Source organism: Emys orbicularis, chromosome 1 (assembly GCF_028017835.1).
Source record: "Emys orbicularis isolate rEmyOrb1 chromosome 1, rEmyOrb1.hap1, whole genome shotgun sequence".
NCBI classification, from domain to species: domain Eukaryota; kingdom Metazoa; phylum Chordata; order Testudines; family Emydidae; genus Emys; species Emys orbicularis.
In genome coordinates this window covers 201,889,842-202,022,976 of record NC_088683.1, presented here as the reverse complement: position 1 = coordinate 202,022,976, position 133,135 = coordinate 201,889,842, and the positions used below count along the sequence as shown (strand labels likewise).

The window sequence follows — 133,135 nt, the reverse complement described above, 5'->3', positions numbered from 1 at the left end:
TGGAAAGCCAACCTACACTAATTTGACAGCAAATCAATTGCTGCGGAGATCTTATTTATAGTCTATTATTATTGGGGGAATATGATAGAGGTCTATAAAATCATGAATGTTGTGGAGAAAGTAAATAGAGAAGTGTTATTTATCCCTTTGCGTAACACAAGAATCGAAGGTCAACAAATACAATTAATAGGCAGCAGGTTTAAAATAAAAGGAAATACTTCACACAATGCACAGTCAACCTGTGGAACTCACTGCCGGGGGATGTTGTCATGGCCAAAACTATAACTGGATTCAAAAAAATAATTAAAGTTCCTGGAGGAAAGGTCCATCAAGGCTATAAGCCAAGACGGTCACGGCTGCAACCCCATGCTCTGGGTGTACCTAAGCCTTTGACTGCCAGATGCTTAGACGCTTAGACTGGACAATGGGATATATAGATGGACAATTGCCATGTTCATTCATTCCATTTGAAACATCTGGCATTGGCCACTGTAGGAAGACAGGATACTGGGCTAGATGTTACTGGATCTTTTAGCTTATTGCATATAACCACATTGTCCTCAAAAGGTCTTCATTACACCATAATAGATCTATTCAGTTTTTAATAATTATACAGCACCTATAACTCTGACAGAGGCACCTTTGATAAATAAGAATTAAAGCATTTGATACTACTCTGACAATATCACACATACTTTAGACAAGAATGAGAGGATTACCAAGAAATCTCATTGGTGTGAAAAATTGTCAGACTGAATCATTTATTTCAAATCTTGCTTACATAGACCTTGTCTAGACTGAAAAAAGATGTTTTGTTTCAATTGAATTAGCGCAATCAAAGTAGCTTAGCTCAATTGAAAACGGCTTAACACTAGTGTAGACAGTGTAACAACTTAATCTAGATTGGTAGTAAATGAGATTTTCAACTGAATTGAACTAGTTCCATTAAGCAAACTCAAATTAAAAAAACATATTTTTTTTAGTTCATACAAGGCCATAGTGATTATATATAGATCAATTACTGTTGACCAGTTTAGGGCCCAATAATGCAATTGTTTATGCTCTGGAGTAAATTTTCTCCCCATAGTAATTCCATTGAAGTCAATTGTACCACTTACAAGACGAAAGCTACTCCAGAGCTTGATTTTGGGATTTTTTTTTAACCAATGATTCTTTGAGTTACACACATAATATTCCCAAGAGCATTTGCCCTTGTAAACAGTACTAGTCTTAGTAGGGTATCATCCAATTAACCCATTAATTATCAATGTTTCACTATAGAGTGATGTTATATTTCCTCCATTATATCATAGAATCAAATAATCTAGAGATGAAAAAGACCTATTAGCTGTAGTCCGTAACCTTACAATGCAAAATTATTCACTGTCATGCATTTTCTGGTGTTTGTCCGATCTAGTTTTAAATGTAGCCAGGATGGGGCTCAACTACTTCCCTTGGGAAATTATTTCACAGTCTATTAGACTGCCACCCGGATAATGCAATCAGATCTACATAGGCAGATCACTACATTTATGAAGAGCCCCATTGAAGTCAATGGGGCACACTAGGGACACATCGATCCTCCTGTCCAGAGCTCCTTGCAACTCCAAGGCCTGTATGCGTCAAAAGAGTCGTCTGCTGTAAATAAATGACTGTAAAATCCCTAGCTTCATGCATAGATAGACTGTGAACTGTTAGTGGCATTCACTATCAGCTTTCTATTTCTTATTTCCTTGATTTATTAGTATAAAAAGTTCTCTTTCTCCGTTTACAATCCCTCCCATTCATTGCTTTTTCCTTTCCTCCGCCTAAAGGGTTAATCAAGCACGCGCATTTTATGCTGCTAGAGAATTCTGGGAACTTGTCTGTCGTTTGCAGAAATTGCCGCAAAAGGTCTAGTAGTCTGATGGGCGGACGTGCTCTGCTCTCTTGCTTCAGTAAGTGTTTCGTTAATTTTTTAGAAATGTGTTCTATCTAACGCACGTCTTGCATGGATGCTAGCGGAGTTGCACGTGTAGGTTCTGCAGTGAGGCATTTGAAAGAAACAATGTTTTAAGAGACAAATTTGGAAGAGGAGACTTATTCTGTGATCTCGGCCATGTGCTTGGTCTGTGGTGTTTGATCTTCCGTAAAATGGCTTTTCCTCTGCACTGTTGTAGGAACAGCAATGTTTGTGTTTTTATGTGAGCCCTCCCTTTCAACTGAATTACTTGCATGAGTAAGATGAGCAACGTTTGTTCTTATATAGCTATAACAAACTCGGGTGGGTGCGTTTAATTTAAACACTGTGGTGTTAGCGTTGTAATTATTGTAACTGCAAATTGCTTCTTCTACTGCTTGTTTTATTATTTATAAGGGCAATAGGATTTTTTTTATTTATATGAATTTAAAAATAGCTGTTCTTACTCTTGGTCAGAATTGCCACTCAGAAACTAGAAATTTAAATTTTGTTTTTTCATTATGCATACATACAGGCTTGTTATATTAGTATTATATAAATGCTACACTGTTTTATTTTTTGGCTTTAAACAAGTAGGAAAATACTTGCTTTTTTTAAAGCGAATATTAAACTTTTGACCTATCGTGGTTTGATCTTTAACCTTCTTTTATTCTTTCCCCTCAGTTTGCAAATTTGGAGTACTTCCAAAATTGGTATTGTCCTCATAAATTCTTTAAATTCAGCTAGGGAACCTTGCAATTAGTGGTTAAATTTGCTAATATTTGTTATAATCTTTTTTTAAAGTATATTTACTTTCAGTATGTAAGTATATATGTTGACAATATTTATGCAGGAAGGAAAATGCTTCTTTTCTTTCCTTTATTCTCTCTAGTCCTTATTCTGCAATCTTTACTTAGGTCTGGATCCTGAAAGCACTCTGAACTCACTGAATATAATTAGGGTTACAGATTTGAGTACCTGTTGGGATGAGGCCACCAAAACTCCCATTGATTTTTAGTACTGGTTTTTCAGTGAGTGTTTTCCCTAAATTAGGATGCAGAATATGGCTTCAGGTGACTGCTTGTACATTAAGAAGAATTTTGAGACAAGGTATAACTGTTATGACATAATGATCCGAGTTCCTTCTAAAAAGCTAATCCTTCCCCCCCCCCCCCCCCCCGCCAAAGCCATTTTTATCATCTGTTGCTTCCGCCATGTCACCCTCCTCTAGAGTCATTTTGCTGAGAAAGCACTGGACTGGGATTTAGGAGATCTGGGTTCTATTTCCACTTCTGGCACTGGCCTGCTGGATGACACTTAGGGATTTCCCCTTACATAATGGGAATCCTCAGAAGCCAGATTCATGCATCCTCTGTGCCCCAGGAGTGCTGCAAAGGGGCCCCAGAGGGACCAAAAATCTGGACTGAGGTTTTTATTAACTCAAATGTGAATCAATAATTGTTGCAGATTATTTTATCTCATTGGTGTGGTGTAGTCAGTGGGGTGGTGGCATTGGGAATGGGTGCATCAACTTAACTGGAGACTGCCTTTCTCTTTTGTCATTGTGTCTGGCTACTGAGTATTCCTTCTCTCAGATCAGTGTCGTCTAGCATTAAAAAGCAACAGAGGGTCCCGTGGCACCTTTAAGACTAAACAGAAGTATTGGGAGCATAAGCTTTCGTGGGTAAGAACCTCACTTCTTCGTTCTGAAGAAGTGAGGTTCTTACCCACGAAAGCTTATGCTCCCAATACTTCTGTTTAGTCTTAAAGGTGCCACGGGACCCTCTGTTGCTTTTTACAGATTCAGACTAACACGGCTACCCCTCTGATATCTAGCATTAAGTATATTCTCTGTCCTCGTTTCAGCCTCTGTGTCAAGCACTAATGGAGTGATTTTTGCAAAATAAATCTTTAAAGCATGTATTTTAATTTCTGTGGCTCTTGTGATAACCTTGCTCTTCAAGTCTGTATTGTTCTGCTATGAGGTTCCATACATTGACATGGGAACATGCTTATTGGATTTGACTCATTTAGGAATAAGAGATAACTGTCTAATACATTATATTATTTTTAAAGAAGAAAAAAATGTTTTCCTCTTAGATTACTATCCTTCACTGTGGCCAGTCCCTTAACCTTTCTTCCCTTTTTTCTTTTACTTGCTTACCTGATTTATTCATGGTTTTTCTTTATTCTTCAAACTCTATTTTTGTTTTTGTTAAAATGTTCCATCTCTGAAGGAGTCTTCTATTTGGTACAAGACTTAAAAATGTTATTGCATATAGAATTGAAATATCTTCTGGAAAATGTGCGGGATCTTCCTTCCCACAATTTGCTATTAAGACTTTTTAGGTTTAAAAACATGCTTTTTCATATATATTCACGACATTATACCAAGTGATCCTTTGTAGTGGAAGCCATGCCCTGAATAGTAACAATTCCCAGGGAAGACAAGTTTCTAGTCACCGAAAGGAGCAAAAATATGTTGCTGTTATATGGAGAGAAGATAGCAGGGTTTGAGTCAGGCTTTCAGCAGACTAACTACATTTCTCATGAAATATGGCTGATTTGGATATGAGGCACATACCTTGTCCTGCTGATTGGCTGAAACCCTGCTATCAGTCACAGCTTTTTGTAAGTCACTTTTTAACCATGGAACAATTTGTCAAGGGTCATGGTGGATTCTCCATCACTGACTATTTTTAAATCAAGATTAATTGTTTTTCTAAAAGATACACCCTAGGAATTATTAGGGGAATTTCTATGGCCTGAGTTGTACAGGAGATCAGGCTGGATGATCACAGTGGTGCCTTCTAGACTTAGAATCTATGAATTTTTCGGGGAGACTAGCTCTCTGACAGTTCTTTCTTACCCTTTTACATCGAAGTTCTGGTCTTTAGCCTTCTATAAATAGAGCTTGTGTGTATGCATGTCCAACATGAATACTGTGCCAAATGCTTTTTGTCTGTGCCCTGCTTTGGGTGAAACTGTACACATGTACAAAAGTGAGTTGGTCACCAGCCTCTTCATGGAAGAAATGCAGGAAGACAAATGGGATTTAAGTGCCATGTTTGCTAAGATTACAACATGGTGCTGGTTTTTCAATTTGAGTAAAATTCTTATTTAATTGGTGTTCTTTCTCCTAATGAATGTAAGATGGTTTGGACAGCAAAGACACAAGACCCCCTTATTGACCACGTGAAATTTATTGTTAAGCATTAAAAAGAATTAAATTAAAGTGACTGTGGTTGCTTTCCTCTGCATGAAAGCTTTTAAAAAATTTATTTTCACTATTTAATAATACTGTTAACTCTGTCTATTTGATATGTGTGTAAACTACTGCCTTGTATGTATTATGGTTTTAAAAAAATAAAACTCTTTCTTGCCGCTAGTACATTTTACATTCAGGCTTAGCAACACCGGTTTGTAGCTACTGGCATTCTGCTTAAATTAATTCTCCTTTACTGGATGGCTTCTTCAAGGTCTAACTGATAGACTGGACTGCTGTGAATATTATAGATCAGTAGTTCTCAACCAGAGGTCTGGGGGCTGCAAGCAGGCTTCGGGGGGCCACCAAACAGGGCCAGCATTAGACTCACTGGGGCCCAGGGTGGAAAGCTGAAGCCCCACCACATGGGTCTGAAGCCCAGGGCCCTGAACCCCATCACTCGGGGTTGAAGCAGAAGCCTGAGCAATATAGCTTCATGGGGGGGGCCCCTGTGGCGGGGGGCCCCAGGCGGCTGCCCTGTTTGCTACCCCTTAACATTGGCCCTGGCTTTTATATGCAGAAAAACAATTGTGGCATAGGTGGGCTGTGGAGTTTTTATAGCATGTTGAAGGGGCCTCAGAAAGAAAAACGTTGAGAACCCCGGTTATAGATTATTTGGTCAATATCTTGGAAATTTAGTTTTTTCTTTTTCAAAAACTCCAAGATAGAATACCTATTTATTTCTATTAATTAATTTAGAAACTTAAGCATTTCAGTGACATTTTATCTTTACATTAAGTAATGTCTTATTTACTATAGCAACTAGCTTCTTATTTTTGCAAAGGCTGAGCCTTAGCGTGCAAGACTGTAAGCATTGCCAACTCCCGTTGAAGTAATGTGAGTTAGTCTTAGTTCATTTGGAGGTTCCCCCAGCTAACTCTCACTGAAATCAAAGGGAGTGTTTCCACTGTTTTTTGGGGAATGTTGGAACAGACCCCGGATCAGCTCCTTGCAGGGTCAGGCCGCTTTGTGTTTTAGCAGGACATGCTGCGCTTCATGTGTTGGTCTGTAAAGTTTTGTTTGGAATGCGGTTGCTCTATCCTGAAGAAGATCGAGGTTGGAAGACGTTTCCCTGTTTCATCATTCTGACCCTTTCATTTTCATATAAGGTATTAAGAAGATTTTCAGACATCACTCGTGAGAAGTCTTGAGCTCTCTCATTTAGCAACACCACTAGACAGACTAGCAAATAATTCTTCACTAGTCCAAAGGGACTTTATCTTTGACATTTTCACATTCTTCAGAAACCTATTTAGGTCACAATATAAAATGTACTGTGATTAATCACAGCCAGGTTGCTAGTGAACATTTATATATGTCATAAAACTACTGTGTAATTTGGTACAGTTGGTAGTCTGGTAAGGAGAGAACCAGGAATGGTATAGGAGGTTCGTGTTGATGTGCATTGGCAGAACTCAGTGGGAAAACTTCTATGGGGACTATGCTGTGCTTGGTTGAGCCAGTGCTATCATTACCTTGCTTTCTTCACCACATTTATACACAAAACCGCAGGACAACAATTATGTGAAACAGGCAAAAATGGCATCTGCCTTTGCAGTGAGTTCCTCTGCTGCTCTGCAGACCAAAGGTGTTAGCTGATGAGTGCACGCAATGATGTTGTTGCTTTCCTAACCTGAATATTATTATTTTGGCTGTTTTGCACAGACTAATGGCTGATCAAGTACTTGTGATTGGTGGCGGAGGCAGAGAACATGCCCTGGCCTGGAAATTAGCACAGTCGCCACATATAAAACGAGTGCTAGTCGCTCCAGGAAATGCAGGAACAGCCAACAATGGAAAAATTTCAAATTCAGGTAATAAACAAAAAAGAGAACCTAAAATAGTTTTTTTTTGTTTTGTTTTGTGTTTTTTGTTTTGTTTTTTTTTAAATGTGTAGTACCAGTAGTTGAGCCTAAACTGGTGGTTCATTGATAAATTTAGGGTTCTATCTATTAGTGTCATAGGAGTTCTTATGTTTCAGACCCTGAATGCTTATAAAGGTGATGTTTGGATAGGGTGAGAAGTAATTAAAAAAGCTTTACTCGGACTGTAATTTATCTTGTGCAGATTATTTCCCCCTCTGCACCAGCTCAGCTATGCTGGTGCTGCTTTGGGGAGGTGGAGGCAAGAAACCACCCACTACCCACCCTCTTGTGTAGCAAGAGGCCCTGCAGAGGCTGCTGTCTATAAAAGAAATGTCTGAATCCTGCCAAGCCTGCTCATAATTTTGATGGATAATATCAATGTTTATTGTATTGATTTTTCACAGTTACAGAAAACCATGGGGTGGGGCCAGACAATTGTTATTTAATGACAGCAGATGTTGAGATTCGAAAAGTAATAACTTAATAACCATTAAACACACATTGTCAACATCATATCAAAATGTACAAAGTAAATCACCTTAAATCCAACTCTAATAACTTCTCAAGCAGCATTTTTCTTACTTCGCTTATCTGTTAATTTCTGTTATGATGGAAGTATTTTGTGTGTGTGTATACAGTGAAATCAACATTTACCGATTAAAAAATCTAATCCTTCCTAGCCTGCCTATGACACAGGCATCCCACTCTGGTGCCGCCTTACTCCCCCTGCACAGGTGTGTAATCTGGGTTACACTTGTGCCCACAAGGAATGTTAGGTGTGTATTGAGATATTGCTTATTTAGTTACCTAAGAGATTAGCAAGTTTTTAAGGGTGAATGCTGTAGGTAAGAAAATGTTCTTATCCATGTTTTACATGTTGGGACATAATGAGGTTAGGTTAATTCTAGGTGCCTTTTTCAGAGGTTTTAAGTACCTACAGCATCAATTGGCTTGAATTCGTAGTCATCAATTATAAAAGTCAGACCTAAGCTATTTAAAGTTGAGCATCCAAAATTGGACGTGGCTTTTGAAAATGTTGGCTTAAGTGACTTTCCTAAAGTCACACAATGATTCAGTGGGAGAGCAGGAATAATTACTCAGTCCAGGAGAGGGAGCCAGGAATTACTTGCTCCATTAGATCACACCGCTGAAGAGAATATTTTAATGACTGGCTTATGTTTCCATATATTTCAACGAATATAGCCATAAACTGTATACTTTGAAATATGTTATTACGCATACAATTAAGATTAATGCAGTATATGTGTAGATGTGCATTATATACACATACATGCTGTATATATGCTTGTATAGCATGCGACTAAAATCTGCTTACCACCTCCTGTGAAAACATGAGCCATGACAGATTTCACACATTCTGTATGTAAAATAAATGCTCTAGATCAGTGGTTTTAAACTTTTTTTCATTTGCGGACCTCTAAAAAATTTGAATGGAGGTGTGGACCCCTTTGGAAATCTTAGACATAGTCTGCAGACCCCAGGTTGAAAACCACTGTTCTATGGTAACGATAATCTTTTGCGGACCCCTTAGACATAGTCTGCGGCCCCTCAGACGTCTGCGGACCACAGGTTGAAAACCACTGATCTGTAACTCTTACTTCACCTGATGGTTCAACCAAAGAAATGCCATATTTATTTTTCTCTGTCTTATTTGACCGTTTGCAGTGTCATCAGCCAAACAGAACAAATCTGTTGCTTGTCTTTGAGGGTGAGGGGAAGGGAATGAGCGTTCACATGGAAATCATATGATCCCTCTGCATCCACAATGTTAAACAAAGAGGTTTGTCCCTGTGTTAAATCAAGTTAAAGCCAGTTCGCATAAGATCCAGATTATTAAATTAAATGTCATTTAAAGAATACTGTTATAAGAATTACTACACTTTTTTCTGTCACCTTCCCAGTAAAAAAAATGATGCATCTATCTACATATTGGAGATTCCGGCCCCAATCCAACAAAGCATGAACATCATTTTAGCTACTTGAATAGTCCCCTCAAACACCCATTTAAGTACTTTGCTGGACTGGAGCCTCATTGAATGTGTGTTATGGGGTAAATCCAAGCCCCTTCAGGCATTAGAGGGGCATAACCTGGATTTGAGAGGAGGTGTGAATTAATATTCTGTGGCTTGTGGGGGAAGGCTTCATCCCACTTCCCCACACTCCCCTTACATCTCTGTAGAGCCAAGACTTGCTGCTTGGGCCAGGAACTCGGTCTAGTGTGCGTGAGAAAATGAAAAATAATTACACAGAGGCACGTGAGCCTCATTATATTCTAAAGCATGGGGATTTAATCCTTTCCCCATGTATGTCAATGGGAGTGTTGCCACTGACTTCAATCTAATCAAGATTTGGTCCTGGAAGTCTATCCTTCCCTCTCTTTGGCAGCAATGTACAGCAGAATGCACAAGATACCCTTTAATTAGCATTGAAATCTCATGTCTTGTGATTTTTCCAAGGGAAATAATGCAAATTAAAAAAAAAAAATTTCTCTTTCACAAAAGGTTTATAGTCCAATCACAGTTAAACAACACCTGTCTCTCAAAAAAAGTGGCTTTATGGGTAATTTATTTTGCAAGTCATTGAGGTACAAAAGGAAGGATATCAGATCTTTTTTAAAAAAAAAATCTAATACCAGTTTTCCCGAACTTTAGTCATAGTGGCCAAAATTTTCAAACCTGGGTGTTTTGAAGTGAGACTGCTAACTCCATATTTAGGCACCAGAATAAAAGTGCTTTGTTTTGCAAACATGATGAGCACCTGTTGACTTCACTGGGATTTCTGGGTGTACAACACTTCTGATGACATTTTTATTTAGGTGCCTGAATATGGAGTTAGGAGTCAAACTTTAGGCACCTAGGTTTGAAAACTCTGGCCTGTGTTCCTTTCTTCAGGATAGAATACAATAGTCATATGCCAAATGAATGGTTTCAGAAAGAATACAAAAATATTCCCTTTCAGCCTACACCGTCACGAAAATTATGTTGCAAGTTAAACAGGTGCATTTTGGAATAATACATGAACAAAATGACTCCTTCATTGTTCTTTCTTGCTGGGACATTCGCACATACTGTGGATCCTCTGCTAATATTTTGTATGTCATAATGTCTGTTTTTAGCTGAGTCCTGCAGGAAGACAATACAGTCAGATGTATAATGTCTTGATTTTTTCCCCTGAGCTATTCTAACCTGTGCCAGTGCTGGGACAGAGAATCAGAAACCCATAATCAGGTCTCTCTGACAGAGCACCTCTTATTTGGCTGCATTTAGTAGAAGCTGGGCACGAGAGAATTTCACCTAGAGCTGGGGTGAGCACATAGCAGGGATGCAGCAGTCTGACATGATGCTCTTATTTGCCAGTTGCAGTATTGTTAATCTCAAGGGTTTAAACAATCAGGATATAATCCTGTGGATTTAATTTGGGTTTTGTGGCAACCTAAAATACCGCAAACCCCTCACCTTTCTCAGTATATTTCCCATCCTGTAAGCATGCAGCATAGCACCCTCGTTAGTAACACTACATCATGAAAAGAGAAAAAAGCTTACATCATGAAAAGAGAAAAAAGCTTAAAGCAAAATATCCCGGGACTCAGAGGGTGTAATGCTTTTGCTCTGTTTCTCAAATGATGAGAGTAGCTTCAGACTGCTGTCGCTCCCATTGCAAATGACCAATCCAGCTCAGAACTGTGAGAGTTCAGGTGACTCAGCCCACTGTCGACGTTGGATTTATTCTTGATAAAAGTAGTGGAATAATATTGCCTTTTTGCAGAGCTTTCATCACACAATTTGATATCTAGTCTCTTGCAAGCTTTCTCTTTTTATTTTATATGTAAATCTTCTGTTCTTCATTATACTCTCTGTTTAAATTTCTCTTGCATCTTTTGACAGCCATCTCAATCAGTAATCATGCCGCTCTTGTCCAGTTCTGCAAAGACAATGAGATCAAACTTGTGGTGGTGGGCCCAGAAGTTCCTCTTGCTGCTGGTAAATTTAAAATAAATTATTAAAGTTCTACCCACTTATTGCCATATTCATGGAATTATGGGTTTTAATTTATTGCTTCAGATGTGCTAGATAAAATTACCACTGCTGAGGACAGTTATTGTGTGTTTATTTAGAGGCTTTCTGTGGCATTATAGTATCTGAGCACCTTGTAAACTTTAACTGATTTATGCTGTGAAGTAGGGAGGTATTAATATTCCGTTTTGCAGATGTGGCACTGAGACACAGAGTGATTAAAGGTCTGATTTTCAGAGGTGCTGAATACCTGCAATGTTTGTTGAAGTTAATAGGATTTGTGGGTGGGCACAGCATCTCTGCAAATAAGTCTCTAATTGACTTGCCCAAAGTCATGCAGGCGGTCAGAAATAGAAACCAGGAATAGAATCTCCCGATTATAACTTTCTCTGCTGAACAAATGTTCTCAGTGTATTTATTGATTTTATATTTTTTTGTTTGAGGGCCAGTTTCATATCTGGGGTGGGGGAAGGACTTTCAAGGTCCCTAGGTTAGTGGAATATTAGGCTTTCTTCTCTTCCCACTGAAGTCAATAGCAAGTGTCCAAATGTGTTCATTGGGAACAGATGCAGGCCCATTGTTCCCTGAAGTTCCAGATGGTTGTATTCTGATGAAATGCACATTTCTGAAGGTTCTTATGCATGTAGTTTAAAATTTATGATGTCCTTAACTATTCAGATCTTTTCTTTTAAGTGCTTGGGTTTGTAAGTGATGTGTCAATGTTGTCACTTAGCAACCTTAACTAACTTATTAAATGAAATGTTTTTGAAAACAACTGACTGATTTTGGAAGTCAGCATATGAGACTTACCTATAGAATTTGTAAGTTTTCGTTTGATTCTCTCACACCTCATGCGATATTCTCCCCCAATGATTACCATGGACTTTTCGGCTGAGGGCTGTAATAAAGGGGAAAAGGAGTTGTATCTGTTAAAGTGGTGTTTCTGCAGTTACATGGTGCAATAACAAATTCTGACCTAGGAGTCCTAAAGCCCAGATCGTCCCCTGCTAGTTACGGCAAACACTGCCCTTGAGGTCCATGGGGTAAAATTGTCACAATCCCCATGATGTATCCTATACATGGCACAGCGATTGTAGCTGTTACTCACTAATGTGTCAAAGTGGTTATACAAAGCAACAACTTTATTAACTTGTAACTCTTATAAACCAGCTCATTACTGTAGTAATAATAACTCTTAAATCTCTTTTATTGCTAGGCATTGTTGATGACTTGACAGGAGCTGGGGTAAGATGTTTTGGTCCTACAGCAAAGGCAGCTCAGCTAGAGTCCAGTAAGAGTTTTTCTAAAGCCTTTCTGGACCGGCATGGGATCCCAACCGCAAGATGGAAAGCATTCACCAATCCTAAAGAAGCTTGTAGCTTTATTACCAGGTAAACAACCTTTCATATTTACTCTTTTTTATTATCATTACAGTAGTGTGTTTACAATATGTTAAGCACCTAAAGTTGGCAACCCACTTATCATTCAGTTATTCTTTTCAGTAGTGGCACAATGTTCATATATTCAAAAGACACTCTAAAAGTAACCCTGCAAAAATGGCATCAATATGAGTTCTACATTTATTGCTCTTTAATGACAGTTCAACTGTGCTCAGATTACAAGGGAAAAGATGGGTTTTTTTTTTTTTTTTCTTGCCAACCATGCAAACCTAGATTGGGATCTGAAAATCATAATGGGTTCTTTCTGGTTCATGCTTTATTACTAGTAATGCAAATTCTGCAACTGAAGCTTCATTAGCAATCCTTTTGATGATCCACTACTCCAGTGGTGGGTAATATGCAGCCTGTCAGGGTAATCTGCTGGCCGGCCGCAAGACACTTCGTTTACATTGACCGTCCACAGGCACAGCTGTCCGCAGCTCCCAGTGGCTGGGAACGGTGAACTGTGGCCACTGGGAGCTGCGGGCGGCCATGCCTGCAGACAGTGGATGTAAACAAACTGTCTCTCAGCCCACCAGTGGAATACCCTGACGAGCCGGAGGTTGCCCACCACTGCACTAGTCAGAAGTCAGTCCCGCTCACTCAATAATAGTATTGGTCTGCACTGCTAACAAATAAAATGCTTCTTTTCCCTGTCAGAAAAGTAGTGTCAGATAACAGTGGAAAGAAATGGCAACCAGAAATAGTGTAGTGAAGTGGGTTGACAGGGGAAGACACTTGATTATATATGGGTTTTTTTCAATCATAGTTAAATGGCTATTGTGATATAGTGAACTTATGAACTCTTATTTTCAACCTTCAAAATCCATGAAGGTAGGAGGCTTGGACTTGAAAATGCATCAGAGGCTGACCGGTTATTATGGAATCCCTCAGTCATTCTTTTTTTTTTTTTTTTTTTTTAATAAGCGTGGACTTTCCTGCTCTGGTTGTAAAAGCTAGTGGTCTGGCTGCTGGCAAAGGAGTAATTGTGGCTACTAACAAAGAGGGAGCCTGCAAAGCTGTGCATGAAATCATGCAGGTGAGTTGCAATGTTATGTAAATACCCATTTTGCCTGAGAATTTTATGTTTATTAGTAACGACAGCAAAACGTCAAAGGCATTTTTGTGTGATTTACATGGAACATACATTAGTCTAACACAACTTATAGATTCATAGAAATATGGGGCTGGAAACGACTTCGAAAAGTCAGCAAGTCCAGCCCCCTATGCCAAGGCAGGACCAAGTAAAACTAGACCATCCCTGATAGGTGTTTGTCCAACCTGTTCTTAGAAGCCTCCAGTGATGGGGATTCCACAACCTCTCTTGGAAGCCTGTTCCAGTGCTTAACTGTCCTTAAACTTAGAAAGATTTTACTAATATCTAACCTAAATCTCATTCTACCTTCAGTGGACGTAGAGAACAGTTGATCACAGTCCTCTTCATAACAGCTCTTAACAATTTTAAAACTGTTATCAGGTCCCTCCTCAGTCTTCTTTTCTCAAGACTAAACATGCCCAGTTTTTTAATCTTTTAGAAAAGCTGATCTATTCAGAACCTTTTATCATTTTTGTTGCTCTTCTCCAGATTCTCTCCAACTTGTCCACATCTTTCCTACAGTGTGGCATCATGAACTGGACACAGTACTCTAGCTGAGGCCTCACCAGTGCCACGTAGTGAGGGACAATTACCTCCCGTGTCTTTAAATTCAACACTGCTGTTAATACACCCCAGAATATTTACCTTTTTTGCTACTGCATCACATTGTTGACTCATATTCAGTGTGATCCACTATAACCCCCAGATCCTTTTCAGCAGTACTACCACCTAGCCAGTTCCTCATTCTGTACTTTTGATATTTACTTTCTAAGTGTATTACTTTGCACTTGTCTATTGAATTTTATCTTGCTGAATTCAGACCAATTCATCGATTTGTCAGGGTCACTTTGAATTCTAATCCTGTCCTCCAAAGTGTTTGTAACCCCCTCCCAGCTTGATGTCATCTGCAAATTTTATAAGCATACTCTCCACTCCATTATCCAAGTCATTCATGAAAATATTGAATAGTACCAGATCCAGGATTGACCCCTGCAGGATCCCACTAGATGCGCCATCCCAGCAAACCATTGATAACTACTCTTTGACTATGGTCTTTCAACCAGTTGTGATCCCACCTCATACTAATTTAATCTAGACCACATTTCCCTGGCTTGCTTATGAGAGTGTCATGTAGGACTGTGTCAAAAGCTTTACTAAAATCAAGATCTATCATGTCTACTGTTTCTCCCCTATCTATTAAGCCATTAACCCTGTCAAAGAAGGATTTTAAGTTGGTTTTGGCATGATTTGTTCTTTCCAAATCTGTGCTGGCTGTTCCTTATAACACTATTATTCTCTAGGTGCTTACAAATTGATTGTTGAATAATTTAATTTTTTTCCAGGTATCTGCCAGGTCTATATTTCCCTGGGTCCTCCTTGTCCCCCTTTTTAAAAATGGGTACTATGTTTACCTTGCTCCAGTCTTCTGGGACCTCACCTGTCCTCCATGAGTTCTCAAAGATAATTGCTAAGAGTTCCAAGATTGCTTCAGCTAGTTCCTTAAATAAACCTAGGATGAATTTCATCAGGCCCTGATGACTTGAACATGTAACTTACCTAAATATTCTTTAACTTGTTCTTTCCCTGGTTTGGCTTTCCCCTTTTTGTTAATATTAGTTATGTTGAGTATCTGGTCACCATTAATCTTTTTGGCAAAGACTGAAGCAAAATAGGCATTAAACACCGCAGACTTATTGATGTCATCAGTTATTAGCTCTCCCTCACCATTAAGTTGATGACCTACATTTTCCTTGTCTTTCTCTTGCTCTGAATGAATTTAAAGGAGCTTTACTTTTTCCCTTTTATATCCCTTGCAAGGTATAACTTATTTTGTGCCTTACCCTTCCTGATTTTGTCCCTACATGCTTGTGCTGTTCTTTTTTACTCCTCCTTGGTAATTCATCCATGTTTCTAATTTTTGTAGGAGTCCTTTTGATTTTTCAGGTCATTAAAGAGCTCCTGATGGAGCCATATTGTCCTCTTACTATTCTTTCTATCTTTCCTTTGCATCGGGATAGTTTGCAGTTGTCTTTAATATTGTCTCCATGAGAAACTACCAGTTCTCCTGAACTCCTTTTCCCCCTAGATTTTCTTGCCATAGGACCTTATCCACCAGTTGTCTGAGATTATCCCTTCTCACGCTGCACTCACACTATTTGGGTGTGTATGAATGAATACAATATTTTATTCCTTCAGGAAGCATTCTCTTTCCAGGCACAATCTCTATGGGCATAAATAAGATCCCATTTTCATACTTGCTTCCTTTTGGATTTGCTTTTTCTCCATCCTTTTTGTGTCCCTGCTATTACAGAACTGTCAGGACTCTAACAGTACTCCTATGATTAAACTGGCTAAGGCAAACTAAAGAAAAAGGTCCTTGAAACTGAACATGCAGCTTCAGCTATAGGTGCTCATTCACCAAAGCACTTGAGCATATGCTTAACTGTACATGTGTGCTTTAATCCCAATGGAATACCTGTAAAGCTAAGCGCATAGACTCACAGAAGTGTAGGACTGGAAGGGACCTCGAGAGGTCATCTAGTCCAGTCCCGTGCACTCAAGGCAGACTAGTAATAGTCCTTAAACCATTCCTGACAGGCGTTTGTCTAACCTGTTCTTAAAAAAACCTCCAATGACAGAGATTCCACAACCTCCCTAGGCAATTTTGTTCCACTGCTTAACTACCTGACAGTTAGGAAGTTCTTCCTAATGTCCAACTTAAACCTCCCTTGCTGCAATTGGGGGGGAGGGATAGCTCAGTGGTTTGATCATTGGCCTGCTAAACCCAGGGTTGTGAGTTCAATCCTTTAGGGGGGCCACTTAGGGATCTGGGGCAAAATCAGGACTTGGTCCTGCTAGTGAAGGCAGGGGGCTGGACTCAATGACCTATCAAGGCCCCTTCCAGTTCTAGGAGATAGGATATCTCCATTTATTTATTTATAATTTAAGCCCATTGCTGCTTATCCTATCCTCGGAGGTTAATGAGATCAATTTTTCACCTTCCTCCTTGCAACAACCTTTTATGTACTTGAAAACTATTCTCTTGTCCGTTGTCCCCCCCCCGCCGTCTGCTCTTCTCCAAACTAAACAAACTCATTTTTTTTCAATTTTTCCTCATAGGTCATGTTTTCTAGACCTTTAATCATTTTTGTTGCTCTCCTCTGGACTGTCTCTAATTTGTCCACATCTTTCCTGATGTGTGGCACCCAGAATTGGACACAATATTCCAGCTGAGGCCTAATCAGCACAGAGTAGAGGGGAAGAATTACTTCTAGTGTCTTGCTTACAACACTTCTGCTAATGCATCCCAGAATGATGTTTACTTTTTTTGCAACAGAGTTACACTGTTGACTCATTTGGCTTGTGATCCACTATAACCCTCCCATCCCTTTCCGCAGTACTCCTTCCTAGGCAGTCATTTCCCATTTTGAATTTGTGCAGTTGACTGTGCCTTCCTAAGTGGAGTACTTTGCATTTGTCCTATTGAATTTCATGCTGTTTTCTTCAGACCATTTCTCCAGTTTGTCCAGATCATTTTGAATTTTAATCCTGTTCTCCAAAGTATTTTCAACCCTCCCAGCTTGGTATCGTCCACAAACTTTATAAGTGTACTCTCTCTATGCCACTATCTTAATCATTGATGAAGATACTGTACAGAACCGGACCCAGGACTGATCCCTGAGGGACCCCACTTGATATTCCCTTCCAGCTTGACTGTGAACAACTGATAATTATTCTCTGGGGACGGTTTTCCAACTAGTTATACATACAACCTAGATGGAGCTATTATAAGGTGAATTTCCTTAGTTTGTTTATGAGAAGGTCATGCAAGACAGTATCAAAAGCCTGACTAAATTCAAGATATACCACATCTACTGCTTCCCCCTATCCAGGCTTGTTACCCTGTCAAAGAAAGCTATTAGGTTGGTTTGACATGATTTGTTCTTGACAAATCCATGTTGGCTGTTACTTATCACCTTATTATCTTCTAGGTGTTTGCAAATTGATTTCTTGATTATTTGCTCCGTTATCTTTCCGGATACTGAAGTTAAACTGACTGGATTGTAATTCCCCTTTGTTGTCCTTATTCCCCGTTTTACGGATTGGCTCTATATTTCCCCTCTTCCAGTCCTCTGGCATCTTTCCCATCTTCCATGAGTTTTCGAAGATAATTGCTAAATTTTTTCACACCCCTGAGCAACATAAGTTATACCGACAAAAGTGATTGTGTAGATATGGCCTCAGAGAACCACAAAGTTGCCTTGGCAGTGCACTGCATTAATATGTGGTCAGCATGCAAACATTTCCGTGGAGCGATGTTCTCGCATTCCTCTGTAAGTGTTCTGAACAAAGTGGATTTTCTGCTCTTCAAGGCTGAGAATCATTGTTCCAGTCTGAAATAATATTGGTTCAAAATTTAAAACAAAAAAGGTATGAGGAATTGCCAGTCAATAACCCAAGTGGTATCAGTGTTGAGTTTATAAACTTTCAAGAGCATGTCTGTATTATGAAAAGCGAGGGGGGGGGGGAAAGCATTCAGCATTGCCAACATGTCTGATATGGAGGATGGAAACAGAACAGATGGGTTCCAGATGTATTTTTCCTTGCTGGTTTGGGAGGATTACAAAGGTTTGAATGTTTGAAATGACTGAAATGGAGACAAAAGAAATAAAGATGATTTTTAATGCAGGATAAGACTTTTGGAGCAGCTGGGGAAACTGTTGTTGTTGAAGAACTTCTTGTAGGAGAAGAGGTTTCTGTAAGTATGCTTCTCGTCCTCTTAAGAGTTTGGGCTACAGCTTACTGAAGGAACATGTAGGGACCTACTATACCAGGTTACTTAGAAGATACTGTACAAGTAACCAGTATCAGGGCCTGAATTTTTGTTAATACTAAGGCCCCTTTACACCATCCTGGCAGTCTAGAGAAGCCTGAAATGGACATATATTTCAGTTCCACCCACTTTAAGGCCCCTTAACACTGGCAGACTGGTGTAAACCGGCTGTAGTATAAATGAACATTCAGGCCCAGTTTCTAAAAAGATGGCATGGTAACTTTGCATTAATGCTGCAACATAGGAAGTCCAAGTATGGTCTTGGGTGTCTCACTCAGGGCTAAAATAGGCTTATATTAGATGAGGCACACTTGAGCTTTGGAGGGTGATATGATATATATGAAAAATAGCCATCACTGCTTTATTGACCAGTCATAGCGGAGGCCACATCAGTATCCTGCCCTGCCTAAAGAAAACAGAACTGCAGATATTAGATGGTCGTCTTCTTTATAGTGACCTGGTCTTGAACTAAGGGGAACTTAAACTGGTGGTTCTCTCAAGTTAATTATGTACAAGGTGATACTCTTAATTAGCCAAAAGGACATCAGAGGATTTCAGTACAAGAACATGAAAACTTACTTGAAAGTTCTTTGAGGACTTCAGTAACTCAGCTAGAGGTTAGGGGTCTATTACATGAGTGGGTGGGTGAGGTTCTGTGGCCTAAAAAGTGCAGAAGGTCAGACTAGATGATCATGATGGTCCCTTCTGACCTTAGAGTCTGAGTCTATGAAAAAGCAAAAATTGTATTTTACTTGGTTGTCAAAAATAATCCGTCATGGGTGAGTACAATTTTGTAGGGTCTGAGATACGTATGTTGTTTGGCTCTTTTTGCTTATTGTTATAAGGGTACCCTGCCTGCCTCTGAATGGAATTATAAACAGTTCTTGTAAGCAGTCCTGAACGAGCAATATTTGCAGTTGCCCAAACAGTGATTGACAGCACTTAATTTCCAAAAGAGACTGGCAGGGGGAGCTCTTTGAAGACACTAGGAAGCATGGAAGCATATGGTAGCTATGTAATTTTCAAAGTCAGTTTGTTTTTTGTGATCACGGAAGAAGGAAAAAGAATTATGTAATGCTTCCCTTCCTCGGGAGTAATCTCTGCAATGGAAATTCCAGTTGCTCTTCGTATCTGTGTGCCTCCTCAGTAGCATTCTGCTGTTCCTACAGAATAACTTGTATATAAGGGTTCTACAGCACAAGTTGATATTTCTTGGGGGAGCAGGGGGTGAGAAGTGCTTAGAATGCTAATGTGTGTTTTATATTACTAGGGGGGTGGAGTTAATTGCTTTTACGATCAGGTTTTATAAGCCTGAAAACTGGGTTTATATTCACCATTTCCAGTGGTGCTAGTTTTAGTCATATCCATTTGGGTATGTAACTATTCATGTTTCCTTACAGTGCTTGTGCTTCACTGATGGTGTCACTGTTGCTCCCATGCCACCAGCCCAGGATCACAAACGGTTAATGGATGGAGACCAGGGCCCAAACACTGGAGGGATGGGAGCTTACTGCCCAGCACCACAGGTGTAATATGATATTGGGAGGCTGTTTTGGTGGAGTTTAATATTAAAAGTGTGTGTGTGTTGTTTGTTCTATCCTGGGAAACAGGCTTGGAGAGAGAGGGCTTCTAACCTAGGGAGATGACAGTCTGACACAAGGGATTGTGTTTCACCAGGCTTGATTGTCTTGCACTAAAGAGTGGTGCATCCTTACTGAATTACATTTTTATTGTGAAGGTGGAAGTCTGCATTTTCTGCCCTATTGCATTTTGTGCTGGTATTTAGTGTTACTAAATCCCGGTCACCCTGTACCAAATGGTTAAAGATCAATTTTTCTCTTATTTAAGTTAGAATGATTGACCTTTGTCATATGTCTGTTATGATTTGGTCTCTCTGTTTGACGGGTAACTGTTTATTTGCAAAGGGATTTACTTTATTTTCTTTTGATTGATATTCTGGTCAACTGACTTTCTTCCATTGTAAAAGTAAACTTTGTATCACAACATAGCTATGTTGATTTTATTTGACAGTGATTCAGTCAGTAATGTCCTGTGCGCATTCCAGCCTTAACTTGTCTTGACCTCCCCTTCCTGCAAACATTTACACACATACTTAACGTTATGCAGATGAGAAGTTCCATTATGTCAATGGGACTACTTGCATGTGTAGAGTTAAACATGTGTGTAAATGTTGTGGGATCGGAGCCATAGTGTCAGTACTGCTGTATGCTCTTTCTAGATAGATAATGAGATATTCGCTTTGTCTGTTGAAATTCACGTGTGAAAGATACCTGGAATACTGCTGCATGGCTCTTAAAAGCAATGCAAAAAAAAAAGCACTTGTATGACACTAGGAAAAAATACATTAATTTCTAATAATATTTTATTAGATTTCCAAAGATTTGCTGCTGAAAATCAGAGATACTATTCTTCAGAAAACGGTTGATGGGATGAAAGAAGAGGGTGTCCCTTATATTGGTAGGTGGAAGCTTTTGTTTCGTTAGATGTTTATGTCTTCAAACAGCAAACGTAACATACTCCCTCCTCCCATCTCCTGCTAAGGGCCCAGTCCAACTCCCACTGAAGTTAATGGCAATACTTGGACTTCTTTGGGAGCTGGATTTGGTTCCAAAGGCTTGATCCAAAGCCCACTGAAGTCAGTGGCTTCTTTCTGTTGAGTCCGATGGATCAGCCCCCAAATGAGCAAGAATGGTAAGGGCAACAATTTCAGATGTAGTCTGCAAAATTGTGTCCACAATTTTTTGTGCCTGTAATGTTAACAGGGTAATCACACATGAGTGCAGGTAATGGAATTTATGTCTCTTTGCACATATCAGGTAACTGCATGCCTTCATTCTATTATTTGCACCCACAAGTGATTGGACTAAAAGAACAGCAGAAGCAAATAATTGTGGACAAAATTCTGCAGGATATTTTGGAGAATTTTTGCCCCAAATGTTTGTTTGAAATTAAGGTTTAGAGTGAACATGGTCTGGCAGCCCCCTAATAATAGCATTGCAAATGCAACATTCATTATAAACAGTTTTTTAAAACAAATGGCCTGTACAGTCACTTAGACTAGTTTTAATCTGGTTTGTCATTTTAGGTGTGCTATATGCTGGATTAATGCTTACCAGTGATGGGCCTAAGGTTCTCGAGTTTAACTGCAGGTTTGGTGACCCAGAGTGTCAGGTGAGTGACTGAAAATAGTTTGGTATGGAAAATATATCACACTTTTATCCATACTTCTTTATTTGCACTGATTATAAATAGGGAAAACTTAGCCAACGATCTAATGCATAATTACCTAATTGTTTTAAGATTTAAAAAGAAATTTTAGATTTTAAGTTTTATATAGCAATTTCCTTCAAAACAGTTATAGATTAGTATTTTTCCACATTATTAATTACTATGTGTTTATGTGCCAAAAATGTTTTCAGTGCTGAACAAACTACAAAGTTGAGTCCCAGACCTACGCAGCTTATGATCTAGAGAATGGCATACCTTAATGCTTGCTTTCTTTATTTTCAGTTCTAGGCGTCATATATCTTCATTGCATAAGACGTGAGTCTTTAGAAGGGATTTGAATTTACATTACAGTGTTCAAATTTTGAAGAAAGACTGTCAGGTTAAATGTTATGTAGGACCAGATAGTGAACCCTTTAATCACATTGGTGAGAAGATACATATGTAATCCCTTTTGGTGACCAGACACTCATATAAGTAAAGCCAATGTAAGGATTTGCAAATATTATTTTTAGTAATTTTAGAGTTCACCATTAATGCAGATTGTTCAATTACATTTCACTCCATATGGATGACATAAATAGACCAGCCACTTTTACTCTTCTTCATATTCAGTCTCTAGTTAGTCTCATTTTCTGGTTCTTATGTACAATGATTTGAGTAGCAAACACTTCAGGGGAGTGTTTACTTTGTTAAAAAATACTTATTTGGAATTTCTCTGATCAGCTTTAAGTTCTTCTTCGAGTGCTTGCTCATGTCCATTCAACTTAGGTGTGTGTGCTCGCCACATGCACTGGTGCCAGAAGTTTTTCCCTCCGCGGTATCCGTAGGGGACTGGCTCTGGCGCCCCCATGCGCCATGGAGTGGCGCATACATGCCGCGGTATATAGGGCACCGCCAGTTCCCCCCACCCTCAGTTCTTTCTTGCCGCCAGTGACGTTGCTGGAACTGTTGCTGCTTCAGCTAGTGCTATTGCTGCTCGTTCATACAAACTAGTTATCTCTTGTATTATAGTGTACATAGTTTTCTGTTAGTGTTAATAAATCCCTTAGCCATAGTTAGACACTTCATAGGTCCCAAATGGAACTTTGCCTCGGGATGGGGCTTGCCCCGGTCCCCAGGCTTTAAGCCCTGTGATCACTGCAAGAGGCCCATGCCCGTTAGTGGCCCACACAGCAGTTGTCTGTGTTGCTTGGGTGACGGACACGTTAGTGAGAAGTGCAAAATTTGCAAGTCCTTCAAGCCACGGACTAAGAAGGAGCATGATATTCGTCACCCCGGCACCGGAGCAGTGCTCCGACTCAGCACCGAGTACCGTGACCTTGGTACGCAGCGCCCCACCGGGACCGTCCACGGGCCAGCACCGGTCCCCATCCGTGGCTCCAACCAAGAAGTCAGTGCGAGGCCGGTCTCCAACCTCCCGCAAGGGAAAGGATAAGACTGGGTGTGAGCAAGGTCCCATGCCGGGCAACTCTTCACCCACGTCGGGATCTCGGGCCCAAGCTCCAGTGGAGCGATGTAGCCCAACCCGCTCCCCGCCAGCTACCCCAGATAGTGGCAGAGGCCTCCATCAGCTCCAGGTGCCGTCTACACCAGAGGCCCTGCAGGCGGCGCAGGAGATCATGTCCCTCCTGGTGCCGCCCACACCAGCTCCTGCAGTTCCCCGGTCATGGGGTAAACTCACGTTCGGACAGCTTCCGTCCCCACCTCAGCGGTACCATTCCCCTTCGCGGGGAATGGCCCACCAGTGCTCGCCCTCCCGTAGCCGCCTCGCATCTGACCGTGAAAGGCAGATGCAGCGCAGCCCCATTCAGTCCCCAGACCTAGGGCACAGGCAGAGTGGCTCGAGGCACAGCTCATCGGCCACTGGGTGCAGACCTTTGGAGGCATGCACCCCCCGGCAGGAGTATCGGTCCCAGCGCGCAGTATCTCCGAGACCGTGGTACCGCTCCAGGGACCCATCGAGGGATCAATGTCACCATTCCTCGAAGCGTCGCCGATCCCTAGGAGGGAATCACCATGTGTGGGCGCTTCCCAACACCAGGCCCATTCCGACTTCCAGTCCTGCTCCTCATCCCATTACCGCTCGTCAAGTGCGAGACCTAGATCCCTGCTTCAAGCCGTCGCGGATCCGTCAAGCGCCACCGGTCCCTAAGATCCCGCTCCAGATCGGACTCCAGGCAGAGTGACTGGCACCGGTCTCCAGACAAAGTGACCGGCACCCAACTGAGGGTGGGGGGAACCGTCAACTCCCTATATACTGCGGCATACGGGCGCCACTCCAGGGGGTGCCGGATCCGGTCCCCTACTAATACTGCTGAGAGGAAAACTTTCGGCACTGATGCACGTGGCAGGCACGCACATCTAAGTTGAATGGACATGAGCAACATATCTCAAAGAACACCAGTTATGGAAAAGGTAACTGTCTTTTTTTTATTAAATCTGTGTTCTTAAAAAGTCTAAATTTGGGACTTAATTCAACCTTAGTGTCTTTTTAACTTGTCTACATTTTTGTAGGTAATCCTTCCATTATTGAAGAGTGATTTGTATGAAGTTATACAAGCGACGATCAATAGAAAGCTGTCTAGCTCCATGCCTGTTTGGTCTGAAGACAGTGCAGCCATGACTGTGGTCATGGCTAGTGAAGGTTATCCAGGAAACTATGCCAAGGGTTTGGAAATAACAGGTAAAGACATCAGGAGTAACTATGCAAGAAGTTTTCCCCCGTATGCCTTGCACAAATTAATCTATGTAATATCGAGGTTTGGAAACGACACAATTTATGACTCTGCGTCAGCAAGAGACAACTGAATTTTAACACACACACACACACACACACAGTTAGATTTTTAGCTTTCATTAGTCAAATAGAATGTCTTTCCTTTCATATAAAGTTCAGACTGGGAAGGAAAACTGATATTTTTCTCTCATACTATAAGCATTGTGGTGACAATCGCAGCATTTCCCACTCATTACATCCTCTTTTTCTGGTCCTCCTATGTTTTTTAAATATGGAATGTTGTTGAGGTGCTGTGAAACCTGAGGATAGTATTAAATTCATCACTGCCCGTTGTTGTTTTGGTGCTGTGTGACAGGGTGTACCTACCCTGCACCAGCCCCAGCATATAAAAGGTAGCAGCCCAGCTCAGTCTAAGCAGGCTGCTGGAGGGGAAGGACTCGGGCTATGAGCTCTTTCCGGGGAGTTACTACAGGCCCTGACTGTGGGGCCGGGGCTCGCAGAGTGCCAGACAGACTCCAGGCTGCCCGACGAGCCTCGGAAAGGGGCCGCACTGGTGGGAGCCTGGCCATTTGAGGACCCCAGAGGACCTGGGGAGCTTCAACGAGGGGGAAAGGGTAAGAAGCAGCCCAGGGAACATAAACTTTTTGACGCTGAGCGAACTGGGGAACCAGTCAGTGTTTCGGGAGGATCCCTGCTGACTCAGTGGTGAGCACTCCCACCACCGACACAGCCCGGGGCTGGCACTCAGAGGATCAGGGAGGGCCCGAGTCCCATTACCCAGAGTGCCACACACCCCTGAGTGGCACCCCACTCCCCCAACGGGCCAACAGGCAATGCAATCTCAATGAGGTGGGCTACTACGCTGACTCTGGCCATTATGCCACACAGCTCCTTGTAGAAGGGCCATTTGCTGCTTCTGGCCATTGGACCACATTGCCCCGAGTGGAAGGGCCCTCTACTGACTCTGGCCATTAGACCATGCTGCCCTGACGAGAAGGGCCACCCTATTGACGCCAGCCACTAGACACCAAACTATCGTGTCCATAGTAAAGGTCATTAGTATAAGAACTAACTGGCTGCGGTACAGCCTTTTCCGTTCTTTTGGACCACACGTGACCTGACACCCCGTGGCAGGGTGTATCTACCCAGCGACATGCTGATCTATTTTGGTCACTCAAGGTCATAACTAAGAGTAGAGTAATGCAAAATACAACTAAAAATTAAATCTGTAAGCAGATGTCTCAGCTAAATGCCTCCTTCCACGTCCCAGGGCATTTAGCGAACACATTTGTCTGTCCACAGAATTTAGCTTCTTTGTATGTATTTAGTTACCAGAGTGGTTATGTGGGCCTGCACAATCAATCTTGATTCTTGATTGGGGTTCCTAGGGACTACTGGAATACAAATAATAATAGGTGATAGATCAAAGTATTTTAAATGACTGATTATATTTATATTGTAAAATATTACAGGATTTTCTAAGGCTAAAGAACTAGGGCTGGAGGTGTTCCATGCAGGCACGGCAGTAAAGGACGGCAAAGTAGTGACTAATGGTGGAAGAGTCCTTACGGTAACGGCTATCAAGAAGGATCTGATGGCAGCACTGGAAGAAGCCAACAAAGGAGTAGCAGCCATACACTTCAAGGGTGCCATTTACAGAAAGGACATTGGTTATCGGGCTATAGCTTTCCTCAGCAATTCCAGGTATATATCTGAAGGCACTGCCTGAAATTGATTGTTATTAGTGCTACCTGAAGTGATCAGAAGACATCGGTAACTCAAGAGATCACTTCACTTGTTGTCTCCAGCTAGCTTCTGATGTACCCAGATGCAGGTAGCAATTTACGGTTGGCATTTCTGTAGTAATCTCAGCAAGAGAAGCCAGCAACTGACTGGGTTTGGAAACTGAATTACTCTCTCAACCTAGAGCTGATTCTTCCAGGTCTGGGGTAAACAACACTGACAAGCAAGTTTAGGGTAACTTGCACTGCTGCTGCCTGTACTATGCCTATTCTGTGTATGGGGGACTTCAGTTTCCAAGGCTCTTACAACAGTAACTTTCTCCTGCACTAAATTCATATTTTCCATTAGTCTAACATTAGAGTCATCTCATCTGTTTATGGGAGAAATGTTAGTGGATTGTTTCATTGGATTCATTCTTAGTGTTATTAAAATGTGTGTAAAAGGAGCAAGAAGCTTTGGAACGCCTGCTTTATTGGGTTTTGACTGACAACCAGCTTATAATTTGTAACTTATTTTGAAATAGTTCTGTGAGACACGGGTTTATTAATCCTGGGAAGGTGGGTTTTTTTGTTTTTGTTTTGAGCAGTGTCTCTTGCTCTTCTTGACTGCTGCCTTTTGATGTAGTCAGGAACCTCTTGCAAACTTTTTAACTGATGTTACCAGATATGGAGCATTTTTTTCTCAATCTGCCTCTTCCCCAGTTCATTAACAGCCATAATAACTTTTGGTAATAGACCATTATGCAAAGTATAAGAGGCTGTGTTAGTAAGAGTCTCTATTTTGCTACTAGAGTACTGTTTGATTAGTATATTGTAAAGCCATCTATGTATAAACAATAAATAAACTAAATGTGAAACGGTGCTTGTATTTAGTCTTATTTCTCCTGAGAGTACAGTACACCATTTGATAATTTGTTTAATTATGTGAAAGCGTATAATGGGTGTAAATGCTGTAGTAAAAATTATAATTGAATATTTGTATTACACGAGAAAAGAGTGTACTTGAACAGACACTAGGAGCCTGACCCTGTAAAGCACTGAACTTGGGGGGCATGGAGAGAGAGGGAGTATGGCTGGAATTCCTCTACGCTCTTATGATCTCCTGCTCATGTGTCAGCCCTTTGGGAGCTAGTGTAAGTTTGAGTGGCCCGGAGACTGCTCTAATGTGTATTGGAGGCCAGACTGATGCCAGACAGCCCCAAGTACTGGGAGAACAAATAGGTGATGCAAAATAACCTTTGCCCCACCTTGGGTCACAAGGACCAAAGATTGGGCCCATAAAGTGCAGCAGTAGTCTCTAGGAACTTCTTCTGCAAGGTGCTGGGAGGCCTCTGCTCCTGAGGGGGCAGCTCAGGGGAGGCGCACAGCACCTGGCAGGGTCAATCCTCAGTAATGTTTCACTCTATAATGCAGGGGTGGGCAACTTGCGGCCCACCACTGCTATAATGCAACCAGAGCATTTTCTGAAAATAAGATACTCTCTTTTTAGGAAAAACAAAAACAAAACCCAGCATATATTTAGGAGCTGAAAATGTTTAACGTTTCTCCTTTTGTATGTTTGAACAGAAATGTGTGTGTATGCAACTTTTTGTAGGGAATTTTTCTTAATAAGACACATTGGGAAGAGGGCAGTCATTCTGACAGATCTCTGTTCCTCAACCAGTATTGGGCTTCGCCTTGAGAATAAACCTAATACTGAATCAAAAAAATTAGAGAGCTAAAATATCTTAGGCCATCTCATCCATACCCATGACCGTGTAAGAATTCGAATTGCTCAATCTGAGTTAAATACATTTGCTACAACTGAGCATTGAAAGCAACTACAATGACCATCCCAAAAATAAAACGTCCTTCCTGTGAATATGGGGGAAATAACTTGTATCTCAGTTAATAACATAGATATTCCAATTCGTATACATATATTCATTAACTGAATTGGGGTACACGTTATAACCAAATATTCATTGGGTGCCTTTTACATAGAGAGAGAGAGAGAGAGAGAGTGTGAAAAATATGCATTCTTTTAAAAAGATTTCTAGCACAAGATTGCTTAAAGTAAGCTTATTAATAAAAAAAAAAAAAATGCACTGTGTTTTGTGCTCTACCACCCGAGTCATTAAGGAAGGACTAACCTTAAATTGAAGGATATGCTCTCATAGAGCAGTGCTGATCCATGTAATACCTTCATTATGGGATGCTATTTTGAGCTTCCTGCAAGCCACTGAGCATGCTTGCCTGATCCATCAAAGAACTTAAGCGGATGCTTAATTTTTAGCATGTGAGTAATCTAATTGAAGCCAATGGACCAGTGTCTGCAGAACCGAGCCCATTGTCCCTCTTTTGAACGTCATCTTTGTGCAAATTGTATCTTGGTGTGTAGCCAGTTGGCTTATGTTCTGGTCTCTGATGCAGTCCTTATGATGGCTAGGAGTGTTCATATATCACACAGCACAGTACTCTTATTTCCTATCTTCAGCCATGTGCATGAGCTTAGCCTCAAAACAGCAGTGCAGTGCCTCAATCTTTGAGTTACTGAGCTGGTCTGAAATACGTGGTATAGTAGATGTTGTGTTACTGCTGCTGAATTCTTTCATGCTATTCTAATAATGCTTTCAGCGTACGCTACGTTAGCAAAGTACTGTGCAAACATGAAAGGGATGATGCTACTAGGAAAACTCCCATTGAGTTCACTAGGGCCAGGATCGAGTTCTATATAGTTAATTATCACAGTAATGTAGGAAAGTAAATACTATAAAAGGCAAACATATTTATGCCATTAGTAATTGGTTACTTTAAACTTTTTTTTAACAATCTTTTAGAGGCCTGACTTACAAAAACAGTGGGGTAGACATCGCAGCTGGCAATACCTTGGTTCAGAAAATTAAACCCTTAGCAGCAGCCACCTCAAGGCCAGGTAAGCTCAGATTTGTACCATTATCCCTGGTTCACTCAGTTCTTGACAACCATACATGTCATTAGATCTTTAGAATGACGCAAATGCTCATGTTTGTGTGTCCTGCCTTGAAAATTCAAGGTTGAGCAAACACCCAAGAGATATTCAAAATGCAAAAATCCCTAAAGATACAGAATCACTTGTCAAAATGACCCTGTAAAACGTATTACCTGAGAGATGTAGCACATTCTCAACTCCCCTTGAGTTCGACAGAATTGAGGGTGCTCATGCAACACAGAGGTTTATTCCCTAAATTTAAGATACATGAACAAAAGTCTCACCACCTGCTCATATTTTTAAGTAAATATATTATCAGTTTGAGTACAGTATCAGATATTCATTTTTCTTCAATACATGTTTTGAAAGCCTGTGACTTTTCACTGAAAGTGTAAAACTCCCCATACATCATACATGGAAATACCTCAGTTTTGCATACAAGACACCCATGTGCTCCTCAGATAACTCTGATCAGGTCAGACCCTCCTCGTGCTGGTTTCAGAAACTTGACTTGCCATAACAAGTCACTAATGGTGGTATAACAAAGTGTGGGTCTGCAATGAATACAGACATTTTGTTAATACAGTTTATTTCAATTTTCAAATTAATTAAAGACCTTCAAATAGCTTTATATCTCTTTCACATTTACCAAACCTGTGAATAATTTTCATTATTAATTCTGTTTTTTCCAGCTTTGCCCCTTTCATTGTTAGGTATTTTTTTTTTTAATGTATGCTAATCTTAACAACTGGAAGCCAAACATATATGTACTTGACAGTAATAATGCACTGTAGGTAGAGACATAAAATGGGTGTTGCATCTCAGTGGGGGAAAAATGTCCCATTGGCAACTTTCTTCAGGGAGGACTGGGCTTCAGCCTATTACAGCCATTTCTTATCTACTTTTACAGAAAGCTTTTTTAAGTACAAAAAGGGACAAATAATCTACATTAACTATTGAATTGCAATCACAAGGTTTATGTAATTATAAAAATATATCCTAAAAGGATAAGGAACTCCCTATGTTTCAAGGCTTAAGTCCAGTGAAGCAATTTAAAGCACATGCTTAACTGGCCTATTGTGGAACTACTCCAGTATTTAAAGTTAAGCATGTGCTTTAATCAATGGTTTGCTGGATCAGGGCCCATTGTTCTTGGCTCAGTTCCAATGGGTTTTCTACATTTGGGTGATTTGTAGGAATCGATCATAAGTGGTTAGAAGTCTTCAGTATACTAGGCTATTAATCCGCACCTTTCACTGGCACCAGGGGTAACATTTGCAAAAGTGCGTAGATGACTCAAGAGCTTAAGTCCCATTGACTTTCTGTGCAAAGGGGATGTAAAATGTGACCAGTCAGAATAGTAATGGTTTTCAGTCACTTTGCACATATTTTGCGCAGGTGTAAGCAGTTTACACAGGGTGTAGGGCAGTGAACAGTCAGGCCCAGACAACCTAAATACAGTTTAGAGATGTATGTTTTGCAGCATTTTAATACTCTTAGTGCTTTTATTTAGACTCAGATATTGCTTTGGAAATTGGATAGTATATTAGTTGGTACGTTCCTTCCCCAAAAATCCCACACTGCTTTGTTGTTTTTATCAACAGCATAAACACGTGGGATCAAAACTTATGCCCAGAGCTCAGCTCTTGTTCCCCAAGGGCCCAATTTACAACTGAAATCAATGATAGGGGTTAGATCAGGACCTAGTTTAATAGAGGCTGAGACTACTGTGGAGGGGCACTTGGTCTTTGGGGAGCCAGGAGAGGGAAGGGAAGAGAGAGTCTTGTGATCCCTTCTTTTGACTAAAGTCATGTTGAGTGGCTTCAGAAGGAATCTCTTCAGTGGTGGAGGATCCGGCAGGATCCCATTGGAGTAAAAGTTCAATTCCTTTGACTTTTTTTTCTGGTTGGCAGGCTGCAATGCAGAGCTCGGAGGATTTGCTGGTCTCTTTGACTTGAAAGCAGCTGGTTACAAAGATCCTATCTTGGTGTCTGGAACTGATGGTGTTGGAACAAAACTCAAGGTAACTGAAAACACCTGTGCAGGAAGGATTGTCCTGATTAAAAGCAAAACACCTGTCCACATCAATGCCGAGATTATTAATCGGGGATGCTTATTGTGTTCAGAATAATACACATTCATACTTTAAAAAGCATCTTCTTTCTGATCCCAGTTCAGCTAAGTACATGCCTGATTTTAAGCAGGTGAGAAGCCCCATTAAAGTCAGGGACTGCTCATGCTTAAAATTAGGCACGTATTTAAATACCTTGTTGAATCAGGGCCTCCATCTCTACACACACAGTGTCCAATCGCAGAGCCAAACAATAAGACTATGTAGTGGCCATTGTATATTTGTGCACACTGATTGGACCATTTTATTCTGAGTGCATTTTGTACTCCCCAATTAAATTAAAAAAATGAACATTCCCTAAGATGAGATCTTAAGTCAGATTCATGGAGCTCTACCAATTTATTCCAGCTGAGTATCTGGCCCACAGTCTTTTAACATCTGTATCCAACGGAGCAGAACGACTATGTCTTACTGCTGGACAGCATGAGTTGGAGTTTTTGTTGTGCCCATCAGTTTTCTTGTTCACACCAGAGAAATTTTTGGAGCTTTAAAGACTGGGACCCTGTTTCCCAAAACTTCTGTTGGGAGTTTCAGGTACACAAATAATGTAGCATTGAACTGTAAATGAATGATATTCAAATCTCAGTGCTCTCATAAATGTTTATTATTATTAAAATCAAAGGATCCCTTTCTATGTCCAAGTCATCAGCAGTTGGAAAAGATGGAAATAGAGAGTGGTAACAAAAATAAACATCGTTGAGGTGAATTTTTATTTTTAAAGTGGAAATAAACTGTAGTTTAAAAAAAAAAAAAAAAAAAAGCCACCAAAACGTACTTTCCTGTTGACTCAGAATGACGTTATGCACTATCTACCTTCTCTGTATAATTGCATAATCTTAATGGGGTCCCTTTGTACCATTCTCCAGTGGTTAACGTAGATTGAAACAGGAGGGGGAACTCTCGCCTCATCAATTAAGGAGGATCAATGTGGGAGCACTCCTTAACCAAGCCAGGAAAAGGCAATTACTAGGAGCTGTGCTCTCCCCACTTCTTCTTCTTTTGAACCTTGCCCTTCTTACTCTTATTGTTCGTTAAATCCACCTATTGTATCTGGTCTCATTTTTAGATGGTAAATTTTTCAGGGCAGGACCATCTCTTACTCTGTGTTTATGCAGTGCGTAGCACAGTGGGGTCCCGGTTTTGATTGGGCATTCTATGTGCTACTGCATTACTATTACTACTAATAATAATGTAGTGATCCAGTTTTATCAGAGCTATTTTGAACTTGGTCGTCATTTTTATTTTTTTTGCTTAGGAAATAGGGGAAGAGTTTCTTGTACTTGTTGTGCCTGGTCCAGAAAAGCATAGTTGTGAAGTACCTGCTATTTCACACTAACTCCATCACTGCAGCTGACGTGCTAAAATCCAGCCATGTCACTTAGTCACATCAAGGGTTCGTGGGCACCCTTTGTTAACTTCCATGGGAGCTATGGTTGTTTAGTGCCTTGGAAATCAGTCTCAGTAGTGTCAACTCTCACAATTTTATCACAAGTCTCACACTGTTTGATATTTTGCTTAAAGCCCCAGCTCCTGGAGGCAAGGGATTATATGAGAATATCAATCCTGATAATTATTTTTATAGTAAGATTCTAGCCCTGGTGGTTATGGTGTATAGCTTGAAAATATGACATGAATGTAACCTAAAGATTGAAAACTAAGAAGGCAAATAAACAGCCAAAATTTATTTGTTTTTAAATTGCATAATTTTTAGCTATGCTTTTGTAACGTTTGGAGCTGGGAGTACAGCAGGCTCCTTATTTAGGGCTTGGATATTGATTTTAGGCTCCAAGCTTTAGACACACAAACTTGATAATTATGGCATTGACCACTCTTTGCCTCAACTTCTTCAGTCTACAAAAATGGGGATAATGATATTCTCTTTCTCCACCAGGTGGGTGCTGTGAGGCTTAACTCGCGTATGTTTACAAATCACTATGAGATCCTTTTATGAGAGGTGTTCTAGAAGTGAACTGTACCATTTGTCATGTCATTCTCCGTTTTATTTATCTTTCATTCTCTTCCCCTAAAAAAGCTTCTCTCACTTCTTGAAATCTGGTGGTCTGTGTATTACTTATTGGTGGTCTGGGGAGAGCTGGATGGTCACATGATACTGTCTTTCTTCCTTGTTTTCAGCTGCTACATTGCACTAAAGACAGCTGAAACCTCTTAAATTCTTTTCTAATGTCATGTAAGCAATTGCTGTAGTTGCCACAGGGATGTTAGACACTTGCCAATGGGAGGGGAAGTGTTCATGAGACTGTCTCTAGTAAGATATGACCCATATTGTGAAAAACATTGAGAATCTCCCTCCCCACAAAAATAAGCGACGTAGAGAAAGGATACACCCTAATTTGAAGGAACTGGCAATTTTAGAGGCTTTTCAGACAGTATTCACATGAACAACGTGATGTTTGTGCCTTCCCTTCCCATTGTCAGGGAATCATAGAATATCAAGGTTGGAAGGGACCTCAGAAGGTCATCTAGTCCAACCCCCTGCTCAAAGCAGGACCAATCCCCAGACAGATTTTTGCCCCAGATCCCTAAGTGCCCCCCTCAAGGATTGAACTCACAACCCTGGGTTTAGTAGGCCAATGCTCAAACCACTGAGTTATCCCTCCCCCCCTCTCAGATCTTGTGCTTTTAATTCATGCAAAAATTACAAACTAGTCTCTCTGTCTTGTTGCAGATTGCACAGATGTGTAAGAAACATGACACCATTGGCCAGGACTTGGTTGCCATGTGTGTCAATGACATCCTGGCTCAGGGAGCAGAGCCCCTCTTCTTCCTCGACTATTTTGCCTGTGGGAAACTTGATGTTGAAGTGTCTCAAGCAGTCATAGCGGGAATAGCTGAAGCTTGTAAAAAGGCAGGATGCGCTCTCTTGGGTACGAGCACTCGCTTCCTATACGGGATTTGAAAATTTGTGTGCTGCACCTTTTTTTAAACTGTTTTTTAATATTTTGTGTCCACACTCTTGAAAGGTTTCATAAATCAAAACTCTATAAGACTCTGATTAACTGCCTATGCTTTATGAAATGGGGTCTCCATCCACCTACATAGCAGGTGCTGTTTGTTCACAAAAGCTACGAGTAGGTCAGGAATCCATGTTTTTACAATTTTCTTTCCCTGTCTCTTCATTTAACATCATAAAAATGAAGGGCTTTATGCAGCTCCTGCCAATAGGTCACATATTTGAATTATTTCTATATTTCAAGTCAATTTATAAATGTGCTGAAGAGGCATATTTGTTTTCTGATGAAGACTTTGTGTTTGGAGTATCCAAATTTTCACAAAATCAGTTTATCCCAAGATGTTAAGTTTTTAAGCATTTTCCCTCATACTCTCATTAACTAGGTGATCATATTTTATTAGCAAATTATGTACGTATCCTATTATTCAATACTGAAGCTAATCTTACATACAATGAACCACTATATTACTTTTAACTTGTGATTTTCACAAAAATTAAACCTTTAAAAGTCATTCAACTCATTAATATGTTTTAAATTCTGTTAGAGAATCTTGTGTTATCCAAGTATTAATATGAATCCTTACTTTATAAAAGTAATAGAATGTAGGCTTACAATTTAGAAGAACAAAAACTACAAAGCCAAGTTCAGCTCCCTCTCTCTGTTTTTACATTTCTCCTCCTTTTAGAAGTAATTATCTCCCCTAGTAAAAATACAGGAGCAAAACTTAATAAATTTTCAAAACAAACCTTCTCATATACCAGTTAGAGATGGCAAAATCAGATAAGCTTATCTTGCATTATGTAACTATCTTTGAAAGATAGAAAGAAAAGAGTCTCTCTTAATGGGGATGTCTCATTTTACAGGTATTTTACAAGCTTTGTCCGTGAAAAACTGGCAATGTATGTATTGCCAATCAAAATTTTCTTAATTCATTACTTCATACCAGTATATGAACAAATGGGCTACTTACTTCAAACCCTGCATCTAAAATACACTTATATTTAAATATCAAAACTTGTCACATGCATTGACTAAATTGTTTAAATTTCAGAGCTTAATTTCCATTACAATTACTACACAACTGTAAACATAGCCACCTACAGTGAGGTTAGAAAGGAAGCTGGAGGCTTACAAATTAATTGGTGGAGATTAATTATTAAGTTTTAAATGGGAATACTGTGTATCATTGTGTGCTCACATTCAGAAATATCCGAGACCATGAGTCATGTAGCCATTAGGATGCTAGAATTCTATCACTGTCTCTGTTTCAGACCTGTTAAAATCACTAATTTTTCCAGACATTTTGTTACATGAGAGAGCTACTTTTAAATACATCAGATCTTGTCAACACTAGGCAAAAAAAGAAGTTACAACAAACTATAACAGCTGTACAACCCTTTGCATCCACACACTGCAGCTGTCCCATGCACTTTGCAAGACTTATTTGTACAAAATGGTCGCAACACCTAGGAGAAGGCCTTTAGCTCAGGTATGGCTGAAATGGTGCAATCAACAAGGGTTTCTCTCCAGTGTGGACAGGAAGCCATAAGCATTGCAGCTGCACTGATTCAACTAGCCTTGCTAACGCCATCCCACAATGCAGTGCCATGTGTTTAGAAATTACTGAAAACCCCCTGCTCCCATCAGCAGTCCTGGCACTATGGATAGACACTTCAGAGTGTACTGGTACAACCAGGTTAGTAAAGCATTCTGTGTATGGATGTGCCAGCATGGTTCTGCCAAACAACGTTGCTGTCTGGATACGCTAAACCATTTTGAAGACAAGGGAAGCAATCAATTATTTAATGCATTCAGTGTCCTTGGATACATTTCCTTGTGTAGTGTAGGCACACCCCAGAGGGGAATTCAACCTGTCTGTTATTCTCCAGAGTGCTAATCTGAGCATTTATATTTTGCTGTATAAATGAATAGATTTAGTTTTCAGTAGGGCTGCATGCTCAGGAGGTGGGCTCTGTGCTCTGTGCATCACTCCTGTGATGGAAGCCATATTAGCACTGAGATAACAAACCCTATGAAAAAAATCTGTATAAACAAATGTTAGGTATATAGTAATTTTAAACCTGGCCATCAGAAATGAGGATTTCTTGACAACATTCCAATTTGCCTGTCATCCGTTCCAATGACAGGAGCTACAGCCATGTGACAAATGCTGCTGCTAATTAATTTTTTTTTTTTTTTTTAAATGTAGCCTATTTACACCGCTGCATTCCTTCGCATCCGGTTGGAAACACATAAAAATCATATGTATATTGATCACAATGTCTTTCACCCCATTCTTTCTCTCTCCTTGTTCCCTGCAGGAGGAGAGACTGCTGAAATGCCTGGCATGTATCTGCCTGGGGAGTACGACCTCGCTGGCTTTGCAGTTGGTGCCGTGGAACAAGGACAGATGCTCCCCCAACTGGAGAGAATTGCTGATGGAGATGTTGTCATTGGAATAGCTTCCTCTGGGGTTCACAGCAATGGGTTTAGCCTTGTAAGGAAGATTGTAGAAAAGTCGTCTTTAGATTTCACTTCTCCATCAGATGGTGGCTCTGGTGACCAGACGTTAGGTACCATCACTAATACATCTACCTCTTCTCCTGCTGTGTAACAAAATGTCATGATTGTTTTCCCAACATAGCTTTTTTTATGATTCCACTATTACTTGACTATATTCTTCTTTCCCTTTTCTCAAATTAAATACACTGAAACAAATTAAGCTGAGGGGCAGATGGGTAATAACACTGGTGTGTACTACAGGAGTTAGAGCAAAGCATTTTTCTCTTTCCACTTCAATTTACTCCGTCATATAGTAGTTGCTTTTCAATGTCTGGTAAATGAATATTTTTAGGCTTCCTTGATTTAATTCGATTGACGTTTATTTCTATGTTTTAATCAGTCTTTTTCATTTTACATTCACAGGGGAACTACTGTTAACCCCAACTAAAATCTACAGTAAAACTCTGTTGCCTCTCCTTCGTTCAGGGCGTGTTAAGGCCTACGCCCACATCACTGGAGGAGGTCTGTTGGAAAATATCCCCCGAGTTCTCCCAGAATCATTTGGTGTAGTTTTAGGTAAGGAAGCAAAATGGGCATCATATTAAAAAAATGTGCAGTTGTGGGCATGGACCTGAAAAGCCCATCAATGTGGTATAAGGTAAACAGACACTTTCCTTGAGTCTCACATTTGCATGTCTAGAACACAGTTTATTTTTTTACTAGATCTTTATTGAATTTCCCCTTTCACTCAGAATACCTACAGAGTACCTTGTAGTAGGGTGACCAGATGTCCTGTTTTTAAAGGGACCGTCCCATATTTAAGCCCTCCTGTAGGTGTCCTGACTTTTTCTTAAAAATGGGCAAATTGTCCCATATTTTCTGTTTTTCCCCCCCCCCCCCCCCCCTCCACCAGTACTGGTGGGTCCTGCTTTTGGCTGGATCCCTGCTCACCAACCGCCTGCCCACCAGCGGTGACCTGGGGGGGGGGGGTGTCCAGTGGCTGACAATGGGGCTGGGTATGCAAGGCTGGTGGCGGGGTGAAGATGCAGTGCACGGGGTCAGCTGCTCCCCCAGCTGGTCTGTCAGCACAACCCGCACTGCGTGCCGGCTCTCCGCCAGCAGGACCCCACCCCCCATCCAGTTTCCTGCCAGCGCTGGCTGCACGCTCCGAGCTGCGGTGGCTGGTGCATGCAGGCAAGCACAAGGCAGTGGCTGATTACGTGTCACCTCTGCTGCTGACTCATTGGCCCTTGATGTGCTCCCCCTCTCGCTGTTTTTCCCCTTTGTCCCCTCCTTCCCCAGCTCACTGCTCCTCCATATCCCCCCCAGCAGAGCGTGTCCCACTCCCAGCACTGGGTGGAGAACCAGCCCCTGGTTGGAGCACTGAGCTCACCAACAACCTGGCCAGCAGCCTCCTTCCTTCCCCCACTGCCTCTGGCTGGGCTGGCACCCCAGGAAAGCCCAAGACCCTCCAGCCCAGGGCGGTGGCCAGAAGGAGCCGAGCCCTGTGTGTGCCAAAGCCCCGCACAGCACTGGCACGGGGAAGCCGCTCCGCCCCTCAGCTAAGCTCTGGAGTGGCAGGGGGGGAGCGATTTTCAGCCTGTTCGTGCCCCGACCCTGCAGGCTCCATAGCAACCCCTGGGGCAGGGACTAAGCACCCTCTTCACTCACCCTTCCCCCTGCCCTGAGTCCTACCCCCAGGGAGCGCAGGGTTGTTCCATCCCCTAGGCACCCTCCCCTGCTGAGCCACCTCTCTGGCCAGGTTCGCTGAAGCCTCTGCAGTCAGGTTCCCTGGGCCCTGGTGCACAGTGCATCCTTAGGGCTTAACCCCTTCCTGCCCATGCTGTAGGTGGGGGACAGGAGGCGGCTGGGGTATGTCGGTGGCCAGCAACAGCCTGGAGGTATTAGCTGCCTTTCGTCGCTATGTGGGCAGGAAGGAACAAGCTGCTTCCAGCCACACAGGGAGGCCGGGGGAAGAGATGAGCTCTGCAAAGACATGGGCCAGGTCATCCCATATCTCTCTCCCCCCTCCCCCCCGCGGGGCTGGAAGTAGCTCCCTTCCCTCCCGCACAGTGCCGAAAGGCTGCTGCTGGCCATGTTCTGGTGTGAACCCTGGCAGAAATCTGGGGAGGGGGTCATGTGACCCTGCGTCCATCCGTCCCATCTCCCCCTCCCTCCCCCCCGCCCATGTGTTGCCTCCGGAAGATGCAGCGCCAGGAGAGGCAGGTCCATGCCGGAGGCCCAGCCAGGCATGGAGGGCGGAGAGCGCTGGGCAGGGAGGGGAGGGTCGGTTCCCCCCCCACCCCACCCTGTGAGAGAGGTGTACAGGAGTGTGTGTCACCTCTCCCTGTGTGAACCCTTCAGCTTTAAAGATAAAAAGGTAAATAAAAAGAATCCAACTATGCAGTATTTCTTTTTAACAGGGGCTCAGTCAACTTGATGTTAATTTGAATGTTTGTACTGAATCGTTCTGATTGATTGCCGCTGAACTTGTTTGAATACAAATAATTTTACCAGGTGTCCCGTATTCAGCATAGGGAAATATGGTCACCCTACCTTGTAGCCTTAAGATTGCAATCTCTCCTCCCTTGAACTCATAATGTTTTGGGTTGAGTTTGTTTGTTTAAGGAACCAGGTGGTTTAAAAACAACCAAAAGAGAGTCGCTACTGTTTTGTAACATCACACAAGCTCAGGTCAATCTAACTTGTTTGAGAGAACTTTGTTGTGCAATAGAGTGTAATTAGTTAGGAGGAATGTGTGCATAACATCATAATCATGATACTTTGCACTTGGATACTGCCTTTCTGAAATCTCAAACCATTTTACCTACATTAATTAATCCTCATAATAACCTAGTGGGATATTATTATTCCCATTTTACAAGCAAGCAACTGTTGGCACAGCAAAGTTAAGTGACTTGTTCAGGATCACATAGTGTTGGTGCCAGGTGCAGAATAAAACAGAACTCGTGACTCTCAGTTCTCCGTTCCAAATAATAAATTGGACTTCCTTCCACAGACTGAGCTCATCAGATCTGTGTTTTATTTTTCTAGTTCGCCTCTTCTATATGCTAAAATCTGTTGAGTACTAATGTATGAAAACCAGGACATAACATTTAAAATATAATATGGCAAAAAGAAATCTACTTCCTTTTTAACTCCATCATACTTGTTCAGCAATGCTGCTGCTGCAGGCCAATCAGTTCTTGCCATGGGGGAAAGGGGTCTTGTCTGTTGTCTGTTGGAATCTGGTGGTGCCTCCCTCATTTTATACCCTCTCTACCACTGCAGCTGTCATCTTCCCAGGAGAGGATGACTAATAAGAGCACCTTCTGAAGTATCCTCAGAGCCTCTTCCTAATTATTAGCCAATGGGTCACAGTTGAGTAATTCATTTCCTACATTCCATGGGCTGAACCACATTTTCCAACACTCCAGACCCTGCTGACTGAGGCAGTAAGAGACAGGGACTGGGAATTAAATCCCAGTTCTTCTGCATTGCAGCAAAGATCACTGGGCCTAAGACTGCCCCAGGTCTAATCATTTTTGCATTTGTAATTCATGTCCAGAAATTCTGGCTCTTGATATTCTAGGAACTTGAGTATTTGTGTCAAGACAATCATTTCTATTCAACACTTGTTTTGTATTTCAACAAGCAATTTACAGCTTCAATCATTTTCAGATGCTCACAGTTGGCGGATACCTGAAATCTTCTCTTGGCTTCAAAAAGAGGGAAACCTCTCAGAAGAGGAGATGGCCCGAACATTTAATTGTGGGATTGGCGCAGTCTTGGTGGTAGAAAAGGCACTGGCTCAGCAGGTTCTGAAAGACGTACAGAGACATGAGGAAGCCTGGCTGATTGGGAAAGTCGTCTCCCGACACACAGGTACTGGAGTCTCATTTACCTAGAGGAATGTAGGGCCAGCTGATGTAAATCAGTGAAGCTCCACTGATGTTAGCTGAGGATCTGGTCCATAGATACTCTGTCACATTTGCTTCATAGGTGTGTTAAAATGATAGTCCTGAAGATTCCAGTTACAGTACATATAAGTGTTTGTTAGCTTTGAAGTGATGAGAAACAAGAAGTGCTACTGGTCTAATTCTCAGAGGTGCTGAAGTCCTTTTATGTCCTCTGTATTTCTCTGTTTACATGCGGGGGGGAATAGCTTGGTGGTTTGAGCATTGGCCTGCTAAACCCAGGGTTGTGAGTTCAATCCTTGAGGGGGCCACTTAGGGATCTGGGGCAAAATCAGGACTTGGTCCTGCTAGTGAAGGCAGGGGGCTGGACTCAATGACCTTTCAGGGTCCCTTCCAGTTCTATGAGATACACCTATGTAACACTTTTTTTTTTTCTTCCCCATTAAGAATCTGCCCATGTTGAAATCAATAATCTGCTTCAAGCCTTACAAGCAAATAGGTTACAGTTTTTGCACAACCATATCCAAGGCAAAACCCAAACAAGCAAAGTGAAGGTGGCTGTTCTCATCTCTGGAACAGGTGAGGCTTTTGCATTCTTCACTACAAGGTGCAACACAGGCTGTTGGACAAAGAAACTTAGGCCTTGAACCAAAACTGCTTCAAGTTACTGGAAGTGTTCCCATGGACTTCAGTGAGCTTTCGGTCAGGTGCCTAGAGATCGACATCAGGGGGCAGCTCCTCGGGGCAGGCAGAACTGATTTTTGCCCTAGGCCATTTTGAATTGGATATACTCTGATCATTACCCACGGCTGCAAAATGTTTGTGAGATACACCTACATATGTAGCTTTTGCCCACATACCTCTATACCACGTTCAAGCGATCAACCAGCTGCTCAGAGGAATGCAGCATTGTATTTTCAAACACACCAAACTTTCCTTCTGTGTTTTATAGACATATAGGCAGCCCCAAAAGTAACAAATGCAGCATAGTTCATGCACTGGAAAGTAGGTTTTACAAATGCATAACTTATTAAACCATTTCATGTTCTCACACACGCCAGGGGTCCAAGCCAATGCTCACTAAGGTCAGTGGAAAGACACCCATTGACTTCAGGGGCCATTGGCTCAGACTCCTCCTATGTTACTGTTTTTAAAAGCCACCTCGGAACGTTCAGTATATTTACCCTCCAAGAAATGCTTGGTCTTCATTTCTTCTTTTTCATTTTTAGGCACAAACCTTGAAGCCCTAATAACCAGCACAAAAAAGCCAACCAGCTACGCACAGATAGTCCTCGTCATTTCTAACAAGTCAGGCGTGGAAGGGTTAAGAAGAGCTGAAAGAGCTGGTATTCCTACAAAAGTAAGCAATGTTTCACCTCTTGAATCAGATTTTACTAACTCACTGCTGTGGAAATCTAGCCAAGGATTAATAATATTTATAGGGGAAAGGTGGAGCTGGAGCACAGGACTGGGAGCCAGAAACTCCAGAATTCTTCTATGCCACTGACTGTGCCCTTGGGAAAGTCACTTAACTTCTCTCTGTCTCCCATCAGTAGGATGGAGATAATAGTATGTCTTTTATTTCCATCTTAGCGATGTTACTGGGATTTGTTATTGGGTGTGCCTAGAAACCCTGGCCATTGTTAATGTTGCAAAACACTTAAAAATAACCTCCTCCTCCTCCTCTCCCCCCCCCCCCCCCAAAAAAAAAAAAAACCACCACCAACAACAACCTACCTACCTTTCACTTCCGGAGCGAATATTTTTCTTGCTTGGGGTCTCCCAAAAGGTGATTATTTTTATTAATAACAAAATGAAAGGCTTTTGTTCAACTTTAATAAGTTCAGCTGTGGTGAGAAAATATGTACATTTCAGACAATGCTACAGCCAACATGGCTGCAGTTTAAAAATAGCATGGAGAGAGTCCTTGTTCAGGGTTCGTGGATTTGTTTGGTTTGCAAAAATATTTATCAATTATAAACAATGGAGAATCGGGCCCAATGTGAGTTCTGCCATTGATTTCAACTAGAGCAGGATCTGATGCTTAAACAAATTATTAATTATTATTATTATTATTACTATTTGCGTGATATTAGAGAGACAAGGTAGGTGAGGAGGTATCTTTCCCCCCTCCCCCCACGGTAAGGGCTACAGCTATGATCAGGACCCTATTGTGCTAATGCCGCACAAATATATAGTAAGGGTGAGAACCACAAAGGGAGTGAGGCATTGCGAAGCTCCGTGTCACAGCACCTAACTCTTAGGCACCTAGAAAATCACCGCAACAACACTGCGCTCCCCAAAACCTGAGGGCAGGGCTACACTACGGGGTTAAGTCAACCTAAGTTACGCAACTCCAGCTATGTGAATAACGTAGCTGGAGTTGACATACCTTAGGCCAACTTACTGCGGTGTCTACACCACGCTGGGTTGACGGGAGAAACTCTCCCACCAACTTACCTTACGCTTCTCGTTCTGGTGGAGTACTGGAGTCAAGGGGAGAGCGATCTGTGGTTGATTTAGTGGGTCTTTACTAGACCCGCTAAATCGACCCCTGGTGGATCTTTCGCAGCTGCGTCGATCCCCAGTAAGTGTAGACATATCCTGAGTTCTTCGAGTGCTTTCTCGTGTCCATTCCATATTGGGTGTGTGTGCTCACTACATGCACCGGTGCTGGAAGTTTTTCCCTCAGCAGTATCCGTAGGGGACAGGCTCTGGCGCCCTCTGGAGTGGCGCCCGCATGGCGTGCGGTATAAGGGGTGCCACCGGCTCCCCCCACCCTCAGTTCCTTCTTACCGCTGGTGACGGTACTGGAATGTCTGCTGCTTTGGCTAGCGTTGTTTCGTTCTCTGTTCTTGCGAACTTCCAAATCCCATAAAATAGCTGTATATAGTTACTAGTTTTCTTAGTTACCCTTAGTAGTAGTTCTCCAACTCTTCGTTAGTCCTGGATGGGACCCAGCCAGGGGTCAGGGCATGCCCTGGTCCCCAGGCTTGAAGCCCTGCGATTGCTGTAAACGGCCTATGCCCATCAGCGATCCACATACCAGCTGCCTACGGTGCTTAGGCGAAGGGCACATAAGTGACAAGTGCCGTATCTGCAAGTCCTTCAAATCTAGGACGAAGAAGGAGCGCGATATTCATTTTAAGAGCGCTCCTAATGGAGTCAGCACTCACTCCGGCACCAGAGCAGCGGGGTCTGACTCCGCACCAAGCACTGTGGCCTCCGTGCACAGTGCTCCCCCGGTGCCGTACACGAGCCGGCACTGGTCTCCCTCCACTGCTCTGGTCAAGAAACTGAAAAAGACTGTGAGGGGAAGATCTCCTACCTCCCGTAAGGGAAAGGAAAGGGCAGGGGGAGAGCCAAGACCCGTGTCGGGCAGCTCAACATCCCACTCGGGAAGTCGGGCCCCAGCTCAAGTCGAATGCAAGTACTTTGTGCCAACCGATGGGCATGAGTACTTATACTCCCACCCAGCCCCCGATTCCCTTGTGGTCGAGGTGGTTAACCACAAGGAGAGGCAAGGACAACCCGGGGCCACCCCCAAAAATAAAGACACCAGGAGGCTGGATCTTTTCAGATGTAAGGTTTATTTGTCTTCCAGCCTTCAGCTGAGAGTCGCCAACCACTAAGCCCTCTTTGGCCAATATAACTTCAACATATGGCAAGCCATGGCCAAGTTCAAAGGGTCGCTCCCCGAGGCTTCCAAGAAGGAGTTCCGAGCGATCCTCAGTGAGGGCACAACCACGACCAGGGCAGCCCTCCAGGTGGCGTCAGATGCTGCCCGCACCATGGCTTCCGCTATCTCCATGCGGCGAAGCTCTTGGCTTCTCCTCTCTGGGTTGTCCACTGAGGCTCAGCAGTCTATGCAGGACCTGCCCTCCGATGGCCGGGCCCTATTTGCGGAGCGAACAGACAGCAAATTGCATGGCCTCAAGGACTCCTGCATCACCCTGAACATCCTGAGTCTCTATGTCCCAGCTCCAGCGCGTAAGCGGTTCAAACCGCAGCAGCCGCAGCGCCAGGGGAGCTAGCCTCGGCAGGACCAGCCCCATAAATGAGTCAAGGGCTACAAGCGCCATCTGAGCCACCCGCCTCCACCCTCTGCCCAGTCGGGCTCGACCCGGAATAAACAGGGGGCCACACGGTCGTTTTGAGGGTGCGCCTGAGGGCGACCTACCAGACTATTCCCCGGATCCATCCTTCCCTGTGTTCTCTAAATGCCTTTCCCTCTTGCTCCCTGCCTGGACTGCCATAACCTCAGACCGATGGGTCCTCAGCACAGTGGAACAGGGTTATACCCGCCAGTTCCTTTCTACCCCCCCCCCCCTTCCCACCCGCCTCCCCGTCCCTCTTCAGGGACCCCTCTCACGAGAGTCTCCTCGCACAGGAGGTAAAGGGGTTGCTACAGCTGGGTGCGGTGGAAGAAGTTCCTCTCGAGTACAGGAACAAGGGGTTCTATTCCTGGTACTTCTTAATCCCAATGGCCAAGGGCAGTCTATGGCCCATCCTGGACCTGCGAGGCCTTAACAAGTACCTAAAGGAGTTAGTTCCACATGGCCTCTCTGGCTTCTATTATCCCCTCCCTGGATCTGGGAGACTGGTATGCCTCCCTCGAGTTGAAGGACACATACTTCCACATAGCGATCTTTCAAGGACACAGACACTTCGTCAGGTTTACGGTGGGGCCCCACCACTACCTGTTTGCGGTCCTCCCGTTCAGCCTGACGACAGCACCGAGAGTGTTTACCAAGTGCATGTCGGTGGTAGCAGCTTACCTCAGGTGCCGGGGGTATCCAGATCGACCCGTACCTCGATGACTGGCTCGTCAAGGGCAGCTCCAGGTCTCAAGTCCAAAGGGATGTTGTGGTGCTACAAGCTATGTGCCGCTCTCTGGGCCTACTGGTAAATGACACACACTCTACGTTAGTGCCAGTGCAGAGGATAGAGTTCATCAGAGCGGTCCTCGACTCGACCTGTGCCAGGGCGTTCCTGCCACTGGAAAGGTTCCACACATTGACGAACCTCATTGCGGAAGTCTCCGTGTTCCCTCTGACTACAGCCAGGGTCTGTCTGCGCCTTCTGGGCCACATGGAAGCGTGCACTTATGTGGTCTGCCATGCCAGCCTCCAGATGTGACCCCTGCAACAATGGCTGGCAATGGTCTATTCCCAGTCCCGAGACCCCCTGGAGAAGATTGTTACCATTCCCCAGGCGATACTTATCTCACTGCGATGGTGGACCGACCGCAGGACAGTCCTGGAAGGGGTTCCATTCGACAACCCTCCACATTCCATCGAATTGGTGTTGGACGCCTCGGCTGGGGGGGCACATATCAGCATCCTCCAGACTCAGGGGATATGGTCCCCAGACGAAGCGCGGTTGCACATAAACGTCGAAGAGCTCTGAGCAGTCTGGCTGGCGTGCAAAGTCTTCTTGCCCCACCTGTCGGGCAGGGTGGTATGAGTCCTGACGGACAACACAGCCTTGATGTTCTACATAAACAGGCAAGGGGGGGCACGATCATCGGCTCTCTGCCAAGAGGCACTCCCGTCTATGGGATTTCTGCATCAGCCACAAAATCCACCTGAAAGCTTGTCACCTTTCCGGCGTCAGGAACACGCTAGCGGACCAGCTCAGTAGGGACTTCTCCTCTCACCACGAGTGGTCGCTCCATCCAGAGGTAGCCTACATTATCTTCCAAAGGTGGGGAACTCCCCAAGTGGACCTGTTCGCTACCAGACAGAACAGGAAATGCCACCAGTTTTGTTCTCGGCAAGATCTGAGCAAGAGCTCCCTCTCCAACGCCTTCCTCCTGTTGTGGTCACGGAGCCTGATGTACGCATTCCCTCTGATTCCGCTCAGCAGCAGGGCCCTGGCAAAGACCAAAGAAAGAGAAGACGCAGGTCGTCATGATCGCCCTGATGTGGCCTCGCCAGCACTGGTTCGGCATGCTCATGAGCCTGTCAGCGGCCCCTCCCTGGCCCCTGTCCAACTGACTGGACCTGCAATCAGAGGACCACGGTTGACTCCTACGCCCCCACCTTGGGTCCCTCCACCTCTCGGCGTGTATGCTGCATGGCTGAACCTGGAGGAACGGACCTGTTCGGAAGAAGTCCAACAGGTCCTCCTGGGAAGTAGGAAGCCCTCAACTAGACTGACTTACCTGGCCGAGTGGACTAGGTTTTCCCGCTGGGCGTCCGAACGGGGCATCTCTCCCTCATATTCCTCCATACAGTCTGTCCTGGACTACCTGCTCCGTTTGAGGAACCAAGGCCTGGCACACTCTTCCATTAGAATGTATCTCGCGGCAATCTCTGCTTTTTACCCACTGGTCCAAGGACAGATGGTGTTTTCCCAAGACATCACGGTCAGATTCCAGAGGGGACTTGAGAGACTCTTTCCACAGGTACGGGCCCCTGTCCCGCAGTGGGATCTTAACTTGGTCCTCTCTAGGCTCACCAGCCCACCCTTTGAGCCACTGGGTTCCTGCTCCCTTTCCCACCTGTCGTGGAAGGTCGCATTCCTGGTGGCGGAGACGTTGGCAAGACGGGTCTCTGAAATTTAAAGACTTAACCTCAGAACCTCCACACACAGTCTTCTACAAAGATAAGGTTCAGTTGCGGCCCCACCTGGCCTTCCTGCCAAAGGTGGTTTCCACCTTCCATATGAACCAGGACATCTTCCTCCCAGTGTTCTGTCCCAAACCACACAAGGCCAGTGAAGAGAGGTGTCTTCGCACCCTGGACGTCCAGAGGGCCTTGGCTTTCTACTTAGAACGTACCAAGCCTTTTCATAAATTGACTCAACTGTTCATCGCTACAGTGGATAGGAGGAAGGGTCACCCGGTGTCTTCGCAGAAGATTTCCAATTGGATTACCTTGTGCATAAGAACTTGTTACGACCTGGTGGGGGTTCCGCCACTGCAGATTGTCAAAGCCCACTCGATGAGAGCGTAGGTGTTTTCAGCGGCCTTCCTGGCACACATCCCTATCCAAGACATCTGTAGAGCCGCAACATGGTCCTCTGTTCACAAGTTTACTGCTCATTATGCCATCACTCAGCAGGCCAGGGACGACGCTGGTTCGGCAAAGCTGTGTTGCAATCGACACGTCCGTGAACTTCTGTCCACCTCCAGGGGTACTGCTTGGGAGTCACCTAATATGGAAATGACATGAGCAAGCACTTGAAGAAGAAAAGACAGTTAACTTTTCCGTAACTGATGTTCTTTCAGATGTGTTGCTCATGTCCATTCCATGACCTGCCTGCCTTCCCCACTGTCAGAATTTCCAGCAAGAAGGAACTGAGAGTGGGGGGAGCCGGCGGCGCCCCTTATTCCGCGCACCATGCGAGCGCCACTCCAGAGGGCACCAGAGCCGGTCCCCTAGGGATACTGCTGAGGGAAAAACTTCCAGCACTGGTGCATGCAGCGAGCACACATTCCTAATATGGAATGGACACGCAACACATCTCGAAGAACACGAGTTATGGAAAAGGTAACTGTCTTTTAGGCACCGAGGCTCCCTATCCAATGCATGGGGAGAGAGAGGCACCTCAGAACACAATCTGCAAAAGCCAGCGCATTAGGAGGGGAGCTGCCTAAGCCAGCCAGTGGGAGATGCTGACAAGAGCTGAACCCCTCCCCTCTCTTGGAGACAGGCACCTAAGTCCAGGCTGCAGGGAGGCATCAAGGTCTACTTAGAGATCCACAAATGAGAACCAGCCACGTAGAGTCAGGTACCTTAGGCACCTACAGGGTTTCTTGCAGGAATGACTTAGGCACTTGACTCAGTCCCCATGAAATGGGGGGAGGGGAAGGAAGTGGCGGTGCCCACTTTATAGCTTTTAGCCCAGTCGTTAGAACACTCTACCTGGGATGTGGGAGCCCTACATTCAATCCCCACCTCTCTGGCAAAGGGCGAGCGAGGATTTGAAGGGGGGACTTCCACCTCTCAGAAGAGAATTCTAACCACTGAGCTATGGATCTTCTGATGCAGGGCTCTCTACCTTTCCTGTGGAGGTGTTCCCCATTGGATAAACAATGCAAGAGTGATTGGAGCAGGGGGACTGGCCCTGAGTCAGTCTCCTACTTCCCTGATGGGTGCCCTAACCACTGGACTTACAGCATCATTCTCGTGTGCTCCCATTCTCTGGCCCAATGACTATTTATCTACAGTAGAACAGTCCTGGGACCAGATTGAGAGTGGGAATGAGTCTGGAGTCCAGGGACTAGGACATTCACCGGAGAGGGAGGGAGGGAGATCTGGGGTCCAGTCCTTGTGTTCCAATCACTTTAATTATTTATCTACAGTAGAACAGCTTCACCAGGAGAGGTGGAGAGAGCCTCACAACAGAACATCCTGTAGCTCAGGGGTTACAGCACTTTCTTGAGAAGTGGGAGTCCTCTGTTCAAATCCTCTCTCTCTTCCCCCCCCCTTTGAGAGGAGGGAATTGAACCTGGGTCTCCCACATCCCGGGCAAGTGCTCTAACTACTGAGCTAAAAGTTATCAGGTGCATGGCACCACCACTGCTTCCTCCTCATGCCAGATTTTGAACCACACTTGGTCCAGTAGGCATGCTCAGAGGTTGCCTACAGCATTGGACCCCACATGTGACTTAGGCGTTCAATCACTTATCTTCTGGTTCGTGAATCACTCTGGGTCTTAAGCAGGAGATAGGTGTCCGGATGCCTAGAGGGAGGCAGTAGTGCGCCTGCCCAGAACCTGAGACACCCAGGGAACTTTTTTACCTGAAAAACGTAAGTGCCGAGTGAGTTTAGAGGCCTACAGAGATCAGCAGGTGTTTTGTGGATCCCACCGTAAGAGACAGTGTCTGTCCTGAAGAGCTCACAATCTAAATGGACAAGACAGAGTGGGAAGGGAATCAGAGCCACACAGAGGTGAAGTGACTTGCCAAAGGTTACACAATAGGTCAATAGCAAAGCCAATAATAGAAGCCAGTCCAGCCCTGTCCACTCAACCACACTGCCAATGCACTGAACAACTGCACAGCCAATTTAGCATAAACTTTTCAAACCTAACATGCTGACTTTAAACCCAATTGTTTTTTGTACATTTCAGTGGGATTTAACAGGCCTCGTTATTTTAAAGCTATGGATATTTTAAGAAAATAGTTTTGGTAATTTAATTTTAAAATTATTCACATTTAAATATGGCATGGGTGTGCTTAGCAGAGAAAACTTTAACTGGAGCAATCCTCATCCTTACCTAGCTGTTCCTTCTTAACATGTCTATAATTAACCCTCCAGCCTTTTGTGGTGCCCTATGTTATGTTTTTCAAATGGGTGGGGGGAGGGGAGAATCTTGTTTGCAATTTAAACTGATCTAAGGTTTGGATGGGTTTAAACCCTGTAGATTGTTTTAAGGCTTCATCTCAACTGAAGCTGGTTAAGCCAGTCTAAGAGTTAGGGTGCTTGTTATATTTTTCAGGTTATTATTAATAATTAATTGTTAATGGTCCAAATCCTATAGCCTTAAACTGAGTTTAAGCAGGCAAAACTCCCATTGCTTTCAACATGAGTTTAGCGGAATATAGTCTAAGTTGAAAACTACAGGATTTGATCTACTATTACTTACGTGCATTTCTGAAGTGCCTATCCTTGTAGTATCTGGACACCCTTCTTTATCATATCTGGAGTTTTAGATTTTTTGTTTGATTACAGCGCAGTGTTTCAGCGTGTTCTTGTTATATGAGAGAGTCAATTAATCCCACATTCATGTCTGTATTTCTCCTTTTTTTGGATATTGTAGGTAATTGACCATAAATTGTATGGAAGTCGCACAGAATTTGATAATGCGGTTGATAAAGTCCTTGAAGAATTCTCAGTTGAACTGATCTGTCTTGCAGGATTTATGCGGATTTTGTCTGGTCCTTTTGTCAAAAAGTGGGATGGTAAATACACTATTTTGTCTTGTTTAGAAATATACATTAAGACATTTTGCAGTTGCAGTTAAGCATTGTATTTAGTCTGGCAAACATTATATAGAGAAAACAAGCCAGTGTACATAGATGATTGACCACTTTAAATAGTAACGCCTTTTTATCAACTATACTCTGGATTTTTTAAGAAGGTACAAAACTGCTGAAGGTTGGAACCATGGGCGGCCAGTGACCCAGCCATTGGGGGAGGATAGCCCCTGGCCCCGCCCATTGTGCCAGATGCTCTGCCCCTTTTGCCTCCCCCTCCCCTGCACCGGGCGGCTGGGTAGCACGGCCGCAGTGCCCCCAGCACTAGTTCACTGGGCAGTGCAGTCTGAGCACTGGGCTGGCAGCGCAGGCCCAGCGCCAGCCGCCCTGAGTACCTGCGGGAGGCAGGCCGGCCAGCCCCGGTCAGCCTGGGCCAGGGCAGAGCGCCGGGAACTGCAGGAGGGAGTCTGGGGGCGGAGCGTGGGCGGGGCCACACCAGGCAGTTTGGGGAGGCACAGCCTACGATACCTGGCGCCTGTGGTTGGAACAGAAACCTTCCGTCTCCCTCTCCCCAAAACTGCAACTAAAGCACCTTCTTTGGTTGCACGGGGAGTTAGAAACTTAAAGCAATTGAGTGACACACCAGTTGCATATCATTAGCCAGCCAGCCAGTTGCTGATCCCATCATTGGTGATGACGATTGGGATGATGCAGGAATAAGCCATGACATGCTGATAGTTTGTTCAAAGGCTGAGGCTGTAGCATTTATAGAAATAGTTCAAGCGGCAATGTCATTTAGTACTCCCTCTGGTCCTAAATAAGTGTAAGGCCTCAGAGTACCCATCGTGTGCCTAGGATTTTAACGTGATATGGTCAGAAATCCCCAACCAAGCCAATAGTGGGGGGAAACATGCTTATTCATGGGATGCTTTATACAATCTCTGCACAAGGCAGTAATGTCTTCCCTGGCTCTGTACTATAGATCCCTTTCCTTAGCCTTCCCTGTTCCCAAACCCATGCCCAAGTTTCAGGATAGGAGGTCACTACAGGTGATCTCTACTAGGATGGGATTTCCCCCAAAATAGAGTCCTAGGTTATATGTCACCTTTTTGTGTTATAAAAATGAACCTCTCAAATAGGTCACCTACCCACCTGCTGCTCTTAAGCTGAAGTTCCCATTAGGCTGTCTTTATCCTACATGCTCCCACCGCTCTCAGGTGCGTAGCTTTCACCTTTAGCTTCAGTTGCTACAGAAAAAAGGGAGGGAAGACAAAGAAAAAAAACCACCCTCCACCACCTCAGCTAATGGCTTTGTGGGGCCAGGGAGGGAAATTCCTTCCTAACCCCAAACAAAGCAATTGGAGTGACCCGGAGCCTATGAACAAGAATCAGTCCAAGGGACCTTTTAGGGCATCCAGAAACGAGCCATCGCCCCAAACGTAGAACTTTAACACGATGAAAGGTCACCCCTTGCGTCAGCCTTAGGGGCTGGTGAGTAGGGAGCTCTTCAGCCTGCTATGAGAAAGCAAAATTGGTTCCTAATTCCCCTGCCAGACCCTTTTAAACCCTGCTATTATAGAGGAGGGGACCACATTAATCCCAAATTGCGAGGAGACCAGATTACTTTCCTCTAGAGAAATAAACAAGAAGGGTGAAGGGAGCCAGTATCTTTCCCTTCCCTTTATCATTTGCATTGGAAATTCTTTCCACTTCCTTCTGATGGAGACATTGTGTGTAACCTGCTTCTATAAAGGAGAGGATAAGAGAAATCCGATATTGAAATTCTTACACAAGTAAATGGTGCACTCAGTTTCCACTGATTCAGGAAGCAAGCAATAGGAGCAGGTATTGCAGGGGAAACAGTCTGGAACAACTCCCCATTCCTGTGCTTGGGTTAGAGACTGGGGCCCAAGCAGTCCTGCTTCTGTACTAGCAGCTGATAGCAGGTCACTGGGTGGCAGGTCTGGCCTGCCTAGATCTTAAAAACCCTGTGGAGCAAGGTTCAAGACCTGAAGTCCCTGACAAACTAGAGAGCTTCACAACCTTTTGCACAAGTAGTTTCAATCCTCCCCTTCCCATGCGTGTTTTGTGATGTTTAAGTAGCAGTAACAGGACAGAGAGGCAAAAGCTTTCAGGACTTTTATCAGTTATCTCCTGGTAACCTGCCCCTGCCTATCCCCTGACACCGTTTACCCTCTGGCCTGTCTCAGACTTTGACCTCCTGGTATCTGAACTGGGCCAACTCCTGCTCTGACCACTAGGTCAGACTCCCCATGTCCTGGTCATGACATGGTTCCTCTCTGGCCCTGCAATATTGAAGGTGAATCTTAGCAGAAAGGATGCATGAAGAACAGCCCCCTATACTGCAGCTCCTGGGGATACTGTAACAAGGAACTCGAACTCAACTGAAGTGTCACTGTCGCAGTATTGTCCCCAGTACATTTTTGCCCAAGGACAAAACAATCGCTAGAAGAAGACCTGGCATATTGAAGCCGAAGAAAAGCCTTATTTGAATGAAATAGGCTGGAGATAGTGTTGAAGACCTGTTGGTTTTTATGCTATACTTATCCCCATAAGGCTACCAATGTCATTGTCTGGAGCGGTTACTGTTGTGTGCATCCAAATTGTGCACAGGACTCCATAGGACATGGCCCTCATCTTGCATTGACTGCCTTCCCTTGTGCCACTTTTCCCATTGCAGTGCATTCTCTTCCCCCCCCCCCCCCCCCCCCCCGGGAATTGGACCCTGCTGTCCCTAACATTAGTCAGCCAAGTGTCTCACCGCAGTGCAATTAAGCTGTTGGTGAATACTGACGGCATGCAACTCACACAGATGAGGCATGGAGTGACATTTGTGTACAAGATACCCTAATGTGAGGCACGTGTTATTGTCTTCCTGTTACCTGAAAAGGAATTTTTGTTTGTTCTGAATTGAGCATCAGATCCTCAGCTGCTGTAAAATGTCATCACACCATAGACTTCAGTCTGGCCCAGGATTTCCAGTGCAGTTTGTCAGACAAAATAATAACTTAGAGGAGGAAAAAAGACCTTTTTGAGGAGAGGAGACAGCCTGATGGCTTAGCTGTAGCAATAGTATGTATGTGATTAGCGTTCAGTCCTATTGTGAGGCTAGCTAGTGACTAGAATGCTCACAGAGCATATGCACTCACCTCTAGGAGAAAGGCCTAGTGCTGCTCAGTACTATAACGGGGACCCTGCTGACTGTTCATTAGGAGGAACCCCTCAGGAAAAGAGCATTATGCTGATTTTTTCAAAAGAAGGGGAAAGCTGTGGTGTGCTTCTGCTTCTTGGAAGGGCAGGGGGATACTCCTGTGTAGGCAGCAGTTCTCTTTTGTTAAGACTGAATAGTCCTTAGTGGCTAGGAGACTAACCTAGGAAGAAATCTCACCACTTTCATGGAAGCTTGTGTGACACTCCCTGCCACCATGGGCCAATATTCTAAGTCACGAACTTGAGTGGGTATTAAGGACTATGAGCAATAGGAGTGTGCCTGTAGTCAGATGAAGAACAAGCCATGACACCAGGGAAGAGAACACCACCACAAAGAACAAGGAGCTATAAACAAACGATAGTCATGGCAGAGATTCTTGGGAGAAGTGTACCACATATGTACAGATGTTTTCTTGTTCCCAACCCTGATCAGCTGGAAATAGATGGGGTAGAACATAGATTCCTGATGAGTTTGGGACTGCTTTGTCATGGCATTCTGAGCATTTTGCATTCTTGTTAACGATGAGGCATTTACTTGATGTTTAAACTTGTGAAACGAGGGCTGAGAGCTAAGAGATGATGATGATTTCATTTATTCTTTTCTAGGAAAAATACTGAATATTCATCCATCTTTACTACCTTCTTTTAAAGGAGCAAATGCCCATAAATTGGTATTACAAGCTGGAGTCCGAATCAGTGGCTGTACTGTGCACTTTGTAGCTGTAAGTATGCCATTTCTAACAGAAATGAGCAGCTTTGAAAAATGTGCAGTGAATAATCTTGGTTGGAATAATACCTGTGTCAAAACGATCTCTGTCTTTTCCTCTTCGTTTGTAGAAATGGTTAGATGTACAGTGAGAGGAATTCTTTAGACTGTTGTGCAGTGGGGGAATTCGAAATAAATATTATACTAGAATTCAGGCTTTAGCTACACTTGCTTTTTTTCTGTGCAGCTTCCTACCATTGGTAACAGTAGTGCTGCTCCACCAGTTGTCATATCAGTGGGAGCGCTAGCACAAGCAAGGCCTTGGTGATCAGCAGCATCTTTACCCACTACCGTGTTTCCAAGTCCTGTGTTTTTTATCATGAGCCTCACCCTGTTTAGTGTTCTTAGAGCTCCAGTTGCTGGAATCAAGGAAGGCCTGAGAATCTCAGCTTTCGTTAAAAAATTTGTTCCAGCTCTCATGCTTGCAGAGAAAAGCTTGAAACTATGGAGTGACTGTAACCTAAAGGCCCACACCCCAGCAGGCAAAGAAAAGAACCCTAACTGTATTAATTTTGTAAAAGTCATTTTTTTTTTTTCTTTTAACACTTGGAGTTGGCAATATTGCCACCATGTTGTCAAGACCTGCTTTGAGCAGGATAAGCAACAGTCTTAGGCTCAGCTCTTGACCTCCCATAAGGAATTCAGAAGACCTGGGACACCTAATTTCCTGGTGCTGAGGTTTTGTTTTGACACCAATTTTGTCAAAAATTTTGAATCATTCAACTAGCCGTGGTAGGCCTGCATGGTGCTAGGAGAGTCTATGGCTTTTGGAGGAGTTGGCTTTCACAGAAAACATTGCTCAGCTGGACCCCTGGTAAAATGACTTTCAGTTCTCTCTGGACGATTAACTGAAAGATTTATTTACGAGTTAACCTCTCCCTCCCTGGTATTTTAGACATGTGTTATGAACTCCATAGGGTTGATGAGCCTTGACTTCTCACCATTTGTGGAGAACGCATGTGCACAATTAAATTAGTTTAGAAGATTTTTTCCCCCCCCCTCATTTACTTATCAGGATTGAAAGTAGCGGTACGCAGTTCCCTCATTAAAAGCTTGAAATCATCCTCCAACTCCGATAGCTGCTTAAGAAATCCATTTTCTTACTCTTGCCAGAACTGTGGCATGTGAGGAGGCCAGGAGTTCTGTCCTTCCATAGTATGTCATTGTGGCATTTCCACAAATGAAGAGAATTCATAGACAGCAGGGAACATTACTGATCACGTGGGAAATAAATAATTTAGAGGTGGAAAGATCTTTGGGCTCACTTAATCCAGTTCCTTGTCAATGCAAGATAATTCTCTGTTGTAAATATACCTGCATTTTGTCTAGTCCAGTTTTATATGGCTGAAGTGCTGTGGCTTTCACTGCTTTCTTGTGGGACACTATTCCTCAACCTCACAGAAATTCCCTGCAGGCCAAGGTGTATTTTCTGCACTCCTCACATATCACAGGAAATATGTATAAGTGGTACCTAAGGTAACCAGAGCAAATAACTGTCCTACTTTTGTGCATCTTCTCTTCCCCCTCTTTCAGTTTACAGTATTCTGGATTTTCTTTTTTCAGGAGGAAGTCGATGCTGGAGCTATAGTTTTTCAAGAGGCGGTTCCCGTGAAGATTGGAGACACAGAGGAGACCTTGTCAGAAAGAGTAAAAGAAGCAGAGCACAGAGCCTTCCCTGCTGCCTTGCAACTGGTGGCCAGTAAGGCAGTGTGCCTAGGAGAAAGTGGCAAGATCTTCTGGAATTTAGAACAGCGGAATTGAGAAGACTCTTGGCTGTAGTGATGGAACAACAGTACTAAAGTTCTAACAACAATAATCCAGAGGGCAGAATTTAGCAACCGCACAGTTACTTTTATTCTGTTCGTAGAGTGTATTTTAGCGTAACATTTCCCATGACATTCCAGCAGGATCTCCAAATTCTCTCTAGTGCTACTGCTCCAAAGTAAAGGCAGAGAAAGCCAAAAATGGGAAGGGAGGGGGATTTTAAAAATTTTTTAGAATACCGTGGTGGTAACTGATCAACATTGCTGTGGCCGCAGCCAGAAGGAAGGAAGTGGCCCTCATAACAAAAGCTTTCTTTAAAGAAAATGGTGAAGTGGATTTTGCTCCTACAAATTGTGTTTTTCATGGAGTATTGTACCTGGTCTGGACTCACGATATCAAGTAACTCCAGAGGTGGAACCTGTGATCCAGCAGACACCTTACAGAATGAAACTCCTGATGAACACTTACCTGTGGGTAAGTGAGTCTGGCTTTAGGGACCTCATTTCATACCTATAGTCCACTAGAGATTAAGCAAGTTTAGAGTCAGAGGTGGGGTTTTTTCAGTGTAGAATTGGGAATGAGATGCTTTCCGGTCTCATAGTCCTATGTGAAATTCTTTACCAATCCTGTCATAGCTAAATTCAGTAATTCTGGGAGCATATGTTTAAGCTAAAATAATATTAATTTTTTTTTATTCTCTACCTACCCCTCTTCCCCTCCAAAATCTTTTGTCATTCTCAGAAGCATATTTGAGTGTTTTTATTATGGCTCAACTCTTATCTCTGTACAAACCCCTAATTTCTTTTAAAGTTTTTAGCAGCTGCAAACGTTAGTCACTATACAGTTTACTCAAATCCGTTTTTCCCACAAGCTAGAGGCACCTTCCTTCAGTTACTCCTACATAGTTTTAAAACAAAACAAAACAAAAACCAGAAACCTCCTGTCACTAATACACTAAGTGACACCAAATGTTGGTTGCCAGCCTGTGTATTGACATTCTTTCTGCGTTAGAACAATTTCAAGTGCTCAGTTATTTCAAATCCAATTCTAATAAAGTTGAGAAAAAGCAATGTTAAATGGTCATCATTTAAATATTTTCCTTAGATTCTTTTGCTTTCATTAAGGGCGGAAATTATTTTAAAAAATTCTGTTTTTAGAAGGGAACACACTATTGTTTCAGATGTAGATACACAATGGTAGGCAGAGCAGGTGGATATGCAGCAAGTCTCCAAATGACAGTGGTTTTAAGGGTGATGGACATTCTGCCTAAATATGCCTAGGCCTTAGGCTTAAAAAGCAAGACAAGTGGTAAAATTTCTAAAGACCTTTCAAACTATTGTTGATGATGGGCACATTCTCCAAAAACTACCACCTGAGCCAGGGAAAGAACTTATAAACAATTTGTGAAAGCAGCATATGACTGATCCTTTGGTTAGTAATAATGGGGATGGCAGAATGACTTAACAGACCTTTAAGAGGGAGGATATTTACAGCCCACATCACCTCTCTATATAGTGATGTTACTGGTGCTTATAAAGCATTACAGCCAAAGCATTCACAGAATAACCTCACCAGGTCTAGTACTGATCAATCATGCAAATGCAGGCACTGTGGAGACAGTTTTTAAAATAAAGCAGTCAGGGTCCCCTTTCAGAAACAGGCCACATGAGGCTATATAAAGCCAGAAGGATTGAAAAAGGTTATCAACAGACGTTTACTGATGAAATATTCATAGGGGATGAAGCCTTAATCAAGGGACGGAGGCCTGTATCGGGGTTTAAAAGATTACAAGGACAAGACCAATTCTTTTTGGTCTCAAGAATTACCAAAAAAGTTAAACCTAAACAAGACAGGTGTTACAGGGTTGAAAAAGTTGTAGCTGGGAAAGGGAAGGGGGAGGAAAAAGGGTTTCTGGTGAAATAGTTGGGTCAGCCCACTAAATTTAAGAGGCGGGTGGAAACCTCATCTCAACTCTCCAACCTTCTAGATGTACAAGGAGAAAAGAAAAGAGCTGTGGTGACTTTTACATCAATCTAGTGATGCCAGCTTTGGGGATTTTCCACAAAACCCTACTTTGAATTTATACAGTTTTAACTATCTCCCAGGGGCCTGGCAGGTGGGGTTAGTGGAAATACAATCTGAAACAGCATCACCAAACAAGCCTTTTGAAATCATCTTTGGGGGCTAAGAAAGGGCATTTCTTCCTACAATGAGGCTATTAATCATCCATACCTGAATTAGTGGATTATATGAACAAAGCTAGAGCTAGCCAAGCTGAACAGCCAGAGGTGCTCATAAACTACGATCATAGGGGTAGAAAAGTTAGATTTAAATCACCTGGTGGGGCTTGTGCATTTTCTAGCATTGTGGAACTAGCCTAGAGTTTGGAGGAGGAGTTCCCTGGTACTAATGTAAAAAAAGATAATCCCATTTTCATCCGACATTAGAGGAGGTTAGAACTTTGTATTGATACATGGACATTGCAGAACACCAGTTTGTGCAGAAATTCTCTGTGCCAGTTACTTCCACTGATGGGGACACTGTTTATCACTATCACATATGACAAACCATGTTATATCCCTGTGAGCAACCATCACATTGACATCACCACCCCAGAAATAGACAGAGCAGGACATCTCGTTCCACTTTGGCAAGGTGATCATCAAGCTGCGCCTGTCCCCCAGGAAAGCTGGGAATTTAAAAAGTAAAAATAGAGTAGTAACCCTAAGAGTTTATAGGGAACGCCTCCACCACCATAAACCAAAACTTACAAAGGCCACGCTGAATATTCCCTTTTTGGATACCATGGGGCACCTGTGATGTACAGAGCCAGCATGGGGGCAGTATTCCATAGCCTCTTTTGAGAAGGGGGCTAGAGATTATTAAACCCCCTGTAAAAACAGCTGCTCAGAATACAGCCAGAGATGTGGGTAAAGTCACATCTCCTGAGCTGTTCTGGATAAAGTGGGTGTTCCAGCTCGCAGATGGGATTGGGCTAATGCACATTTACAAGAGCTGGCTTAAAAGAAAGTGGAAGGTGTGATACACAGGGCCCCCAAAGTCCTTTTTAATTAAAAAAAAAAAAAAAAAAAAAAAAAAAGGCTTTCAAATGCTGGTTTAGCCAGAAGTGAAAGGCCAAGAGGAAGCTGGGACGAAGAGGAGGCACTCTTCACCAGGTAAAAGATTTTAAAACAACATGACTTTTGTTCACTGTGGGGCTGAAGAATGCACCAAATTCAAACTAGAGTGATTCTAAATAGTCCCCTAGCAGACCAGCATAGAAAAAAATATATATATAGTTAGGCACCATCTCTATCAGCCATTGCAGAAGCTCCCTGCTTGACTTTTTTGGCAGGAATGGGAATAGGTTACATGGATTTGAATACATTACTGTATCTTTCTGTTGCAAGATCGATTCCATCTTTTACAAACCCAATGGGGGGCCCAAGGTGGGACTAGTGAATTACCTCAAGGCCTCTATTTTCAACCAGCTGGATGTCATTCTGGGAGATAGCCTTTACAGCAATGCTGCTCCGTTACAGTGACAACACCCTTGCCACACAATTTTCCACACGCCTGTTTTACAAAGACACATTTGGATACTACGAAACAGAGCCGACGGGCAAGAATGAAGGGTTTAGGAGGTGGATGAACCCATCAGCTCAGAGCAGGAAGATAGCTGCCCCAGCAGCTCTACACAGTTACCTCTCTTTTCAAGATAAACTTGTAGAATGGCATGGATCTGAAAATTAAACTGACACATGGCAAAGAAACCTTCTACTTAAATGTGTGTACTCAGAGTTCACAAGGGGTCCTCCTATTGGCCAGGTTTGATCTCTGTCAAAACTTCCCCCATATGGAGTTCAGAAACAGTGATCCACGTGTCCCTGGAGTTCTGGACCATTGTTGCTTTTCTGGGTCAGCAAACTCTGCCTTTGTCAGCTTCCAAGAGCTCCATCTCCCTCTGCTAACTTTTTTCTTCAGCTGTTCATAACTCATTGTGCTGTCTCTTTTCACTAGTCTTTTCCTGAAAAGGCTACAAGACACTTCTTTTTCCTTCTACAATACTTGCTTTTGCTGCTCTTGGCACTTACTGGCAATTCACCACTGTCACAAATTGACCACACTGCCACTATATGTGTCAGTGCTGGGATTAACTACACCTCTGCTTCCTGTGGTCTGCTCAAGGACTCCCTGTTGGTCTCGGGCCTCCAGCCATCACCTCTCTGGGGGCAGGCACCCTCTCCCTCAAGGCTGGGGATTTAGGTTTGTAATCATCCCGCAATTCACTGTGACTATCCCAGCACATCTTCCTTTGTCTAGACCTGCTCGTTTCCCCCTCAATGGCAGATGGTGTTCATCCATTTTTTAAAGAGAGTTTGCATGTCCTTTGCACACTAGAGAATAAAGGCATGCTGGTATCTGTTTCTCCCCCCGCCCCCCTACACACTTGTATTTATGTCTTCAGCCTAATGATCAACAACATTTAAGTTAATATTCCTTAACTGTTTAAACTGCATGTTTACAGAAACACACTGTCACAGGGTCTGCACAGGTTCCCTCCCTCTCATCTCTGCTTAGACTGGTCAAAGAAAAGGGTCCCAACGCCTCTCAGGTGTTTCATCCGTGTCTCTTTATTTACAGTGCTTAGTGCAATCCTGATTTGCCTGACACCGATCCCCACACTGACCCTTCCCTGGGTCTTCTTGCCCTTGAGGCCTCCTGCAGCTGGTAGAGACAGAGCTGCAGTCCCCCCGTCTTCTCCCTTGGCTAGCCATATCACTGAGCCTTTCTCTGGGCTTAGATCCCCTCCCAGGCACCAGCCCAGCTGGTTCCACTTGACTCAGCTGATTCCCCTGAGCCTGCCCTCCTTAGGGCCTGCAGCTGAGCTCCTTGCTGAGTGTCTGGGCCCCCGCCCCCTCTGCCGAGAAGCAGGGTGGAGCTACCCCTTTAGCCGGGCATCCAAAGGGTTTATCCCTCTGCCCTGCCACACACACCTACAGCCTGTTTTTAAATAATATAAAACATATGCACAGTTAAAATGGAATTTTATCTTGCCCTGGTGAATTACAGCTTGAAGTTGCTGTTTCCCCACTAAACGGATCACACTACAGTAAAGTGTGTGTGTGTGTGTTTATATATATATACATATATACACACACACACAGCGCTAGAGATCGGGTACATTCAGAATTGTACACCATACCTCTCCCAGCCCAGCAGCCATTCCCACCATGGTGCTTTCTGGTGTAAGGAGACAGTCTCCAATAAATAAGACACAGCCCCAGGCACCTGTTTGTTTCAATCTAACTTTAACATCTGTACTTAGCATGTTGTTTTGATACTTCAGTTCTCAATATATACTTGAGTAGGGTACATGATGAATTTATGCATCCCCAAGGCTGTGGGTGAAAACCTGTCTACACAACAGGGCTGCTTTGGGGTTTTATTTTCCTGTTTCTAATTGAAATAGAGCACGACAGGACCTTCTTACATTATTAAACAGTAAACCGCCCTGCACTGCAACCTTGAGTATTACTGTATCCCCCCTTCCTACTGACTTTGAAGCTGACAAAATGTGTCTTAGGGCATTTTTTAGGTGTGAGGGTTTTGTTTTTTAGAGGGTTTTTTTTTGGTGAGTAAACTTTGTTTTTAAAGAAAACAAATCAGAAACACACAATAGCACACACAGCTCTTACATGCTCATGATGTCACACAGGCTCAATTAGCACTCTCACTGCAGCCATATGCCCCATTTCAGCTTCGCTCTCAAACACCCTGCTGGGCAAAAACAATTTTGGCCTAATTCTTCCATATCCACAGATCTATGCTGTCCAGATTCTAGGGCTCTCTAGAAAGTCATTGCTCAGCTGTTGAGAGAACCCCCCCAGCCCACCCACCCACACAGGTAAGGCCCCATTTTAGATTTACATAGGTGCAATCAGTTCCTATCCCCATTACCCTCCTCAGCCCTTTCAACATTTTCTAGTCTAGTTACCTGCAACTTGGCTCCATGACTCAAATCGTTTGGCAGAGACGCCTCAGCCTTGTACAACATGTCCTGCCCCCCTCCAATGGTTAAAACAGCAGCTAACCCCCAACATTTCTGGGCCTGCTCTGGGTTCACAGGCTCTAACTCGAGCATGAGGCAGGGGTGCTGGAACAATTTGCATAGAGGGAGTGCTGAGAGCCATTGAACCAAAGTGTAAACCCTGTATATGATAGAAACCACTTCAAGTCAGGAGGTGCTGCAGCACCCCTAGTTCCAGCACATATAGCGTGAGGCTGCCTGTTAGGTCTTCAGGTTGCATTCTGGAATCTCCAATGGCAGCTGGGCCAGAGGGCTCCCCTTGACTTCCCCCTCTTGTGGGAGTGGAACTGAGCTCTTTAAACAAGATGGCCTCCTTCACATCTCAAGGGCTTCTAGGGTACTGCTACCAACTAGCAAATGGTTAAGCACTAGAGGACAAATTTACAGCCTCATTACACTCTCTAGTTGGTCGGGGCTTAGAGGTCGCACCTCCCACAACCCCCAATTGACACTCTCACCAGAGGGCCTACAAGACCAATTTGTGGAGAGGCACATGGACAGGCCGCAAAGGGTCTGGCTTAACCCAGGAAGTAAAAACAAAACACCTTGGTGCATGCCCACGGGGTGGGAATCAGGAAACGTGTAGAGTAGGGTTTCCAGCTCCATCTCACTGCTGATCAGTCAAGGAGAGAGGAGGAGTTGCCACTCGAAGACTCACCTGCAGCTCACATTCTGTAAGAGTGCACAGACAGTTTGACAGTAGATACTGAGACTATTCTAACATATTAGCAGAAAATAATAGGTGAAATTCACCCATGCTCCATGTGCAGTCTATAGGCATCAGAGGGTCCAGGATTCAGTTCCCTGTTCTGCCACAGAGTCCTTTTTAGGGTGAGCAGATGTCCTGATTTTACAGGGACAGTCCCGATTTTGGGGGCTTTTTCTTATATAGGCACCTATTACTCCCTACCCCCGTCCTGATTTTTCACACTTGCTATCTGGTCACCCTAGTCCTTTTTGATCTTGGGCAAGTCACTTGAGGCCAGATTTACAAAGGTATTTAGGTGCCTAAAGAAGCAGACAGCCTTTCAATAGGAATTAGGTGCTTAAATAGCTTTAAACATCTGGCAATGAGTGCCTCAGTTCTCAATCTGTACAAAGTGGGCATTATACCTCGCAGGGGTGTTATGAAGAAAAATAAGTTAAAGACTGAGTTGCTTGGATACAACGGCAAGGGGGGGACAGAGAAGTATCTGAGATACATAAATAAGAAGAGTAAGGCTCTAGTTATAACTGTGTTAGATTTGAATATGTTCAAACAAGATTATACAATTCAAAACAATATACAGTACAATATCACTATACGACTACAGTACCATAAGAGAACAGAAGCAATAATCATGTGTGTTTATCCTGTGTCTATCAAAAGCATTTTCCAGCTGTCCTCAGCATAATCTGGGAGAAAGGAAAGGGATAACATGAAAACAGAAGTTCATTGTTGTAATCATAACAATAAAACTCCATCATTTGCTATATCAAAGTCATAAATGTCTTGTATATTAAAGGTAGACAAGAGGTAACAGTAGGGAATAGTTCTCTTTACCTTCTCCAACTACCAAAACACATTCACCACAGTACAAGCATGAATACAAAACCTGAACGAAATACTCCCCTCCCTCGTAATGTAAATTATAATGGAGTTTGCCGCAGGCTTTGGAATATCTCACTAGAGCCAAGAGTCTGACCTACGATAGGCCCCAAAAAGTACAGGACATGAAACTCAATTCCAAAACAAAAGTGTTTATTCATTGAACCTTAGGGGATATAAATGTCCATGATCTGATCTAATCAATCAATCAATGGCTCCTTCATCGGAAAGCTCAATTCTAGCTGTTTCTTCTTCCAACTACTCCAATAATTTCTTGGCTGACTTGCCTCCCCACTGATTTATTTTATTTGCAGATGGCCCATTACTCTGACAGAGTTAAAATAAGCCTCCTACTTGGGCAAAGTGTTTAGTTAAAGGAAGAAGCCCACACTGCCAAGCCTGTCACTGGCTTGACATTGTGAAAATGGAGATTCAGCTTCCATTGCAAATCAAATCTGGTGACTCCTTTGTCACTAAAATGGTTACTTACCTGTACAGTGCCTGATGTTCTTCAAGATGTGTGGTGCACAAATGCAGTCCACTGTAGACAGATGAGTGCACTAGGCACACCGACAATTCCTGAAGTGGCAGGGAAGGTGAGAGGGGTGTGGAATGTATATTTGACCAAAACACATCTAGAAGAATAGGTACAAAGCACTGTACAGGTAAGTAACCATTTTTTCCTCCTTTGAGTGGCTGTGCACGTACTCATTCCACCATAAGTGATTCACCCGCACTTTCCTTTCAGATGGTGGAACTTCAGACTACTTGGAGATGGCCAAAGTTGGCATCGTCTCAGAAAGCCTAAGTAATGGCACAGTGTGTGGAGAAAGTATATACAGCGATGATCACATTGCTGCTTTACAAGTGACCACCACACGAATGTTGCTCCAAAAAGGCTAGCCAAGTGGAATGAGCCTTAGTGGAGTAGACTGTTATCCTCAGTAGAGGCGAGACCTTCACTAGCTCGTAGCAAAGCTTGATGCAGTCAGAAATCCAATGTGAAATTTGCTGGACTGTAACAGGTAACCCTTTAATCCTCTCAGCATAGGCTACAAAAAGTCTAAGACAGGATCCGAAAGACTTTTTGCAGTCCAGGTAAAGTGTCAGAGCTCTCCGAACATCCAAGGAATTAAGCTTTTCTTTAACCTTGGTAGAATGAGATTTCGAAAAGAACACTGGAAGATGAATGATCGAGTTGAGGTGGAATGCAGAGACCGCCTTCGGCAAAATCTTAAGGTGTGGCCAAAGCAAGGCTTCGTTTCTGTGAAAACAGGGCCCGCTAGAAGTGCCCGGGGCTTTGACACCCTCTTTGCGGGGATAATTTCTACCAAAAAGACTGTTTTAATTGATGGCAGTGGCAGGGATGTTGTTGCCAAAAGCTCAAAAAGGTGGAACCCATCGAACAAGATAATACCAAATTCAGGTCCCATAAAGATACCGGATAAGACATAGTAATCCTTATCCATGTGTTACTCTAAGTAAATCAATCTAGAAACCAATGGGGTAATGAAATGCCGTTACCAAAATGTTGTAATTACTGTGGGAATACAGGGAAGCAGGACTTTGCTTAAACTGTTCCAAACGAGGGGAGTCACCTTCAGTGAAAGGATGTTGTTAAGCCAGGGGGTTGAATGCCAGAGCCATGTGAAAGTAAGAGGGGTGGAGATAGGAATCCCCAGCCAGGAGGCTGCACACCCTCATCAAGGGACTCTCCCTAGACTGATTTAAGCTGTTCCTCCCCTCGGTTCAAAGAATAGAGCTAAACAGGCTTCATTAGGAGCCTCTTTGTTATATTAAATACCCAATCAGAGCTGAAATCAGTTGTGGTAGGACTATGTTTCTGCCTGCTAAGAGCTAAAAATCACTGAGAGCTGAAATCACTTGAGATGGGGCAGTGTTTCTGCCTGGCCTGCAAAGAGCTGAAAATTACTGAGACTGATGTACAGATGTCACAGCAGAGAGGCAGGTGGCAGCAGAAGGTGACTGACAGTCAGCTGGTGAACAAGTGGCTGGTGCGGCGGAGAGGTGTGATGAATGACCAGCAGGGCGGCTGGTGGAGAGGCGCGGTGAGCAGGCGGGCAGCAGCGGAGAGCTGCAACAAGCTGATGGCGTGGCGAGAGCAGGCGGCCAGCAGGGCGGCTGATGGAGAGGCACGGTGAGAGCAGTGAGCAGGGTGGCCGGCAGAAAGGGGCAGCAAGTGAGTCCCCGAGCAGTGGAGCGAGTAAGGTACCTCTTTACCCCACCCAGGGGGGAGGTGAACTCTGCACGTGCACCTCTGAACTCTGGGTCTGCACTGACGAAGGACAGCAACTGTGAGTGGGGTGCAGAGAAGGGTTGAGCACATGGGTTGTTGGACTTAAGAAACTGAGAGGAAAAGGACACTACCGAACCTTCTTGGGGGTGGGTCTTTTACTCATGGTTTATGTTTATTAACTCTGTTTGTGGTATTTCCCCAAATTAACACCCAGTTACTTCCCTCCTTTTATTAAAAGTTTATTTTCTACACTCAGACTCTATGCTTGCAAGTGGGGAAGTATTGCCTCTCAGAGGCACCCAGGAGTGGTGTGTAATTTTCCCAGGTTACTGGGTGGGGGCTCAAGCCGGTTCTCTGTTGTATCAATGGAAAGGAATCCCTAGATATTGAACCCAGCCCTGGTTGCTGCTGGCTCCACCTGGCAGAAGGGTTACATAGCCACTGAACGTGATGCATTGACATGTCCATCGCTCCTTGGAGGGACATGCAAGCAGTGAGATAACCTTCCGATATGATGGCCAAAAACTGTTCCCTGTATTCCTGAGCCAGTTTGTCCACAAATTTTGAAATTGCTGTCCCGTTAATAAGGTATATTTGGACAACAAGGCCTAATTTGACACCCTCATTTGAAGGTTCATAGAGGTCCAGTCTCGTATTCCTTATTTTTTGGGGGGATAGCCTTAGGGTGAGGCTGTGTCAGATGCTTGTTTGCCACCGTGTAAAGAAACACTTGAATTTTGGCTAGGGGACTTGGTATCATCCATCCACCCATTTGACAGTGAGAGGTACAGAGGCTGATGTCTGCCAGAGGGTCTCTGGGGGATCCAACAAGGCTTCATTAGTGGAAAGGGCAATGCTTTGTGGAGTGGGAATTTGAGAGACATCCAACAGTTTGTGAAGATTGTCTTGCATGAGTGCTGCCTGTAGCCCCAGAGATGTGGCCAGTCTCCTAATGAGGTCCTGAAAAACTTTAAAGTCCTCCAAGAGGAGGTGATGTTGACTCCGGAGAAAAGGAAGACATACTGGGGCGGTGGAGGGCAGGAATATCCTGTCTCCTCTGGCTCTGTAGGCTCCAATAGACCCGTTGGTTGTGGGTTTGGAAGAGGATTGTCTCTAGGCACTATTAAGGTACATGAGGAGGTGACTCTCTTTTGATTGAGTGGCCAATAGAGACCTAGATAGTCTTGAAGCCGGCCAAGGAGGACCATCCAGTCTTTGTACTGCCCACAGTGGATGGCACCATACTGGGACATCTTTATAATAATGTTCTTGCTCTAATTTGGGTATCTCTATAACGTTGTCTGTATGGAGACCTGAAAGACATTCCCGGAGGAATGGGTCTCTCATGGTTGAGTCTGAAGAGGAGGAAACACAAAACTCTTCAGTAAATGGTGGAGTGATCCCCATAGGCATCAGTGGAAGGTCTCAGCACCAGCAACATACTGTGTTGTCCCAAAGGTAGCACACTCAAAGATGTATCCAACGGTGCTGGTGGACAAGGCGGTCAGAATGCAGGGCAGGTGAGTCAGTGTTGACAGTGCAGCACCCATAGACAAAGTGGATGGAACTGCCGCAACCATGGTGGTAAGTGAAGTTGCTGGTGCTGGCAGTGCAGATGAAGCTGAAGGCACTAAGGTCAGCACCAGCTGATGTAACAAGGAGAGTCCAGGAGAGAGAGAGACAAAAAGATAGTTGAAGAATGCCTGCAGCATCGACAGCACCAATATCAGAGGTGAGTGCTAAGCTGCTAACGCTGGGGGTGCCAGATCCAACAGCGGTGGGCTCAAAGATCTCTCTGGTAGGCAGAAGGCATTGGTCTTTGACTCTGGCACCAGCAGGGCCATCAATGATGCTGGGGAGTGTTGGTGCTTATGACCAGACTTCAAATTTCAGAGACTTTCTGTGAGAAGAAGAAAGAGATTTTGAAGGTTTGTCGGTCTCGGAGGATGAGAGGAGGATTTTGAACAGTTTGAGGAGGCCACAGAAAATGACGAGTAATGTTTCTTGCCAGATTTTGGCTTGGAAGCAGAGGCTGCCAGTGGGGCACTCCTCACGGACGAACGCTCTGTCCTCTCAGGGTCAGGGTTGGGCTCTGACGAGAGATGCATCGCCTTTAGCAGAAGATTTACTTTAAGGCAGAAATCCCTTTGTTTCTTTGTTCTGGTTGGGAAGGAGGTACAAAGAAGCCATTTGTGCCTCACGTTTGTTGCCTAAGCAGATAGGACAACTTTTGTCTGGCACTAGCCAGGATCATGGGCATGTGCATGGCACGTTGTTTGAAATCTGGGGATCTTTGCCCAGTTAATTGATCTGGTATTTACTAACACTAAATATACATAATACAAGAATTCCTCTAAAAGGCTGGCTAACTGAAGGTCAGGGGTGACAGGGAGCTCTGACTCCCGCCATGAGTGGTAAGAAGAAATGGAGAGGGAGGTGGCTATCATGTCCTTTATACCCTCCGCTCAGGGCAGGAGGATAGTGGGGGACATGTGCACTGCCTGCTGGAATGGGTGGCAAAAGTCTGTCTCAAGTACATTGAGCATGCACACACTTAGGGCTGGTCTTCACTACAGGGAGATCGACACTGCTGCAATCGATGCAGCAGGGGCCGATTTAGTGGGTCTAGTGAAGACCCGCTAAATCGACTGCAGAGCGCTCTCCGGCCGACCCCGGTACTCCATCTCCCCGAGAAGATTAAGGTAAGACAACAGGAGAGCGTCTCCCATTAACGCAGCGCAGTGAAGACACCGGGGTATGTTGACCTAAACTACGTTGACTCCAGCTACCTTATTCACGTAGCTGGAGTAGCATAACTTAGATCGACTTACCCCGGTAGTAAAGACAAGCTCTTACAGTGGAATGTATGTGCACCCAGTCACTTGAAGGAGAAATCATCCTCTTTCTCCTTGCTATCAGAAACCTGAAAAATGCGTATTTCTGGTCCTTCTCACTATCCTTAACAGGATCCAAAAAGATTCTTCAATATATACTGGTAATCTTCTGTGTAATGTCTTAAAATATTTGGAAACTGCCCTTCCCACTCAAGAAATTGGATTGTGCTTTGACATACTTTCAAAACATGCTCCTACAACATGAGAAGGAAAGATTAGGGAAAATAGCTTCTCCCTGAGAACTTAAACAAGATAAAGGTTGCTTGATAAAAATGTAATCCATTTTGTAAAATTTTCCCTCAAAGTCAGTTACCCTTGTTACAGCTGGCTTTTGGACCTGCTACTTGTCGGCTGGCTCCACCTTTAATGAGGACCTTAGTTCATAGGTAATTTTGCAGAAAACACAATTCAATGTTTTCCATAAAATTGGGCACTTCCAACTTTTTGGCTGCATTTTTACCTAGCTGTGCTAATTTTTGTCTCTGATTTCGCAGGCAGATGGAGTTGACCATTGATCAAATTAACACTTCTTTCCCCCTTCTCTGCCATAACAACCAGGCTCACTCCCCATTACATAGAGCTACGGATCCACCAGGGAGAAGACAGAGAGACACCCAGGAGCCTCCAACCATGGCGATGGAAAGGGGTGAATACTCACTGAGACACCAACCTCTTTCTACAAAATTAGCACTTTTCGTCTAAGAAGTTGCCTAATTTTTTTCAATCTCCCTCTCCTGTCAAGTAGGGACCTAATTTTGATCTAACTGGATCTGCCCATGGTGGTAGAATGCCTAGTGGTAGCTTGCCTCCCTGTCCTTGCTTCAATTCATATAGGGTTGATTTGTGAAGCTCATGGTTTTCTGGAATCAGATTAACAATCAAAAGGAGATGCTGACAAAATTGGTATTTCACAGAATTCATCTAGATTTCCCTTATAAACCATTGTTATTTCACACCTTAAATTCTTTGGTTCTTTGCTTTATGAATATATATTCCTTTAACAAACAGCTGAACATGCACGAACCAAACATGTGGTAATTTAGGTTCCAACACTGATTTAGCAAAGGAACTGTAACTTTAGATTGGGGAAGATATATCCCTGGTTGTGTATGAAAGATATGAAACTGGTCTGCCTGAAATCAGGACACAAGAAACAACAGACAGAGAAAAACCAGTGAGCAATGAGTAGAACATTCATTCATTTGACTGTAGCCTGTTGTACTGTTGTGGCTTCAGAGTAGTAGTGTAGGAAATGCAATCTTGCTTTTCATGATGAGTCAAGCTTTGGGTTCCTTGTTTCCAGCAGGTTTTACCATCTGCTCCTAGTCGCACCACTCCACTGGCCACCAGCTGCAAGGCAATGGGAAAGACTCGGCACTCTGCTTCTTTCACCCTTTCCAACAAGGTCTCCTCGGTATCATCTGTGTTCACAGAGACAGGCTCCTGGAGAATAATTGCTCCTGTATTAGCTTCCTCCTAAGTGGGAGATATTTATAAATCTGTTGTTAGGAGAAGATGGCTGACAGCATCCAAAGTAGCAGAAAGGTCTAGGTGGAGGGTGTGGATGGTGTAGAGGCCTTGAGATTTGAGCAAGAAGAGGTCACTAGGGACCTTAGTGAGAACATTTTCAGTAGTGTGGAGATGGGAGAAGGCAGGCTGAAGGGATGGAGGAGAAGGATTCACTGCATCAGTTGCAGACCACACATTCGATGAGTGGGGATAAAAAGGAGAGATGGGGGGTTATGTCGGAGATGCAAAAAGATAGTTGATGGATAGTTTTTCAGGATAGAAAAGACTGGGACAAGCCTCTATTGTGAAGGGAAGGAGGGTGAGGGAGGGAATGAGAACAGGGCAATAGAAATAAGGCGATCGAAAGGGATGGATCACGTGGGAAGGGCATCAGTGGGATTATTCACATGCATAGGGTAAAGCATGCATTGGGTCTTTAATGGACTGGGGCCCATTTTTGTACATTCCTATTCATAAGCTAATCTTCCTACAGAAATTTAACTTCTAACTCTTCCTATTTTATTGATAATAATTCCAGTATTTCCAGGTACAAGTTCATTACACTGATATTATCTGGATAACATTTATGCATTTGTTATTGTGATACGATAATCATTTGCCTAGAGTTAGAATAATTCTTAGAGGCAGAACAATACTTACAAGTACAAAATGTACTGTACAGCCAGTGACTTTGACTCCTGCTTGTAGCACCTGCTTATGGGCATTTCCCCCTTTGACTGAAGGTAATAGTGATGGACAAATGTTCAAAATTTTACCTAAAAATCATTTAAAAAATAGAACAAACATTTAAGCTGAAGTTCTTTTAAAATAAAAAACATAGATGATAGTCCATTAATAAAATATTTGTCAGCAAGAGCTCATAACACTAGGTGTCATTCAACAAGCTGGAAGGCTCCAAACAGCAATCAGAACTTACTAAGGTGCACAAGGATTAAAATGCAAAAGCAGAGATGGTGGGGCTAGGCTCTGAGGAAATAGTTTAGGAAATATTACATTTCCAGGGCCAAGGATAGCGAAGTACAGCTGCTGCTGCAAGCCAAGCAAAATGAGGTTTCAGATAAAGGCAAGATAGTCACTTGTCCTCCATCACCACAGATAGGAGGAAGGGGTCAGAAGGTTCCCTCTACCCCCTAAGTTGCATACCCAGCTCACAACTCTGTGCATAAGGGGAGCTGGGAAAGAGAGAGACCGCTCTGCAGGGTTGCTATTGTGCCAGTGCAGAGACAGCAGATGGGAAAGTGTGACATGGATCACTCCTCGGCGGGGACGGGGGCGGGAGGAGATGTCTGAATAAAAAGTGAGTAACCTCTCACTGAGGCCTCAGGAATTGGACTGTTGTTAACAGGATAGAGGGTTCAATGGCTAGGGAGTGTGCACTCCCAGCCTCTGCTGGGCAGAGGGGTCTGTGACTGGAACCTTGGTCTCTATGGGTACATCTCCACTGCAATGAGAACCCCACGGAACTGAGTCTCAGAGCCTGGATCAATTGATTCGGGATCGTGGGCCTAAAAATAGCAGTGTAGACTTTCAGGCTCGAGCCCAGGCTCCGAAAACCCCCGAGGAGGAGGGTCTCAGAGCCCGGCCTCCAGCCCAAGCCCAAACATCTACAATGCAATTTTTTGCCCCATAGCCCGAGTCAGATGACCTAGGCAGTGTATATATACCCTGTGGGTCAGACTCTAATAGCCTTATTCACTCTAGGCTCCATTGTGGTTTTACCTCAAGCCCAGAGTAAGGGGCAGTGCACTGTTGTGCTGCTCATAGAGCAGCTCAGGAGGGACTTGAGAATTCACAGTCTCACTCCCAGTTCCCCTGCTACTCTTGGCAAAGAGTAACTGCCCCAGGTCTATACCCAGCACAGCATGTGCCCCTTGACACACTGGCACAGCTATGCCACCAGGTGCATTGCAGTGAACAGAACCAACCCTCCACCTGCTCCCCAGCCCTTTTCACCCACCTTCCTTCCTCTTTGCCCCTCTGCAACCCCAATACCCAGGGCACAATTTAGCTCTTTGGGTAATATCTTACCCTTCGCATAGCCCCATTGATTCAAGTGAATGAATTACATGAATGAAAGCATAAGATACTCCCTACTGATTTAAATACAATGGTATGCAGAAGACAGTGCTACTCAATATGACAAAAGGTGTTAGAATCTTGCCCTGTAGTGGTAATGCCGTGTGCTACTGGATAGGCCCCAAGGCTCCTGAATGGGCCCCAAGAATTGATATTTTTCATGCCTCTTTTACAGCTATTGCTAACAATTGTTTATTCTGGTTTCTTACCATTCCACTTTCTGATAAAAGCACTGGACAAAATTCTCATAAATCCTGCGAGACAGATCAGTTCAACAGAGAATTCTTCAAGGACTCTGTCAATTGTGCAGTCAAATTCAGAGCGGCTTCCATACAATTTATGGTCAACTACCTAAAATATTAAAACAACCAAAGCCAAAACACTAAAAGTGACTCAATGTGTAAGAATGAGGGTAACTACTTGGAGAACAAAGGAAAATCAAAATAGGCCCATGCCAAAATATACCAGTATTTTTAAAAAGTTATTATAGCCTTGCTAGTGCTCACGTGTACTATCAATCGGTGTTTGCAATTCACAGAATCATAGGAAGCAGAAATGGGAAAGATCCATTCTATAGCATCATCTAAGTTCACCTGCCAGCCAGTGCAGCAGTATTCCTTAAAAGGGTGTTTTCTAGTGATTTTTTCATGTGAGAAGATATGATTGACAAAGTTCTTACTCGTATCCTGAATCCAGATGCACATGAAGAATGCATATAAAGTGAATGGATTTACTTTAAAACAATATGGTTTCACCAAAAGCAGCACCATCATTTTACAGTCATTGACTTGTGCAACAGGGAGTTTATTTTAAAAGACACTGGACTGATCAGACATGGTGTGTAAGATGAGCGAAGTTCTTGTTCTTCCTTCTCCAGACCAAAACCCAGATACCCAACGGAAGTGTTTCAATTCCATTAAAGACGACTTTCAACAATGTAGGTGATGGAGCAGTGTTCCTCGTCCCCATGAAAACCTTTTGAAGGCCCTTAACACACGTTTTTCAGATATGAGCCTATATACTGCTGAAGAAAATTTAAGGTGCCTCCAGTTTAACAGTTTGGGGGAGCCAGCTCAAACTTTCAGATGCATGGGAGAACCACTAAATGCTACTATGTCCTTCATTACTGTCTGAGCACAGCTTTATGAACAGAGAATGGTTCAGAATCTTAAATGTTATTATAAGAACATGTTTTTGGCTCACTATGTTTTAAGTCAGAAGTCTCTACATCAGGGGTGGGCAAACTACGGCCCCCGGCCACATCCGGCCCCTGGGACCGTCCTGTCCGGCCCCTGAGCTCCTGGCCTGGGAGGCTAGCCCCCGGCCCCTGCCCTGCTGTTCCCCCTCCCCCGCAGCCTTAGCTCACTGCGCTGACAGCACAGTGCTATGGGTGGCGGAGCAGCGAGCTCCTGGGGCAGCGCAGCTGCAGAGCCCAGCCTGAACCAGTGCTCTGTGCTGCGCGGTGCGGCTGCCTGTCCTGGTGCAGCCACGCCGCCAGCCAGGGCTGGCTTTAGGCCGATTCAGCCGATTCGGCTGAATTGGGCCCCGCACCAAGAGGGCCCCGCGCCACAGCTCTCCACCCCGCCCCCAGCTCACTTCCCCCTCCCCTGAACGCTCCGCCCCCTGCTCCTCCCGCGCCCCTGCTTCCCGCGAATCAGAGGTTCGCGGGAAGTCTGAAAAGAAGCAGGGGCGGGCAGGCAGCACCTGGTAAGCTGAGTCAGGGGTGTGTGGGGGGGACGTGAGAAGCGCTCCGGGGAGGCGCGGCGCGGCGCAGCCCAGTCCGGCCCCGGCCGAGCACCTCCGGTCCCAGCAGCTCCGGCCCCGGGGCGCCGGCCCTGGTTCTGGCCGAGCGCGCCGGCCCGGCCCGCTCGGCTCGGCTCCGTCCCGGCCCCCGCGGCTCGGCTTGGGTCCGGCCCAGGCCCCCGCGGCTCGGGCCGGGCCCGGCCCGGCTCCCGTGGCTCGGGCCGGGCCCGGCCCGGCCCCCGCAGCTCAGCTCGGCTCGGCTCAGGCCCGGCCCGGGTCCGGCTCGGGCCCGGCCCCCCGGCTCGGCTCGGGTCCGGCCCCCCGGCTCGGCTCGGGTCCGGCCCCCCGGCTCGGCTCGGGTCCGGCCCCCCGGCTCGGCTCGGGTCCGGCCCCGGCTGGAGCTCCGGCCACAGCGCAGCCCGATTCCTGGGGGCGGGGCTTGCGGCAAGCCACGCCCCCAGGAATCGGGCCCCGCTCTTGCTAAAGCCGGCCCTGCCGCCAGCCACTGGTGCTCCAGGCAGCGCAGTAAGGGGCCGGGGGCAGGGAGCAAGGGGAGTTGGATAGAGGGCAGGGGAGTTTGGGGTGGTGGTCAGGTGGCGGGGGTGTGAATAGGGGTTGGGGCGGTCAGAGGGCGGGGAACAGGGGGGGTGAATGGGAGCAGGGGTCCCTGCAGGGCAGTCAGGAAGGAGAAGAGGGGCGACAGGGGCGCAGTCAGGGGCGGGGTGTCCGGGGGCGGTCAGGGAGAAGGGGTGGTTGGATGGGGCAGGGGTCCCGGGGGGGGGTGTCAGGAAGGAGGGGGGGGTTGATGGGGCGGGGGATCCGGGGGCGGGTGGGGGACAGAGAGCAGGGGGGGTGGATGGGGCAGGGATCCCCAGGGGGCCATCAGGGAATGGGGGGTTGGATGGGCAGTAGTCCCGGGGGAGCCGTCAGGAGGCGAGAAGCGGGGGGAAGGGGAGGTCGGATAGGAGTTGGGGGCCGGCCCACGCCTGGCTGTTTGGGGAGGCACAGCCTCCCCTAACCAGCCCTCCATACGATTTCAGAAACCCAATGCGGCCCTCAGGCCAAAAAGTTTGCCCGCCCCTGCTCTAGATCAGTGGTCTCCAAAGTGGGGTGCGCGCACCCCAGGGGATGCGCAAGAGGATCGGTGGGGGTGCGCGGCAGGAGGAGCGCTTTTTTTTTTTTTCTTCGTCAGGCAGAAGTCCGAGCGGCTTTTTTTTTTTTTTTGGCAAAAATGGTAGAGACAGCGCGGCAGGGGGTGCATGCTCAAAATTTTTTTTACTGATAAGGGTGCGCGATCAAAAAAGTTTGGAGACCACTGCTCTAGATGGTATCACTATTCTCAATGTGTGCAATTCTTTCTACTGTATGCCTATGTTATGCAATTAAAATCAATGGGACTCCTGGGGCAGTGAGGTTCTACTTAATCTGAATAATAACAACAGAATCAGACTGACTTTGCTATTGAAAGTAATTGGGGATGGTGTGAGAGATAGGAGGTCTTCTTATGCAGATATTCACTACATGCTCAAGAAGCAGGTGGATAAATGCAGCATAGGAGAGGAAAGTGTGCACATGCAGTCCAAAAAAATGACGTTTTATTGATTTCTTCTTCCTCTTTTCAGTTAAAGGTGTACGCTGCATGGGGCTCAGCAAAGCAAGCACACATCTAAAGTCCCATTGATTTCAATGCACACACTTCAATCCTTCACTGAATTGGGGTCCTACTGCCCATTGAAGTTAATGGAAAGATTTCCATTGATTTCAATGAGTATTGGATCAGGTCCTACATGATTTTGGATTTGATCTTAGCTATCTGATGCCATTGTTTTATACTTTTAGCTAACAACTTAACATAAAAAGTTTAAATAAATGTGGGGCCAGAATTATTAGTGAAAACTTGTTCCAGATTTGTAAAAGCAGTAGCTGTTTCTCTGGTGACTGAAAGGAAACGGATGTCCTTACCCTGGTGGGAATCCCAGCCCGGGCTGCATTTCTCAATTCTTCCACATCTCCAGACTTGTTAGAGATGACAAGAGCTATCTGTGCACAGCTTGCAGGTTCTTTTGCATATGCGATAAGTGCCGCAAGGTTTGTACCTCAAATTAAAAGAGAAGAACAAGTGGTCTTATAAACAGGAGACTGAAGACTTTACTCAGTTTGTGAATTAACTAATGTTCTCTGAGATGCGTATCCCTATGGGTGCTCCACTTCTGGGGCACATGCGCCTCTTGACCCCTTGATCAGAGATTTCCATTAGCAGCGTCCATTTGGCCCACGCACATGCCCTATGCCTCTTCCTGCCATGAACTGAAGCTATATGGGGTTGCACGGGCAAACCACCCTCAGTTCCTTCTGCAACCGAATGTCCCATATGGAACAGTCCGAAGCAGAGGAGAAAGAGGGCGGGTAGTGGAGCACCGATAGGGGGACACATCTTGAAGAACTGCAGTTACTGCACAAAGTGAGTAACCTCTTCTTCAAGCAGTCTCCCTATGGGTTCTCCACTTCAAGTGATTTCCAAGCAGTATCTCCAGTGGGAAGAGGGAGCTTCGGCACGGAGTCTAGAACTGAAGATATTACTATAGTACCAAGTGCCACGTCGGCTCTGACAGCATGGATTAGAGCACAACGTTTCAAAAATATATATGTACTGAAGCCCGTGTAGCAGCCCTACATATCTCAGATACTGGTATGTTCTTAAGTAACGCTTTGGATGTTGCTTATTCTCTGGTCGAATGTGCTATCACTAAGGCTGCGAGTTTGTCTCGGAGGTCATGGATGCCGTGACTTTCCGGGACCTCCATGACTTCTGCAGCAGCCGGTGCAGCTGGCTGGGGGCCGCCTGAGCAGCTCAGGCAGCCCCTGGACTAGCTGCACCGGCCGATGCTAGGGCCACCACGCCTCCCTCCCCCAGCAGCAGCAGCAGGAGTTTGAGTGTGGGAGGGGGCTCAGGGCTGGGGGTTGGGTCACGGGAGGGGGTGAGGGCTCTGGGTGCCACTTACCTTGGGGCGCTCCCCGGAAGCAGGGATATCGCTCAACTCCTAGGCAGAAGCACGGCCAGGCGGCTCTGCGCACTGCCTTTGCCTGCAGGTGCCTCCCTTGCAGCTCCCACTGGCCACAGTTCCCAGGCAATGGGAGCTGCGGAGCCAGCACTCAGGGCAGAGGCAGCGCACAGAGCCCCCAGGCCGCTCCCCCCCCCCCCCCCCCCCCCCAAGATTTAGTCAGGGGTATATAGTACAAGTCATGGACAGGTCATGGGCCGTGAATTTTTGTTTACTGCCTGTGACTTGTCCATGACTTTTACTAAAAATACCCATGACTAAAATGTAGCCTTAGCTATCACTCTTTGGGCGATGAATGCCTGCAGCATCATAACAAGCAATAATACAACCAGCTTTCCTTTTGGGGGCTCCAAAATTGGCATAGGCATTGTACCACTCCCTGAACAACAAGTGACCAGAAGAGCTCAGCCACATTAATGGGCAAAGCCTGGCCACTCTTGCAACCTAGGGAAAGCTCACTACAAAGTACATAGAGTCCAGCTACAGATGTGCACAGGGAAAGAGTATGGGGGGCAGGAGGCACTAATGTTATACAGATTACTTCAACAACTATGCTCTATTATTTAAGGGGAGGATTCACCCCCTTCTCCCATGCCTAGCAAAGTTACTGAGCGAGGGCACTGGGGAGAACATCTGCTCCTAAATAAATAACAGTTAGGAGTGTTCCAGGTTGGCTGTTATTGAACAATGCCTTGTTTTCTTAATATTTTTGGCAATCTGTTTTGAACCCCTGTTTTCAAAGAGCTTGGAGTCCTTTTCATGTTATCCTATATTTCACCCCTCTGTAATGCTACACAGTCTGGAATTTCCATTACATGGAGAAATCTTGCCAACCACGTTATTCCCTTTTACTACTTTTATATAATTTTTAATATTTTTCAATTTTTATATGTGAAATTTGTGTTAAGGATGAGTGCCAGGTAGAAAGCCTTCAAGACCAACATCTTGTTTATCCATACAACAGGAATACCACAGCCGTAGCCAGTATAAGCTTCCCCCCACTACTGTAGCAACATGTTTCAGACGTGACCTGCCTGGAGGGAGCCCCTCTGGGGTGCAAGCACAGTTCAGTCTCCGTGTGTATTCAATCCCTGGCCTCTTTTGAGGGCTTGTCTAGACTTGAAACGCTACAGTGGCACAGCTGTGCTGCTGTAGTGCTTCAGTGTAGACACTACAGCGACAGGAGGGATTCTCCCATCACTTTAGTTAATTCACCTCCCCAAGAGGCAGTTGCTAAGTTGATGGAAGAGTTCTTCCATTGACCTAGCACTGTCTACACTAGGGGTTAGGTTGGCTTAAACTACATCGCTCAAGGGTGTGGATTTTTTTCACCTCTGAGCGACATAGCTGGGTTCATCTAATTTTCTAGTGTAGACCAGCCCTGAGAGTGACAGTAGGGGGACCAGCTATAGTACCAGTTGTGGTGGTGGTGGTGGTGGTTTCTGTCCACTGAGAATCAGACAGAGCACTACTTCAGTTCACCAAACAGCCATTAGATAATAATTTATGGTCACTACTGACATGGTGTTGTTTGATTTGGCAAGGTAGCGACAATGTGTTACCATCACCTGAGCGATCTAATCCTCGTATGTTTCATCAAAGTATTTGGATGCATTAAAATACTATCTGCTTTAACAAGCACTCGAATGGAAAAGGACTAAAGAATTTGTGGATTAGCAGTATGCAACAGTCAGTTGCCTCCCGCATGCCCCCTTGTAGTCAAGGGTGGCTCTGTGCTCCCCTGCCTCAGTTTCCCCTCTTAAATACTCAATAACTCAAAAAAGAGACTCTCACAAGTCCAGTAACAGCCCATCCTGGGATCTGGTTTTATTAACAAAGTTCCAAACAAACACAAAGAAGTCTTCCATTGAACCTTAAGCTGTGCCCCTCCTCCCCAAGGTACTGTCTCTTCCTTTGTCCTTGGAGACAATGGAGAAGACAAGGCCTGGCCTGCCTTTTTGGCCTTCTCCCAAAAAAGAAAACAAATCTTCCAGCTGGGTCTTTCTACCCAGCCCCAAGTTCCTTCCTCAGGGACCACTGCAGGAGACTTCTCTTCTTGTAGATTCACTCTGCAGTCCCCCATTGGCTGTCCACACCCGCATGGCCCCACAGTATGCCAACATTTTTATGGCTGACTTAGAACAACGCTTCCTCAGCTCTCGTCCCCTAGTGCCCCTCCTCTACTTGCGCTACATTGATGACATCTTCATCATATGGACGCACGGAAAGGAGGCCCTTGAAGAATTCCACCTAGATTTCAACAATTTCCACCCCACCATCAACCTCAGCCTGGACCAGTCCACACAAGAGATCCACTTCCTGGACACTACAGTGCAAATAAGTGATGGTCACATAAACACCACCCTATACCAGAAACCTACTGACCGCTATATGTACCTACATGCCTCCAGCTTCCATCCAAGACACATCACACGATCCACGCTACATCTACAGCCAAGCCCTAAGATACAACTGAATTTGCTCCAACCCCTCAGACAGAGACAAACACCTACAAGATCTTTATCAAGCATTCTTAAAACTACAATACCCACCTGGGGAAGTGAGGAAACAGATTGACAGAGCAAGACGGGTACCCAGAAATCACCTACTACAGGACAGGCCCAACAAGGACAATAACAGAACACCACTGGCCATCACATACAGCCCCCAGCTAAAACCTCTCCAGCGCATTACCCACGATCTACAACCTGGAAAATGATCCCTCACTCTCACAGACTTTGGGAGGCAGGCCAGTCCTCGCTTACAGACAACCCCCCAACCTGAAGCAAATACTCACCAGCAACTACACACCACACCACAGAAACACCAACCCAGGAACCAATCCCTGTAGCAAACCTTGTTGCCTACTCTGTCCCCCCATATCTACTCTGGCGACACCATCAGAGGACCCAACCACATCAGCCACACCATCTCATTCACCTGCACATCTACTAATGTTATATATGCCATCACGTGCCAGCAATGCCCCTCTGCCATGTACATTGGCCAAACCGGACAGTCCCTCCGCAAAAGAATAAATGGACACAAATCGGACATCAGGAATGGTAACATACAAAAGCCAGTAAGTGAACACTTCAATCTCCCTGGTCATTCTATTACAGATTTAAAAGTCACTATCATTGAACAAAAAAACTTCAAAGAGAAACAGCAGAACTAAAATTCATTTGCAAATTTAACACCATTAATCTGGGCTTGAATAGGGACTGGGAGCGGCTGGCTCATTACAGAAGCAGCTTTTCCTCTCCTGGAATTGACACCTCCTCATCTATTATTGGGAGTGGACTACATCCACCCTGATTGAATTGGCCCTGTCAACACTGGTTCTCCACTTGCGAAGTAACTCCCTGCTCTCCATGTGTCAGTATATAATGCCTGCATCTGTAACTTTCACTCTATGCATCCGAAGAAGTGAGGTTTTTACCCATGAAAGCTTATGCCCAAATAAATCTGTTAGTCTTTAAAGTGCCACCAGACTCCTTGTTGTTTTTGTAGATACAGACTAACACGGCTACCCCCTGATACTTGACACAGATCTGTTTTTCTACCCTCCCAGAAGGCTGCTTTAGTCTCATGACTGGCTGTCATGTGACTAATTCATTCTTTCCATTTGGGGTGGCAGGTCAACAGTGTCACATGTGGTCTAAGACTTATCTCCTGATAGAAGGGCCACCCACCCTGTTTCCCACGAGTAATGTTTTTCAGTGGCTAGCACAGAACATCTTTTTGACCTTGGGTCAAATTCAGTCCTGGTTTAAGAAGGTACAACAGCAGTGAAGTAAATGGAGATGTAAATGCTTACAGTGGGGCTGAATTTGGCCTTTCATGCGTTAGGATGTCATCCTGTGCGATTACAAATGCAAACTGACCTGTTCCAGAGATGAGAACAGCTACTTTCACTTTGCTTGTTTGGGGCTCGACATGCAGGTGACTGTCCATGTCAGCAGCATTCTGCAGAAACTGGGATCTATTGAACCGCAAGGCTTGAAGGAGATTCTTGACTTTGACATGAGAAGATCCTTCAAAGTAAAATATCAAAATACTTTTCTATTTAGAATCAACTAAGCAAACCGATCAATGATAATTTATGCTAACATCAACACTTATCCAATATTTGAAATATAGAATTTAATAATTTAACTAATCCCATTAAGTTCATGTGTAAAGTTACTCACATGTAACAGTTTGCAAGACTGGGACCTAAAATAGTAAAGACGTATTAACAGATCTCTTCCATCCCATATCAAACCTTTCTCTTAGCCCCTCCTCCCTCCCAACCTCGTACTGCCCTACAGGGGATGCTAAAAGTGATTTCAACTGAACCAAAACTTCCTTGTGTCTCCCTTACTAAAGCTGCTGCTTGCGGATCATAAAGGGCCTGGTGAAAGTCTCACTGCATGCACACCCAACTGGACGGTGTTACTTAACGGAGATTCACCTAACTAGGGATGATCTAACTACCAGTTGGCAGACTCACAAGCATGTAACAGTAGCCTTCTTCTACCTCCAAAATTTGCACAAAATAACTGCTGCTATTGTCATATGGGAGTTTTGTTGACAAAATGGTGGTAAAATATGACCCAAAGAAATAATTATTTTATTGCAGTCATAACATAAGGAGTACCTATATGCCTGTAGACACTAGGGAGATTTGCCTAAGTCTCAAGCAGTTTTACAGGTATCTCTGTCCACTGACTTAGTAAGGTCCATCTCTAGTAGCAAATTACTTCTCACTTGATCTATACTGAAGAATGAAGGACCCAGTTCTGCAGGGTGCTGAGTTGAGGAGAAGTGCACGTGAAAGCATGTTGTCTCCTAAAAAGTGCTCAGAACCACACAGAATTAGACCCTTAATGATCTACTTTGTGTCGGTATACAGCAGGGGTCGGCAACGTTCGGCACGCGGCACGTAAGCACCCTGGCGGGCCGGGCCAGTTTATTTACCTGCTGACGCGGCAGGTTCGGCCGATCGCGGCCCCCCCTGGCCGCGGTTCGCCGTCCTGGGAACAATGGGGGCGGCGCAGGCCGAGGGATGTGCTGGCCGCGGCTTCCCGCCGCCCCCATTGGCCCGGGACGGCGAACCGCGGCCAGTGGGGGCCGCGATCGGCCGAACCTGCCGCGTCAGCAGGTAAATAAACTGGCCCGGCCCGCCAGGGTGCTTACCCTGGCAAGCCACGTGCCGAACGTTGCCAACCCCTGGTATACAGCTTAAATAGGGCATCTCTAAGGGTCTGGTCCAAACCCCATTTAAATCAATGAATGGCTTTTCATTATTTCAGTGGACTTTGGATCAGGCCCTAATGAATGGAATTCCATTTTTCTTATTTCAAGTTAAGAGGCCCAGTAACCTGTGTGGCTTGGGACTATATTTCCAATCAGCCAGGCTTCCTCATGCCTCTGTACATCCTTCAGAACTTGCTGAGCCAGCTCCTTGTCTGCCATCAAGACAGCACCGATCCCGCAATTAAACGTTCGGGCCATCTCCTCTTCTGAGAGGTTCCCCTCTGTTTGGAGCCAGGAGAAGATTTCAGGTATCTGCCAACTATAAGCATCTGAAAATGGTTGAAATGTTTATAGATCAGCAAAAGTGTTGGATATAAACCGTTGTATAATCGATAATATCCTCTACATTTTAAAAGCATTGGGCAGCTAACTTCCTGTGCAAGTAGCATTAAAGCTTATGGGAACTGCATTGCTAAAGCCTTTGCACAGCCTATTGAAAACATACTGCTGTAGATGAACAGTGATAGAGGAAAGTGACATTTGTCCCAGATCAGTCAGAAACCTCAAGCCCCAGGCCATTTACACCCACTGTGGAAAGTGCAGGGGTTGCCTTGTGCTGTGCAGGTGGCTCAAAGTGACTGAATTCAGAGTGCAGAGGAATTTGCTACTGACCAGTGGTTCCCAAATTTTTAATAAGCAAACCACCACTGCACTTTTTTTTTTCTTTGTGACACACCATTACATTTATGCACCCACACCACAACCCTAATACTGGCCCTGTGTGGACAGGAGGTGGGAAAAGGGGGACTAGAGGCCGAGCCCACCCCACACTGACACGGTGCCTCCTGTCTCACAGGGCTAGGCTGGGGAGGGATGCAGCATCTCAGGTTTGGGGAGTAGGGTGATCAGATGTCCCAATTTTATAGGGCCAGTCCAGAGTTTTGGGTCTTTTTCTTTTATAGGCTCCTATTACCCCCCACTCCCTGTCCCGAGTTTTCACACTTGCTGTCTGGTCACCCTAGTGGGGAGAGACAGCCAGGCCAAACCTGAGTGGCGCTGTGACCCCGTGCCGGGTCTCAATGCTTGGGGTGGGAGCTGGGCCCAGCCCCGCAGGACAGGCGCCACTGCTGCAGTGAGAGTGTTGGGCAGGGCCGTTTTCCAACCCCCCAGGTCTCCCCTCTGCATCAAGCTGGAACAAGTGTATATTTACCTGGGGCCTCACGACTCATCTAAACCTTCTATCAGGACCTACCATTTGGGAAACACTGCCATGCACTTTATGATGGGTAACTGTGTGCACTGAAGGGTGAATTGGTGCACTGCCGCTGAGCCAGCCGTCAGCATACTTTGTAAAGTTTATCAGCATCCTACTGATTTTCCCAAGGCTCATCAGGAGCACTGTAATGGTTGTCATAGCCTGCTGTGCCCCTCTCGTGTTCCTATTTGAACACTTACTAACCTTTAAAACTTGACTGTAAAGTTCAGAAGCGTGGTCCTGTGAACCATATTGCAAATAGAGAGAAACCCAACAGACCTAATTTTAATGATCTCCTACTGATCTGGCAAAAGAGTTTTAGACAGAATATTCTAACTGTGACGAACACCGTTTTTTAGTGTCTTAATTTACAAACTTGTCTACTTAGCTCCAGCTTTGCTAGAACATTTCTCTATTGACAAGCCTCCCTTGCAAATGTATCTCCACAGGAAGAGAACTAGAGACTTTTCTTTTTTAATGAGTTTGTCTCCTGTAGTCAGTTGGTGGCCTATTTTAAGCTGACAGAGCCAACATGCCATTCTGACATAACTATATGAAATTCTAATCACTTTTAAAATTAGAATTTTATTGTCTAATCTTAGATCCTGGGCACAACTAAATGAAACAGTAAACTCAGTTTTCATTTCTTTCCTTTCTATTTTCATTCTACTGAAGGACAGAGAATGTTAGAAGACTTTGTGGACTCTGCTGAACACCTGTATTTTTAATATCTTGTAATTTATAGACACTTTGTCCAATTTACTTAAAATCTGAGAGAAATTTTATCTCAGCTACAGACATTCTGTGCTAATTTTATGTCTGATGTTCAATTCTGTGGACTTTTGGCTGGTGGCCAAGATCAGACTTGTAATGGAAACCGAGATGCGTCCTTATCTGTGGAGAATCTACTGCCTTTCCATAATACTGTATTAGATATATATAGACTGTAGCCCAAAGTGTACAATTTCACTCCCTTACCAAGCTTTTAACGTTCAATCTGAGTACGCAGTTTGAGAAGCAGAAGCTATCTTAATGAATTCTTAGTCTCCTCCTAGAAACAGATGCTCCTTAACAGCTACACATTTTGCTGAAACTTGTTAAAACTATAAACACAAACATTTTAAGCAAGATGTTTATAGACCGTGGGCCTGCTTTTTGTGCCCATTAAGCCACTCAGAGGTCCAAGTACCTATAAATCAGGTACTTCACTTCTAAGGGCATATCTACATTGCAAAAGAACACCCCCAGCAGCAAGTCTTAGAGCCCGGGTCTACAGATTCAAGCTCATGCTACAGCACTAAAAATAACACTGTAGATGTTCCTGCTTGGGTGGGAGTCTGGGCTCCAAAACCCAGCATGGGGGGCAGGTCTCAGAGCCTAGGCTCCAGCTCAAGTAGGAATGTCTACACTGCTACTTTTAGCGCAGTAGCATGAGGCCAAGTCTGTAGCCTCAGGCTCTGAGATTCACTGTTGGGATTTCCCCCCCACCGCCCTTGATACCCTAAGTCTCCTAAAGACCAGGCTTAAAAAAAAAAAATCAGGTCTATATTAGATGTCATTTACCTATAACAGAAAAGGTTCTTTTACACTTACCCAAAATTACACTAAATGATTCAGGTAGGATTCTGGGGATGCTTTCCAGTAACCCCCCGCCAGTGATAGGGGCAAAGGCCTTCACATGCCCTGAACGAAGGACAGGCAACAGAGCCTTGCTGTAGATTTTGGTTGGAGTTAGCAATAGTTCTCCTGTGATCATAAAAGTTTACAAAATCATTAGAGATAAAAATCAGTGCAGAAGCACTTTTATCAGGCAATGCAAGAAATGATGCTTTTATCAGCATTCCTCTTGCTATCTCTGGGACAAAGAACCTATCAAGAGTAGCGAGGGAAGACTGCAAGCTGTGTTGCCACACTGTGGGGAAATGGATGAAAGATCTCAGAAACCAAGGAACTGGACCATGGGCCTAAAACTGGGCTGGTGGCAACCATAACTAGGAAATTCAATCTTGAGGTCTAAAAACCCTGCCAGTGTCTATTTAAGAAAATAATTGAACTGGATTCACTTCCAGGAAGGTTCACCTTTAAAAAGCAGATATTATTATACCTAACGGCTGGTCGCCACATCCACCAGGTACTGGAGACGAGTAGTGTAGGGAAGACATTAAGAGAATCTTCCTTACAAGGTTAAAGCCATGGCTGTGAATCCCAGAAGAAGCTAGTCCAATGACGACATCCCCCTCAGCAACTCTCTCCAGCTGCAGGAACATTTGGCCTCGTTCCACTGCACCAACTGCAAAGCCAGCGAGGTCATACTCTCCAGGCGAATACATGCCTGGCATTTCAGCAGTCTCTCTTCCTAGGGGAAGGGAGAAAGCAGGCAGCACTAACTGTAAAAACATCCGCATTTCATTTCTAATGTGGAATCAATTACAGTTTTCAAATTGGGGACGTACTCGGTGTTGCTACAAAGACAGGCACAGCTTAAACTGCACGTTTCTTATTTCAAGGGACCACCGAAAAGCTAGTTAAGCTCAGAGTTACAAAAATGAAGAGTGGGAAGGGGAAAAGTATTACCTGAGCACTGATTTCTGGGAAAAAATCAAAATGGTGCCTCTTGGGTTGGGGAGAGGAAGTTCTATTTGTTCATATTTCTATTTGGAGAGGGAATGGACATTTTTTTAAGTGCACTAAGAATCCAGTGCCTCAAATTCTGCTTCCATTTACACCAGAGTAAGTGAGAGAGGAGAATCAGGCTCAGTGTCTGCGTACTAATGGCAGTAATAATTTTATATCAGAACCCTCAAATCCCGTACAGGAAGTGAGTGCCCGTACCCAAGAGAGCGCATCCTGCCTTTTTACAAGCTTCAGCTATTCCCGCTATGACTGCTTGAGCCACTTCAGCATCAAGTTTCCCACAGGCAAAATAGTCGAGGAAGAAGAGGGGCTCTGCTCCCTGAGCCAGGATGTCATTGACACACATGGCAACCAAGTCCTGGCCAATGGTGTCATGTTTCTTACACATCTGTGCAATCTGTAACAAGAGAGTGAGAGAACCAATTTATAGCTGTGATAGGAAGCAAACAGCAGCTCTGACATGGTTGCCACATCATAGGCAAGAAGAGTGGACAATCTTCTTATTGCCTGTGCTGTCCACTATAGAAATCAGAAATGGGAAAGTCCTGTCAGATCATCTAGTTCACCTCCTGGCTCTCTGCCTGTGCAGAATTTGTCCCTTCAGTATAATTTTTTAAAATACTGTGTCCAGTCTAATATTAGATTGTCCTAAAGTGATGGGGCATCCATCAGTTTTTTCGTGATAACCACAGTATGTGCTTATCAATATCTATATAAAATTAATCCATTGAACATGGTTTTGCGTTCTGTATTACTTAGTCCATTGTCTTCATTTAACAGCATAGCAAAACTCGAAGAGCATCATTAAATAGCTTTCTTCTTCTTCATTAGGTGTAAAGGGGATGAGACTTCCTCCTTCCAGTGATATTTCACTGACCCTCTCTGATAAAGAAGCCCCATCTCATTGTCATTGACAACAACTTGGATCTGTTCCACTGGAATGCAGGGCCTTGAATGGAATCTTAAAAGTCACACTGTTGACTAATATATGCTGGCTAGATATAAATATATCATGTTAATAATATGTATTTCCTGCACCATATGTATATTAGTATACATTAAACACCAATAACATTAAGCACAAATATTGTAACAGCGATATAGCCTAAACTGGCCTATCCCATAATCCTGGTCACTAATGCTAAGTATCCCATAACACCTTGCATTTGCTGAAGTAAGCATTCAGAATGAATGTATGTATTTTGATTTTGACAAGTTTTCTATGCCTTAGTACAATACCTGGAATGCTAGTATCCAAAATGACAATAAGGAAGGAACAAGACAACAAGTTAGGGAACTGGAGCAAACAGTTGGATTTTAGTGATGTGTAAAGAAATGTAAAACTTGCAAAACCACATAAATAATACCAGCTGAAGTGTGTAACTTGGGGAGCACACTTTCTTCATAAGGTGAATATAACATATCTGCATGGGACTGCTCTTCAGAAACTGGTATCACATAGAACCTTTTTCTTGTACCATATTAATAAACCTGACTGACATTGGTTATTTGGCCTTGAATATATTTCATAACAAAATAATGAACCAAAGCATGGTCAAGCAATTGATTATACAATTTATCAACACACACAATGAAGTCTTGTTTTCCCAAGAAAGACTTAAATGTTTTTTGAAGATTACCATATTGCTTGCATCCATTCATCTCTGCTTCCCATAACAACTGTCACTGAGGGTTTCTGTAAAGTAGGGAAATTTACACCAGTGTAACTACAAATGGGTTTGTTTACATTGGTGAAGCTCTGGCAATGCAGTTAACGCTGGTGCCAACTGCTAATGCAGACACAGTGCACTGATGCAAATCAGGGCTTGCATCAGTGCAACTTACCCTGGTAACTGATAGCTACACTGGATGAAACTAGCAGAAAAAAATTCTGTGTAGGGCTGAATGTTAGGCCATGTTTACAGTGGGGAGTTGTGCTTCTGTACCTATACCGGTACAAAAGAATTCAGTACAGAAAGATTGAGCGGAAAACATAAGTAAAGACTCCCATTGGCTTCAAAAGGTGCTGGATCAGGCTCACATGCAATATCTGGGTTTGATTTGCAAAGCCAGGACTCTTTCACCCCAGACCAGTGGGGACTGGGAGCACTATGGAGTTATTCAGCATCTTCTGTTGCACTGTAACAATCCCTCTGGTTCAGCTAGCAAACAGCATTGATGGGCATTATTAACAAACTCTTGTCAGCCAAGGAAGAGTCTCAGGAGTGAGGGAATGTAAGACAGAGTTGGGGACAGTCCTCTGCTGATTTGTTGCGAGGAAAGCGTGGTACTAAGTTTCCCCAGTGAGATTTTTTGAAGTAGGAAACATTCAAGAGCCAAAAGATCATCATGGCAGTTCTAGAACCTTCATTTACTCCCAAATACGTACACGCACATATACGCAAGTCTCAATTAGCTTAATCTAGGAAGTGCAACGTACTTGTGGTGGTGAGGCTGTAGGGAGACAGGCGGTGGTGGGAGTAGGATATTTGTTATGAGTGTGTGATAGCAGGATCTCATATCATTTGACTAGTGTGGACCTGTAGGGTATGTCTACACAGCAATTAAACACCCAGAGCTGGCCCGGGTCTGCTGACTTGGGCTCACAGGGCTCGGGTTGTGGGGCTGTAAATTTGCTCTGTAGACATTTGGGCTTAGGCTGGAGCCAAAGCTCTTGGACACAGCAAGGTGGGAGGGTCCCAGAGCCCGGGCTACAGCCTGAGCCCAAACATCTACACAGCAATTTTTAGCCCTGCAGCCTGAGTCCAGATCAGCTGACCTGGGCCAGCTGAGGGTCTTTTATTCCAGCATAGACATACCTCCAATATCTTTACAATGCTCAGAGTTGTACGCTGTACAATATATTGTGCTATTTTTAAAATTCTCAGCAAACAACATAAGCTCTGGTATGGGCATGCCAGTGGTTACCTGCAGTTTAGTTCCAATGCCTTTAGTTCGAGATACCAAGATAGGATCATCATAACCAGATGATTTCAAGTCAAAGAAATCAGTAGAGCCTCCCAGCTCTGCATGGCTGCCTGCGTACAAAAAATGCCCAGGACAACTTTTAGGTAACTCTAAGGAAAAAACAACAAGCGTTACTAGTGAAAATCATTACAGCTTGGACAACTTATTACTGGTCCCACCGACTAAACTAGAAACATGTACAATCATATGAAGTACAGATCCTGAAATCACGTATTTCATGTTGTCATAACTCATTTTTATGGCCTAGTATTTTGTAAATTATAGTGTATCTACAGCAAAAATCACTGGTGACCAGTATTTACCAACTGATCCCTTGTTAGCTGATAATCTTTCTTATTCCACTTTAAAAACTAATTATGTAACAGAAAGCCTTCCTCCGACCACATGACTGTTACTAACAAAAGGTACAGTGTGAACAGCAGACTTCAAAATTCAGTGTTCATTAGCAAGATCACAGATACCTGTATGCATATCATACACTGCTAAAACAAACTACTGTAACAGTTGACCAGTGGTAATACAGCATGACTTCAGTGGACACCGACATAATATTCTACTAAAAAGCTAGTGGCAAGATTTGCTATACTACAGTAATCTAGTGCAGTGGTTCCCAAACCTTATTGGCTTACATACTATCTTAAAAAATTGATGATCCAACAATTCACTTCACAGCAAGCTCGCTTTCCACAAGTTCCCATTGTCTAGTGTGTCAAGGTCAAGCCAGGGATGTAACTGAAAGAGAATGTCATTCCCCTTGTTTAACTTAAGTGGATGGTTTAAACAAGAAAGAGACAGAAGAAAATGAGAATTCTCTTTGGTAAAGATGATTTAAGCCCTGGTTCAATCATATGCAAGTGCTATCGCCTCATTAGTGATACCAATGCCAGGTGTTTCACCTGAGTGGAAAGGTCAGTCTGCTCATTTCTTAGGAGGAATTCAGGTTTCATTCAAAATAGAGGAAGTTTGCAGAACTGTTCTAACCTTACCTGATCTACTACCAGTTGCAGCTGGTGGTTCAGATTGATTAATCAAAGCACTGCTGGTTATAGTGTCTACACTTACGTCACCATGTATCAGGCCTCTGAAAGGGAAAAGGGGGCACATTTGTGGTTATAGTGATATTTTCTGCATCACTGTTGCTCATCACAGAATCAGAACAATATGAATGGCTGTGGGCTAGGCAAGCATCTATTTCTGCTAGTGCCCTTGCTTACATACACAGACCGCTGCAGGAAAGCTATAGCCTGATAACCAATGTCCTTTCTGTAAATGGCACCCTGGAACCGTATGGCTGCTACTCCTTTGTTGGCTTCTTCCAGTGCTGACATCAGATCCTCCTTGATAGCCGTGACTGTAAGGACTCTGCCACCGTCAGTCATCACTTTATTCTCCTGCATGGTTGTGCCTGCATGGAACACCTTCACCCCTAGCTCTCGCGCTTGTAGAAGTCCTACAAAAATAAAAGCAAAATTAGATCTCATTATTTTAAATAAAATATAATGCCGGTGACAGTGCTGGCGGCTGAAGTTCTTTTTTGCCTCATCGCACAAATACAGCACAGACGGTGGCCATACACGCTTCCTTACACTTCCTCACCGATGTGTGTATCCTGAAAAGATCACTCCAGGGTGAGAGAGTAGCTCACTTCACATGCCAATTCTATCCTAAACCTTCCTGCTGAGTCTGCCCTCAAGAGCAGCAGTTCATAGAATAAGACAGATGCATTAGGACATCTAAAACTCACCCACCTGCCACAGCAAGATGTTTTCAACACCATGTTTTTGAAGAACTTGTCCAGTCTAATGTTAAATTACTGTAGAGACAAAGCTTCCCTTGAGATACTATTCCACACCCCAGAAGAACTCGCTGTTTGGAATATTTTCTTGATATTCATCCTGTATTTTAATTTTCATCCTATTACATCAAGTTATACTGCTTAGACCACCCTGAACCATTCCTCGCCCTCCATAGAATCTGCACCCTTCAAATACTTGTAGATGGTTGTCTCCTCACCCCTAGTAATTGTTTAAGCAAGTTAAAAACCTTTCGTTCTTTCAATACATACTAGAAAAATAAGGGTTTTTTCTGGGGCGGGGGGAGAGGGTTTTACTGTTGAGGTTATTTTTTGAGGGAGAAATTTGCTGCTGTCATCATTAGGCAGAAAAATCCAGCATAGCAACTCCCAATCTCACAATAGGCTAGGAACTGTTTTTACCAGCAAAAGAAACCCTTTCCACTTGCTGCAATTATAATGTGTCACATTGCTATGCAGGCGGCACTGCACTGAAGTCAGAGCTGAAGTACAGTTGGCTGTGCTTCAGTAGCATAGCTAGGGGGGTTCAGGGGAAGCAGCTGCGTCCCCTCAGTACATTTTTCAAAAGCGGCGCCAGCCGGGCCGGCGCTGGGCTCCTGCAGGCTAGGAGGGGGCGGGCAGCACGGTCGGACTCCAGAGGAGCCATTGGGGGGGGGGGGGCGCGGCCAGAGGAGCGAAGGGGCCGGCTCCTCGGCCATCGCGCCCCACGCTCAGCGCGGCCCCAACATCGCCGCCGCAGCCGCCTCCTGCGGCGGCTCAGGGCTCGGCGGCCGAGCGCTCCGCAGCTGGCGGGCAGATCCCCTCTCCCCGGCAGCTTCCTGCTTCCGGGCCGAGGGAAGCAGGAAGCTGCTGGGGAGAGGCGATCTGCCCGCCAGCTGCGGAGCGCTCGGCCGCCGAGCCCTGAGCCGCCGCAGGAGGCGGCCGCGCTGAGCGTGGGGCGCGATGGCTGAGGAGCCCGGCCGCTTCGCTCCTCCGGCCGCGCCCGCCGCCCCCCCAAATGGCTCCTCCGGAGTCCGGCCGTGCTGCCCCCCCTTGCCTGCAGGAGCCCAGCGGCGGCCCGGCAGGCTCCGCTTTTGAAAAAAATGCTGGACTGCCCGGACTAGGGAACCAGGAAGCTGCCGGGGAGAGGGGATCTGCCCGCCAGCTGCTGCCCGCCCCACTGCTCTGCTCCCCCCAGCCCCCGGGAGAAGCGAGCAGCGCCCGCCCGCCACCCCTTCCCCCGCGCCCGCCCCCCCCCCTCCACCGAGCCCCTCCGAGGGGGGGCACAGCGTGGCCGGAGGAGCCAAGGGGGGGGCGCGGAGCGGCCAGAGGAGGAGCCAAGGAGGGGCGTGGCCAGACGAGGAGCCAAGGGGGGGGGGGCGCCTTTTTTATGGTTGCTCCCCCTGCACTGAGAAGCTGACTACGCCACTACTGTGCTTCATGACTCTCATTTCAAATTAACTCTTGTGCCTAAGGTTTTTTAAGAGATAACATTTTATTCTGGCATATGCTTTTCACGTTCTACATACAGTGTAAGCAACAGAAAAACACACAGGGCAATCACATTCTAGTTGTGATATGCAAAGATTCTCATTTCCTTCTGTCCTGAAGAGTTTAGGTGTTGCAGGGGGTTACATGTATACACACTAAGCAATGGATTACAAATAAAGTGTCGAACTTAACCAGGGATTTCTTTGCGTTTACTGTTTTTTGTCATTACTCATGTGTAGATTTAGGGTTCCTGTAACTGAAATATACACTTCTCCAGAGCACCACAGGGATAAGCAAAATAAAGACACTGGTTGCATGGGAAGAGCTCAGGCTTGCTAGCTGGTGCACAGGAAGGACTTGCAAACCAGATATGGTGTAGGGAAGTGGCTCTCAACCTTTCCAGACTACTGTACCCCTTTCAAGAGTCTGATTTGTCTTGCGTACCCCCAAGTTTCACCTCACTTAAAAACTACTTGCTTACAAAATCAGACCTAAAAATACAAAAGTGTCACAGCCCACTGTTCCTGAAAAATTGCTTACTTTCTCATTTTTACCATATAATTATAAAATACATCAATTGGAATATAAATATTGTACTTACATTTCAGTGTATCGTATAATAGAGCAGTATAAACAAGTCATTGTCTGTATGAAATTTTAGTTTGTATTGACTTTGCTAGCGCTTTTTATGTAGCCTGTTGTAAAACTAGGCAAATATCTAGATGAGTTGATGTACTCTCTGGAAGACCTCTGAGTACCCCCAGGGGTTCATGTACCCCTGGTTGAGAACCCCTGGTGTAGGGGAAGTGCACTCTGCTCCTGTTAAAAAGGTTAATAATTTTCAGTATTACACAGGCCAAGGTGATGGTGTTCCAATTTTAGCAGGCGTCGTCCGGCTGAGACAACTGGCTCACCTTACCTACGAGCCAGCAAAGCTGAGCTAGTACAAGAGCACACATGAGAAGGTGAGACTCCAGTTTGTGCTCCCCACAAAGTCTCTGGAGGAATTCCGAATGGGTCAGCCAGAATTCCACCAGGAATTCCTCACGCTCTAGAGCAGTGTTTTTCAAACTTTTTGTCTGGCGACCCAGTTGAAGAAAATTGTTGATGCCTATGACTCAACAGAGCTGGGGATGAGGGGTTTGGGGTGTGGGAGGGGCTCAGGGTTAGGGCAGAGGGTTGGGGTGCAGGGGTGAGGGCTATGGGGTGGGGCCAGGAATTAGGGGTTCGGGCGTGAGAGGGGGCTCTGGGCTGGGACAGAGGTTGGGGTGCAGGGCTCTGGGCTGGGGGTGCAGGGCTCTGGGCTGGGGATGAGGGGTTTGGGGTACAGGAAAGGGCTCCGGGTTTGAGGGGGTGTGACGATGCGGTTCTGGCGGAACCCAACTGAGAGTGCCAACTCAGGACAAATTGCTCAAACAGGGCAGTTACAGCCCAAGGCTGGGGTTTTTCCACCTCTAAGGCAAACCAAACCAGCCAGACTAAGAGGACTTCGGTCTCACCCCACTGGCTAACCGCAAGTCTCACAAGCAATCTCCTTAGGCACTCCAGTTTCCCAGTATCACCACCAGTACCACTCGTTCTGGGGACAAATGGTTATGAAAACCAAGACCCCAGTAAAAGAAAAAGGTTCTCCTGATCCCAAAGGACCAAGCCCCAGACCCAGGTCAATATACAAATCAGATCTTACCCACAAATCACGCTGTTGCCAATCCTTTAGAATCTAAAATCTAAAGGTTTATTCATAAAAGGAAAAAGATAGAGATGAGAGTTAGAATTGGTTAAATGGAATCGATTACATACAGTAATGGCAAAGTTCTTGGTTCAGGCTTGCAGCAGCGATAGAACAAACTGCAGGTTCAAATCAAGTCTCTGGAATACATCCCCCGCTGGGATGGGTCCTCAGTCCTTTGTTCAAAGCTTCAGTTGTAGCAAAGTTCCTCCAGAGATATGAAGCCGGATTGAAGACCAGATGGAGATGAGGAATCAGCCTTATATAGTCTTTTCCAGGTGTAAGAACACCTCTTTGTTCTTACTGTGGAAAATTACAGCAAGATGGAGTCTGCAGTCACCTGGGCCAGTCCCTGCATACTTTGCTGAGTCTCAAGGCATATTTGCCTTCTCTCAATGGGTCCATTGTATAGCTGATGGTCCTTAATGGGCCATCAAGCAGGCTAGGCAGGGCTAACACCAGTTTGTCTGGGATGTCACCCAGCAGCATAGCATAAATTTGAAATACAGACAGTATAGAGCCAATATTCATAACTTCAACTACAAAATTGATACACACATATAGACAGCCTAATCATAACCAGTAAACCATAACCTTGTCTTAGACACCTCATTTGACCCCCTTTATACAAGATTTGCGTGCCACTACAGGACCTTGGTTGCAACAATGATCTATATGGTCCCAGATTATATCAATAATGTCACACCCCCAACGCAAAATTGATGCAGGAAGGGATGACACAAACATCACTGACTGCATCCCAAGAGCTCCCCATCCTTGGGTTTGTCTCACTACAGCTAGTATTGGGGTTAGAAGCCATATCAGAGTATAACAGAAATGGTTTATCAAAATTATGTTTAACAACATGATTGAACCTCTTTACAAACTCAAGGTAAAACTTGGTTAGAACAATAGTGGATTGGATCTGCTCTTGCAGCATGGTTCCTGTATGTCTCATGTGATCTTGCCAAGAGCTAAAGAAAACAGCTACTTTATCCATACAAGCTCTGGCAAATGTTTGGAACCCAATTAACATTAAATCAATGTAGATATTAATGATGTTCATAGTACAGGAATCTTGGCATTTAGCCGTGAAAGCAATATGGTAGTGTGCCTCAGTTTCCCTTTTCATACAGCACATTAGGTCTGGAATGTCTTTTCTCCTGTGAAAAGTTCCAATACTGTTTACAGGCATTAACTGTGAAACATCAGTATAACAAGGCCTTTTAACATAACGTGTGTTCTCATGTATTCCTTTTAACATGTTCAAGGGATTTTCCAACAGATTAGGAACATTGTACATTCTTACAGTTCTTGGTAATAGCAACACATTAGTTACAAAATCACCATTAGCTTTAACAACAAATCCATTGCAAGTGTCCGTCTACAATTATGGTTGTCATGCCACAGCTTTGGCTCAATACCATTGGAATTTGGGCATTTTAGGGTTAACCTGTGGCTTTCCTTTGCAAAATTCAGTTTTCTCTTTCCTCCTTGTCCTGCAGGATGAAACCCTGATTTCTCTTGCTTAACAGAATTCACTGGCTGATGGGGTGGGCTCTCTGTGCTAACAGCTATTAGCAAGTCCTTCCTCTCCCAGCCAGACAAGTAATTTGCATTACCACAGACAGGAGCCAGTCCACCAGTTTTCATATCCTTAACTGCTATCATTTCCAAGGCTGGACTCTGTCTTAAAGAGATACCACACAAATCCAAAGAGTCTGAGGGTGAGAGTTTGCTTGTTCTCCCCTGCATCCTCAAGCATTCGGCCATAAGACTGTTCTGCTTTGAAACACCAATAACCAAATCTGTCCTCAGACCCTGAGGCACAGACTGCTCACTTAACGAATTAGCATGGAGACAGTCCTGTCCCAACACCATTGTCTTCCCAACAAGCTGGCCACACACAGCCACTTGGTTATAGGGCTGCTTAACTTTCTTAACAGCTCTTACTCCATCTGAGACCTTCTCAAAGCTACCCACACTGGATCTTTCAAAAGGAAAGTCAGTGGATCCATTCACAACAGAAAATTTCTGGCTGTTAGGAACTGAAACTTCCTTGATTAAATCACTCTCACACCCTTCAGTTGCAGGGAACTGCTTGCACAGATTACCATGAGGATTCCTTTCCCCAGGAGCTTTTCTAAGCAGCAAATCACCCCTCACAGAAATTTTGCCCTTACCCTCTTCACCTAGGGCTTGCTCTAAAGGAACACTTCCCTGAGCAACAACAGACTTTTTCTGGGTCTTACTTACACCCAGGATCACCTTTGGCCCATCAGGCAGATTTCTACACAATCCCCTTTCAGGCAAACCCATAGACTTCCTAGATAAAAGGTTAGAAACAGTTCCCTTCCCTTTGCCACACACAAGTTCAGGAATCCTTTCCTTCTTGCTACAAGTTTCCACACCATCAGTAGGTAACACAACCAAATCACCTTCATGCTCTCCTTGTGCCCTGGCTAGGATATTACCCTGATCAGACAGAGTTGCTACACCCTTTACCAACCACACACTAGCAATAGGCAAAATATAAGCACCAGAATTGTCCGGTCTCTGGGATTTTGCTAAGACACTAACTGGATGCAACCTAGTTACAGTGCCATTCTCCCCAGCAGATACAGACTTAGGACCATTCCCTTCCTGGGCTTTAGTTGAATCCAGAACCAACTCTGAGACAACTGCACTATTCTCAACCCTCACAGGCTGAAAGGCACCTTCTGTCTGCTCCACAGACAAAGAGCTGGAGACACCTTTGGTACCAGACACACAGCTCGGGATTTCATTTCCCTTGTCCCAGCACACAGGGCTGTTCACAGACAACTGCTTGGAGACTGAGGTAGCTTCCTCCATAGGCAAGTCAATACCCCTGACAGACACAGGCACATTTCCTTCACTATCAGTATTCTCCACACAGGAAACAGGTAAGGTATAGGGACATTCATCTTCCACTATCCCTGCCTTCCCAAACTGCTGACTAGACAAAGCCATCAGCTCACAAGGCTGCCTTGGCTCCTCCAAACTTTTCCTGCCTTCCTCTCCTTTGTCCCAGCACACAGGGCTGATTACAGACAAAGACTGGGAGAGTGGGGCAGCTTCCTTACCAGGCACCTTGCCACTCCCAACAGATAAACTGCTCTTCTTACTACACTGAGCCACTGCCAGCAAATCACAGTTACCCTGTTCAGGTTCACTTTTACAAGCTGTACTAGCCACCAATGCATCACCCATCAAAAATCCACCCTTTCCTTCCTCAGTTAGGGCTTCCACCTGACCATCCACTTTAATCTGCTCCAGAGAAACATTTTCCTGCCCAGTAAGATTTTGCTGCTCTTGATTTAACTCCAGATTCACTGCTGAGACACTAGACCGACATTCAGAAACTTCATTTACAGACAAATAGCTCTTCTCAGACAAACCGTTGGAGCAACCCTCCCCAGGCAAATCATTGCCCACAATAGACAGAGGTTTAAGATCATTCCTGTCCTGTGACTGACTACCTGGACTGAATAAAGCTTTAACATTTTCCCCAATCAAAAGATCTTTAGGCAATAACTTCCTTACGCCAGCTATAACCTCATGCTGAGTACCATTCCATTCAAGGTGGATTCTGGCTAAAGGCACACTTACAGTAAACTCATAGAGGACTACAACATTCACACTCTGATTTGGTAAATAATCTTCCTCTTTGACAAGATCTGCTTTAACAAGAGTGATGTTAGAAGCCATAATTTGCCCTAAACAGCTTTTACCATTGACTTTTACATTCTCTGTGAATTTTTCACTACCACTCCCATCTAGAGCATTGGCACAAGTTATGGAGCCACCCTCTACTGAACACACAGTAACAGAATTTACATAAAAGGTGGCAGTGTTGGGGTACATTTGGTTACACCCAGACAACTGCTCAGAGCTATGCAATATACCAACACTGTTATAAACTGGACTTTCAAGAGGATACAATGTCTGCTTTTCGTCCCTTGCTTTTTGGACTTGGAGCTGAAATCTTTGCACTTTTGCCTCAGTTTCTAGTTCCTGCAATCGAATTTCTGCCAGTCTTTGTTCATGCTCAAGTTGCAGTTTACTTGCTGCCTTTTGCATTCCAATTGCTTCTGCAGCTTCTGTGGCATCTCCTGCCTCCTGATCACTGGCCATTAACAGATCTCTCAGTTCTTGATTTGTAGCTTTCTTTCTAAAGCTTATCCCCTTTTCTGAACACAAATCTTTCAGGGCTTTTTTGTCAAGGCCCTCATATGCTCTTTGCTCAGCCATTGCAACTGTTCTTTAACCAACCAAACTCTCAATCCCAAAATTCAAATTTGGATAGCGTGGGGTTCTGACCCAAAGCTTAATTGACCTGGTTCTGTGGATCCAAGCACGACTACGCCACTGTGACGATGCGGTTCTGGCGGAACCCAACTGAGAGTGCCAACTCAGGACAAATTGCTCAAACAGGGCAGTTACAGCCCAAGGCTGGGGTTTTTCCACCTCTAAGGCAAACCAAACCAGCCAGACTAAGAGGACTTCGGTCTCACCCCACTGGCTAACCGCAAGTCTCACAAGCAATCTCCTTAGGCACTCCAGTTTCCCAGTATCACCACCAGTACCACTCGTTCTGGGGACAAATGGTTATGAAAACCAAGACCCCAGTAAAAGAAAAAGGTTCTCCTGATCCCAAAGGACCAAGCCCCAGACCCAGGTCAATATACAAATCAGATCTTACCCACAAATCACGCTGTTGCCAATCCTTTAGAATCTAAAATCTAAAGGTTTATTCATAAAAGGAAAAAGATAGAGATGAGAGTTAGAATTGGTTAAATGGAATCGATTACATACAGTAATGGCAAAGTTCTTGGTTCAGGCTTGCAGCAGCGATAGAACAAACTGCAGGTTCAAATCAAGTCTCTGGAATACATCCCCCGCTGGGATGGGTCCTCAGTCCTTTGTTCAAAGCTTCAGTTGTAGCAAAGTTCCTCCAGAGATATGAAGCCGGATTGAAGACCAGATGGAGATGAGGAATCAGCCTTATATAGTCTTTTCCAGGTGTAAGAACACCTCTTTGTTCTTACTGTGGAAAATTACAGCAAGATGGAGTCTGCAGTCACCTGGGCCAGTCCCTGCATACTTTGCTGAGTCTCAAGGCATATTTGCCTTCTCTCAATGGGTCCATTGTATAGCTGATGGTCCTTAATGGGCCATCAAGCAGGCTAGGCAGGGCTAACACCAGTTTGTCTGGGATGTCACCCAGCAGCATAGCATAAATTTGAAATACAGACAGTATAGAGCCAATATTCATAACTTCAACTACAAAATTGATACACACATATAGACAGCCTAATCATAACCAGTAAACCATAACCTTGTCTTAGACACCTCATTTGACCCCCTTTATACAAGATTTGCGTGCCACTACAGGACCTTGGTTGCAACAATGATCTATATGGTCCCAGATTATATCAATAATGTCACACCCCCAACGCAAAATTGATGCAGGAAGGGATGACACAAACATCACTGACTGCATCCCAAGAGCTCCCCATCCTTGGGTTTGTCTCACTACAGCTAGTATTGGGGTTAGAAGCCATATCAGAGTATAACAGAAATGGTTTATCAAAATTATGTTTAACAACATGATTGAACCTCTTTACAAACTCAAGGTAAAACTTGGTTAGAACAATAGTGGATTGGATCTGCTCTTGCAGCATGGTTCCTGTATGTCTCATGTGATCTTGCCAAGAGCTAAAGAAAACAGCTACTTTATCCATACAAGCTCTGGCAAATGTTTGGAACCCAATTAACATTAAATCAATGTAGATATTAATGATGTTCATAGTACAGGAATCTTGGCATTTAGCCGTGAAAGCAATATGGTAGTGTGCCTCAGTTTCCCTTTTCATACAGCACATTAGGTCTGGAATGTCTTTTCTCCTGTGAAAAGTTCCAATACTGTTTACAGGCATTAACTGTGAAACATCAGTATAACAAGGCCTTTTAACATAACGTGTGTTCTCATGTATTCCTTTTAACATGTTCAAGGGATTTTCCAACAGATTAGGAACATTGTACATTCTTACAGTTCTTGGTAATAGCAACACATTAGTTACAAAATCACCATTAGCTTTAACAACAAATCCATTGCAAGTGTCCGTCTACAATTATGGTTGTCATGCCACAGCTTTGGCTCAATACCATTGGAATTTGGGCATTTTAGGGTTAACCTGTGGCTTTCCTTTGCAAAATTCAGTTTTCTCTTTCCTCCTTGTCCTGCAGGATGAAACCCTGATTTCTCTTGCTTAACAGAATTCACTGGCTGATGGGGTGGGCTCTCTGTGCTAACAGCTATTAGCAAGTCCTTCCTCTCCCAGCCAGACAAGTAATTTGCATTACCACAGACAGGAGCCAGTCCACCAGTTTTCATATCCTTAACTGCTATCATTTCCAAGGCTGGACTCTGTCTTAAAGAGATACCACACAAATCCAAAGAGTCTGAGGGTGAGAGTTTGCTTGTTCTCCCCTGCATCCTCAAGCATTCGGCCATAAGACTGTTCTGCTTTGAAACACCAATAACCAAATCTGTCCTCAGACCCTGAGGCACAGACTGCTCACTTAACGAATTAGCATGGAGACAGTCCTGTCCCAACACCATTGTCTTCCCAACAAGCTGGCCACACACAGCCACTTGGTTATAGGGCTGCTTAACTTTCTTAACAGCTCTTACTCCATCTGAGACCTTCTCAAAGCTACCCACACTGGATCTTTCAAAAGGAAAGTCAGTGGATCCATTCACAACAGAAAATTTCTGGCTGTTAGGAACTGAAACTTCCTTGATTAAATCACTCTCACACCCTTCAGTTGCAGGGAACTGCTTGCACAGATTACCATGAGGATTCCTTTCCCCAGGAGCTTTTCTAAGCAGCAAATCACCCCTCACAGAAATTTTGCCCTTACCCTCTTCACCTAGGGCTTGCTCTAAAGGAACACTTCCCTGAGCAACAACAGACTTTTTCTGGGTCTTACTTACACCCAGGATCACCTTTGGCCCATCAGGCAGATTTCTACACAATCCCCTTTCAGGCAAACCCATAGACTTCCTAGATAAAAGGTTAGAAACAGTTCCCTTCCCTTTGCCACACACAAGTTCAGGAATCCTTTCCTTCTTGCTACAAGTTTCCACACCATCAGTAGGTAACACAACCAAATCACCTTCATGCTCTCCTTGTGCCCTGGCTAGGATATTACCCTGATCAGACAGAGTTGCTACACCCTTTACCAACCACACACTAGCAATAGGCAAAATATAAGCACCAGAATTGTCCGGTCTCTGGGATTTTGCTAAGACACTAACTGGATGCAACCTAGTTACAGTGCCATTCTCCCCAGCAGATACAGACTTAGGACCATTCCCTTCCTGGGCTTTAGTTGAATCCAGAACCAACTCTGAGACAACTGCACTATTCTCAACCCTCACAGGCTGAAAGGCACCTTCTGTCTGCTCCACAGACAAAGAGCTGGAGACACCTTTGGTACCAGACACACAGCTCGGGATTTCATTTCCCTTGTCCCAGCACACAGGGCTGGTTCACAGACAACTGCTTGGAGACTGAGGTAGCTTCCTCCATAGGCAAGTCAATACCCCTGACAGACACAGGCACATTTCCTTCACTATCAGTATTCTCCACACAGGAAACAGGTAAGGTATAGGGACATTCATCTTCCACTATCCCTGCCTTCCCAAACTGCTGACTAGACAAAGCCATCAGCTCACAAGGCTGCCTTGGCTCCTCCAAACTTTTCCTGCCTTCCTCTCCTTTGTCCCAGCACACAGGGCTGATTACAGACAAAGACTGGGAGAGTGGGGCAGCTTCCTTACCAGGCACCTTGCCACTCCCAACAGATAAACTGCTCTTCTTACTACACTGAGCCACTGCCAGCAAATCACAGTTACCCTGTTCAGGTTCACTTTTACAAGCTGTACTAGCCACCAATGCATCACCCATCAAAAATCCACCCTTTCCTTCCTCAGTTAGGGCTTCCACCTGACCATCCACTTTAATCTGCTCCAGAGAAACATTTTCCTGCCCAGTAAGATTTTGCTGCTCTTGATTTAACTCCAGATTCACTGCTGAGACACTAGACCGACATTCAGAAACTTCATTTACAGACAAATAGCTCTTCTCAGACAAACCGTTGGAGCAACCCTCCCCAGGCAAATCATTGCCCACAATAGACAGAGGTTTAAGATCATTCCTGTCCTGTGACTGACTACCTGGACTGAATAAAGCTTTAACATTTTCCCCAATCAAAAGATCTTTAGGCAATAACTTCCTTACGCCAGCTATAACCTCATGCTGAGTACCATTCCATTCAAGGTGGATTCTGGCTAAAGGCACACTTACAGTAAACTCATAGAGGACTACAACATTCACACTCTGATTTGGTAAATAATCTTCCTCTTTGACAAGATCTGCTTTAACAAGAGTGATGTTAGAAGCCATAATTTGCCCTAAACAGCTTTTACCATTGACTTTTACATTCTCTGTGAATTTTTCACTACCACTCCCATCTAGAGCATTGGCACAAGTTATGGAGCCACCCTCTACTGAACACACAGTAACAGAATTTACATAAAAGGTGGCAGTGTTGGGGTACATTTGGTTACACCCAGACAACTGCTCAGAGCTATGCAATATACCAACACTGTTATAAACTGGACTTTCAAGAGGATACAATGTCTGCTTTTCGTCCCTTGCTTTTTGGACTTGGAGCTGAAATCTTTGCACTTTTGCCTCAGTTTCTAGTTCCTGCAATCGAATTTCTGCCAGTCTTTGTTCATGCTCAAGTTGCAGTTTACTTGCTGCCTTTTGCATTCCAATTGCTTCTGCAGCTTCTGTGGCATCTCCTGCCTCCTGATCACTGGCCATTAACAGATCTCTCAGTTCTTGATTTGTAGCTTTCTTTCTAAAGCTTATCCCCTTTTCTGAACACAAATCTTTCAGGGCTTTTTTGTCAAGGCCCTCATATGCTCTTTGCTCAGCCATTGCAACTGTTCTTTAACCAACCAAACTCTCAATCCCAAAATTCAAATTTGGATAGCGTGGGGTTCTGACCCAAAGCTTAATTGACCTGGTTCTGTGGATCCAAGCACGACTACGCCACTGTGACGATGCGGTTCTGGCGGAACCCAACTGAGAGTGCCAACTCAGGACAAATTGCTCAAACAGGGCAGTTACAGCCCAAGGCTGGGGTTTTTCCACCTCTAAGGCAAACCAAACCAGCCAGACTAAGAGGACTTCGGTCTCACCCCACTGGCTAACCGCAAGTCTCACAAGCAATCTCCTTAGGCACTCCAGTTTCCCAGTATCACCACCAGTACCACTCGTTCTGGGGACAAATGGTTATGAAAACCAAGACCCCAGTAAAAGAAAAAGGTTCTCCTGATCCCAAAGGACCAAGCCCCAGACCCAGGTCAATATACAAATCAGATCTTACCCACAAATCACGCTGTTGCCAATCCTTTAGAATCTAAAATCTAAAGGTTTATTCATAAAAGGAAAAAGATAGAGATGAGAGTTAGAATTGGTTAAATGGAATCGATTACATACAGTAATGGCAAAGTTCTTGGTTCAGGCTTGCAGCAGCGATAGAACAAACTGCAGGTTCAAATCAAGTCTCTGGAATACATCCCCCGCTGGGATGGGTCCTCAGTCCTTTGTTCAAAGCTTCAGTTGTAGCAAAGTTCCTCCAGAGATATGAAGCCGGATTGAAGACCAGATGGAGATGAGGAATCAGCCTTATATAGTCTTTTCCAGGTGTAAGAACACCTCTTTGTTCTTACTGTGGAAAATTACAGCAAGATGGAGTCTGCAGTCACCTGGGCCAGTCCCTGCATACTTTGCTGAGTCTCAAGGCATATTTGCCTTCTCTCAATGGGTCCATTGTATAGCTGATGGTCCTTAATGGGCCATCAAGCAGGCTAGGCAGGGCTAACACCAGTTTGTCTGGGATGTCACCCAGCAGCATAGCATAAATTTGAAATACAGACAGTATAGAGCCAATATTCATAACTTCAACTACAAAATTGATACACACATATAGACAGCCTAATCATAACCAGTAAACCATAACCTTGTCTTAGACACCTCATTTGACCCCCTTTATACAAGATTTGCGTGCCACTACAGGACCTTGGTTGCAACAATGATCTATATGGTCCCAGATTATATCAATAATGTCACACCCCCAACGCAAAATTGATGCAGGAAGGGATGACACAAACATCACTGACTGCATCCCAAGAGCTCCCCATCCTTGGGTTTGTCTCACTACAGCTAGTATTGGGGTTAGAAGCCATATCAGAGTATAACAGAAATGGTTTATCAAAATTATGTTTAACAACATGATTGAACCTCTTTACAAACTCAAGGTAAAACTTGGTTAGAACAATAGTGGATTGGATCTGCTCTTGCAGCATGGTTCCTGTATGTCTCATGTGATCTTGCCAAGAGCTAAAGAAAACAGCTACTTTATCCATACAAGCTCTGGCAAATGTTTGGAACCCAATTAACATTAAATCAATGTAGATATTAATGATGTTCATAGTACAGGAATCTTGGCATTTAGCCGTGAAAGCAATATGGTAGTGTGCCTCAGTTTCCCTTTTCATACAGCACATTAGGTCTGGAATGTCTTTTCTCCTGTGAAAAGTTCCAATACTGTTTACAGGCATTAACTGTGAAACATCAGTATAACAAGGCCTTTTAACATAACGTGTGTTCTCATGTATTCCTTTTAACATGTTCAAGGGATTTTCCAACAGATTAGGAACATTGTACATTCTTACAGTTCTTGGTAATAGCAACACATTAGTTACAAAATCACCATTAGCTTTAACAACAAATCCATTGCAAGTGTCCGTCTACAATTATGGTTGTCATGCCACAGCTTTGGCTCAATACCATTGGAATTTGGGCATTTTAGGGTTAACCTGTGGCTTTCCTTTGCAAAATTCAGTTTTCTCTTTCCTCCTTGTCCTGCAGGATGAAACCCTGATTTCTCTTGCTTAACAGAATTCACTGGCTGATGGGGTGGGCTCTCTGTGCTAACAGCTATTAGCAAGTCCTTCCTCTCCCAGCCAGACAAGTAATTTGCATTACCACAGACAGGAGCCAGTCCACCAGTTTTCATATCCTTAACTGCTATCATTTCCAAGGCTGGACTCTGTCTTAAAGAGATACCACACAAATCCAAAGAGTCTGAGGGTGAGAGTTTGCTTGTTCTCCCCTGCATCCTCAAGCATTCGGCCATAAGACTGTTCTGCTTTGAAACACCAATAACCAAATCTGTCCTCAGACCCTGAGGCACAGACTGCTCACTTAACGAATTAGCATGGAGACAGTCCTGTCCCAACACCATTGTCTTCCCAACAAGCTGGCCACACACAGCCACTTGGTTATAGGGCTGCTTAACTTTCTTAACAGCTCTTACTCCATCTGAGACCTTCTCAAAGCTACCCACACTGGATCTTTCAAAAGGAAAGTCAGTGGATCCATTCACAACAGAAAATTTCTGGCTGTTAGGAACTGAAACTTCCTTGATTAAATCACTCTCACACCCTTCAGTTGCAGGGAACTGCTTGCACAGATTACCATGAGGATTCCTTTCCCCAGGAGCTTTTCTAAGCAGCAAATCACCCCTCACAGAAATTTTGCCCTTACCCTCTTCACCTAGGGCTTGCTCTAAAGGAACACTTCCCTGAGCAACAACAGACTTTTTCTGGGTCTTACTTACACCCAGGATCACCTTTGGCCCATCAGGCAGATTTCTACACAATCCCCTTTCAGGCAAACCCATAGACTTCCTAGATAAAAGGTTAGAAACAGTTCCCTTCCCTTTGCCACACACAAGTTCAGGAATCCTTTCCTTCTTGCTACAAGTTTCCACACCATCAGTAGGTAACACAACCAAATCACCTTCATGCTCTCCTTGTGCCCTGGCTAGGATATTACCCTGATCAGACAGAGTTGCTACACCCTTTACCAACCACACACTAGCAATAGGCAAAATATAAGCACCAGAATTGTCCGGTCTCTGGGATTTTGCTAAGACACTAACTGGATGCAACCTAGTTACAGTGCCATTCTCCCCAGCAGATACAGACTTAGGACCATTCCCTTCCTGGGCTTTAGTTGAATCCAGAACCAACTCTGAGACAACTGCACTATTCTCAACCCTCACAGGCTGAAAGGCACCTTCTGTCTGCTCCACAGACAAAGAGCTGGAGACACCTTTGGTACCAGACACACAGCTCGGGATTTCATTTCCCTTGTCCCAGCACACAGGGCTGTTCACAGACAACTGCTTGGAGACTGAGGTAGCTTCCTCCATAGGCAAGTCAATACCCCTGACAGACACAGGCACATTTCCTTCACTATCAGTATTCTCCACACAGGAAACAGGTAAGGTATAGGGACATTCATCTTCCACTATCCCTGCCTTCCCAAACTGCTGACTAGACAAAGCCATCAGCTCACAAGGCTGCCTTGGCTCCTCCAAACTTTTCCTGCCTTCCTCTCCTTTGTCCCAGCACACAGGGCTGATTACAGACAAAGACTGGGAGAGTGGGGCAGCTTCCTTACCAGGCACCTTGCCACTCCCAACAGATAAACTGCTCTTCTTACTACACTGAGCCACTGCCAGCAAATCACAGTTACCCTGTTCAGGTTCACTTTTACAAGCTGTACTAGCCACCAATGCATCACCCATCAAAAATCCACCCTTTCCTTCCTCAGTTAGGGCTTCCACCTGACCATCCACTTTAATCTGCTCCAGAGAAACATTTTCCTGCCCAGTAAGATTTTGCTGCTCTTGATTTAACTCCAGATTCACTGCTGAGACACTAGACCGACATTCAGAAACTTCATTTACAGACAAATAGCTCTTCTCAGACAAACCGTTGGAGCAACCCTCCCCAGGCAAATCATTGCCCACAATAGACAGAGGTTTAAGATCATTCCTGTCCTGTGACTGACTACCTGGACTGAATAAAGCTTTAACATTTTCCCCAATCAAAAGATCTTTAGGCAATAACTTCCTTACGCCAGCTATAACCTCATGCTGAGTACCATTCCATTCAAGGTGGATTCTGGCTAAAGGCACACTTACAGTAAACTCATAGAGGACTACAACATTCACACTCTGATTTGGTAAATAATCTTCCTCTTTGACAAGATCTGCTTTAACAAGAGTGATGTTAGAAGCCATAATTTGCCCTAAACAGCTTTTACCATTGACTTTTACATTCTCTGTGAATTTTTCACTACCACTCCCATCTAGAGCATTGGCACAAGTTATGGAGCCACCCTCTACTGAACACACAGTAACAGAATTTACATAAAAGGTGGCAGTGTTGGGGTACATTTGGTTACACCCAGACAACTGCTCAGAGCTATGCAATATACCAACACTGTTATAAACTGGACTTTCAAGAGGATACAATGTCTGCTTTTCGTCCCTTGCTTTTTGGACTTGGAGCTGAAATCTTTGCACTTTTGCCTCAGTTTCTAGTTCCTGCAATCGAATTTCTGCCAGTCTTTGTTCATGCTCAAGTTGCAGTTTACTTGCTGCCTTTTGCATTCCAATTGCTTCTGCAGCTTCTGTGGCATCTCCTGCCTCCTGATCACTGGCCATTAACAGATCTCTCAGTTCTTGATTTGTAGCTTTCTTTCTAAAGCTTATCCCCTTTTCTGAACACAAATCTTTCAGGGCTTTTTTGTCAAGGCCCTCATATGCTCTTTGCTCAGCCATTGCAACTGTTCTTTAACCAACCAAACTCTCAATCCCAAAATTCAAATTTGGATAGCGTGGGGTTCTGACCCAAAGCTTAATTGACCTGGTTCTGTGGATCCAAGCACGACTACGCCACTGTGACGATGCGGTTCTGGCGGAACCCAACTGAGAGTGCCAACTCAGGACAAATTGCTCAAACAGGGCAGTTACAGCCCAAGGCTGGGGTTTTTCCACCTCTAAGGCAAACCAAACCAGCCAGACTAAGAGGACTTCGGTCTCACCCCACTGGCTAACCGCAAGTCTCACAAGCAATCTCCTTAGGCACTCCAGTTTCCCAGTATCACCACCAGTACCACTCGTTCTGGGGACAAATGGTTATGAAAACCAAGACCCCAGTAAAAGAAAAAGGTTCTCCTGATCCCAAAGGACCAAGCCCCAGACCCAGGTCAATATACAAATCAGATCTTACCCACAAATCACGCTGTTGCCAATCCTTTAGAATCTAAAATCTAAAGGTTTATTCATAAAAGGAAAAAGATAGAGATGAGAGTTAGAATTGGTTAAATGGAATCGATTACATACAGTAATGGCAAAGTTCTTGGTTCAGGCTTGCAGCAGCGATAGAACAAACTGCAGGTTCAAATCAAGTCTCTGGAATACATCCCCCGCTGGGATGGGTCCTCAGTCCTTTGTTCAAAGCTTCAGTTGTAGCAAAGTTCCTCCAGAGATATGAAGCCGGATTGAAGACCAGATGGAGATGAGGAATCAGCCTTATATAGTCTTTTCCAGGTGTAAGAACACCTCTTTGTTCTTACTGTGGAAAATTACAGCAAGATGGAGTCTGCAGTCACCTGGGCCAGTCCCTGCATACTTTGCTGAGTCTCAAGGCATATTTGCCTTCTCTCAATGGGTCCATTGTATAGCTGATGGTCCTTAATGGGCCATCAAGCAGGCTAGGCAGGGCTAACACCAGTTTGTCTGGGATGTCACCCAGCAGCATAGCATAAATTTGAAATACAGACAGTATAGAGCCAATATTCATAACTTCAACTACAAAATTGATACACACATATAGACAGCCTAATCATAACCAGTAAACCATAACCTTGTCTTAGACACCTCATTTGACCCCCTTTATACAAGATTTGCGTGCCACTACAGGACCTTGGTTGCAACAATGATCTATATGGTCCCAGATTATATCAATAATGTCACAGGGGGCTCAGGTCTTGGGCAGGGAATTGGGGCACGGGGTTGGGGTGCGGGCTTACCTCCAGTGGCTCCCAGTCAGTGGTGCAGCCGGGGTGCAGAGGCAGGCTTCCCGCCTGTCTGGGCACCGTGGACCGTGTTGTGCCCCAGAAGCAGCCAGCAGCAGGTCCAGCTCCTAGGCGGAGGTACACAAGCGGCTCTGCATGGCTCTTGCCCACAGGCACCATCCCCCCCAGCTCCGATTGGCCGGGAACTAGCCAATGGGAGTGTGGAGCCAGTGCTCGGGACGGGGGCAATGCAATGCACGGAGCCCCATGGCCCCCCCACTTAGGAGCCGGACCTGCTGCTGGCTGCTTCCGGGGCACAGCACAGTGTCAGAACAGGTAGAGACTAGCCTGCCTTAGCTAGGCAGCACCGCCGACAAGACTTTTAATGGCCTGCTCGGTTGGCGGTGCTGACCAGAGTCGCCACGACCCAGAGCCTTACATTCCATGACCCAGTACAGGGTCGCGACCCACAGTTTGAAAACCACTGCACTAGAGTCCTCTTCTCATCCCAACTCCAAGCCACAGTCTGGTCCTTAGAGAGTGCTGTTTGAAACTGCAAGCCCCTGTGGTACTTTGGACAGGTGTGTAAACCTACATTTCCATGACGATGACTGTCCCCCATGCACGGGTGCAAGGAGTGATGAAGGAAGGTTCCTTTCTTCCATGCACCTCCTCAGGACCAGTAACAATATGGCTCTCTACTAAATCAAACTCACTGGGCCCCTTGCAGTAGTCCTGGTCTGGAATTAAAAAAAAAAAAAAAAAAAAAGAAGTTACCTGTTACCTCCATGCCTTTGACATAGTCTCCTGGGTACCCTTCACTTGCCATAACCACAGACACAGCAGTACGGTTTTCTGACCAAGCTGGCATGCAGCTGCAGAGTTTGCCATCAATTGTTGCTTGAATCACTTCATAAAAGTCATTTTTAAGCAGTGGAAGAATTACCTGAAAAAGTATGCTAAACAATTTAGTTAAATGTTTTTTATTAAGCTTTTCTTCAAAAATTAAAAAAAACTCACATGAAGCCCACATGAGTGAGCAAAAAAATGTGTTGGAGAACAGGAAATATTTTGCTACATTTGCAGATTTGGAAAAAAAAAAAGCAGTGAACATTAATTTACAGCAATTATTCCCAGACACTAGAGCTGAGCAAATAATTGATTTTTCTGTTTGGTCGCTGGACAAAAAAAGTCTGAAAACAAAAAAAAATTGGCTAGTTTTAAAACAAAAACTGTCCGTATCGAAACATTTTGTTTTGACATTTGTTTCAAAACTACATTGTCTAAACAGCTCATTTTGACATTTTCTAACCGAACCATTTTGATATTTCCAAGAATTTTATTTTCAGGGTTTTTTCAGCTGAAACTATTCACTGAATTCAACATGAATTCAGATAGTTTCAGTATACCAAACACAAACTTTTTGGCAAATTTACTATCACTAAGAAAATTTCATCCATCATTATTAGCAACAGGCAGAAAGCAACTATCACCTGTAGAGACCAAGTACACCGCTACCCCAATATAACGCTGTCCTCGGGAGCCAAAAAATCTTACCGCGTTATAGGTGAAACCGCATTATATCGAACTTGCTTTGATCTGCCGGAGAGCGCAGCCCCGCCCCCCCGGAGTGCTGCTTTACCACGTTAGATCCGAATTCATGTTATATCAGGTCGCATTATATCGGGGTAGAGATGTATGATACTACTTAGCACAAATTTGTCTGGGCTCCTTTACTACTCAGAAAACCAGAATTTGAGCAATAACTTCAATCGCAAACTAAGGCCAGGTCTACACTAACCCCCTAATTCGAACTAAGGTACGCAACTTCAGCTATGTGAATAACGTAGCTGAAGTTCAAAGTACCTTAGTTCGAACTTATCTCGGTCCACACGCGGCAGGCAGGCTCCCCCGTCAACTCCGCGGTACTCCTCTCGTCTAGCTGGAGTACCGCAGTCGACGGCGAGCACTTCCTGGTTCGACTTATCGCGTCCAGACAAGACGCGATAAGTCGAACCCAGAAGTTCGATCGCTCGCCGCCGAACTACCCGGTAAGTGTAGACCTACCCCTAAGTCAATGAACATTTCACAGAAAATAAATGCTAACAAGCAAATTTCTAATAGTTACTGCTACAGTCTCTAAGTTGCTCTTTTGTAGATTTCCATATTTGTGGTAGATATGATATACATCCTGTTAAATTATGTAAATTATATTAGTAGCAAGTTATTAGATTCTGGTATGGAAAATGGAGCATATTTAGGTTTCCAACATCTCTCACTCACCTGGCACTGCGGGTCACCAAAGTGGCAGTTAAAGTTTATAATTTTCACGTCATCTTTAGTACGCACTAATCCCGTTTGCAGCACACCTGAACAGAAAGCAGAACTATACAAGCTAGTTCAAAACAGTTTGTTCACTTTCTTTAAAAGCAGTAAACATGCGATAAACTTATGTAAACTGTAGGGAATCTGCACCTGGGTTCTGCAAAGTGTTTGAATCCTATGGCAATCCTTTTAAAATCCCATAAAAATCCAGCAAACTGCATAACAGTGCTATAACAAATATATTCTGTCATAGATTACTGAAGATACTAGAGAAGGACAGAGCTGGTTCAGAAACATTTGAGTGTCTCTAGAGTCTAAACACACAGCGGCAGATTCTGCCCTCTGACAAAGCCCATTAATTGCAGACACTCTGAAGGTATAAAGGGGCCTTGAAAAATGCACAAATAGCTCCCAAAGAATGCCTCCTGTCAGGGCCGGCTCCAGGCACCAGCGCAGGAAGCAGGTGCTTGGGGCGGCCAATGGAAAGGGGCGGCAAGTCCGGGTCTTCAGCGGCAAGTCCCTTGGTCCCTCTCGGAGGGAAGGACCGGCCGCCGAATTGCTGCCAAAGAATGAAGCGGCGCGGTAGAGGTGCCGCCGAAGTGCCACCGATCACGGCTTTATCTTTTCTTTTTTTTTTCTTTTTCTTTTTTTTTTTCTTCTTCGCCGCTTGGGGCGGCAAAAAAGCTGGAGCCAGCCCTGCCTCCTGTACAGGGGAGACTTTTGTTTATTTATGTTGCACTGTATAGCTAGGCTCAGCAGAATTCAATTTTATTTTTTATAATTTCAACAAAGAAGGTAAAAAAGCTTAAAAATAAACTTTAATCTATTTGCATTTTCAAAGTTGTGAGAAATTGTGGGTGGGATCAGATAATTATTTAATGACAGAAGATGCTGAGATTCAAAAAGTTAAAGCTTTATAACTGTTAAAACACAAGTTGTCAACCTCACATCAATATATACAAAGTGAATGTCCTTAAATCAAACTCTAATGGGTTCTCAAGCAGCATTTTACTTACTTTGCCTATATGTTAATTTCAATTATACCCTATGAAAATATTTTCTCATCAGTTTGTGTGTACAGCAACACTGATGTTTACCATCATTTACTGATAAAAATCTAATTGTTCCAAGCCTATGCATAGTTAAGTGAAGTCTCCATGGCACATTGCAATGCATAGTAGTTTCTGTATTTTTTATTCAGTATTACAAGACAAAAGTCCCAACCAAAAATCCACTGCCAAGAATTTTCATTAACAAACAAAATCTAAAATTATTTAACCAAAACAGTAACTAAAATCATGATCAGTAAAACCTGCAACAATACATACAAACATATGGTGATCTGAAATGAATCCTTCATTGCTAGGTTCCTGGATACAGATTTAGAGAATGATATGGATGAAAAAGTCAACCTTGCAAGTGCCTCCAACATGGTACTGAGCATTTTCATCACCTATTGATTTAGTAAATAGGAGACACTTAGCACTTTGCAGGATTGGGCTCCACTTTCCTACATACATGATCCTGATGCTTTTGATGGCAAGTGCACCCACTGGCATGAAGAGATGGCTGACAGTGCTTTCATATAGCATCATCCCTTTTTTCAAATTAATTTCTTTACAGTACCGAAGAAAACTTTCATTACTGAATGTAGGTGTGAACTGTAGAGCTTAATTTAATAAAACAAACATGCAGAGTTAAAGATCATCCGTCTCCATCTGGTACAATACACAGGGTTCAACAAGAAATTTTAGTTTTGTAAAAAAGAAAAACTTGAATATCTTTTGACTACTATAGTTCAGTTCTCTCCCTTTGAGGAAAGTGACTGATCAAATCAATGCAGGCTTCCCTACTGTTCAATGCACCTAACAAGTTCCTCACAATCCAGTTGGTATTTCTGCTTTATGGCTCAGAAATTCATAGTCCCTCCACTTCTCCAACTATAAGAAAAAAAGCAAGCACCATAAAACTCCTGAAATGTCATCCAGAGTAGAAATGAAAGTGTTTCTCTCAAAAGAAGAGAGATATACAATGCTGGGGAGATTTAAAATAGCATGGGAAACTAGTGCATTCTTCTTTGATGGAGATAATTTGGAGTTCAAATGTTATTCAATAGAATTACTTGGCACGTCCTTACTCTGCCATTCAGGTGAGCACTTACCTACATATGTTGTTCCCTCTTGTCTCATACCATCAACAATGTGTTGCAGGATAGAGTCTTTAATTTTCTCTAGAAGAGCTTCAGGAATCTGATGAGCAATTCCAAATTGAGCGCGTAAGCCTTTTGTGCTATGTTTCCTCTTATTATTAATTCATCTGAGTCTCTTAAAAAGCACTGAACATAACCCATTTATTTTGTACCAGTTAAGTTGTCATGTTTTCAGAAGAAGTGCCTGAATTTAAATTACAGTGAAAATGTATTAAGATAGCACCAAGATGTTATTTATTAAAAAGCTCTTTCTCTGGTTAAAGATCTATCACACAACATTTCTTTTCAACACTGTCTTTTTCTCCTGAAAACCATAACATTCTCTTGCTATATGCCTATTTTCACCCAACATATTTTGTTATTTCTGCAGGATCTTAAGCAGTCATTGAGTCCAGCGCTTTGAATTGAGGCAGGTTCAAGTATACCTAGACTATCCCTGACAGGTTTTTGTCTAACCCAGGGGTTCTCAAACTTCATTGTACCGCAACCCCCTTCTGACAACAAAAATTACTACATGACCCCAGGAGGGGGAACTGAAGCCTGAACCCACCCAAGCCCTGCCGCCCCTGGTGGGGTGTGAGGGGCAAAGCTGAAGCCTAGAGGTTACAGCTCCTGCCAGGGGGCCTGTAACCTGAGCCCCACCGCCATGGGCTTGGGCTTTGGTCCAAGGTGGTGGGGCTCGGACTTTGGCTTTAGCCCTAGGCCCCAGCAAGTCTAAACCAGCCCTGGTGACCCCATTAAAACAGGGTCAAGACCCACTTTGGGGTCCCGACCCACAGTTTGAGAACCCCTGGTCTAACCTATACTTAAAAACCTCCAATGATAGGGATTCCACAACCTCCCTCAGTAACCTATTCCAGTACTTAACTACCCTTATAGTAGAAAGTTTTTCCTAATATCTATCTTAAGTCTCCCTTGCTACAGATTAAGCCCATTGCTTCTTGTCCTGCCTTTAGTGGACATGAAAAACAACTGATCACAGTCCTCTTTATAAAAGCCCTTAACATATTTTAAGACTTATCAGGTCCCCCCTTAGTCTTCTTTTCTCAAGACTAAATATGCCCAGTTTTTTTAAAACTTTCCTTATAGGTCAGGTTTTGTTCACCTTTTATTATTGTTGTTGCTCTCCTCTGAACTCTCTCCAATTTGTCCACATCTTTCCTGAAGTGTAGCCCCAGAACCACAAGTACCAGCTTCTTCCTTTCCCCGGGGGTGCTCAACCCCCACTCAACCCCAGACCCTGCCCCCACCCCACCCCTTTCCCCAAGTTCCTACCTCTGCTCCAGGCCCCACCCCCACTCCACCCCTTCCTCCCAGGCTCCACCCCCGGCCCGCCTCCACCCCACCTGTTCCTGCCCCCTCCCCTAAGCATGTCCCATCCCCGCTTCTCCTCCTGCCCCCCCAGTGCCTCCTGCACACCACGGAACAGCTGATCACAGCAGGCAGGAAGCACTGGGAGGGAGGGGGAAGAGTTGATCGGTAGGGCCACCGGCGGCAGGAGACGCTGGGGGGGGAGTAGGAGGGAGGTTGGCTGCCAGTGAGTGCTAAGCATCGTTGGCGCCTATGCCCAGAACTGTACACAGAATTCCAGGCAGGCCAATTACCTCCCTTGTCTTACCTACAACACTCCTGTTAATACACCCAAGAATGTTATTAATAGATCACAAATTGAATATGAATCAACAATAACCTCCAGGTCCTTTTCAGTAGAACTACCATCTAACTAGCCAGTTATTCCCCATTTTGCAGTTATGCATTTGATTTTTCCTTCCTAAGTGTAGCACTTTGCACTTGTCTTTACTGAATTATGGATTTCAGACCAATTCTCCAGTTTGTCAAGGTCATTTTGAATTCTAACCCTGGCCTCCAAAATGCTTACAGAACCCCACCCAGCTTGGGGTCATCCACAAATTTTATAAACATAGTACTGGACCCAGAACAAACTCCTGCAGCACCCTACTCGATATGTCCCCCCAGTTTGACAGCAAACCAATGATAACTACTCTCTGAGTACGGTCTTTCAACCCTTGTGCACCCACCTTATAGTAATTTCATCTAGCCTACATTTCCCTAGTAGTTTATGAGAATGTCATTTGGAACTATGTCAAAAGTCTTACTAAAATCAGGATACAGTATATACATCTACTTCTTCCCCTCCTTCCCCTGCATCCATTAGGCTAATAACCTTGTCAAAGAAGGAGATTCAGTTAATTTGGCACTATCTATTCTTTACAAATCCTTGTTAGTTATTACTTATCATACTACTATCTTCTAGGTGCTTAAAAATGTGTTTGATAGTTTCTTTCAGTATCTTCCCAGGTATCAAAGTTCGGCTGACTGGTCTATAATTCTCCACGTCCTCTTTTTCCCCCCCCTTTTTAAAAGATGTTTGCCCTTCTGTAATCTTCTGGGACCTCACCCATCCTCCACAGGTTCTCGAAGATCAATGTTAATGCTTCAGCTAGCTCCTTAAACACCCTCGGTCATCGGGCCCTGTTGATTTGAATACATCTAACTTATCTAAATATTCTTTAACCTGTTCTTGCTTGTGTTCCTTCTCCAGGTTAATGTTAACTGCGTTAAGCAGCTGGTCACAAACATTCTTTGCTACCAAAAAATATAACAATTCTGAAATCATTAACTAAGGTCATGTTTAAGATACAGAAAGCATCCAGATATGTCGGGAATTACACAGGTCCACTTTTTTAAGTGTATGCTCATTTCCAAAGTTGCTAACAGCTTGGGAGGCACACCATTCCTAAAATTAACAGAAAAGCCACAAGGGAGACCATTTCCCAGAACTCAGACCTGAGGTCCAAGAATGAATAATAGGACTGGGGCTCCATATCCCTATGCAAACAAAGCACTGACTTCACAGGGAGTTTTGCCTACACAATGGCAACAGAACTGGGCCCTTATTAACAAATTCATCAATGCTTAACTACATTTCATGAGTAAATTTGGAAAATAAAATAAAAAAATCACTACACCTGTGGTACTGGGCAATAAGCTCCCATCCCTGCAGTATTTGGGCCCTGGTCTCCATCCATTAACTGTTTGTGGGCCTGGACTAGTGGCATGGGAGCAACAGTGACACCATCAGTGAAGCACAAGCACTATAAAGAAAAACAAACATCACAGAATGTACTCAAATGGTTATGTTCTGTATTAACTGAAATCAGCTCAGAACGCCACAGATTTAGCCCTGTCATTAGTATTTAAGGTTCAAAACTAGAAAACAATGGGTCAAATTCATCTTGTTGTAACTCCACTGACTACAAGGAGTAGCCTGTCTTAATTATTTATTTAGGTATTAACAAAGATTTCTGGAGACAATGGTTTTGACTGGTGAGGGCCACATATAAGAATTCCCTTCTACTATACTATCAGGGCTGGGTACATTAAGGTCCTGATTCAACGATTCCACTTAAATTTATGCTTATCTTTAGGCATGTGAGTAGTCCCACTGACTTCATTGGAACTATTCAAGTGCTTAAAATTAAGCACAGAGTAAATATTTGCAGGATCAGGGCCTAAAAAGAGAGCAAAATATTATCTTTGGTAATGGAGTAAAATCTTGTGTAGAGAATTCATCTTGTAACTGTGGCACAACATCCAGACCTGTGCCATACAGGTAAGCTTAAATTGTATCCTGCAGATGAGTAACATATAGTCTACAGCAAGGAAGGCACCACAACTGTATTTACAGATACAAAAAGTGAACTAAGCATTGGGACAACAAATTAGGATGTAATGCAAGAATTACAGCAAAGTGGATGTATTAAAAATCAGCAAATCCTTTTTTTCTCCTCTAGAGAATCAATTCACCCCCACAGATCACAGTTACTGCATATTTATGGTTAATGTAGAATAGAGTTGTACTGAGAATGTATATTGACTAACTTGACATCAGACTGCATGTCTTACATATTTATGTGGTTGCCATAGAAAACACAGACTAGTTAAAATGAAGAATTCATGCTTTTAGGCAAAAAGTGTAACAACAATACAAGTGCATAAAAGGATTTGTGACCAAACTATTGAGCCAAAACTGAACATACAGATAGCTCTTCCCCTTCAAGAAGTTCTTCAATGACAACCGTCTCTCCAGTCTCTCCAAACACTTTATCCTGCATTAAAAATATTCTTTAGTTATTAGCTGTGACATCCATCAGTTAGATCATGTCTTCTCTTTAAAAAAGAAAAGCATCGCAAAGAGAAGGAAAGACAAAGTACACCTCTACCCTGATATAACGCTGTCCTCGGGAGCCAAAAAATCTTACCATGTTATAGGTGAAACTGCGTTATATCGACCTTGCTTTGATCCGCCGGAGTGTGCAGTCCCCTCCGGAGCACTGCTTTACCGCGTTATATCTGAATTCGTGTTATATCGGGTCGCGTTATATCGGAGTAGAGGAGTATATGAAAAGAGCCAGCTTATGTTAATCCTGGGATTCTGGGCAGAGACAACCAAAGCAATGAAAAGACCCCCCACCCCCCCCTCAGATCAGAGAGGCACCACAGAACCTAGAACTTAATTGATTACATACGGGTCAAAAAAACAGGGGTGAAGATCACAGATACAAAATGAGGGATCTAGAGGGGGAAACTGAGCAGAGAACACTGGTCAACACCCATTGCCATGAGAAAGGGTCAAAGGAATCAATAGATGCCACCCAGAGGAACTCTGCCCAGATATGTGCCTGGGCAAGGCATCAAGAAAATGGCCCACAGTCACAAGAAACAAACAGACAGTTTTGGTGACTGAAGCCTTCCTTTTACCCAGAGAACAGGTACAGCATAGACAGCAGCAGAGTAAGCTTCCCAGTACACCAGCCCTGAGCTGCAGGGAACCTCCTTAGGTTAAGAAAATAATTCAGTTTCAAGGTCCATTCAGCTCTCAGCCCAACAAAGTGGTGGGTTTTGTGATGAAAAACACTTGTCTGCTTGGACTAGAGAACAGAGTGAAATCCTCAAATTCATTTCTTCCAGGTCGCCAGGCAACGAGAATCAAACCTCACAGTATTTAAACAAAGGGTAGCTTACCTGCAAAATCTCTTGCACAGCTCTGCAGGCTTCCTCTTTGCTGGCTGCAATAATTATTTCTTTTCTAGCAGCTTGGCCACTAGCCTTTATAACCAGTGCAGGAAAGTCTGTGCTATAAGTGATGGCAGGGCACATTAGAGTCAGGATCAGACATCTCCAATGCATCCTCTAAAAGGTAAATTTCTAAGTTGAACACTTCTAAAATTTTCCCCTTTTTCTGAGGAATTATACATTAAAATGTACCTGCTTGTGCCAATCTTACATGTCATATTTTCAGATAGACTTAATGTGGTCTTGTGGCCTAAGCACAGGACTGGCAACCAGGAACTCCTGAGAACTAGTGCGGGCTCTGACATTCGCTCAGTGTGCAGGTCACAGTCATAATTAATGCTGAGTTTTGCACTTAAAGCAGGGATTCAGCTACTTTGTTACATGAGGAATATGGTGTAGTTTACGCAACATTACAGCATGTATTCTTTGAGCATAAAATGATTTATTATCCAATTCCGAAAGATAGCTTAACCACATTTTATACATCTTTCCTCCTCCCTCAGATATCAGATAGCCAGGGCCGGCTCCAGGGTTTTTACCGCCCCAAGCGGCGGAAAAATAATAAAATAAAATGCCACGATCGTGATCGGCGGCACTTTGGCGGCAGCTCCACCGCGCCGCTTTCTTATTCGGCGGCAGGTCCTTCCCTCCGAGAGGGACCGAGGGACCCGCAGCCGAAGAGCCGGATGTGCCACCCCTTCCCCTTCGCCGCCCCAAGCACCTGCTTGCTGAGCTGGTGCCTGGAGCCGGCCCTGTGGATAGCAAAACTAAATGGAATATTTGAACAGATTATTCATAACACCAGCATGCAAACAGACACACATTTTCGGATATCGCACGTTTTCTTTTTCATATTTTAAACCACTGACACAAAGCCCAATTCTTGACTTCAATTAGGAGCAGGAGCAAGCACAAAAAGCTCATATTCTGCAGTGCAGTGCATGTCAATCTGGGATTGCTTTTCTTCTTTGTGTTGTAGTTTCTTTTATTGTTTACATATCAAAGTTCCTTTGCATAACTGTAATAGAAAATAGTGTAGTAGAACTTGTTTGGGTAAAATTAGTAAGAAGAAAGATTTTATTTTTAAATGCCTGTTCTCATTGATACTACCACACGTAATACATGACATAAGAGAAAACACAATTTGTGGTCTCAATGCATGGCAGGTGCCCTGCGCCCCTCCTCCTGTGGCCGGAGAAGCCCCGGGCTAGCGGAACCCCAATCCACTCCCGTCGCCAACGGAGGAGCCCCGGGCTGGAGAATGGGAAAGGCAGTGCGCCTCGCCTCCCGAGACCCCCAGACGCCCAGCAGATGAATGCTGAGCTTTTTATATGTGCTATGCAGGTTCGGGGCAGCTGAGGAGGCGGTATCTGCTACTCAGCTTCCAGGGTTCTTCAGTAATCTCTCTGGAGTCCAGGGAGATTACTGATGAACCCAGGAAACTGAATAGCAGATACCGCCGCCTCAGCTGCCCTGGAACCTGCGTAGCACATAATAAGCAAAAACCCACAACCCACTGTCCCGCAGCAGTGGCTCTGCCAGGGGAGGTTTAGCCTTCCCTGGCCTATTATACTCACCACCCATGGGTAAGACCAAATATACAAGATACTTGAAAAAGTGAATAAGCTTCAAGTGACGGATGGTTTACCTGGTAATAAAGCTACAAGCTTCTTGAGGATTGGCAAATGCTTTCCATCTTGCTGTTGGGATCCTATGACAATCCAGAAAGGCTTTGGCAAAGCTTGTATTGGTCTCTAGCTGAGTTGCCTTGGCTGAGGGACCAAAACATCTAACTCCAGCTGACATCAAGTCATCCACAATTCCTAGTAATTGAAAAGTGCCAAAAGATAAATGCACTCAAATATTCAAATGTCTACCTAAGATGGCCTTTTTATTCTATAAGACCGTGGTTTTCAACCTATGGTCCGCAGACCCCTGTGGGTCTGCAGACTGTGTCTAATATTTCCAAAAGGGTCCATACCTCCATTCAAAATGTTTTAGACGTCCACAAATGAAAAAAAAGGTTGAAAACCACTACTATAATAGAAAAAAGGTGGGTGAGGTAACATCTTTTATTGGACCAACTTCTGCTGGAGAGAGAGAGACAAGCTTTCGAGCTTATACAGAGCTCTTCTTCAGGTCTGGGAAAGGTATTCAAGAGTGTCAGAAGTAAATACAAGGTGGGACAGATTGTTTAGCATAAGTAGTTAACACATATTCTAAGAGACCATTCAAGGTGAAGTGGCCTGTTAACAACTCTCCAGTCATAGGACAAAAAAAGGGGGGGTTAATGGGTTATACATTGTTGTAATAAGCCATAAATCCAGTTTCTTTATTAAGACCATAATTTTTAGTGTCTAGCAATGTTATGAATTTAAGCTCCCAGGCTCGACTTTTGAAGGTGTTGTGCAGGTTTCCTTTGAGGATGAGAACTGAGAGGTCAGATATGGAGTGATCATTTCATTAAAAGTGTTCACCCACAGGTGACGCGGTCTTTTTGTCTTTTGTCATTTTTCTGTGTGAATTCAAGATATAGTGACTGTCTCGTTTCACCCACTCAGTTGTTATTTGGGCATTTAGTGCGCTGGATAAGGTACATTACATATTGTGAGAGGCATGTGTAGGACCCATGGATCTTGAAAGAAGCGTTGTGCTGGGAGTTGATCATCGTAGCAGTGGAGATATATCTGCAGGTTTTGCATCTGTTGTTATGCCATGGTCTGGTGCTGCTTTGAGTTGGAGTGTCCTGATCTGTGGGGAGCTTGCTTTTGACAATGAGCTTGGAAAGGTTGGGGGGGTTGTTTGAAGGCCAGAAGAGGGGGTTCAGGAAAGATTTATTTCAGGATGTGATCCCCATCAAGTATAAGCCGTAATTGTTTAATGATACTCCCTGTGTGTGCCATTGTGGGGTGGTAGGTGACAACTAGGAGGGTGTGTTGGAGGGTTCTTTTCTTCTGAATTGAAGCAGGTTCTCTCAGGGTATTTGGGTGACCCGTTCCATAATGCAATCTACTTCTCTAGTGGAGTGTCCTTGTTTGGTGAAGGCCGTTATTCTATAACATATTTACATTATTGATGGGTTTGTGTGCTTTATTACCATTTTATTTTTGTTCTCATCCCTCATTTGAAAATATTCAGGGCGCTGTTAGCATGGAAGCCTACATTTCATTTGGTGCCCCCTAGTTCTTGTGTTATGAGGAGTAAATAACACTTCCTTATTTACTTTCTCCATACCAGTCGTGATTTTATAGACTTCTATCATATCCCCCCTTAGTAGTCTCTTTTCCAAGCTGAAAAGTCCCTAATCATTTTTGTTCCCCTTTTCTGTACTTTCTCCAATTCCAATATATCCTTTTTGAGATGGAGCAACCAGATCTGCATGCAGAATTCAAGATGTGGTTTTATATAGAGGCAAAAAAGAACTAGATACGTTCATGGAGGATCAATTCTATCAAGGGCTATTAGCCAAGGAGGGCAGGGATGGTGTCCTTACCCCTCTGTTTGCCAAAAGCTGGGAATGGGAGACAGGAGATGGATCACTTGTTAATTACCTGTTCTGTTCATTCCCTCTGAAGCACCTGACATTGGCCCCTGTCAGAAGACAGGATACTGGGCTAGATGGATCATTGGTCTGACCCAGTAGGGCCGTTTTTATGTTCTTAAGTACCTCCCAAAGCACCATCCAAGCAGCCTGCTACGTCCTTTGCTATAGTGAACAGTTTAATGCTCAAAATGTTATTTTACAAATGGATTAAGCTACCTGTTTCATCATTTGGTTTCAAGAGACTTTTAATCTTATTTTACAAAGCCTTGTAGTGAGATCATTCAGTTACTGCACATTTCCCACATGATGTCTAACGTACACAGCTATGAAGCAAAAATTAGACATAAAATAATCTTACATATACAGTATAGAGAAAAACCTAGAATATTCTTACACTTCAGTTAAATTAAGGATAGAATACAGTTTAAAACTTCAATATGATTATTTTTCTTTTAAGATAAATTCAAGGCATTTGGCTTTTTCTAACAAGAGAATTTATTCTAACCTTACCAGCTCCCAAGTGTGCCTCTGGTCCAACTACCACAAGTCCAATGTTATGGTCTTTGCAGAACTGGGCAAGGATAGTATGATTGCTGACTAACACAGCTGAAAAGAATAAAGATATATAATTAAGTTACAAGTATAAAACACTTGTACACTGAATCAAAGACGAAGGGGGTTATAATTCCACCCCCAAACAGTGACAATACAGTGTTGGAATAGGATATTATAGGCAAAAGGAGAGCTGAACAACTTAAAGGGTGTTAAGCCCTTACAGACGTTATCAAAACTGAAATAGAACTAAAAATGGAGTCCAGAATAGATAACTGAAAGTTATGCACAATATCTGATAAATATACAATCATTAAATATTAATTACACTATGTTTATTTTGGGTAGCCCAAGTAAACATTTTTAAAACATGTTTATACAAATGGACTAGCACATTTTAAAAATAAAAAGGGTTCAGAGTAGCAGCCGTGTTAGTCTGTATCCGCAAAAAGAACAGGAGTACTTGTGGCACCTTAGAGACTAACAAATTTGTTAGTCTCTAAGGTGCCACAAGTACTCCTGTTCTTTTTCAAAATAAAAAGGCGTTCTAGCACCAGAGCTGCCTCTGGTGGGCGGAAGACGGAACTGCAGCACTTCTTAGGCAAAATGTATTTTATGCAGGAAAATACAAAATTCTATACCCAGTGCTGTAGAATTCCCCCAGGAGTAAGAGTTCATCACAGCACCCTGTTCGCAGAGCCAGGTTAGGACAGAGTGGGGCACACAGGGCTGCGGGGGGGGGCCCACAGACTGCGGTTCAGAATGGCTACTTGGGGGTCAGACTGGAGCATGGGCTCAGGAGCTAGTGGGTGACAGTGTTGAGCCTGGGGACGGTGGAGAGGGGCTGCAGAGACCCATGGAGATGAGGGGTGTGGGGACAGGGGTAGATATGCCTGACTGAATGGGAGAGGCTTGGGGTCAGCCAGGATCTGCATGGGGGAGGCTTCCCAACACCCTAATAATCCCCCCCTCAAAGCAAAACCTCCCACCCACACCGCTATGCTCCTTCCCTCTCCCTTAGCTCTTCCATTACCCCTGACTCCCCCAAGTCTTTGCACTGCTTCTGACAGGTGCAGGAAATACAATTCTGTATTGTCATTTAAATGAATTACACAAAGTTCTGTATTAATATGCCTTGTGAGGAATCTATTTGTCCCCATGCAGCCGAGGAGCGATAAGTGCAGGAAGCGGAGGGGGGGGGGGGGGGAGGGAGTTTTGCAAAATTTTCTGCAACCAGGGGAGAAATCGGGGGGGGGGGGGGGGGAGGGGGGAGGTCTGACCCAGCCCCAGATGCCGTACAGGGGAAGAGGAAGTCCCATCCTCCCCAGCCCAGCTGTGACTAACAGCTGAGCCCGGCAGAGGGTAGGAGCCACCAGCCAGGTCTTCCCCAGTCCCGTCTCCTGCCCCACAGTGATTTATCTCTCTGCCAGCTGCCCTAGGCACCTGAAACATACTGCTGGGCAGGGTTGCATGACCGCTCTAGTGGCTTCCCTTTGCTTCCCTGTCAGAAAGCCATTTTTCTGTAGGGAAGCAAAGAAATTTGCAGGGGACATAAATGCTGTGCATGCGCAGAATGCCCCCAGGAGTAAGTGTTTTATCAGATAATCTGACCATTCAAAAAAAAAACACACAGCAAAAATTATTTGCATGTGGTATAATTTGTGGAAAAGAATAAGACACACTGTTAATTTCTACTGATTCAACATATAATATTGAACAGTTTTTGTTTATATTCACACATCTATATACGTGCACAGCTTGAAATATCATTTATTTGCTTTCTATTACCTGAATTTGAAATCTTTCCATTATCAGCTGTTCCTGCATTTCCTGGAGCAACTAGCACTTGTTTTACATGTGGAGATTGTGCCAATTTCCAGGCCAGAGCGTGCTCTCTGCCTCCACTGCCAATCACAAGCACTCGATCAGCCATCAGTCTGTGAAAAGCCAGTCACTGTACTTATTTCAGAGTCCTATGGGAAAAAACAAAACATATGAATTATGTCTCTAACAGCCACTCATAATTGGTAGCCTCAGTCATAGGCGTGCGCAGCACATTTCATTAGGGTGTGCACCCAGGGAATTTTTTTTTTTAAAGGCGAACATCATAAAGGTTGGGGTGTGGGAGGGAGTGCGGGGTGTGGGAGGGGATGCAGTGTGCAGGAAGGGGCTCAGGGCAAGGGATTGGGGCAGAGGAGGGGTGTGGGGTGCAGGAGGGGTGCAGAGTGCAGGAGGGGGCTCAGGGCAGGGGGTTGGGGTGCAGGAGGGGTACGGGGTGCAGGCCAGAGGGTTCAGGGCAGGGGGTTGGGGTGCAGGAGGGGTGCGAGATGCAGGCAGGGGGCTCAGGGCAGGGGGTTGGGGTGCAGGAGGGGTGCGAGATGCAGGCAGGGGGCTCAGGGCAGGGAGTTGGGGTGCAGGAGGGGTGCAGGAGGGGTTCGGGCTCCAGCCCGGTGCCGCTTGACTGCAGCAGCGCGTTCCCTGCCTGCCTGCCCTGGCCCCACGCCGCGCTGCTCACCACGTCCCTGAGCGGCCCCTGGAGGGGGGGAGAGGGCACAGGGCTCCACGCGCTGCCCTTGCCACGCCTCCAGGTACCTCCCCCGAAGCTCCCATTGGCCGCGGTTCCCCGTTCCCAGCCAATGGGAGCTGCGGAGGGTGGTGCCTGGAGCAACGCATGGAGCCCTCTGCCCCCGGAGCCCCAGGGATGTGGTGCTGTGCCGGCCGCTTCTGAGAGCGGCACGGGGCCTGCGGCACCACGGGGGGCAAATCCCACAGGCCGGATCCAAAGCCCTGAGGGGCCGGATCCGGCCCGCAGGTATTAGGATGCACCTGGGCACACCTGGCACACCCCGTGCGCACGCCTATGGCCTCAGTCTAGTTCCCAGCATATAAGTATTCAGGTGACAAAAATACACTATCACACATGTTATTGATTGGCAACAGTGTTGGCCTTCTGGGCGAAATCATGGACCAACTGAAGTCAGTGGAAGTTTTACCATTGACTTCAATGGGGTCAAGATTTAATCCCTTAAGTACACAGGCCAAAGTGTAGAGCAGGAATCGGCAACCTTTGGCAAGCCCCCTGGCAGGCCGGGCTGGTTTGTTTACCTGCTGCGTCTGCAGGTTCGGCCGATCCCGGCTCCCACTCGGCCCGTGCCGCTTCCCGCAGCCCCCATTGGCCTGGAGCGGTGAACCACGGCCAGTGGGAGCCACGATCGGCCGAACCTGTGGACGCGGCAGGTTTGGCCCCGCCCCCCAGAGTGCTTACCCTGGCGGGTCGTGTGCCAAAGGTTGCCGATCCCTGGTGTAGAGACTGAACTACCCACCTAGGTCTGGTTCCTCCACAGAAGTACTGAGGCACATTGGCAGTGTGAGAAAGCTTATACAAATGCTGTTTTTAACTTACCTTTAAGGTGGTCTTCAATATGGAGGATGTCAATCCAGAAACTTTAATGAGCACTAAAATATGTAATTTTTTAAAAACAGCAATTGTCAAACTATAAAAATCAGTGAGAATGCTGCTTAGACTGAATAATGTGCTGAATACACCTGCTGTTTCCCCCCAAATACAGTAACTCCCCACTTAATGTCCTCTCGCTTAACGTTGTTTCGATCTTACGTCCCTGCTCAATTACAGAACATGCTCCATTTAAAGTTGTGCAATGCTTTGCTAGAACGTCGTTTGGCTGCCTGCTTTGTCCACAGCTAGCAGCCCCCCTATCAGCTCCTCTACGCCTCCCCCCACAGCCCCTCCCGCCTGCCGGCAGACCCCACAGATCAGCACCTTCCCCCTCCTCCTGCCCCCAGCAATCAGCTGGCTTGTGACATTCAGGGGGCAGGAGGGAGGGGGGAGGAGCGAGGACTCGGCGCACAGGCTCCCCCTCCCTCCCGAACGCCACAAACCAGCTGATTGCTGCGGGCAGGAGACATGGGGAGGGAGGGGAGAGGCTGCACACCGAGTCCTCGCTCCTCCCCCCCCCTCCTGCCCCTTGAACGTCGCAAGCCAGCTTATTGCCGTGGGCAGGAGGCAGGGGAGGGAGGGGGGAGGCGCGAGGACGCGGCGTGCGGAGTAAAGGGGGATAAAGAGGGGAGAAGAGGTGGGTTAAGGGTGGGGGCTTAGGGGAAGGGGTGGAGTGGGTGGGCCGAGGGTTGAGCCCCCGCCCCTGCCGCTGCGCACCGTGCTTCTCCTAGCCTACAGCACCTTCAGCCTCCTTGCCTGCCTCATTGTCTCCAGTGCCAGTGGGCTGTGCCTCTGTGGGGTAAGGCAGGGGCACCTCCCAACTATAGTACTGTACTATATGGCAAAAAAAAAATTTCCCTGGAACCTAACCCCCCCATTTACATTCATTCTTATGGAGAAATTGGATTCGCTTAACATCGTTTCACTTAAAGTTGCATTTTTCAGGAACATAACTACAACGTTAAGTGAGGAGTTACTGTACACTGACATTTAAAATTGTTATCTCAATAGTATTTCTTGGCAGATTTGTTTTGATGTATTTCAGAAACACTATAATATGCAATGTATTTTACATCTGCTGATTTAGTTTTTCCAATATGAAATTAAAATGGGCACATATAAATGTCATGAACAAAACCAATCCCAGAATATGACCTTTAAGATAGATACTATTGACATTAACCAATCTATAGCCATGAAATACATAATAAATTAAGAACACCATAAAAATGTCAGCTTTCCAACCAACACAACATTGCTCTTTCTCAGGAACAGATGATCTGTGGGGAGCTTACTGTATAGCTGACAAACAAAATCAGAGACAATATTTAAATACAAAAGCATTATGTTTAAGAACAGATTTTAGTAAACTGTAACCTTTTAGGAAGGAGATTTTGGTTCCTAGCAGAGATGGCACCAGTATCGATAAAATAATGATTGATTATATACATTTCCAAAATGACTGAGCTGATCAAGTATAATGTCCACTTTAAAAAGTTTTATATACCCTCTTTTAGGGGACTTTCTTCTGCATCTACAGGGAAAAGGATTACTTTATATAATAAGTCTTTTCCATTTTTTTTCTTTTTTTCAGAGTAAGGGTACTATACATTAGACACACTAAATACGTACATTAGTTTACCTTGAAATAAAGTTAACTTTGTGCAAAAAAATTTAAAAGTTGGGTTCTTCCCTTTTTTGCTTCTTTATGAAAAGTTTGATTTTTCCTGCCCCTCCCTCCCCTGCCTTTGGTCTTAGCTATATCAGAAATGTTAAGTCTGATCTTCCCTGTTGTTGCTGGAAGACTTTCCTGGGGTGTGTGTTTTACAGTACTGATTAAAGGATGAGAGAGCTCACAATAAACCAAAGGTTGAATTTGATGACATTTTAACAAAAACATCATTTATCCCAAATGCTCAGTACACACTGGAATTAAATAGGTGTTAACTAAAAAAGTTTTAAAAAAATTGATTTAAATCCTCTCCCCTCACAATTATTCAGTTTTCAACCTCTTCTTGACCCATCATAATTTCACTAGTTCAGTAGAGTCTTTCAAGGTAGAATAGATCTAAATTTCTAATGGAGGGTGGGAGGCAGGGAAAACACACACAAGCAGAAACCCCTTCATGCTTATCATAAAGAAGAAAAAAGGAGAGGGCTTTCCTCTCCCTTCCCCCCTTCTTGCAGTCAACTTAAAGGCATCTTGGCAGGAAAGGGAGCTAGTGGAAGAACAGAACTTACTTTAGAGGAGATATAATGGGGACTCCCAGCTGAGACACCTCTACTTGCCACATCAGGCAGTACTGCTCCATTTAATGATTCCAGAAACTCCCCAGCCAGATACAACCCCTTCCTCCTGCTCCCAGTTCAAATTCTTCTGTGTGATGAGAGCTGATCCCATAGCCAAGGACGACAAGCTCTTGGGGAGCTAAGCTCTCCAAGCCATGGAGAAGGACAAGAAGGAGGGCGTGTGCTCCCATTCTCCTTTTAGCAGAAGAGGGAGAGCTGTACTCCCCCTTACTTTAACTCCTGCTGGTAATGCAGGTGACTCACTCCTTTTAAAAACAAAACAATATAAAACAGGATGCCCCCCAAAAACCTATGTAACATTTGTTAGTCTCCATTCTTTGAATTTCTTACAGGAGAGCAACAAATAATATGGCATTACTTCTCCACCAATCAGTTCTGTATTTTTGCTGGTAATCCACACAAACTCTATATTCCCCATTCCCTATAAAAACAAAGATTATATTTTCTGAACTGAGACATTGGTCAATGTACTCATCAGTCTGTGTCATTTAACTGCACATTTATGGCCCTTTTCAAGTAATGAATCTCAAGGCAACTTTCTATAACAATAAAACAAACATCTTTGGTAACAGTACAGAAGTTAAAAACTGTTCTTTTCTGATGTCAGAGGATGGGAGAGACATTCTTTAAATTAATATTGAAGAGTCATTCCTTGATGTGCATGTGTAACTCCCCACAATCTCAAATCAGTAATATAAATACACTTTTAGATTTGTTTAAAATCTACTTTAATATCTAGCACATATTAAAGTTAAGTGTTTTTCCTTTAATCCTGAATTATGACATGGAACCTTTTAACCCTGTGGAAAATAAAATGAGGTTTATTCAGTGTTGGAGATAGGTACACAATAAGTAATATGTTCTATTCCATTCTTTATAGGTTCTTATACCATCCTCACCACCATAGTATTTGAACACCTTCCAGTAGTGCATTAAGAGATGTGACTAACACCATGTTTCTAATACTACAGTTGTTTACAGAAAAATAAATCAAAACGTGCTGATATATCACTGAGCAAGACCTGTGTGTGAACTTCTTAAAAGCAGGCACACACTGAGGCAGTGAGAAATAAAAGTTTGTGTCTCTAAAATGCAATACATTCCTCTCACATCATTAAAATAAATAAATTTACATTAACAAACAACAGGATAATCCCACACATGCACACCTTCCAATTCCTTACATATTGATGGACAGATGCCAGATTTTAGCATCACAGTGAAAAAAGCCATGCACATTACAATAAGCTTAAACATCACCTATCAAGTCACACATCTCTTTTTCTTTCTTCTAGTGAATGACAGACAGAGGGAGATTCCTTAGTTGAAATCCGATCAAACAAGCATACAACTGCTGAGGCAGAATTTGGTCTGTAGATATTTAAGCAATTTCTTCTTACATTCACAGGGATCCTGCAGTGTAGCTCACAACAAGAATCCACACAATTCTGAAACCATGTCTTCTTCTACCCAATCACATAAGAGGGAGATACTGAAAATTTGCATTCATTCTAACTGCCCACAACATACTGCAATTATCTGACTTAAGTCATTTTCTTAAGTAGGATAAGAAAGACAGACAGACATACAATAATAAACAGAGAGAAAATAAGAGACACAAACTGTTGAAATGTCTAACACCCAAACAAAAACACTTCTTCCATGGCATCATTTCCACTTCATGTAAATGTTTAGGTTTGCTGCAGTTTTCATATACAGATCAAACAAAAGGAGAACAAACTGACTACACAGGGCCAGATTCAGAGGGGATGTAAGTGATGGTATAAATTGCATATTCATAAAACAGCATAAGCAACATAAATTGGTGTAATTTACTTCAAGAGAACAAAGTGGCAAAAATGCAACAGGAAAAGCAACATATCAGGGTACAATCCAGACTAATGAGTTGCTGTGTCCCTCCTGCCCTCTAACCTGGGGTGCCTTTTACAATGCTTTGCTGCTGCTGTAGCCTCCAGCATGAAAGTCATTCCAAGCTATGTCTGTGTGTGTGCTGCAGCCAGCCACACCTGGGCTCTTACCAACCTTGGTTATACTGCAGGTGACCCCAACACACCCCCAATATTAGATTTCCCCCCAGAAATGTATGTCCTGTAATACCCACCCCTCTCCTGGACAATACAAGTTTATATAAAGTCTGTTATTGCTTTAAAAGAAATAATTTGCACAGAACCTGCCACCTCAAATGGAGTTTCCCAGACACTTCAGTTTAAACACATTGGCCTAGATAAAACAATAAAGTAAGTTTATTCACTACAAAGAGAGATTTTAAGTGATGTACAAGTAACGAGGCATAAATCAGAAATGGTTACAAGAAAATAAAGTTACAACTCTGATGGTGCTTAACTTAAACTATATCAGAATCAAGCAAAGTAGTTTCTCACCATACACTTTCAGCAGTCTTACTGATCAAACTTCTTAGGTCAGGCCCCTTCCGCCAGTTCAGCACTGCTTCCTTTGTCCTTCAGGTGCTGTGAACAGGGCCGGCTCTAAGCACCAGCAAAGCATACAGTTGCTTGGGGCAGCAAATTTGCAGGGGCACAAGAATCCAGCATGGGAGCTGAGAACCAACAGGAGGCCCTGGGAGCTGTAGTTCTTTGGTTAGCTCCCTGCCTATAGAGCCAGCCCTGGAGCAGGGAAAGAACTACATTTCCCAGCATTCCCTCGGCTGCAATTAACAAGAAAGGGAGGGGGAAGGAGTGTGGAACTGAAACCTCATGCTGTAGCTTGTTGTGAATGGTAGGGACAGAGCCAGCTCTAGGTTTTTTGCTGCCCCCCCACCCCTGGGCTCCCCCTGCACCCCCATGTTGCCCCAGCCCTGGACTCTCCCCCGCCCACACCCCCTGCCGCCCCAGCCCTGGGCTCTCCCCCCACCAGCATCTCCTGCCACCCCAGCCCTGGGCTCTTCTCCCACCCGCACCTCCTGCTGCCCCAGCCCTGGGCTCTTCTCCCACCCGCACCTCCTGCCGCCCCAGCCCTGGTCTCTTCTCCCACCCGCACCTCCTGCCGCCCCAGCCCTGGGCTCTCCCCCCACCTGCATTTCCTGCCGCCCCAGCCCTGGGCTCTTCTCCCCCCCCACACCTGCACCCCTTGCCACCCCAGCTCTGGCCCCCACCTGCACCCCCCTGCTGCCCCAGCCCTGGGCTCTTCCCTCCCCCCCCCCGCATCTCCTGCCACCCCAGCCCTGGGCTCTTCCCCCCCCCCCCCGCACCTCCTGCCGCCCCAGCCCTGGGCTCTCCCCCAAAGAAAGAATTGGGTGGACTAAATGGACAGTGCACCTCTCTATCTGAAGCCTAGCAAGGGAGGTACGTGGATCCCACTAGAATTTAAAATGAAAAGTAAGGGAGGGGAGGCTCTGGACCTGGGCAGCTTTAGATACAGTACCAGGCACGTAGGAGGATTTACACTTCTGAGCCATGGAAGCAGAAATTGATTTTTCCTTTCCAGATTTAGCTAATATTCAGAAAGGGAATCTAGCACCTGCCTTCCAGATCTGAGCACTCCTGAATTTTGAAGTGTTCAAGCTCAATTTGGGCAGCTGTTACTTCATTTCTCCCAAATCAAATATACTGATCCACTGTAACTTGCTGTAGAAAAAGTAGAATAAATTGAGCAAGAAATGCTTCCCAGTGGTTATTAGGACTGGAATTGCTGTTTTCAACAGCCATTGCTTTTTTTTTTTTTTTTTTTTTTTTTTTTTTAGTTTTGGTTTTGTTTGTTTAAAAGGAAGACAGTAATATTGCATTGGCAAATTCCCCATAGAAACAAAGACTGGAACAAAAGAATAATAAAGGCACCTCAACTTTTCCTCATTTATGTAGGACAGTCTTATAATATGCATCCAGATATC

At 44.4% G+C, this 133,135-nt stretch overlaps 2 protein-coding genes across 2 annotated transcripts; one reads left to right on the top strand and one right to left on the bottom strand.

Annotated features, from left to right (window-relative positions):
* The first annotated feature begins 6,873 nt into the window (after positions 1-6,873).
* On the top strand, positions 6,874-56,358 carry LOC135879617 (trifunctional purine biosynthetic protein adenosine-3). Its single transcript, XM_065405666.1, has 21 exons — positions 6,874-7,018; positions 10,975-11,070; positions 12,320-12,494; positions 13,470-13,581; positions 18,329-18,397; positions 19,873-19,998; positions 20,863-20,950; positions 21,579-21,664; positions 24,236-24,404; positions 25,931-26,162; positions 29,020-29,114; positions 31,064-31,173; positions 33,968-34,166; positions 36,575-36,826; positions 37,179-37,331; positions 40,437-40,640; positions 41,120-41,251; positions 41,902-42,032; positions 50,444-50,585; positions 54,438-54,553; positions 56,161-56,358. The coding sequence occupies exons 1-21, from the start codon at positions 6,874-6,876 to the stop codon at positions 56,356-56,358; spliced, it is 3,030 nt and encodes a 1,009-aa protein (XP_065261738.1).
* Positions 56,359-70,211: 13,853 nt separating this feature from the next.
* LOC135884948 (trifunctional purine biosynthetic protein adenosine-3-like) lies at positions 70,212-125,433 on the bottom strand. The gene is made up of 21 exons (XM_065412545.1): positions 125,289-125,433; positions 123,459-123,554; positions 121,053-121,227; positions 119,354-119,465; positions 118,369-118,437; positions 117,298-117,423; positions 114,260-114,347; positions 112,057-112,142; positions 110,551-110,719; positions 90,939-91,170; positions 90,707-90,801; positions 89,661-89,809; positions 86,931-87,129; positions 86,203-86,454; positions 85,692-85,844; positions 82,969-83,172; positions 81,490-81,639; positions 76,503-76,636; positions 73,007-73,148; positions 71,361-71,476; positions 70,212-70,667 (listed from the first exon to the last, which is right to left on the bottom strand). Exons 1-21 carry the CDS (start codon positions 125,431-125,433, stop codon positions 70,386-70,388), a joined length of 3,174 nt encoding a protein of 1,057 aa, XP_065268617.1. The 3' UTR covers positions 70,212-70,385.
* Positions 125,434-133,135: the final 7,702 nt, after the last annotated feature.

What these genes read in the sequence shown, in the direction of transcription:
- LOC135879617 (XM_065405666.1), top strand. Translation starts at nt 6,874, where the DNA reads ATGGCTGATCAAGTACTTGTGATTGGTGGCGGAGGCAGAGAACATGCC. An exon ending in CTGTGCATGAAATCATGCAG is followed by an intron (nt 13,582 to 18,328) that starts GTGAGTTGCAAT and finishes TTTTTAATGCAG; the next exon opens with GATAAGACTTTTGGAGCAGC. An exon ending in AGAGGGTGTCCCTTATATTG is followed by an intron (nt 20,951 to 21,578) that starts GTAGGTGGAAGC and finishes TTGTCATTTTAG; the next exon opens with GTGTGCTATATGCTGGATTA.
- LOC135884948 (XM_065412545.1), bottom strand. Translation starts at nt 125,433, where the DNA reads ATGGCTGATCGAGTGCTTGTGATTGGCAGTGGAGGCAGAGAGCACGCT. An exon ending in AGAGGCACACTTGGGAGCTG is followed by an intron (nt 121,228 to 123,458) that starts GTAAGGTTAGAA and finishes TTCAATTACTAG; the next exon opens with GAATTGTGGATGACTTGATG. An exon ending in GGGCTGGGATTCCCACCAGG is followed by an intron (nt 73,149 to 76,502) that starts GTAAGGACATCC and finishes TTAATATTTTAG; the next exon opens with GTAGTTGACCATAAATTGTA.